General features: G+C 35.8%; 5 protein-coding genes across 7 annotated transcripts; 2 read left to right on the top strand and 3 right to left on the bottom strand.

The window, feature by feature from the left end:
• Positions 1-21,140: 21,140 nt before the first annotated feature.
• On the bottom strand, positions 21,141-43,026 carry LOC102801059 (protein maelstrom homolog). The gene is made up of 11 exons (XM_085499344.1): positions 42,788-43,026; positions 42,050-42,160; positions 31,004-31,088; positions 30,242-30,451; positions 29,539-29,675; positions 28,043-28,242; positions 27,417-27,479; positions 26,545-26,791; positions 25,569-25,650; positions 23,896-23,985; positions 21,141-21,462 (listed from the first exon to the last, which is right to left on the bottom strand). Exons 1-11 carry the CDS (start codon positions 42,926-42,928, stop codon positions 21,155-21,157), a joined length of 1,674 nt encoding a protein of 557 aa, XP_085355470.1. The 5' UTR covers positions 42,929-43,026; the 3' UTR covers positions 21,141-21,154.
• A 5,716-nt stretch (positions 43,027-48,742) lies between these two features.
• LOC100376127 (uncharacterized) lies at positions 48,743-54,279 on the top strand. Its single transcript, XM_002738661.4, has 5 exons — positions 48,743-48,854; positions 50,344-50,377; positions 52,783-52,911; positions 53,481-53,633; positions 53,993-54,279. Coding segments are annotated over exons 1-5 (408 nt in total). The 5' UTR covers positions 48,743-48,764; the 3' UTR covers positions 53,995-54,279.
• Positions 54,280-54,499: 220 nt separating this feature from the next.
• Positions 54,500-106,010, bottom strand: LOC100375980 (hypoxia up-regulated protein 1-like). 3 transcript variants are annotated; one of them, XM_085499343.1, is made up of 25 exons: positions 105,925-106,010; positions 98,218-98,295; positions 97,046-97,188; positions 96,291-96,322; positions 96,075-96,153; positions 95,221-95,350; positions 93,720-93,821; positions 93,135-93,263; positions 92,408-92,585; positions 92,017-92,203; positions 91,450-91,584; positions 90,915-90,997; positions 90,520-90,652; positions 89,608-89,795; positions 83,919-84,057; positions 81,080-81,158; positions 80,304-80,377; positions 79,650-79,856; positions 78,157-78,323; positions 76,395-76,605; positions 75,220-75,444; positions 73,568-73,811; positions 72,549-72,647; positions 71,738-71,848; positions 54,500-59,490 (listed from the first exon to the last, which is right to left on the bottom strand). In XM_085499343.1, exons 3-25 carry the CDS (start codon positions 97,169-97,171, stop codon positions 59,435-59,437), a joined length of 3,114 nt encoding a protein of 1,037 aa, XP_085355469.1. In that variant the 5' UTR covers positions 97,172-97,188; positions 98,218-98,295; positions 105,925-106,010; the 3' UTR covers positions 54,500-59,434. The 3 variants fall into 3 exon arrangements, with proteins under 3 accessions (XP_085355469.1, XP_085355467.1, XP_085355468.1); XM_085499341.1 differs by having other exon boundaries at positions 80,304-80,410; positions 105,925-106,009; XM_085499342.1 differs by lacking the exon at positions 98,218-98,295 and having other exon boundaries at positions 80,304-80,410; positions 105,925-105,993.
• Positions 106,011-122,495: 16,485 nt separating this feature from the next.
• On the top strand, positions 122,496-123,264 carry LOC144359428 (uncharacterized). The gene is made up of 2 exons (XM_085498952.1): positions 122,496-122,867; positions 123,043-123,264. The coding sequence occupies exons 1-2, from the start codon at positions 122,496-122,498 to the stop codon at positions 123,262-123,264; spliced, it is 594 nt and encodes a 197-aa protein (XP_085355078.1).
• Positions 123,265-131,307: 8,043 nt separating this feature from the next.
• On the bottom strand, positions 131,308-141,185 carry LOC146746084 (uncharacterized). The gene is made up of 8 exons (XM_085498951.1): positions 140,712-141,185; positions 137,596-137,717; positions 136,530-136,814; positions 135,231-135,329; positions 134,328-134,829; positions 133,659-133,896; positions 132,480-132,641; positions 131,308-131,594 (listed from the first exon to the last, which is right to left on the bottom strand). Exons 1-8 carry the CDS (start codon positions 141,183-141,185, stop codon positions 131,308-131,310), a joined length of 2,169 nt encoding a protein of 722 aa, XP_085355077.1.
• Between the last annotated feature and the right edge of the window lie 2,994 nt (positions 141,186-144,179).

The following is a 144,179-nucleotide window of genomic DNA, read 5'->3' as shown; positions in this document are numbered from 1 at the left end:
TGGAATTTGTTGTACATTTGTCTTTCGAGTTGTAGTTAGAGTTGGGAAAGGTATTATGGATTCTGTAAAAAACGTTTCTCTATACACTCTGGCTAACTATGATCGGGTGTCCATGCGTTGATTAGACGCGAGTTATACATAACTTATTTTTCTATCATCATGAATATGATTCAAATCTGTATATGCTCCAATTTTTATTTTATTTTCATATTTTTTTATTGCTTTCAGTTGCCGTTTTTATGTTTTATTTTTTATATATAGTATCTCTATCGCCGTATACAACATGTATAAGTCTAAATTGTATACCTACATCAGTTTAATCAGATTGTTCTATAATATGGTAAAGGTGGTTCTGTGCATGTGGGATTATCAACTCCAGGCAAAGTTCCTAGAGTATCAAACAGTTGCAAGCAATTTAGTAGTAGCGGTAGTCATCGCGCTGTGCTTGTGCCGCAACATTTGTGTTGATAAATGGAAACGAAATAATGAAAATTATAAGTATGAGGCCTGGGCACGAGTTGGATTAAGTACAGCTTCGATTTCTTCCTATCACCTAAAAATACTTACAATTAAAGCTTGGTATTAAGACGCATATATAGTTCACACATGCGTGACGCGACGACCACCGCCCTTTAATAAAACACTCACACAAACTCAGTTTAATGTCAACATATTCATCCCACGTGTACGATAAAATCATGCAATGGGTACTTTTCTTGACTGGGGTGCGTTAATAGTGTTTCCAGTGAGCCAATGGCCAGCTCTAGAGCTTCTCTGGTAGCTGGAAAGCCGTGGTGGTATGCTAGCTGAGTACGGAGGCTACGTAGACCACATTATATACTCTCAAATCACTCGTAACCCGGAGTTTGCTGTGACCTTTGATTTAGCTGTTATGTATAACTATGCGGTCATGTGAGGGCGTTTGGAAATTATAACAGTCGTCGTGCGAGGGCGTTCGCAAATTGTAGAGTCGCCCATGCCATTCACTCTCGTGCTTTGTACGTTCTGGTCTTCCCTATACTCTCTTTTCGTTGAATAAATTCCATCACACTTCATTCATTCAATATTGGCGATGCATCCAGAGATATGGTAGCATTATGGGTGCGCCAGAAATGCGACATCTTTATTTACAGGCGTGGGCAGACAAAATGTTACATTGCCCGTTATACCGGGGTGGACTGTTATACTAGTTGTGATATTCATGTTATCACATGTTCATCATATTATATTGCAGGAAATTCTCCGGAAACCTGTGTCTGAAAGCAATGCAGTACATAGTACAGGGAAGGTGTCGGACTTCACTTTTGTCACATAAAGGCAAAACCAAGTGAAGTTTTAAATATTTGAAGTAATGGCAACCACCCTTAATTTCGATACAAAATCAGTCAAAGATTTACCTCACCCGGTATGCACCGCGGTTATTTGCTCGGCAGATATTTTCGAACCCCATTTTGTGAGCATATACAGCAGTTTTAACAAAAAAGTGGGTCATTTTAAGACGAAAACGGAATTTTTGGGACATTTTTAAGCGCCCAAATCCGATCTCTAGCGATTCAGTTTTTTTTTATTTGAACTGGCTGGTGAACACTGTAACCCCACCAAACAAATAAGGTTCGAACTTCTGCCAGAAAAGAGCGAAATAACTATCCAATTACTAGCACGATGACTTACGAGATATAATTTTGATATAATGCTAGTTCATTTTTAACATTAACCGTCCACAATTTTATAAAATCGTAACCCCGGACTACTAGTATTTTTGGCAATAACTTTCCAACGATTTGCGTGTTAATTCTTTCATTTCTGAAGCATGAGTCATGTACTCGTTTCCATGGAAATTGTATATTTATCATTTTCATGAAAAATATTAACTAAAATAAAATATTAATATCAACTTTCCCACCAAAATAACAATTGATGAACTCAACTCTATCATGTATCCATGATATCGTTTCGTTGTATTCAAGGATACACAATTTATAGTCATAAAACTATCAGAATGTATTAAATACGTAATAATTATATTTGCGTCATCGACATTAATGTACTTCCCACGAGTTTAACCAATTTGTTTATTATTTCCCGAATCGAACGCACAATACTAGTAATTATTAGTGACCAGAAACTATTGCTGAAAACAACAATGTTTACACAATATTTTTTTTCTTTTGTTATATTTTACTTTTCAAACAAACTTGACTGTAAATAACACGTTGGATGGTTACCGCCCCAAGTTTCGCGTAGGAAGCAAGGGAACCAGCGAAGACTAACACGCACATCGCCCTCTATTGACTATTGACTATAGTAATATTACTTCGTTTACCATTGCTCCGAGAGCCGCGTGACGTCACGTTCATCGTTGATTCAGATACGCACACGGTGTGCTAAAATGCGTGAATGATCAGTTGTATAAGTTCCAAAAATAAACAAATTGGACATTTTCACATTGTCAAATTGTTGGCAAATGATAATAATATTTCAACGAATGCTAAAATTACTGTCAAAAATGGCCCATGCTTGGTGCCCATAGTAACCATCCGCGAAGCATCCGCGCGTCTGGCCATAAGACTTTGCGCGATTAATGACGTCACAATATTGCGTTCAGTATCAGAACGCGTATACGGCGTACAATCGTTCACTCTGGTCCGAATCGCTTTTCAGGAAGCATCATCCCAGATCTACTCCGGTATTATACCCAAGTATTCTCCGTTTTTGCTAACTGTAATCTCTGAACATGGGGTGTGGAGCATCCAAGTCATCGCCAGGTATGTCTCTAACAATTATTTTCTTTTCATCTTCGATATTTCTGGAGAATATCTTGGGCGGGCAAACATGTGTGAACTTGGCGGGCTGTTTATTTTAGGGCAATTTTTATACTTTATGAATATTGAGTCTGTTTTCTTTTTTTTTATATGTTGAAATTTTTTTTTTTTTTGCTTTAGCTATGATTTATTCGTACATTGAATGTATGTTTTGTTCACAAAACTAATTTGCTGGCTATAAAAACATTGTTTTGTGAAAGTACGAAATTTGTTGTGTATCTGTTTTCATATTCAGTGTGTATGTTCACACTTTTTCAAAACATCTCCGGTTGTCAGATGGTAGACTTTACTTTGTTTATATTTCACGAGTTCTCATTTAACGAAAAAAATATATATTGTCCCCCATGTTTTTGCGTGAGATTTGAAGACAAAAATAAATTATATGACAAATTATTAAGAAAACAAATTTCTTTTTAGCGGCGATTGTTTCAAAACTTTGAACACACGTTGTTGATTTAAACTAAACGTGTAAAGCATGATTTTTTGTCATTTCGTTTTGGTACATTTTAATTTTGAAAATACATTCACAGAAAAAAAATAAAAATGAAATCTGCTGTCTTTGTTTATGTTCCATGGCAACGATGTCGTTGTCAACATTGTACTGTTTCAACAAACAGTTGCGTGGCAACAGCGGCCATCTTGCTTTACATTGTTTTGATTGTTCACTACGATGTTACGATACAAATATTTTAAAGGTCAATAATAAAACAAAAACTATATTTTCACCAAAAAAAAAAAAAAAAAAAAAAAATTTTCCTTAGTCCCAGCTTTAAACTTCGATTTTTGCTTACCGCTGACTGCCAATATTAAAATGTTGTCCGAACGAAAAAAAAGGCCGCGGCGAAATTAGACTTCCGACTCGCCCATGCTTTAATATTTTGGTTGTTTGAGCTTTATCTAATTATTTTTTTGCTTCATTGTCATACTGAGCTACATGATCAGAAATAAAAGTGTTTTAATATTTTCTTCAGACGTTACTCTGAAGGTGGACGCAAACAAGCGTCTTTCCATTGCTGTGAAAAGACGTCAAAGTTTGGACAAACGTCACCGAGACTCTATCGCACAGGTACTTTATATTTTTTTTTCAAATTAATTGTTTGTGTGATTATCGTTACTCTCCTGCAAAACAAATGAAATGTTATCATTGTATAAATGTACAAATGTTATTATATTATATATTTAATTTTTTATAGTTGTTTAAAACAAATATTACAAATTTGTTTGCAGGGCGATGTGAAAGATGCGTTTGGTGACCCGAATTCTAGTAGTCGTAAGGCTGAACGTTCACATACAGCAAAAGGTAATTAATGCATCTTGTATATTTATGTTTATTATTGTGTTGAAATGTTCATAAATGAAAAAAAAAATGTTCTGATACTTCAACAATTTTAAAAGCTTATGAAAATATATATCATATTTGTGTTGTAGGATAGTAAATATGTATTGTTTATGCTGCTATGTGTGGCGATTATTAAATGTGTTTTGTCTACTTTTTATTAAATTAAAATTGATTGAATTTTTCACACTGATTTGGCTGATGAATGATATTTTATTGAACAAAAATTAAATGTGGCTGTACAGACTACATATAAAAACAAATTATCGCCAATTATTACTTTCTGAATGTTTGCAGAAATCGTTATAATTATAAATTATTTTTTATGTATATTACAGGTAAGTGATTGTGTTTGTTAAATTTTTGTTCTGTTTTTTGCTTGTTTGTTTTCCATAAATAGAATTCATATAAATTAATGTTAATGTAACGTCAACATTTTTCATTTAAACACTTTATCCATGCTACCACTCTCAAAAAGAAACTTCTGCAAAAAAAAAGTTAATGGTAACAAAGAGTTATTTTTTATTTCAACAATATTTAAATATTAATTTTGTTTTATTTGCTGTGTTCTCTGTATTTTTGTGATAAGTTTAAATGTTTAGTTTGTTCATCACCAGTTGATTTGAGTTTTGAATAAGGAATTGTTTTTTGTTTTGTGTTGTACAAATTTTACCTTATTCTTATCTTTTCTTGAGCTTATTTTACTGAGCTGGAAATAATTTTTGCTGATTAAAAAAAAAGTTTGAGTTGACACATGTAAATAAGGTTCTAACCATTAAAAACTTGGTAGCAATAAAAGTGTGAAATTTCAAACAAGTCTGCAGAGAGTAATTACAAAAAATAATAAATCCTAAAAAATTACAGTTTATAAAATGGTCAACTCATATTTTGTCATGAATTCTATAGATCAGGAAAAATTCCAATGGATTTGTTTTTGATAAATTCTCTTTTAATGGAAATGACAAAAGAAATGACAAGCAAAAATAGTATTGAGAGTATTGTCTTTTGTCATGGTTACAATCTAATGTTTTTTTTTTTACATTCACAGATGGAAGAATCTTCCCAATTGCTGTTATGATGGACGAAGCCAAGCTTGAAGATCTTGAAGTAAGTCCTTCAAATAGTACTCATAATGATGTTGGTGTGACTAAGAAGGCGAGTGAGAACACTGTTCCACTTGCTGCTGAGAGTAAGGTCAGCCGTAGTACTGTTGTTAGTGAGAGTCGGTCCCGGCATACTGTAAGAGGTACACCATCAAACCGCTCCAATGTTAACGGTACAGGTGGTTTGAGTTTAGGCAGTAGGTCCTCTGCTCATGATGCAGCCAATAATATTGGTATACCAACTTCCCCACCTATTGGCATCACTGATAAAGGTGATGCTGTGATAGCACGCCGTTTGAGTGGCAACATTCTGATGATGGATGAGAACAGGGTTGCAACCGTGATAAACCCTCATCCTGAGCGGCCTGCGGTTGAGGTGATTCCTCCTCCTCCAACTCGTATTGTCAATAGTAGAACTAGTGTTCGATCAAGGAAAACTGACAGTACCTTGCGAATGGAAAAGATTGAAGAAGCTTGCGCGATAGCTGAGATTCTGTCTTCCAAACCTGCAAGTTTGATGAACTTTGGAGACTCCAAAGTGCCATCAGCAAGGGCAAGTGGTACTTCATCCACTAGCAAGCAGCCAACCCCACCTAATAGCCGAAGTGCATCATCATCTGGTTCTCATACTCAGAAAATCCAGTCTCCAAAGGCTTCTTTGAAGAGACTTCATTCATTGACCATTGATGTTGGTAGTATTAGTCCACCAGGTACTCCAACTGAAATTTCAGGAGTTGTGAGCAGCAGTGAAACCAGTGCTAAGACCAGTCAGGTAGACAACGGTAAAACTAGCCGTCCAGCCAGTGCCAAGGCCAGCCAGGTAGACAATGGTAAAACTAGTCGTCCAGCTAGTGCCAAGGCCAGCCAAGTGGACAATGGTAAAAGTAGCCATCCAGCTAGTGCCAAGACTAGCCAGGTAGACAATGGTACAACTAGCCGTCCAGCTAGTGCCAAGGCCAGCCAAGTGGACAATGGTAAAACTAGCCGTCCAGCTAGTCCTAAGATAAGCCAGGATAGCAAAGTAGAGGTAGCTAGATCAAAAAGCAGCAGAACAGCTAGTGCTAAGTCAAGTAGTAGTAGCAGACGTTGCAGTCCAGCTGTGCTGACTCCATCACAGTCACCTACCTTACTCAGCCCAAGAAAATCTATTCAATCAATTGGCTCATTCAAAAGCTCAGCAGCAGTTCTGCCACCAATCAAACCTAGTCCACCATCAAGCCCAAGACCTTCATCCAGGTCATCGACAAGCCCTAACATGCTCACTCCAAATGCATCTATTCAATTGATTGGCTCACTCAGAGGATCTTCAACAGTTCTGCCATCAATTCAACCAAGTCCGCCATCAAGCCCAAAGAAGTCACAACAGTCAGTTGCAATCCCAAGGGTGATTAGGTCTGCTCGCATAAAATCAGTTATTGATTACTCTGAAAGACCACTCACTCCTCCGGCCAATGACAAACTCATGGCCAAAATTAGTGTGAGTGTCAATCCACACCAACCTATCAAATCACCACTAGCAAGTCCTAGATCTTCTCAGCAAGTGCTTCCATCAATCAGCCCATCAGCATCACGGCCATCAAGCAGGACATCAAGGAAAGGGTCTGATATGTCAATCATCGAATTATGTACGTCTAAGCCAGATGTTGAGGTTCCGACCATTAGTCCAGCACCAAGGAACAGCCCTTTACCACGTATAGCACCAAGCAGCTCATCAAGATCATCTCCTGTTGAACAACCACTGCCATCAACATCCACCACTGTTCAGATTCCATCTGCTGAAGGACTTCTTATGAGCACCAGTAAAAGCTTGGAAGTGGAGGGGATTAAGGCATCAGCAAGCGTAGGAATCACCATTAATCCTTGCAGTCCTGGAACATCTAGTGGGTCAGTTATGAAAGGTAGATACCAATATTTTTATTTGTACCGCATGCAGATTTAATTAATCTGGAAAAACATAATATTTTTATTTTAAAATATTTACAATTGAAAATGTTTAAAAAGTATATTTAACAGTAAAACTACAGTAATGTATTCTTATAGATTTGAAAACAGGAGTGTAACTTTGCTTTCTTCATTTCATTATTTTACTACACCATGTATTGGAATTTTAAAATATTTCATTTGCTGTTTATGATTAACATTTTCATATCTGTACTTGATAAATAATTTTGATTTGTCTTCACAACTATCTGGAAAATAATTTTTATTTCAACTTTAAAGTTTTTATAGCAATACAAATGTAATTATATTTTAAATATCAAGAAATTTTAAGTTTTTCAAATTTGTGAAAATTATGTAGTTCTATGTAGTCTGTACATTTTAGCATTTAGAAATCCAATGTTGATGTTTTTGTTATGAAAATGCAAAACGGGAAATGTCTTCACATTGTACATTTTTTGAATATATCCAATATGGAAAAAGACAAGACACAAAACAAAGTTTCTGCTCAGTTTATTTTTTAAAATCAATGTGTGCACATATTTTTATTTTATTTTGAAATTGTGTTTTTATTTTTATTTTTTTTTAAATTTTCCCTCATTTTTTTCAAGAACTGATGTGTAAGCAATGATGTGAGCTTTTTTCTGGGTTATTTTATAAACATGCACTGACAGAGAAATTATTTTTTGTACAAACTAATTCCTCTTATTCAAATGTCTTTCCAGTAGACCCTAAGATTCTGTCAATCACACACACAATGCTTCAAGCAATCAATATCAAATATTTTTATTGTCTTTTTTCTCTTTAATTAACAGTTATATCTGCACCTGCTTGGGGTGAAGTTGAGGCGGCAGTCAAGACGTCTGCACCTCAGGAAGACTAAGTACCATCTCTCATATGCCGTCGCGACCGAACCTTTAAATTAAAAAAAGGGGGGAGGGGGATTTTAAAATGTTTTATAACATTATGTTTGTGTATTTCTGTTTGTATTGTTTCAATGTTCGGGAAGGGTTGGGTTTTAGTTTGGCATCTTTTTTAAAATTCCTGTTTTGGCTCCAAATTTTCAGCAACCAGTTATTTCGTCTCTAAAATATTAGTCCTCTAAAATATTTGTTTACACATTTTTTTTTTGCATGTCTCTGCTCAAAGTTCTCAGTAGTTTGAACTTTTTTTTTTGCTGCAGTCAGTATTTTTAAAACTGTCATGTATTCTAATTTACAAATTTACAATTTTGGCTCTCAATGTACTTCGCTGTATTTTCCCAATATTTTTACTCAACATCGGCAACCATTAATTAACCATTTCAATTTTATTCTGATTTGCCATCTATGTATATTTGGTTTTATATTCTCAGAGCTATTTTTTTCAAAATGATCGTTATACTGTGAGAATCACGTATTGTTATATTTACCAAATGACTGATTTAATTTTAAATTTTATAAATCACTCTTCCCTATACCTCATAAAACATTTTGGAATTTTCGCCTCAAATCTGTGAAAACTTTGTTTATGAAGATAATTTTAGATTCCACTTAATACCAATAATTTTTATAAATTGTAAATTTGAACTGGTAGTTTCTACATACCGATATAATCGAGTGTTCATAATTTAAAATTTTATCTAAAATTATAAATTGAGTGCTGTAGATCAGCTGCAATTTTGTAGTTTCTTTAATTTTCTGAAAAAAACAACAACTCGACAACTTAGTGTTCATGTATACATAGACTTCCTTGAAATTATTGTTAAATATTTTCGACACTAAATTCATAAAACACTCTTCCCTGTCATTTGCCCAACATTTCTATATATCGTTTCTAATTTGTAAGAACTTTGTTTTACGATAATAATTTTAGATTCCACTTAATACCAATTATTTAATTTTAATAAATTGTAAATTTGAACTGGTAGTTTCTACATACCGATATATTCGAGTGTTCATAATTTAAAATTTTATCTAAAATTATAAATTGAGTGCTGTAGATCAGCTGCAATTTTGTAGTTTCTTTAATTTTCTGAAAAAAACAATAACTCGACAACTTAGTGTTCATGTATAAATAGACTTCCTTGAAATTATTGTTAAATATTTTCGACACTAAATTCATAAAACACTCTTCCCTGTCATTTGCCCAACATTTCTATATATCGTTTCTAATTTGTAAGAACTTTGTTTTACGATGATAATTTTAGATTCCACTTAATACCAATTATTTAATTTTAATAAATTGTAAATTTGAACTGGTAGTTTCTACATACCGATATAATCGAGTGTTCATAATTTAAAATTTTATCTAAAATTATAAATTGAGTGCTGTAGATCAGCTGCAATTTTGTAGTTTCTTTAATTTTCTGAAAAAAACAACAACTCGACAACTTAGTGTTCATGTATACATAGACTTCCTTGAAATTATTGTTAAATATTTTCGACACTAAATTCATAAAACACTCTTCCCTGTCATTTGCCCAACATTTCTATATATCGTTTCTAATTTGTAAGAACTTTGTTTTACGATAATAATTTTAGATTCCACTTAATACCAATTATTTAATTTTAATAAATTGTAAATTTGAACTGGTAGTTTCTACATACCGATATATTCGAGTGTTCATAATTTAAAATTTTATCTAAAATTATAAATTGAGTGCTGTAGATCAGCTGCAATTTTGTAGTTTCTTTAATTTTCTGAAAAAAACAATAACTCGACAACTTAGTGTTCATGTATAAATAGACTTCCTTGAAATTATTGTTAAATATTTTTGACACTAAATTCATAAAACACTCTTCCCTGTCATTTGCCCAACATTTCTATATATCGTTTCTAATTTGTAAGAACTTTGTTTTACGATGATAATTTTAGATTCCACTTAATACCAATTATTTAATTTTAATAAATTGTAAATTTGAACTGGTAGTTTCTACATACCGATATAATCGAGTGTTCATAATTTAAAATTTTATCTAAAATTATAAATTGAGTGCTGTAGATCAGCTGCAATTTTGTAGTTTCTTTAATTTTCTGTAAAAAAACAATAACTCGACAACTTAGTGTTCATGTATACATAGACTTCCTTGAAATTATTGTTAAATATTTTCGACACTAAATTCATAAAACACTCTTCCCTGTCATTTGCCCAACATTTCTATATATCGTTTCTAATTTGTAAGAACTTTGTTTTACGATGATAATTTTAGATTCCACTTAATACCAATTATTTAATTTTAATAAATTGTAAATTTGAACTGGTAGTTTCTACATACCGATATAATCGAGTGTTCATAATTTAAAATTTTATCTAAAATTATAAATTGAGTGCTGTAGATCAGCTGCAATTTTGTAGTTTCTTTAATTTTCTGAAAAAAACAACAACTCGACAACTTAGTGTTCATGTATACATAGACTTCCTTGAAATTATTGTTAAATATTTTCGACACTAAATTCATAAAACACTCTTCCCTGTCATTTGCCCAACATTTCTATATATCGTTTCTAATTTGTAAGAACTTTGTTTTACGATAATAATTTTAGATTCCACTTAATACCAATTATTTAATTTTAATAAATTGTAAATTTGAACTGGTAGTTTCTACATACCGATATAATCGAGTGTTCATAATTTAAAATTTTATCTAAAATTATAAATTGAGTGCTGTAGATCAGCTGCAATTTTGTAGTTTCTTTAATTTTCTGAAAAAAACAATAACTCGACAACTTAGTGTTCATGTATAAATAGACTTCCTTGAAATTATTGTTAAATATTTTCGACACTAAATTCATAAAACACTCTTCCCTGTCATTTGCCCAACATTTCTATATATCATTTCTAATTTGTAAGAACTTTGTTTTATGATGATAATTTTAGATTCCACTTAATACCAATTATTTAATTTTAATAAATTGTAAATTTGAACTGGTAGTTTCTACATACCGATATAATCGAGTGTTCATAATTTAAAATTTTATCTAAAATTATAAATTGAGTGCTGTAGATCAGCTGCAATTTTGTAGTTTCTTTAATTTTCTGTAAAAAAACAATAACTCGACAACTTAGTGTTCATGTATACATAGACTTCCTTGAAATTATTGTTAAATATTTTCGACACTAAATTCATAAAACACTCTTCCCTGTCATTTGCCCAACATTTCTATATATCGTTTCTAATTTGTAAGAACTTTGTTTTACGATGATAATTTTAGATTCCACTTAATACCAATTATTTAATTTTAATAAATTGTAAATTTGAACTGGTAGTTTCTACATACCGATATAATCGAGTGTTCATAATTTAAAATTTTATCTAAAATTATAAATTGAGTGCTGTAGATCAGCTGCAATTTTGTAGTTTCTTTAATTTTCTGAAAAAAACAACAACTTGACAACTTAGTGTTCATGTATAAATAGACTTCCTTGAAATTATTGTTAAATATTTTCGACACTAAATTCATAAAACACTCTTCCCTGTCATTTGCCCAACATTTCTATATATCGTTTCTAATTTGTAAGAACTTTGTTTTACGATGATAATTTTAGATTCCACTTAATACCAATTATTTAATTTTAATAAATTGTAAATTTGAACTGGTAGTTTCTACATACCGATATAATCGAGTGTTCATAATTTAAAATTTTATCTAAAATTATAAATTGAGTGCTGTAGATCAGCTGCAATTTTGTAGTTTCTTTAATTTTCATGAACAAAATTAAATCAGTTTTGCTTGACTTGATGAAATAAGATTATGGGTAAATAATTTTGGTTCTAAATTCATAAAATGCTTTTCTCTATAATTTGTCTGATCAATGGCATGAGAATATAATCCAAACATAGTCCATCATGAAATACGGAAATTCAAGAATAAATTGTGTGATTAGAAAGTTACGAGTAAAATAGATTCTTCTCAACACAAACCTGCAAAGCTATATCAATAATTCCCATATGTTTTGTATAACTAAAGCCAAACAATATCATCAATGCATTTGTTTAATAATTCGCAAAACTAAAAACATCAACAAGTAATAACTCTAGAAACATTAGCAGTAGACTTTTTTTGGATTTTTCAATATGTATCAATACAATATTTGTTGAGGACATTTCGGCTTAAAATTATTTTTTTTTAAATAAGTTACTATTTTGGAAAATTGCAACATTTTTCACGGCTTTTAAGTTGCTTAAATTTATAGTCCCTTTTTAGGTTTATGCCCATTGCTCCCAAAAATGATGTGGCTCTAGAAGTAATCCCATGCTGATAGAAATGGAAGGGTGGGTATATGTATTGTCTGTGTTTGTCTGTAAGCAATGGGGTAAGTTTTGATTCGGATAGGAAATTATTGGGCATAATATCGTCCATAAAATTCTGGTCGCGGCGGCATCAACATCACAACAACATCAAGTGACGAAAATGGAGTTGACTTTATACTTTGAGGGAAAAAGAAGAAGGAAAAAAAAAATCACAAAATCATGACTTAAATCATCTGCTGGACAGAAGAAGTGATTACATCTGAAGAACTATTTATTGAAGATAACAATTATATTATAATCAAAATTTCATATTTATTATATTATATTAATATATTATTATGATTGACAACGATTTTAATCTTGTTACGAGAGATAGAAAAATTTATTGATGATTTGAATATTAAAATCTAATCTCAGTCATAAATTTATTGTAGTTATTCACTGGTATGTTGAGTTTATATAGACCTCTTTCTCTGAAGTGGTGCCTGATCCAGATTCGGGATACATTTTTCGTATTCGAGTAAATGACAGTAGAAGCATTATGTATTCCCAGATAGCATGGTTTATGTTTTTGGTATTTCTGTCTTCTGGTTTCTGTAACTTTTCAAAGACATTTGTTTTGGGATATGCATTTGCCAAAAATTAAATCTAAAAATGTTTCGTGTTTTTTAAAGGAAATTAAAATACTATACATACCGGCACCAACAATTACACTTGGCCAGTTCATGCCTTAAGTGTCATGGTGCACCAAGCCTGATGTCATTCTTTACCTAAAGCGAGGGAACGCATGCGTCTGATGGCCATAGTGTGTGCTCACAAACAAGCGTCTACCCATAAGCATTTGCATATTTAGCATGTGTTGTAATCGACGCTTTGGACTCAATTACCACACATGCTCGGGTGATGACCTCTCCAGTTTCTTTAACCACAGAGTGGTCATTGCAGTGGTCAAAGTTAAAATTACTTTCACTAATAATTAAGTGAATTCTGTGAACATAAATCCACACAAAAGGTCAAATTAAAAATACAATTTTGTTTATTGGAAACGTGAATTCGATCAAAAGTGAAGTTGAAATGAAAATTAACGATTGTACAGTAGATATTTAAAGATTGGTGTTTGAAACTCTACATACTTGTCTACGAATATGACGAACATGTACAGAACAAACTATTCAGTTTTGAATGAAAGCCTTAAATGAATTTTTATTAACACCAAGTTTGTCTAGGTTCTACACCACAATTAGAATGAATACATTTATGGGTACCTATCTGGAACCAATCTATTTTGAAAACAACTTTCTACAAGCAAAGGGGACAAGGACTGTAATCAACACTAAATTCATAAAACACTCTTCTGTTTTATATAAAACTGGCAAACAGTGATTTTGAACAATGCTTTTGTTTAAATTAAAAAATATTCATTGAAAATATCAAACTAAACTACCGATATCTGATAGAGATCCACACGATACTTACATACTAAGCAACAAATAGAGCTAGTAGTTTTCAAATTGAAAATAGAATATTTTACCAAAAATTGCCAACATATTCGCCAAAAATAGAGAATTGAAGATATCGTCACGAAATTAACAAATCTGACAGAGGTTCAACCAATTGAGCTAGTAGTTTTCAAAAGGAAATGAAATTGTTGACAGACCACTGACAATCACCTTCGAACAGGAGTTAATAAAGTTGATGTGGACGCCACAGACAGTGAGTAATATGAATAGTTCCGCTGGATGAAGTTGACAGTAGAGCTAAATATATGATAAAAACAATATCGGCCAACATTTTCTTCAATTGCTAAGTGTATGAACGTAGTAGTACCATGGTAAAAAACACTGATTATACAAGTCATTGAAAATGACACAGTCCCGTTAAATTTTTTAAAGTTCTCTTTGTGCTCGTCATATTAAAGCGAAGGGGTTGTCACGAGCGTGTCCTTGAAACTTGAGTTCCAAGTGGCATATACAACAGATTGTTTATTTACATCAAAACACGTGTTACGTGTAGTAGTAATACGGCCAAAAATAAAAACAGCCGTTATTCGGCCATCTTTGATCTGATTATGAAACACACTGATATGCATGATGCATGTGCCAAATACGAATGAAAATGATACATAAATTGTGGAAATATAGTAGTAAGGCCAAAAAGTCAGATGGCTGTCAATCGGCCATCCTTGACCAGATTTTGAAACAAATTGTCATGGATATGCATCCTACCATGTATAATCTATATACCAAGTTTGAATGACAACTGACAAAGCCGGCCCAAAATATAACATTTTCAAAACATAGTTGAACTCTGGTGACCTTGCCCTTTGTTATATAATATAATTCCCTTTATCATAGTTTGTTTCAATATAAATATGCATTGTCATAATTAATTTTGAATACAAACAAGTTTTGGGGTTGAACCAACAGTGGGCAATCAGTCTACCGAATGTCCTTAAGATGTAAATATCTTACAAAAACATTGGTGCCTTATTTGTTTAATTATTTTAAGGAACATAATTTCCAGCTTTATTCAAAGTAATTCAGATATTTTAGAATAAAAACAAATGTCTCATTGCAAAAAAAAAGTGCTGCATTTAGATGTGAATAGATTCATAAAACATGCAAGATAAGAGAAAAATTTAGCTGGCTTTAGTCCAAGTATTTTGTACAGGTGTCTGCCAAAAATTAATGATTCACTGAGACAAATATGAACTGCCTCATTGTGTGACTACTGTATTATATGAAAAGTAAAAAAAAAACACCCTTTATGAATAGTTATCACATTGCAAGCTCTGCTTTGTATGCAAATCAACTTAAATAGTTGGTGTCCAGTGGAGGGAGAAGTCAACAGTATTGTTGCCTCCTGAGAATCTACATCTTCAAACACTGCAATCTTTGAAGTGCGTTTTTAAACTAGTATTATAAAAACTCTATCATTCTGTTCTAATAGCTGAAACATATTCCTGTGAGTTTTCATTTGTCGAATGAACTGTTTGTCAAATATAGAATACATTATATTTTAGAATAATTTTCTTTTTAAAATGTGGATGAAATGTTTTGCTTTTAATGTATTTTTTATGTATTGTTTTTGATTTGATAACTTTGAACTAAACAGATTTTCTATTAGCTTCAGATCTTGATCAAAGTTAGGCACCCAGTTCATAGGAGTGCTTATATTGATTTTCTGACATCTTGTTTTCTGTAAAGATTTTATTCATAGGTTTGCAAATGTGTATCAGACTGTGCAATCACTGGTTTGGAAACCCAGTATGGGATTCTGAGATACATTACCAAGGATATTATTACAAGATAAATCATTTGCTTCATTGAACACATACAACAATGCACATTTCCACTGAGATCAGTGACCTTTGATGTGTATCACCAGTGATCAGTCAAGTAGAAACAGTCAAAATATTTTATCAGATTTTCTCAATTTTTGCATGATATTTTCATACAGGACATCTGTTGTTCAAACTCAGGGAAGACTTTATACTGATGAAAATAAGGTGACCAAGTTTGATAAAGTTTGGAATAGAATTAGTAAAGTTATTATGCACACAATAACAATTATTAACGACTACGACGACGACAACGCCGGACAAAATTTTTCCCTTAACATACCTTTCCCTTCCATCTTTGATGGTACGGGCAAGGTAAAAACAAGATGGCTGCCAGTCGGCCATTTTGAATTGAATCGCTAAACCACTGCATGTGCACATGTCCCACATAAAGTACTAGGCACATGCAAAGAATGAACGGAATCGGTCCAAGGGATTCCGAGATACGACTCCGGACGGACGGATGGAGATCGAATTGACCGAATATTGCCTCTTATTACATTGGACAAACTAATGCATAAATCATGCATGTTCAGATCTTGTATGATCAACAAAAACCAATCGGTACATGTCTAGAGCAAAGTAGGGTACATTTCTAGTTTTAGAATGGCAGTATGATTGGTTAACAAGTACTATCGCAGCTCATGAAATCAGATTAGTCAGTAGTTTTGATTGGTTTGTAATTATAACTCAAATAGTAACTTGTACAAAGAGAAATATATTCCAGCAACAACACTATAATATTGTGAAGAAACTATAAACTTTATTTCTCAAAAAAAAAAAATGGTAAAAATAACATAGAAACAGTTAAAACATGTGTATGAACAAGTCTCCTAAAGGAATTATCACTCAAGACTATTTGAATACTGTACATGAGCAATTATACAAACAGCTTACAATCTACTAGTGTTCTATTGAATATTCCACTGATGCCTATGGAAATAAATGGAAATAAAATATTGCTAGCATTGAACCTAGGGTTCAATGCTAGCAATATTTTATTTCCATTTTTTATCGCTCAGTTTAAATAGTGTGATTTTGGAAGATGCTTACATGTCCACAAATCAAATCTATGGACAGTTTTCAATGGTGATACGACTAATATTATACCTAGCTCATTCAACAGTATTCATAATGGATATGGTAATTCTCAGTTTTGTGTGATTCTAACAACCCCCATCTCCATGCCAATACTTTTATTGCAATGGAATTATTTCAACCAGGCCATGGCCTTTGCATAGTCGTTTCAAATGCAATGGCCACAGTTATTGTCAGCAATATGTACTGACTACCAATAGGAAAGTGACTGTTCAAACCCAGCTTGGCCAACTTTTTCAGTAGTTGAAATATCTATCACATCCAAAATTCCGAACCTTTACACCTGGTCAAGCTCTAAGTTCAGAATCACCCGGTGATGCGCCAGATCCGAAACTACAACAATAACTAATCTGCATATGATAAAAACTGTGGCTGAGTACAAATCTGTGGAGTTTCTGAAAATACATCGGTAGCAATCATGGGACCCATTGGTCTGGATGTAGGTTTATTGCAGTAAATTGTGAAGATTATAAACTGGCCACACTAGTACTCATATGCTAGATAACTGTATATATCTTATAAAACCACCAAACTTAGCTACATAACTAACATTTTGTAAACTGCTAAATAGGTAAATCAGACCTAGCACTTTTTCCAAGACTGTACAGCAAAATATGGAGTTGATGAGAAGGAGCTCTTAACTACTAAAAAAGTTGGCCAAAGATAGAGTATGTACACACACAGTTGACTATGGAATCCATCTAAGTGTACCACATGGATATTCGCCTCAGATATGCTTGTATGAATAAAACAAAACATGTTGGAGACGCTGACAAAATGAGAACAAATTAACGCCAAAATAACCAAAATAAATATTTTTTTTTGCCACAGCTGAGAAGTAATAAAAGAATGACAACTGGAAAATGTGGCTTACATGTATTTTGCAATAATATTCAGTGTTCTTCCCAGTTAATTTACTAATCACCATGGCTACCAGGTACATGTAAATTGCATAGTGATACGATCTAAATTGCATATGTGTAGTAGATATTCAAAATAAGTTCAAGCATGTCATTTTAATAATTACATAGTACATGGTAAGACTGCCAGGTTTATAGAGCGTGGAGAGAACACTGACCTTAGAAATACCACAGCATTAATATATCCATATGGGTTTGATAAAATACATTTCTCTACAGTGAGTGTATAAAATGATCTACAACATATAACGGCAAGGAAGAAGTTGGCACATGTAAATCAAAGCTTTATAAACTAGTTTAAAATTACAGATGTAATGCATCTTTTCAATGATTGTTTTGTGACATAACACCATAACACAAAATTAGTATTGTTAAAGTCATAATATGCTGTACCAGGGTAGATACCGGTAAATCTCAACATCGTTTCTTTTTTTCAACTTTTTTTTATCTAAACTTGGGCCAACTTCACATTTTAGAAAGTGCTGTATAATTTTACAGCAAACTACATTTTGACATTGCACTGTCATGAAAGTTGTTTAAAGCGAGAGGGGGAGTCACCTGCAGCAAAATGGTCATGGCGTGTCAACCCATGAGCTTTTGTGTTTTTGACGACCGATGTTATCGTCGCTTGGGACCCATTCAATTCTTGCGCATACTCAGGTGAAAACCCATTCGCCTTAACTTCTTTTAAAACTGCTTTTCAAAAATGATGATTTTACTACTAAAATTTATTTCAAATGTACTTTGGTAAATATTAAATCATGACTGAATAATTAGAAATGCATCACCTCAAAAACATCTTTATGCGAGACACAATTTGACTAGATCATGTACTAATGATCTAGCTTGTTTTTTTCAACGAAACAGAATTCAATTATTTTTAATGTTTAGTGTATTATAAAATCATCTGGAATTTTTTTTTTGAGTAAATATTTCAAGGTGTCTTATTTTTGAACCAAATGACAGGCTTTCACTCTTGCCCGAGAGCGAAATTAGAGAGACAACTAAAGGGTGCATGGTTTTTATTACATTTTAGCAGATACAAAAATTAAAGACTGATTGATGTGGTATTTATAAAGCACAGACTTTTTCAGGTTTTTGAACACTTTTCCCAAGAACTTTACTTTAGTTTAGTACTTTAGCAATAAAGACATTATTTATATTAAGACTTTAACTGTCAACACAATAACTGATACATGCATATGAAATAGAGTTTAAAAATATAGAGCTTTTATAAATATAAACAGTTTATGAAGCTTGTTGTTTCAAAGACAGGTTTTCCATTTGGGGTTGTAACTGGGAGGCTGAAAAAAAATATAGAAAGCATTATTATAAGTCCAAGTTCATACAAGATTTGGGGCTGAAAAGAAAAACAGAAATCATTACATTTTAAAATTGCCAAAAATATGACCTTGCCCACTGAGAATTTAGATATTACCCGGTAAATACAAAATCAAAATCGATACAATCGATGTGCTCGCTGCTTGATACAATCCACGGCAAAAGTGATGTAATACAATTATAATATATCTATTAAAGACTAAAAAAAAAAAGATTTTGTTTTTGTTTTTTTGGTCCTTGGAAAGAACTCCTGTGTGCTGAGGGGTATGTGAAGCACAAAGAGGGGTAAGGTACGTATGGCCTCAATATGTAAAATGACACCTTTGTGAATCAATTTTACTACATTAAGCCATATTTACCTTTCACCTATTCAATATAAGGTATCAATTGAAACAAATGGGCCAATCACAAAAGCACACCTAGGAGGTGAGTAACCTGTTCTGTTCGGTGCTCTTAACCAATCAATCAAAGAAAGCTTAGAAAGAACTCCCATGTGCTGAGAGTATTGGAGACACATTAAATATAATTTGAAATTACTTAGCTGAAAACTAATTATGCAAATCAGAAAATTAACATGAACAGATTTGATTGTAAAACTAATGAGGTCTGCGCAATGTAACAAAAACTATGTACCAAGTTTAATTGAAATGTGATTAGAACCAAAAAATTATGAATTATTATGCTAATTGGGGAAATAATATGAACAGAGTTTTACCCCAAACTAATTAGGTTTGTACATTGTCCTAGAGCATCTTTGTACTAAGTTTCATTAAAATGGAAATTAGTACTTTAGATATCAGTGTGAAAGCTTAAAATTGGTTAATTATGAAAATTGGGTAATTAATATGTACAGATTTTAACCCACAATTATCCAGGTCTGTCTATTGTCCTACAGCATCCATGTATAAACATTCATTGATATGTGATGATTACCGTAGTACCTGAGATATCAGTGTGAAAGTTGGAAATTGGTTAATTATGCAAATTAGGTGATTAATATGCACAAATATTTACCAAAAACTAATTGGGTCTCTGCATAATTTTAGATTCATTGAAATGTGATGATTAGTACTTTAGATATCAGTAGAAAAGCTGAAAATTAATTATGCAAATTAGGTAATTAATATGCACAATTATTTACCCTGAAACTAATCAGGTCTCTGCATAGTCCTAAAGGATCTATGTACCAAGTTTCATTGAAATGCGATGATTAGTACTTGAGATACCCGTGGAAAAGCTGACAATTAACTAATTATGCAAATTAGGTGATTAATATGCACAAATATTTATCCGAAACAATCAATCTCTGCATAGTCCTTGAGTATGTAAGTACCAAGTTTCATTGAAATGTGATGATTAGTACTTGAGATATCAGTGGAAAAACGGAAAATTGACTAATCATTATGCAAATTAGGTAATTAGTATCCACGGATTATTACCAAAAACTAATCAAAACCTAGCATTAGTTCAGAAAATAGCTAATTATCATGCAAATTAGGTAATTAACGAGCATGGATTTTTACCAAAACATAATCAAATCTGCGCATTGGCCCAGAGCATCTATGCACCAAGTTTCATCAAAAACCGATGTATGGTTCTTGAGATAGCAGTGGAACAGTCGGACACACATACACACACAGACACACTAACTGCAAAGACTCCCATTTTGTGCTTCGCACATGGGAGTCAAAAAGTTGATTCTGAGTCCCTAATAGGAAAAGGGGTATGCTACCTGAAATCTACACAACTGTTAAAAGGTAGGATGGACAATACTCTATTCTTGACACAGCTGAGCCCATAAACGGGGAAGACTAGGTTAGGTTCAAAATAATAATTTGTGTTAACTACTGGTCAGCGACATATGAAGTATGTGTGAAGTTTGAATGTAATTGGTCCAGGCATGTCTAAGATAAAGTCCAGGTGCACAAACAAACACAAGCACAAAGGTGAATCCATAAGTCCCTGTTTTCGAACTGTGTTCGAATAGGGACTAATAATGACAACAATGACAGACATAACTCACTACTTTATTATTAATATGAGCAAGGTATAAAAAGATGGACAGTCTAAATTATTATTTGGAGACCATCCCTCACCTGCTAGATATCCCCTGCCTCTTTGATGAAGAAGAAGATTTGAAATGTCTCTGATATTATCTTTCTGATATGGCGTTGCTATGTCTTGAATGCTACCATGGTTATGGGACTGGGATTGCTGCCATTCTGCTGGTGGAAGAGGTGCCACTGAAGCGGGAGGAGCGGTAGAATTCCCAGCATACTTCTTTTCGAGTGTACTAACCTTGCGTTGGTCTCTTCTTGGAGCGGCAGAAGCTGTAGCAATGTAAGGACAGAGAATAGTGTTTTTAAATGCATGTCACATCACAGATTGCAATAAATTTCACTACAATAATGTAATTAACAAATCAACCAACAAGGAGCATATTGAGTTAGTTTCAAATAGTTTCAAAGTGTCAAGTCTGTCTCATTTAAAGAAAGCTACTGGTTTTTAGCCTCTGTTGGAGTCCCAGCAATGGAATTGTCTTCTTAGTATTTCTTGTGACCCTGAATTTAGTTCCATGTAAAATGAATGAAGTGCGTTCATTCGCCGTAAAAAAGGTGTCTCACTAGTGAGGCGGTCGGTCGATAAAACTGTTGTAATCAAAGTCATCACTATGAAACTCAGCTTGTGATATATATATACACATATTGGTTGAAATCTTGTATCCCAATAATAAAACTCTACTTTGAATAAGTATCCCGCTATGACTGCCAGTCCGATCAGGTCCGAGTTGAAATGCGTTATGGGTCCAATGACGACGACTAGAAGGCTGGGTGCGTCGCAAATGTATCAAAACAATCTTTATTGTAGCAAAACAACTTCAACAACATTGGAAGCAACTGCTGTACATTTACCGACAATGTTGATAATAACTTGCTGTAGTGTAGCAATATTTAGTTAAACATAATCGTTCAAAGAATGACTGAAACGATAGTAATAGTGTTAATTATTATACTTTGATTATGAGATAAACATTACCGACTTTTAATTTCATATCTACAGTCTATAAATTCAATACTTATTTATTTTTTAGGTAATGAGGAGATAAATGATCTGTGTTGGGAGTGGTTCAAGAATGCAACATCACGCCGGCTACCCGTAAACGGTCCCATGATTCAAGGGCGAGCTCTGAAGTTTGCAGCTGACCTTGAAAAAGGTGATTATAGGGCATCCAATGGTTGGCTGGAGTCTTTTCGAAAGCGCCACAACATAGTGTTTGGAAAGATGACCAGAGAACATGATGATGTGTCAAGTGAAATTGTTGAATGGAAGCAGAGATTGCCATATGTCACATGTTAAGGCTACAGTCCACGCGATATCTTCAATATGAATGAAACTGGTTTATTTTATAAATGCACAACTGATAGTTCCCTGCATGTGAAAGGAGAAGATTGCAGTGGTGGCAAAAAAATCAAAAGAACGTTTAACCCTCATGTTATGCAGTAATCTGATAGGAGAATAGGAAAAACCAATGATTATTGGCAAATCTCAAAAGCCACGATGTTTTAAAAACATAAATCCCAAGATGTTACCAGTCAGTTACTATGCAAACAAAAAGGCTTGGATGAGCTCAAATGTGTTTGAAGACTAGTTTTGTGGCTTTGACAGAAGACTAGGTCGCCAGAAAAGAAAAGCTCCACTCTTCCTTGACAACGCAACATCTCACCAACATCTTAACTTTCGGAATTTGAAGTTAATATTTTTCCCACCGAATACAACTTCCAAGCTTCAACCCATGGACCAGGGTATCATCCAGGCATTGAAATTAAAATACAGGAAGAAACAACTCAGACATATCATTGCTGAAATGGATAAAGACAAGTGTGGTCCTGAGCTGGTAAGAAGCACTAATGTCCTCAAGGCCATTCACTGGGTGCAACAATCATGGAAAGAAGTAGAGGACACAACAATCACCAAGTGCTTCAGAAATTCTGGATTTCATCCTGTTGACATCAACAGCAATACAACCATAGCGGATGAAGATAAAGACATTGGTGATGATGAACTGAATACCGCCGCTTATGAACTTTTTGGCTGTTCATTGCAAGACCTGGTAGACAGTGATGTTAACTTGTTGACTACCAACAGTGTTATTGACTGGGAGAGATCCGCTGTAGATTTATTTGGCAGAACACAAAGATGACAGTGACAAAGAGAATGTAGAAGAGGAAGAGCCCAAAACAACAATCACAGATTTGTCTACAGCAGCAGATAAAATTGAAGAGTTGAAAGAATTTGCCATAGCACAGGGACATTCTGATTTGTTAGAGCAGTTATTGAGTGTGCAAGACACAATATACATTAAAAGACACTTGAAAATTAGAACAGCTAAACAAAGCAAACAGAGTGATTTTTTCAGTAGGAAATTGAACCAAAACTGCTGCTGAACACTACTCATAATTGTGTAATGATTTTTAATTCACATAATGCGTACAATTTAACATTGAATAAAATCATCATTTTTTTTATTTGTACTAAAGTGTTTGGATACTGTGTACAGTAGTGCGATATTGTGTGTGAAATGGAGTTGCAAGTTCTGTCTACATACATACCGGTGAATTTAATGCCTAATTAATATTCATGAATAAATTAGTGGACCTGTCTATAAAGGCCACCTGTTTTTAAAGGCCAAAATCTGGGTGGCCACTATAGACAGGTTTGACAAGTTGACAAGAGTAGTAAATAGGCTGCAAATATGTCCTCACCTCCAAGTGCAGGCCAGTCATCATCACCATCTGGTACTTGGTCCCTCTTGGAATTTCCCTGCCATTTTTCACAGAAACTGGCTGCTATACCTACAAGGTACAAGCAGTCGGAAATAATCAACCATGGTATACAACAGGAGTTTACAGCATAAACTACAAACCACTCAAATTTTCTCTGCTGGGAATTTCTGCAATTAGACGATTTTATTGCATTTGTGAAGACAAAATTTCATGAAGGTTGGAATTGTTGCGCTTAATTAAATAAAGTTATTATTATTATTATTATTATTAAGGTCACAGACATTCACGGCGTATGACCCCAGAGAAATTATCACTGCTACTGACTCAAGAATTTGTTTTTTTTGAGATTGAAACAGATATCGTGAGGTTATCACCTGATGTACAGCTACTGTAAAAATCATATTTGAGGCAGCAGCTTTAATAGAAGCCGCACTTCTAACTTGAGACATTGTTTCATGTTGAAATTGACAAGTTTTTATCCCAGAGAAACCCTGCATTATAAGCCGCACCCCAAACTTTCACAACCCAAACAGCCACCACATATTTCAGAAAAAGATATACCACTTGATTTTAAATTAGGGCATAATTTTTCGAACATTTCAATCTTTCCTGATGCCTAGATTAGAGTCTAACTTAGATTTTCCTTAGTCATTGACGTTTATTCAAGAATACAGTGTTTATTGTGGGTAGCGTGAATGGGTAAACTGCGTTTCGACAATGAGCTGTTATTATCGTCTGTGTTAAATTCTTCTTCAATGCTTAGCTTATCTTTCGAAAACAACTAATTTCTTGATTTAAAAAAAAATCTGAGAGATAATCATGACAGTGGTCATGAATTTGCAGTTGCTGCCATTGACAATGGTTTTTAATGATTAACTAAATTATTTGAAGTCTTGGAAATATACCATATTAACACAAAACATCACAGCTATGAATACTATGCCCCATGGTCATGTGATAACAAAAATACAGACTACATAAAAATTACTGTAAATGGCAATCAGGATATTTTTTAAATTTGTTTTTCATCAAACAATTTAATATTTGGCAACAGTCAAAGAAATCTATTAAAGTAGTAGCCTAGTGAATAAAATTAGCCTTTGAACTTCCAGTCAATGTAAGGAAGAGTCACCAGCCAGTTTCAGGAAAATGATGTTGTATTCAAAGTAATTGGCAGCAATTTTGTTAGCATTGAGGCTTTTACCATTGGGTGCTATGGTTGAGACATAGGGTGGCCAATTTATACATCACGACTTATTGGATACTTTTTGTATTTATGATTTATTAGTTACAAAAATTCTCTCTTGCTTTAACATTGTGTTTTACAAAACTGTTCTAAAAATATGTATAATATATTTTCCAAATATATTGGCCAATTTTCTTAAACTACAGAACTGTAATGCACAACACAATGAAGTTTCATGTCACCATGGAACAATAAGCTCAATAGTAATACATAATAAACCAAGGAAATATTCATGCAACAAAGTATTAGTATGCTTCTAGCACACCCATGTAAAAAGTGGTACCGAAAGTACCACAAACAACACATCATGCAACAGCACTCTCCTTTCTCCAGAATGATGACTGGTACATTGCAAAGCAATGTTGTGTCCAGAGTGCACCAAACTAGTTCACAGTTTGACACTTACCTGGAGTATGTGGTCTTCGTAATGGTTTGTCGACGGGCATCACACCACGTCCAGCACCTAGGGCAGGCGGCACTGATGATTTCTAAAGAGAGAAATACAATTTATAAGTGTAGAGAAAATGTAAAATACATTTGAGTACAAACAAGTCATTGTTAAATGACACAGTCCGTTCCAAAATTTTGTGATCTGACATATCAATTTGATGCTGATGAAGTCATTGAGATTAGATTGAAACCATTAATAGGAGATGGATTTGTAAAAAAATTATGATTTAGTGCTTTTACACGAGGATTGGAGATTGGGCAGTCATATTGAATCAAATTACAAAAATAATGTTCATGTTCATGTATCTATTAGTATACTGTCTTTGTATAAAATTTAAACAGAAATGTTCATTGCATTCAAGCTAAAGTAGCATGGGTACCATGAAAAACAAGATGGCCGCCAGTCTACCATATTTGTTTGAATCACAAAAAAAAAAAATGAAATGCACCTACAACCCAATATGTATGATCATCATACAAACTTTGATCCAAATCATCTACGAGAAACTGCTGCGAACACGTTGAGGTATCAGAAATAGCAAATTTTACATCCAAAATGGCCGCCAGTCTGCCATTTTTGCTCCGATCATAAAGTAACTTGACGCGCATTGTAAGACATTATGTATTGTCTCCATGTAAAGTTTGAATGAAATCCGTTAATGGGTATTCGAGATGTAGCTTCGGACGTATGTACGTACGAACGAAGGGATGGACGAACGGACGGAACTAACCCAAATTAATAGTCCCCGTTCTCACACTTCGTCCGAACAGGGACTAAAAATACTTTTCTGTCTGTAGTTCCACATGGATGGGCAATTGTCTTGTACTTTCTAAACTGGTGGAACAATTCTACCAGACATATTCAATATCTGATGACGACTATGAATTTATGTGTACCAATGAATGTTCATATCTTTAAAAAAATTTCTCACCTCTGAGAATGGTCTGAAATCACTCTCCCGCCTCGTCATGTCTGGTTCCTGGAATCTTATATTAGTCACTGTATTCTGACTATCAGACACTCTCTGTCTAGAAGGCTTATTCTGCAATGGTCTCACATCCATCTTCAGTTCATGGGGTTCAATTAATGTGTAAACTGGATCACTTGGTCTTTCTGGTAAATGTGCACCAGTCAGTTCCAGATTGTAGATGTTAGCCAGAGCATCACTCAAGCAGAAACTATAGAGAAGGAATATATATTTAAGTGATTGTTTTATTTGGCTGTGAGTCCATGGTGTGCCCCCTGTTTTGCCGAAAAATAAATTAAGTTATATACTTGTGATTCATTTGATTTATCGATCTTTATTCATAACCATATATTTTCTTTGCATTTCATTTTTTGCATGTATTGCTATGAGAAATGAGCAGCTTTAATTTGGTCAATATTTGTTTCGAACATCAGAGTAAACACCATATTTGTGATCAGTCATTTAGAACGCCTCCCTCCCTCCCTAAAAGTTGTTACTCGACGCAAACTATGGTAAGGTTGTATGTTTTTGGCGCTCTTTTGAGATTAACTAGATTAAGTTCTAGTTTACATGACGTGTCCGTTTCAGTTTTCACCACTGTGACTGAAGATCAACCCCGCCCCCCACAATAGTTTACATTGGGTCTGTTTCATAAATAGGGCATTTAAACCTAAGTCTACTTTTGTTACTAATCAATGGCACGCAATGGTTTAAATAATTAATAGTTGCACTCCATGCAGCACGAATAATGTCTTCCATTGATTCATGAACAAGTTCTTCAAAAGTGTGATGAAATTAAATTCTAAAAGTGAACTTAAAGTGAGAAAATAACATACCAGTATCTTTTGCAGATGCCAAGGGAACAAAACTTTACTTCTATTTCCTCGTGGTATGGACACCTTGGAAAAAAAAAAAAAAAATGAAATCAGCCCAAGTTTGAAAGAAAACACTAAATCAGCAATATGGCAAGCTGATCAGTGTTACAACCAGGAAATGAAAAGTGTCCGTCTAAAATTTATATTGAAATGCAAGATAATAGTTGAATCAATTTTTGTTGATTCTTTATAGCTATTTTGTAAAAAATGGAAATATTCAATCACAAGTTGTGCCTGTCTAAAATGTGTTTGTTTTACAATAATAGGCAGACAGGTTGCTGCCTGAAAAGCCTGCAGCAAATTGACTAAAGGCAAACAAATCTACAAGACAAATAAAATAATCAAAGAAAGCTTAGAAAGTACTCATGTGTGCTGAGAGTATTGGAGACACATTAAAAATTAAATTAAAATTACTTGTAGTTGAGATATTTATATTGGAAAAGTTGAAGACTGACTAATTATGCAAAATAGGTAATAAATATGCACAGATTTGAGTTTAAAACTAATAATCCCCAGGGTGGGGATTGACCAATGACATGTCTGACGCAACAACTACCATTCTTACGACTAGTACTTTACAATTTTACCTGGTGTTTCGTTCATAGTCAAACACAGATGTTGTCAACAAATCATGTGCCTGGTTTTTAGACGGGAAACCACTACTACCATGTGCAAATAAATCCATGACCAGACCTTCCAGTTCATACACTTTAGTGATTTTATTAGAAGTACCTGCTTGGTAAGCCAGCCAATCTAAACACCATTCTATTTTGTTACAGTCGCCCATCTATAGATATACAAGGGAAATATGTATGATGTTTAGAAACAACTTCAAATTTGATTTATTTATGGACATACAGACACATAAACACAGGATTAAAACTCATGACCATGATAAGGTGCTGCACCATTGTCAAGTAACCGTCCCAAAAAACAAGCAGCCTGTTGGCTGAGATAGCTCCACTGTTAGCACTACACATTACAATTAAAAAATAGAAGATATCATTAGAAAATGAACAATATGTATAGTATCAAAGCAATCAGACTTAATAATAACAAAAAATATTCACAAAAATTAGAGAATTAAAGATATCATCACAAAATGAACAAATCTAAGAGAGGTCTACCCAAGGTACATATACACCAAGTATCAAAGCATTCAGGCTTGTAGCTTTCAAGAAGAAGTTGAAAAAGTAAGAAGTTGACACGGACAAGAACGGACAATCACTCGTATGATAAGCTCTGCTTGACAAAGCCAACAGCAGAGCTAAAAGAAGGCTGATCCAAAAACACCATGTAATAAACACAGAATTACAGTGACTAGATGAATATGCACAGGATGAATCACAACATACATGTATAAAATCAAGTATATCTCAGGGTCAGAATGATCTACTGTAAAATACTTTATTTTAGCTGGAATTAATTTTAGCTGAATTTTGGGTGTTTTGTATGGAATTTGTTTTCACAGATTTTTGATGAGTTGAATGTGAAATATAGGAAAAAAGGTATATTTGCTTGATTTTATTTTCACTGAATCATTCGAAAATAAATTCCAAGCGAAAATAAATTATTCAACAGTATTCAGTTATGACTGTTCACAAGGATAAGTTCAATAAGATATTCTGTGGTATGGAGGTCTACATTAATTCACATCTGGTCAGCAGGAAAATGCTGCTCCAGGCGGATATTTTTTTATACATAGCAGCAAAAGACAATATCGACAGAAAACTTTGGCAAACAGGGTTCCATAAATGAATGGTTGTAAAACCTAACTATTTCTTTTGTGAGCGTGCTCAGTAACATGACCTGAACATGACCTGGAAACTCAAAATTTGATGTTGAACAAATGTTCTGTAATAATATTAATAATTACCCAAACATTGTCATCTATAGAAAATCAATGGGAAATTTCAAGCTTCTGACAAAATCTCGCATTGAATGTTTAGAATCACATGATCAACAGGTTAATTTCTAGTCGCAGCATCATAAAAGGTAATTATTTAGTAGTTATTGCCATTTTGGATATATTTGAAAAAAATATTTATTAGTTTAGGTTGAAACAACCAAGATGATTACTCACAGAGCAATAAACTGGAGGGTAGTTTTGATTTCCAAGTTGATTACCACGAATGAAATCCAGTAGTTCCTGACAAATAGTGCGATAACTACGCTCTGAGAGTTCAAACTTATCTATTGGTATCTGATGTGTATTTTCACCTGTAGAATAAAATATATGACATTGAGATTAACATTTATTGTTGCATTCCCATTATTATATGCAGAACAGCTCAGATTGGTTATTGTGACAACTATGAATATACATATACAACTAGTTGGTCTGGCAACAAATCCAGAAGCACTGGAGAGAGCCAACACTGTTTTTCAAGATATACTGTATACCAGTACCGTCAATGCACGATTTTGGGCTGCATCAATGAACACCAGCGAATAACTAGTCTTGCCACTAAAATCATGTGGGATTAATATACAATAGTGAATATCATGCAAATACAGACTTTTTCAGCCAAGATCATGTGCACGATGTAAGGATAAATCTTCTCTTCGCAAAAGGGCTGTGATATTTTTATAACATGCCTCTCAGATGACTAGACATGAATTTTATTCTCAAAATACATCACAGGTTATCAAAATCCAGTAGTAGTAACAGTCCGTACAAGTAGCACACTTCAATCGACTGCAAAATCCCTGTATCCAATTTGTGTGACAGAAGGAATGTACGGAAGTGCACACTGGACCTAATATAGAACATAAGCTTTACTTACTATCACTTTTACAAATATATCTGAACCCTGTAGGTATAGGAGGTGGTTCAATAAACTTGTGCCATGATTTATGGATGCCCGCATTGAGACTGAACTCCACACATGCTATTTCACATGGCAAATAACGCATACCATTACATTGCTCCATGGGTAACTCTTTATTACACAGTGACTGTATGTCTATCATGTAAAATGTCTCTAAGCAAACTCCTGTCAAGATAAAAATATGCAAATATTAGTGGTAGGCTACTTGACAAATCACGTACTCAATGTAAAGACACTTCCTATAAAGCAGTGCATGATGGTAAAGTGAAAATGCAGCTTGGATTCAAAACTGCTGTAAAAACACTAGGCCAATTACAGTTGACGTAGCGTACAATGGACATGAAACAAAATGGCCAAATTGCTAAAGAGGAAGCTTAAAGTTATAGGATTACTGTACAGGATCTGCCAAGGTAATAGTGGAGAATTGATGATGATGATGATGATGATGAATAAAAAGAACCTTGGTGAGTTAAGATCAGTATAGATTGAGTTCATTTTCAGTTATTCTGTTTATAAAATGCAAACTTATTTCTCTTAAATTTCAAATTCCATAACTATAGTAAGATGTTTTGCAAGATCCCTATATCAATATTTGATTTTCTCTTGCATCAATGATGTGCGAGTGAATAAGCACATCCTGTTGCGTCACAGTGAATATGTGTCTGTCAGTGGCGCATAATACCCGCTTAGATTTTACACTGGTTTGGACTAGCGTACCTTCACCATCTGGCCACTTTCCACTAACATTCTTTCTCTCATCTCGTCTTCTCTTTTCATTTATTGCAACTGGATCGATTCTTTCCTGTAAAAGGAGATGTAAACTAAATCACATCCTACATTTCGCAAGTTATACTGATCAGAAGCTGACATATTATGCCATTTATTGACCAGAGTTCCCGCCACGCTGGTTGGCAGTGGCACTCAAACTTAGCGACCACCATTGAGATGCCGCCGACCAGGACTATTGATTGTATTGTATTGACAGACAAATGAGCTGAGGGGAAAATAATCCTGCTGTGTACATCCTGTAAACCCATTTTCACCTTTGTGCCGGCAAGTGTAACGATTAGCCGCCATCAACGACGTGTGAACGTCTACTTTGGTCGGCCTTTTCCCCACGATGACGTGGTGTACTTTTGATGCGGTAAAAATAATGAAACAAATTGACACATGTAGTGTATAAAATAAGTTGGGAAACGGGCTGCAGTATCACAATTGTGACGACTCTTTCAAGAGAAGTACTCCATTTATTATTGCTTCGTTCCAGTATACATATTTCAGCATGTCTTTTTCAAAGTTTTGATTCACCACTATGCTAAAACGGAACATATGGAGCAAAGAAAATCAGCCACCCACACCAAAGAAGTCCAGACTCAGCGATGACAAAACTATCAGTAATAGTTCAAGCCGACAAAGTAAACAAGCTTCGAAGTTTCGCAATGAGTGATTGAACCTCACCTCACACCACAAAATTTGAACCACTCCTGGACTTACTTACACAGCTTGGCTTGCCTGTAAAAGATGAACTGAACATCGCAAAAAATGTTACTTACTGCAGCGACGCGTCTATCTAAGAAATGATGTCATTTATATCAGCGTAACTCGAAGAAACTACATTATTACTGCTGAAGAGGTCTAACTATTTTTCTATTATGTTGGATGAAACTACCGATGCTAGTGTCAGTGAACAACTCGAATTGAACTGTTGATGATTTGACGAAACAGGCAATCTCTGTGTGCATTTTCTGAAACCAGTGTTCTCCCCAGGCCATTTTAGCGCAGCGGCCCTATCAAATATTCCCCCGGCACTATTCATTCTTCCCTGGCGCTATTGACTCGGGCATCGCGATGTGATTACCACCATCATATTAGACAGACAGCCCTGTTTTACTTCCTGCACATGTTGAGGCTTTCATTACTGTCAAACAAAAGTCGATACTATCTGAGAGACTGCGTAATTAACACCTGTCGGTGGTGTTTCGTTGGCACTCCCGGGCGGAACTCCCGTAGCTACATGGTTGGCTGTTCACGTATACCTGTGTTCAAAGGCAAAACCCTTCACACGATTTAAAAGAAAGGGTACATTATGAATATGCATAATCTGTGAATTCTTTTACAATGAATTTAAAAAAAATAAAAAGGCTTGATGTTCGTCAGCGATCAGATTGTACCTTGCTTTCGCATCGTAAACACGCTCTCGAGATCGCCAAATATGCAGAAAGGAAATCAGTGTTCGCGTCCCGACCTCCAATCATGGTTCACGTCACCGTCTACTCCGACGAAACGCAAACAAGATGGGCAATCTAGTTCCAAATTACGAGAAAGTAAAAATAGAAAGACTGGTTTTCACAAGTCATGGTTAACATCGTATGAATGGTTACCACAAACCCCAGACGAAAAACGTATGGAAAAAATTATTTTAATCAAGTCTCTCGAAGGAATGACTGCGTAAACAAACAAGCAAATGGGGTTAAAGATCGGGCCTTGTGTTTTCAATTGATTCTTTCAGTGACCATTTTGTGTTTCGCTTCTATTTTTCATTTTTCGATCACAAAAATAATTTATAAAGTTGATTTTTGGCAAAACCAGGTATGTTGTGTTTTATGTGTGGAAAACATGGTGAAAGAGCAAGAATCTATGTCTGGATTAAGACGCCATGCACAGCGTGAAGTCGGACATGCATAAACTCGCCAAACTAAAATGTAAAAAAAAAGAAGGTGAAATTATCTGACGTAAACGGCAGAATTATAGCAGCAATGGATCATCATATAAATATGGAGAGACAATTGTTTATTTCTGCCCTTAGATGTATGTATTGGATCTGCAAAAACGAAGTAGCACATACAACGAAGTTCAGGACATTGCTTGATTTGGTGAACAGTGGTTCATGCTTAAAACACTTGAACAAGGTAAAGTGTTTTTTAATCTTTTTTTTTAATTATTCCGCTTTCCTTATTTCTAATTTCATTTAATTAATTTCACTGATTATTACAGTGTGGTAATGCCAACTACATGTCAGAAAGGATAATTCAAGAGATGGTGGATGTCTTGGCTCAGGTCATTGACAAACTTTTTTTAGGGTTTTGAGATGCACAATATTAAAATACATTTTTTCTTTTAATGTTTTCAGATTGTGAAAGCACTGGGCAGAGTAAAAACAACCCTTAGAAACAGAATGTGTGAAAAGACCTTGAGTAATCTTCTGTTCATTACATTAGAAGGACCCCCAGTAGAAACCTTTCCCGATGATGAGGCAGCAAATATATGGGCTAGCATCAGAAATAGACGATTAAATATGTCATCATAATCTATGTTGGATAGAAAACAATTTTTAGAATCATCTAATACACTTGCTGTAAATACTGTAAATAAATGTTCAGTTATGTGAATAATAAAATTATACCATCTGAAAAAATTGTATTTATTTTGATGTGTGTTGTGCATATGCAACTTGAAATAGAATATGCTAATGTTATGCAAATGAGTATGCAAATAAGTCCAGTACCTATCATTTTTTTCTGGGGAGAACACTGTGAAACTGATAGAGCCGTTGAAACCAAATGCCAGTGAAGCATCAACGATTTCATTAAATGCTGTAACCATTACCGACCATGTGACATCGTATATAGCCGACAAAGAGCTCAACTACGGTCGACTTGTTGGAATTGGAACTGATGGAGCCGCTGTTATGACTGGGATACACAACTGTGTCGTCAAGCGTATGCGGGAACGTGCAACTTCAGCTATCGGTCTTCACTGCTGTGGTCACCATCGCTTCGACTCAAGCTGTGAAAATGATTCTCTAAGTCAAAAAATTTAACTCCGTTTTACGTCAACTATATGATTTTTATAACATCACTGTGCGTACTGCAGGTCTTCATGTCATCCAAGCCACGCTCAATGAGAAATGGCATAATTGCGTCTAAAGGAAACTCTAGTTAGCGTACTCATCAGCCTTGAATGAGAGGGAGAGGAACACGATGAACATTGGTATATTTCATCTGATTTCCTCATATCGATTCATTGCTACGATGTTGTTATGTGACCTTTTGCTGAAGTTATCTTCCTTGTGCAAAGTTTTCCAAGGACGAGAATTTGAGTACAGCTCAATTCAACCAATGGTACAGTCAACTTTTAAATCCATTCTGCAAATAAAAATAGGCCAATGGCCTGTTGCCTAACGGCTATTGTACAAAAGATTAGTGCTGTATATGCCACAACTTTTCGTTTAAATTTGTACATTTAACCCTTTTCCAGTCAAGTCAGTGAAAAACCGCCGTCAATATGGGTATGCTAGAATTTACCACTCCAGCTAGCTAACTGGTTAAGTCGTTGAAAAACGGCCTGTTATTTAGGTTGCTCAGACGGTCAAGCGTTTATAATATGTTGTACGGAACCTGATATTTTACACTTGCGAAATTATGGAGGGAGAGAATTTGTTTTCGATTCCGTCAAGTCAAATAAATTAACCAAGTAAAAAAGAATGTAATTCTATACACTTGTCTGCTCATTTCACTATTTTACCAACACAACGCGACGTTTGCGACGACGTAAAAAAAACGCCTTGACCACATTGCAAACTGCAGCATTACAACCGTATTTGAACGACACGATTCACGATTATAACGGTAGTAACGTATTTTGACCAGCTTGGCAAATAGTCCCGGTCTTAGAATGAATAGCATGACAGATTCTAACGGCTGAGCTTGGAATGTCTGCAATCACCAACGTAAAATGACCGGGACAGCTGGTGGGAAATATTCAAGTCTATGTGATTTCACCGTCTGAGCTAGCATATGCAATTCTACGTGTATGCAAATTGTAACCAATCCCTGTTCGAAAAAATAACATTTATTTACATAACAATAAATATTCAAATTGTGGGAAGATGCAGTCTTGTGGACATCCGGTCGTTCAGTATAAATATGGCCGAAGAAAGTGAGATAAAGGCAAGACTCGCAGTATGCCTGCTTTCCGACACGTACGTTAAATGCCATCCTATACAGATAGGAAGTGTTTTATGAAGGCAAGAAGGAAACTGAAGAAAACGCGTCAATCGTGCAGTGGCACGAGGAGTGATAAGTTTGACATTGACACGACAGATTTTTCACCAGCAAAGCGTGGGAAAAGAAAGAAATCCAAAGCAAAGGAAACATTTGACGTCTCTGAGTTACCAGCCGAACGTACCACAGAAACCAGTGATAATAGTCCACTCAAGAAAAGGCGTAAAAAGTAAAAGAACAAATGCAAGTCTCCTCTGTCAATGAACATGCGATTACAGAAGAAAGCTTGAAGGACTGCGGGGGCAAACTAAGGGGCAAACCAGGATGCAAATGTAAATCGAAGACGAACCGTAAAGTGGTTGAATTGCCAGTTGCCGACAAAGCAGATGCCGAAGAAACGGGTGTTGGTAACGCTGAAACACAACGTGCCGTCGAAAATGTGGTAACATTTTTGCAAGACAATGTTTGCGATTCGAAACCGTCGACATCCGCCACAACTGCCAACACAGAAAAGCAGGGGCCTGAACATATCGACCCAGCGAGTACGCAACAATACGTCGATGCACCAAAGAAATGGTTCAAGAAAATGTATGCGATACAGAACAATCAACACTTGCGAGTTTCCCCGAAAAACAAACTATTAAAAAACGAGTTGTGTTTGCACACGCATCGCCAATGGACACTAGTGATGATGAACTTGTATTGGACGAAAAAACGGGTGAGCTACGACACAAAATACCAGATGACTTCATAGTTGCAAATGACGATGATACAGATTCAGAAAAGCGATGAAGATCGTGCTGAGAATGATGATTTTTTAGAGCAACGTTACCCACCTGTACTCGATAGCGACATTGAAATTGAATCAGACACAGAAATTGGTGCTACATGCGATTATGTTGCCTCCAGCACTGGTGAATGGAGAATGGCCACGGAGGAAGACGGCGATATATTTACTATTCCAGTTTTTGAACACGAACCTGGACCAACTTTCGAACTGCCTTCATATGCTCGTGAGGTGGAATATTTCTACAAATTTATCCCACCAGAACTGATAGAACTGGCTTCCATCCATACGCCAAATATCATCAAAAATACATTGCAAAAAAAATTAAATGCCCGCTGGCGTAATACAAATTTCAGTGAAATGCAAGCATTCTTTGGTGTGATGATATGTATGGGTGTTGATCACAAATCAGCAGTCGACAATTTCTGCAGAATATGGGAATTGCATCAGTAATGACTCGGGCCAGATTTCAAATGCTAATGCGTTATTTTCATTAAGCTGATCCAGTAAATGACCCACGGCGGGATTCTGACATTGAACGTCGTCGTCAACGTTCAGAGGCCAACCCGTTGTATAAAATCAACCCGTGGCTGAAACCAGTACTCGAAAATTGTCAGCGATACTACCAGATGGGACAGGAAATTTCGATTGATGAGGGTATGGTTAGATTCAAGGGACGGTCCAAGTTTAAGCAGAGTTTGTCCCACAAACCCGACTGCGATGGCTTCAAAATATGGCAGGTGTGCGACTCGACAACATCTTGCATTGCAAACTTTGAACCATATTTGGGGGTAAAATATAAAACTACAAATGAGGGGGGAAGGAAAGAAACTGGGACAATCAAGAAGACAACACACCGGTTGTTACAGCCCTTCACAGAAAAAAACCATATTCTTTTCTGTGATTCGCTTTTTACGTCAGTTAACACAGCCTTTGAATTACAAGACAAGAAAGTGTACATGGCCGGTAGTTTTAGCAGACGAAATCGGAAAACCATGCCGCCGCAATTAATTCCTGAGGGGAAAAGCAAGAAGCTGAAATTGAAAATTGGTGAAATGAAAGCAGCAACTAGACCGGACGACACTATCAATATTACTGCATCCCAAGACGACAGCACGCAAATATTGATTTTAAATACAATCTATCCCCCACTGGCTACGTCGGCAGAAGCAGTAGATGACAAGAGCCACGTGCCTGTATCGTTACAATGTTACAGACATCACATGGGTGGAGTGGATAGTTCTAACCAAAGGCGAAAATACTATCACACGGGCAGAAAAAACAATCGTTGGTGGATCTACATGGCCTGTTACCTCATAGATGTTGCATTGGTCAATGCTTATGAACGTTTCAAGGCATTGAATCGCACGATTAAAGTAACGCACAAATTCTTCAATATTCGCACAGGTAAACAACGGATTGGTGGACACTCGAGTAGAATTCAAAAATCCTTAAGAGAAGTTGGCTCTCTTCCAAGTTACACATCATTTATTCGTAGTGAAAACATGGATTCGCACGAAATATGCAGACTACCCGGGCGTCAAAAATCGTGTAAGCAGTGCAGCAAGGACGGGAGAAAAACAGCGAGTGGCAGATTATCAGAAACATCGAAAGGATGCCCAATTTGTAAAGTTCACCTTCATGCGGGCGAATGTTTCTCTGCTTTTCATCACAACATGGCACGGAGGTGAAAAAGCACCGTGGGAACACAAACACGAAGTACGGAAGAGCAGCCCTCGACATCAGGCAGACGCATGAGAGCAGCCCGCCGGGGTGGACGACTAAGAAAGGCGTACAACAAATAAATTTGGGACTTATTACAGCGTCACAAACTGTACAATAGTTTGAGTTGGTGAAAATACGTTATTGTTAATTTAGTTTCATGCTCACTCAGTATTTATACATTTTAATGTCAGGATAGTTCATCGGGTCTAGTCGGTGGAAATACGTTTCTGCGCGAGTATATATACACGCCAAGTCCCTGCAGTTACGTTCTCGCTAGTTCGTTTTATTTCAAGTCGTTAAATATACGTTGAAATATTTAGTTAGTTAATTGGGTCATGTCGGTAAATATACATTGCCGTGTGAAGGTAATCCTGATCAAGTCGTTGCAGTTACGTTCTCGTTCGTTTTAGTCTCAGTTTGAGTCGTTAAATATACGTTGTAAGTGTGGGATTACTAGTACGGTTAAGTGGGTTAATATACATTAGAGCTTGAATATAACATCAGTCAAGTCACGGAAAGTACGTTGTAATATGTTACACATGTAGTTCAAGTCGTTGAATATACGTTGTAATTTGAAATGTACGTTGACAGGTCGAGTAAGTCAAACACGTTTTCCTCTGTACATGTCCCAAACATCCCCATACTCGCACGTTTTTTTTTTTCTTCTTACTTCGAACTTGCATTTATGTAGTGACCTTGTACTTGCTTGTAATGTGTTTTCAATTAAGCAATATTTATTTCAATGTTTAACACGTGTTTATTGAGACTGTACAAAGGGCAAAACATTGTTACTTAACGACAGTAAAAAATGTGTATTCAGGGATCTGCCCACGCTGGTCGGCGCCGGTCGCTAGCGACCGGCACTCAGAATTTCCGACCAGGACAAAAAGTTGGCAACCAGCACTATTCTATTTGTTTACGATACACACAGGATAACGTCCACTATACCATTATTCTATTGTCCTTGTTGGTTTTAACACAATGCAAACAAGCAGCCTCTTGGCTGAGATAGCTCCGCTGTTTGCAATGCACATTTCAATTATAGAACAGAAGATATCATTAGAAAATGAACAATATGAATAGTATCAATGCAATGGGAATTTCTGTTTTCAACAAAAATTCAAAAATAAAATTTTCACCATAAATGATTGTGGTTTTTAACAAGAAGAAAATATCACTTTTTACCGAAAATGACAAAAATATTCACCAAAATTACTGTAGATAATTAAAGATATCATTACAAAATGAACAAATCTGAGAGAAATCCACATGTAGTACCTATATATGTAATATCAAAGCAATTGGCGGTTTTTAACAAGAAGTCGAAAATATCACTTTTTACCAAAAATGACAAAAATATTCACCAAAATTAGAGAATTGAAGATATGATCATGAAATGAACAAATCTGAGAGAGGTCTACCCAAGGTACATATACACCAAGTATTAAAGCATTCAGGCTTGTAGTTTTCAAGAAGAAGTCGAAAAAGTAAAACATTGACACGGACGGCGACGGACAATCACTCACATGATAAGCTCCGCTCCACAAAGTCAACAGCGGAGCTAAAAATTAACACGCAACAAAACTTGAAAGAAGATACCGCTGTTCAAAATCAACGTACACATGTAACATCGGTCTAATGTGTTTTTGTTTTAACCTCCGATTGACATTCTGTTAGTTTTAACAAACGAACCAGATCGGAATAAGTTAATCTGCACTTGCACTCGAGTGCAGTAACTGTCATTGATGTTTTTGACTTCATGACTCGTTCATAAAATTAAATTCATAAGCTATATTCAGTAAGCGATACAAGGAATACTAATTTCTCACTATTATTTACCAGCGTTCCATCGGAAAAGAAAGCAATTAAATTCTTGTTGCCACTTTTGCCGTAACAAACGAACGACACGCTTTGAAAAAAACAATGGCTGCCAGGTCAGAGGTCAATGTCTCAAAATACGCATTTTAGACGCGTTTTCAAAAATAAAGTGTATATATTTTTTCACTTTTATTAAAGCATATTAATTTTACATGGAAATATTTAAAATAAATAAAAGTTAAAATAATTAAAGTAGTTAAATTGGAGCTAGTAGAATGGAAAATGAATATTAATTAGCTCATGAATATTAATGAGCTCATGAATATTAATTATCAACCAGCACTCAAATCAAGCTGGGCAGAACCCTCGTATTGAAATAAAATGGTGATTTTTTTTTATACGAGAAATTATTTTCCATGGTGGTAATGAAGTGTGCATGCTTAACAGATTGCAAAAAATGTGAAAACTGAGGTCGATACAGTCTGTTAACTATGGCCTATTTTTGCAAAAATATCTGGCAGGATAGCATGCACAGATGCTAGCTACTAGAGTGCATTGAATCATGACCGTTTTTCACCAACTTAACCTGATAGCATGAAACTCCCCTGACCGGAAAAGGGTTAAATGAAATATCGCCAAACAACCACACAAAGTTGTCAATGGAATAATAAACACATGTATGCCTAACACCAAAGCATTGGAAATAGTGGTTAGTTGAACTTCCATTTTTAACCAAAAATGACAAAAATATTTGCCAAAATTAGAGAATGGCCATGGGACGAACAAATCTAGTAGATGTCAACACAAGGTACATACACACCAAGTATCAAAGCATTCAGGCTACCGGTTTTGAAGAAGAAGTCGAAAATAGAATGTTTGACCAATAATGACCATTTTAAAATATTCTGAACTGAAATCAGGTCGGGTCGTAACAGCCGTTTTTTTTTTTCATTATTTTCGCCTCAAGTTTCTACCTTTCTACTGTCGATGGGCCTCAAAATTTTGAGGGCGATGGTCCCAAATTGGTCCATTTCACGACGAAAACCGTGTGAAATGGGAAAACTATGACGCCTCGTGACATAACGATAACTTAGTCAAGATGGCGGCCAACACGGGGATTTCGCTGTAGTTTTCCCACGCTTTTCGTCTTGAAATCGACCAATTTCGGACCATCACTCTCAAAATAATTTATGAAATATTTTAGGGACCCATTGACAGTGGAAAGGTAGAAAATAATGAAAAAAAAATTTCAGTTCGGTAAAATAGGGTAACTTGCATAGGATGGAACTGTAGCTCCATGGTTTCGTGTAACACCATGACAAACGAATAACCACTTTAGTTCAGTCTTTGGAAGGAATTCAGTCGATTTAACAGGAGAATCAACCTGCCCACACAGACAGAAACAATTCGACTGACCAACACAGGGACGCACAGACTTATTCATAAACAAAGTTATTCCAACACCATATTATAGATGGCACTCTCACTATAGACTGCCACAGTAGAGTTTTGGGGGGCTAATTTGCATAATTGTTGGCAGATCGACTTCTCATTAACAAATTACCATCTACACTCATCAAGGCATCCACGCACCAAAAGTAGAGTCAAATGGTTTGGTGGTTTTTGAGAAGAAGTCGTGCACAGACAGACAGACGGACGACAGATGCAGGACAGAAACCCAACCCATAGGCTCAGTGGACCTATGGTCCGTTGAGCCAAAAATGGGTGATAGACAATATTCACTACAATTACAAGATACTCTTGATCTTCTTAAAGCAAGTGACATCACTGTGAAACAGTGAGCCAATGATGCAGAGTATATTCAGAGCAGTGTTCGTGAAAAGTATGTTGACCTGCTAGTCAGCTAGAATTCCCGTTCAAGTCATCTTGGCCCAGTTCAGTATCTTCAATTCAGACTTGTTATTCGGCAACCCACAATCCACATACGGCAATGACTCCGTGAAATCGTTAGCACTCCATTTTTTACAGAAAGCTGATGAACCCGATGTTACAGCAGAGGTCATCAATGAATGGAGTAATTTTAAGAGCTACGCTTGTGAATGCATCTTGAAAGACGACGATTTGAAATCCGATGCCGATATTCTCTGCAAAACTGCCTTCGTTCAGCAAGTATTCCCGAATATCGCAAAGCTGACGAAAATATACCGTGTATTACCATGTCACACTGCAGATTCAGAAAGGACTTTTTCCCAACTCAAACTCCTGAAAACAGTCAATTTGACTAAGTTAATATTCGTCTTCACTACAATGAATCCAGTCGTGCATTTTTCGAATTCCACTTCAGATGTGAGCAAACAACAAACCTAGTATGTAATGTCTGATTTTTCATGGTGCTATGTTCTCCCCAACTATAAAGTGGGTCAAACAAGTTGATTAGAAGACCCTGAAAAATAGTAATAACATTCTTACGCTGAGACGATGACCAACAGAATCTATACGACTGGCGTCTTGACCATTCTTCAATCCTTTCATCTGTTTAGCTTGTCTCTCATAGACCTCCTTCTCAGCATCAGGCAACTCCTGTCAAGTGGAAACAACCATGAAAATAATTATAGAAATCACTAACTATAATCATTTGACTTTAATAGCACTCTCGCTCAATTAAGAATCTCCTATTGGAGAGGGTATATTTTCAATTTCTTTCAAAATGCCCAAAATTTGATGCTCAATTATTAAAACCTGGTCATTGTACATACTAAAATCTTACTGAACTATGCTTTGACAATATCCTGTTTACCACAGGTGTTTGTACAGGGCTCTCCACAAATTCTTGGAAGGGCAGCAATTTGCATATAATTAGCATATCTAATTTGCATACCAATGTCAAACAATCAGAAATAAAAATGTTAAAAAAAATCTAGCTACTTACTTGAATAACATAAAATACACTGTACAAGTATTACATATTGATGTTTTTGAACTATTATCACAAATAAATTAAACTGGAGAAAAATACAACTTTGTGAGTCGAATATCAATGTTTACCACGTGTGGAGACTCAACTTCCGGTTTTGACTCGGGAGACGGGAAACAACAGAAAGAAGTGGAATACAGAAACATAAATCACGCTGGCCAAGCGTCATTTATTCATAAATTAACTGAAAATGTGTAAAGCCAAGCACTCGACTGCTGCTGTCAACGTTTTACCTTCCACATCGGGTGACAGATTGGCACTGCGTCTTTCATTCCGTTCGGAAACTGGCATCCCTGTCGTTTTAGCTCCGGCATCATTGCTTGCATGTACATATAAAAACCATTGTATATTTTCTTGTTTTTCTTCGGGGGCATCTTGAATTCTCAGCGAAAAAATTGCAGCAAACCAGAACTCAAAATAACAACTTCGGCTAATGTGTAAATCACGTGACATTCTCGCGTGATCGGTCACAACTATTATCAGCAGGGGTGTTCAATGTCAAGGGCAAGTCTTCTATTGTTTCTACCATATTGCGGAAATAAACTAGTACCGCTACAACATACTTTGTTCAGATATTTGAAATGGTCTAAACATTGATCTCGTTTTTGCTAGTTCCACGACGCTTATAAAAAGAGCATAAGGGAAAGAGCGCCCTCAGAGCTCAATACGGAAATTTGATTATTGGACAAAAGAATTAACGTTCATGATACTGCGACCATATCTGGATAACAGAAGGACCTACGTTAATGAGGAACCTGTTAATCCTGGAGATTGCACCAGGAAATCATTGGACACCATTGCCTATGTTGTTTCTCAGACTACCACTAGTTGTCTAAGGTTGTTTGCACTGTTAACCCATCGTCCGCCTGCACGGTGTTGTTCCGCTCGGACATTCCTCCCTCCACAACAGTGGAGTGCTTTGCCGGAACATTCACCTTGAAAATTCAAGATGTGTTAACCGGTCTAAAAACTATTTTGCACTTTATGAGTTACGCATTTGAAAATTTGAAAGGCTTTATGAATACGATAGCGGAGGAATAAAATAAAATAAAAATGGGTACATTTAAAATATGATTATTGTTTAGGCTTCATTTTTTATATTATTTGTTTATATTGTTTATTAAATATGTATTTAATTATGTATTTTTCATATACTTTATTTTCCTTTTATTTTTTAGTTTATTATTTATAAGTTTTGGCAATCGCAAACAAAAATAATAATAAACTACAAAATAATAAACAAATATTAGAAATAATAAAATAAAATATCTACAACTAAGAAAATGTGATATACGCCACACAATAAATCAGATTTTAATCAGATTGGTGAAAGAAACAGTGCCCCATCATGTAATAAAAAAGAATGGTACCAGTCAAACAAAATATTCACGTAGACGCGAAAATAAAACTGTGTAAATATTTTCCAGGTTTTTCATGTTTTGGAAGGCATAGAGATTAGAAAGCAGGCAGTAGAAGCAATTGTCATATGACCATATATTCTGCTGTCGCGTATGAACGGTCCAGTGGCGATCTAGCATTGAGCTACATGGTTAGTTTAACTCGTATCCGTGCGTAATTAGACATTCTTCAGGCTGGGACTAAACTGCGAGATGACATGAACATGTTCTTCCCATTTTATAATTGATTTTCACATTTTCAGTAGAGCACTAATGGATCTCGAGTATTAACAAATAGCCGGCATGTTATCTCTGACATACAGACTAGAGTACAAGAGTGAGAGAGTACTTCAAGTTGCAATACTAGTACTGTGCATGAAGATATCATAGACCACTGACCTCACACCTTCCAGTACGTATACAGCTACAATAAGTTCTCATTGCTGAAGTTGAAGCATACAGGTAGGTGCTGCTGTATTGGCCCCTCATTTTCAAGGTCGGGTCATTTTTGTTACCATCGTTTTTAAGAATTTTAGCCATTCTAGCGAAATCTTTATCATTTTTGGCGAAAAACTTAAATTTGTTAAAGAAAAACGCCCCAACCATCAATCTTTTGAGTTCAGTTCCCAGCTGCCTGTTACTATCCAAACTACGGTAATCATAATAATGGTCAATATCGATGTTACACGTCTGGCGTGTTTTGCCATTCCACAAAGCACTTAAGGTAAATAAATACCGACCGATTTTGTTAATTTTGGCCGTATTTACGAGTTTGTTTATAATAAAAATAATAACACTTCCACCATTTCCAAGCGAGCGCACGCGGTAGGGTCACCGGTTTATCGGTGCGCACGGGACGCGATATGGAGAAACGTCCCTCGTGGCACAGACCTGTATCATTCCACACTAAATGTTTATACCCAAATACAACTGATAGGTAGTAATTCACAATAAATTACATTTTCATTTTCTTATTTATTCAGCTACTTCTCATAGATTACAAACTGAAAGTCGCACCAGCACATTCCAGCATCAAAGTGTTTGTGTTTTCGTATTTCTTCAAAACAAAGCATTACTGTTTTATAGGGATACTACTTTTTATTCGCCTTTACACGTAATGGCTGTTATTTTGATTACATTTCCACGAATCAAATAATCGTACACATTGATTTTAGTCAATTTTGGGCAAACTGTGACAAACGAAGTCGTTGCGATTCAGTCAATTCAATACGACGCCATGTAGTCGCCCTATTTCATTTTTGACTCCACTGTTTAGTCTCTCAAGGTGATGACGTATTTGACCATTTTTAATGAGGACAAAATACTAAGATTTATTAGCGGTATATTGTTCATTGGTGGCAAACTATATAAACCTTGAACTTGAACTTGTTGTATTTTTGTTACACGACGTGCGTAATTTAGATGGACAAACATATGAAGCTGTGTATTGGGATGTATTCTCAGATGCCAGACTGCCAATCATATTGCACGAACACTGCATGCTCCTTGTTCAATGGACGAAATTGTAACTTGTATTCTTGGCTCGTGTGATAAGGCGCTATTCTTTAAGCCTGCTCAAGTAACTACTGTAAAATGACTAATTTTCACTGGGTTTAAATTTCATTAATTCATGATTTAGCATTTCAGGCATATTCAGTGCGGGTTTTAAATTCACGTTTTTTTTTTCATTTAGATAATGTGTTCTATGCTAAATTTGAAATAGTCACTAGATTTTTATTTAGCCGCTTTTCCCAGTCAGCGAAATAAGCAAAATTAAAACCTAGTGAATAATGAATAATTTTACATTAACTCCGTTATTAATTAAGCAGAGAGTTGTTCATGCTATGTGTCCTCTGTATAATTAGCTAGCCAATGCTTTAAATACGTTGGAAAGGGATAAAAACGCATCAATCGTTTCAAAATTGGCGATATGTCTTAGTGGTGCAACAGGGTGCATCGTGCTTTTTTGCTGAGGTACATCCATTATTAAAAGATTCGTTATTCCTTCAAAGTTTTCAAAACAGTTTTCAATATATGATACATGGGCAAAAATTGTCCAGCTGACAGACGGTGCATTCTACTTGATCTTGCAGTAAATGAAAACCGTTTACACTATGTTCTATTTACGGATCTACTTTTTTTATCAAAACATTAAACATGAATTTATGGTCGGCAATGAAGCTACGTGTTTAGTGGACGAATGAAATGTATTGTGACGTTAAATGCGGGGGGGGGGGCCTTTATGGGGCTACACCGTATTCAGGATCGGGGAGCTTGTCTTTAATACCGGTCTAATAGTCTTTGTCTTTGGTAGCGTGCTTATCTTATAAGTCTCCTCCCTCTCAGCTCGTCCGCTGTCACGGGGTGGGGATCGTTTGGTGAATGTATATCACCACAACTGAGACTGTGCAGAGAAAGAAATATACCAGTAACGATTATAACAAATCAACACGACACAATATATACGGTTTCCTGTACTTTAATAAACAAATAACAGTGATGCTGGTCACTGGAACCAGCAAGGAAGGGAATACACTGTAAAATAAAATAAATTAGAGACTTGATCGATGCTGCAGGGAACACTCCACTCTCCATTGGACAGCAATGTGCAATGTTGCGTTCCTTCGTATCTGGCACACTGTCGAAGCAGCTGCACTACAATTTAAACTCGTGCTCTGTGTCCAGGGAGTATCGGCAACTGCACTGCTATCTGCTGCTACTGGTAGCACTGGTACAACGGGAGTAGTTCAGGCAGTGAGCTTCAGTGGTTCCTGTTGATCAGCAGGGATTACTGCACAGCACGTCTGCATATGTACCCCTGTATAGGGTGTACAGCTCACTGGAGTCAGGAATCAGCATCACAAGATGTTACAGGATCAAGTCAGGTCACCTTTCTGACTAAAGATTTTCCCTTATGTCTCAATTTAAATACCCTAGCTAATTTATGGCCATGCAAATAATAAAATGTATATAACGAAATGATTGGTTATCTCGAAATAGCCGACAAATCAGTGTACAGAGGATGCCAATTTTGGTAGTGGAATAAACCACTCTTAATCCAAGCTCTACCAATTTAAAGTAGGAGACTCGGGTCAATGATGTCATATCTATTTTTATTGCCAACAACACTGGGTTCAGCACATTCCAAGGTATTTCACAATCACCATGTCACTGTCTGAGCCATACCATTATGCCACAGGGAGAGACAGGATGTATGTATCTCAAATTCTGCTGACAACACAATCCAGTGACTGTATCAGCAGTCTTAAAAATAAACATGTGCAATGGGTTGTTGCAAAGTATCCAAACATGTGCGCTTTTCATTCACACAGCCAGGGCTCTGTACTTTTAACTTACAATTTATGTCACAGTATTTAGAAGTTTGGATTGTGGCAAAATTGGGCTTTTGTATACACAAAATACCAAATCACAGGCCGAAATTGAATGGATTTGTGAAAATTTGCCTTTGACAAACAAACTTCATGACAAGGAGCGTAAAATAACTTTGACTGGGGATCGTTCGTGGGTGACACGAAGTAGATTAGAATATTTGCTACACCGCGTTCACACGGCAACATTTTGTCGAAGCCCAGTGTCTTGAACCGGCTCGAACCAGCAAAATTCGATGTTTAAACGCGTCTGGCTACGACAAATCTTGGGATTGAGCTCTGATATGACAGGGTCTGACATGACCCTAACCGTGTAAACGCACCAGGGCCGATATGACGTCCTCTATCGTCTTCTTTAAATTACGTTCCATTCAAATTATGGCATCTCAGGAATCAATATCTTTTGTAATTTCTGTGCGGAAATTGCGATAATAAGTGTTGTTCATCAGCGGCAATTGGCACAAATCGTTTGTAGTATTCTTGCTTGTCTTCTCAAAGATTATATCACTTAATATGTTAAAGTAACAGTAAAATCTATCTCTTATAAAAGATGGTACATACATTGTCAGTTTCGCCTCCTATGTCAAGACAAATGACAAAAACAATAATGAACAATTTTTCATAAATGTATTTGGAATAAAATGTCAGATAAGATTAAAGGGGTGTTACTTTGTTACAACTATTAAAATGGTGGTCTAAAGTTGGCACATCCGCCATCTTTCATATAGTTATAGATCTTCATACGTCAAGGAACAAAAGACATTCAGCAAATAGACTACAGTTCGCTCTGGTGTGGATCACAAATTTCTTAATTTAAAATGTTTAGTCAAAAACAAATTGTCAAATTTGCGACCAAAAGATTCAAAGTCAACCGTTTCTGGTACCATGCCCTCGTAGTTTGATCCAAAATAATTCAAAATTCGTCTCGTATGCTAATCGATGCGTATGAATCAACCCATTGTAATCAGCTTCATTGTCAAAAAAGGCATGACCTTCACCTTCTTTTTTTGTGATTTTTATTTTTTCTTATTTGTGAAATACGAATAAAAACAAGTAATAAAGAAATCGCGTTTTTATTTTGAATGTGTATTGTTCTATGGCCAATAACGGTACAATCTGGTAGGATAATTTACAGACACACAAATAAAGTTTGCATGTCATTAGAGCAATTTACTATCGTACTTGATAAATATATCAGTGTCTAATTGTATATGTTTAGACAAATAACATGAAGAAATGACCAAATATAAATATCCGAACGTTTTCTAACGTTGGTGGCGTCATTTCCACCTATTTAAATCTCAATTGATGAGAAATAACCGCTCGTTTGCGTTTCAACATGAATTGTTCGTATATTCATTGTTGATACTATTAGCTCTATTGTAGTGATTCTTAAGTCATTCAGTACCACTCAAGTGAACAAAATGGCACGGTTGCTGGTAGTCGTTCTCGCTCTCCTGGCGTTGTGTCAGCTAGTTACAACAAAGTCAACTCTTCTTGATTTTCTACTCAAGGTAAAAGCATCAATTATTCCTGTAAAATATGCCAACCGAAAATTGGTACCATTACATTTGCCATAGAATATGGTACTAGCGAACTGGGTGTTGTCATACACCGTTTTTACGGGTCACAAACGGATGTCAAGTATGGTCGAGTTGACATAGCATATTCGCTGCATATCTACCCATACGTCTTCTGAACAAACAAATACTTAATATCCCATTATAATGAGTTTTCTTTTCCATAATTTAACCAAACCGTAAAGCTTGTTTGCTGCTGAGACAAGACTGAATACGCCACTTAGCATTGTTTTCTTTTTCTTTCACCAACTAGACACCACCGCCAATTTCCCAATACATTGTTTAAGGTGTGTGCGGCATGGGAGCAGTACGTGTACATTTCAATTCAGTCAGACAAGTGACTGTGTTTCTAGAATTAATTATTTGACTAATTAAATGGGAGAACCGAAAAATTGTCAATTTTTGTGTTTTGACCGTCGCCATTTTCGCCGCTTACGATGACGTGTTTTACGGGTCAGAATTCGACTAGAAGAAGAAGAAGAAAGCCTGATAGAGCATCACATTTGTATATGAACATCTTACTTCATTACTGAAACTATGATTGGATAAAATATAATTTCGCATAAAAACGTCGATTTGCCGTTTTAATTAAAAGCACTTTCAACTCCCATGTTTAACAATAACTCAACAGGTAGTAATTTTAACAGTGTTAAAACAGAGGTTCTTCCTGTCTCAGAAAATCACGTAACCTGCTGATAAACATATATCATATATGTAAATATTTTGAATATTTGTCATTTATCTTTGCTGAAATTTCATGAGTTGAACGAAATAGCGAAAATTAATCCCAAGTGAAAATAAAGTGTTTCACAGTATTGTAATGACTCCAGTACCCGAATACAAAATTGAATATATTTTTCAAAAGAGATAGGATGTAAAATAACTTGGTTTTGAAAAGAAATTTTTTTTAAACCACTTTTGTCCAAAAAAGCATATTTTTGACCCAAAATCAAAAACGCATTCTGAGTATTTAAAATAAAGACAAGTTTTACAAAGTTTGTATAATAAGCTTTCAGAAAATATATAACATGTTGGATATATAATACCATCTTCATTGTCTAATTACTCAATTAAAAAGCAAGCCAAATAAACTGCATCTCTACCTTAAACATGACATTCATAACCACGTGATCAGTCCAACATTTCTAAAATCCAGTAACACATATGGCAAATTGTAATATGTACAATATACACAATGTGGCATAAATTGATACCCAAACAGAAGATATCACGTGACCTCAACGACATTTGTATCCCTGGATTTCAAAACGATGATGGTAGCAAGTGATCTGGCGAATCCCCCCTCCTCCCCGCCGAGTGGTATCGTAGACTTTGGTCTTTTATATCATTGCCTCAGTACGTGCCTGCTGTTTTTCCCCGCACAGTAAATTAATTGATTATTTTCAATTTGTATGTCTTTCAGAAATACAGATTTGAAGAGATGAAAAAGGAACTAGGTGTGTATACTTTAAATAAGATTGTAAACAGCAATGAAATTGTTAATCCGCTCATGGTTTCGACGATGGTATCTCTAGATAGTAAATTCAGTACAGAAGGTATTAATTATTGGGGCCAAAATATGGAAAGCCATTGCAGACATATTTTACAAGAAATATATTAAAGACTGAAATGAAATGACAAATTTCGACAAAAAGACTTACCTCTTACCTTTTGACATAATTTGATTTTGCATCAACAAGTATTAGGCGAATATGATTAATGTTAAATATGTGGGAAGTCATTAGATTGTGTGTTCAAATTTTAATCTAATCTAACCTATTTATGTTTTATATAGAATATGATATTATTTCGTTTGCTCCAAACTATTAAACTTAGAATCTATATGGCGTTATATACATTACGCAGCAATCCACTCGTCTGGCACCTAGTCTAAGAATATTATTATGGACAGTGAGATATAATGAGTGTCGTAGCTTTGTGTCACAGTCGATGAGTGGAACGCTTTACATATTGTCGGATAAAGCGTTTGTTTATGACTACTGTACAGACTGGTTATGCATGTCAGACTACAATGCAGACGTGAATGGCTTAACTACGCAGTATATATAAGGCGAGTCAACGACTAGCACAGATTACATCATACCAACGCACATAGGTTTTCAGTCAAAGCACGCATGGACGTACGTCCATGATGCACGTAACTGTAATTGTTCACATGTAAATACATTGCGTGGGTTACGACCCCTCAATAAGTAACTGTGCCTGTGTGCGGAGTTTTAACACAGACAGACGACTCCTTTTAAAAGGTTACCCCGCATGCCAACAGAAAACCTTCAGGACAAGAACATTTTAATTGTTATGGTTCACTGACCGAGGTCGAATTCAACTCAAATATCTATAAAACAAGTCGGCCCCTTGGCATGAATGGGGCGGTGACTAACAAGACTCGCAGATAGAGGGGTTTTATTATTACATGTATTTGTGTTTAAATATCAGTTTATATTGTGTTAGACGACAGTTCCCATCATCGAATGTCACTGTTGTCTTTCTTAGCTTTTTCTTGTGGGCGAATACAAATTACAACAGCGCCATGCAAACATCCATGGTACAATTGTGATACTATCTCGCCTTCAACCAGTCCCGGTCACAACACAAGTACCTGCGGACTCGGAACAAAACCAAAGTTCCTTTCAAGTCACATCCGTTATCCGATAATGAATCTGGGGGAGGGGGCTTGGTTCATTTGTGAGCACGATATGCGTCTCCTTTTCGCAGACTTGCTTCCTGCATGTTGTCTTTATTTCGTTTCTGTGCATCAGTGGACCAGTGGACATACTGACCCGCTCTTGCAAGACGTTGCAGAACGAGTCCTCACATGTATATCGGAATACACTGGCCTTGTTCCTTTTTGGAAGATAAACACGCACAAAGACCCCGTGGAATAACAACGACGTTTTGTTCAAGTAGTCTGAACGGTTTGAAAGGGTGCACGACACCATAGACCCGAGGGGCAATCGAAATGCAGACTGGTGGTAAGCAATTAAAACATTTTTTTCCCCGGCGTCACCAGTTTACCACGCCCTCCCGCGGCGGTGTCTAACTACCATCGTGGATTAAAACACGCGGATCGCAAGCAGTTTAATCGCTTTCAATATTATAGTAATTTTTAGACATGTTATTTTCTATATTGATGAACCTAGTATAACTGAGGCATGTAGTTACACATCCTGAGTGTGACAAAACTGTTAACTACCCCTTAGTATCACCTCGTCAAAATACAAATATGCATTTATTTGCAAAATGCAGATATTCACGTGTAAATATGTTTGTGTGGTCGTTTATTATTTAGGATATAACAAATCTCTAAAAGCATTTTTATCGACAGATGATCACAGTTCAAAACAAATTCTACAACTATAAACAGCGCCCTCGTGCACCCATTACGTCACAAAAGTGAGTTATCGCTAGATGGCGCTAAACATGTATTCAATTATTATTTTGGTAAATTTAGTGTTCATTGGCGGCGTTTGGCATGATGGAAACGTGTTGCACGTGCCTCACTATTCCACTCCAGGTAACTCATGCTATAATACTATTTCGTAGGCCAAAAGATAACAAAAGCTAGCTAGTCAGTGGCACGGTGGTCTCACACTGACATTGTGGGCTCATTTCTTGACTGTGCAACTACTAGTGGTGGTATCCATGGAAACCCTCGTTCAGGGCACATTACATGTGTTTTATAAATGAATCAATCGAGGTACTCAGAATATCGATCCCAACTCCGAACTAAAATTAATGACAAATAGTCATTATTTTGGTCCAATGTTTGTGAATCCGGTGGCACGCCCATACTAGTATTTATTAATTAATTAGTGGTATTGTTATGTAATTTCTTCTACAGCTCCGTCACGATTCTGTGCGTATTCTTGTTCTCTTGATGGCAATGGTGTCTGTGATGACGGCGGCGAAGGCTCTGTGTCGAGTATGTGTCCTTTTGGAATGGATTGCACAGACTGTGGAATTCGATATGGTAAGTTACCATACTACAATTGTATTACACGTAGAGTCGCGTAAAATGATTAAAAAATGGAATTCAACGAATCACGTTGGCCCAGCTGTACTCACTGTAGACGAAAACCTGGTCAAACATGTGGGACCTATATTTATAGAGCAACCATTTTAATATTCTAACACTAGACTCCTTTAATTGGATGCAAGTTGCCTCTGTGTCGTCAGTGGCAACCACTCGAACACATCTGCAAAAGTGACTGGCATCCCCACGAACGAATAGCATGACAATTTTTTAGAACGCGATATAATATGGATTTATTCGGAGGAAATAAAATTTACCTTACACAATGACAGTTACACATTTCTGTATATGGAAATACGTACACCATCGGAAGGAACACAATTTGCAGAATTCTTATTGCGTGTGATATCATATTTAGCAATCATGATGGTGGATTAAAGAAAAAAATGGCGGACATGGTGACTTACTCAGACAAAAATTACCATATGACAGTGAACCCTTCATATATTTTATTCCTCGCTGCTTTTATTAGTACTGAGAAGGTATCCTTTCTTTCTTTACTATAGCTTATTGTGACAATACTTGCCAGGGCGCCGGTTACGATTGGGAATACCTCGTGAACGACCACGTGTGTGACGACGGTGTAGCCGGTGACTCACAGACGGATTTCTGTGACTTTGGTACCGATTGCACTGATTGTGGCCCAAGAGTTAAAAAGTGTATGTATCTGATCTGTATTCCCAAACTATATGTTAAATATTGTCATAGACGTGCATAATGAGGGCATGAAATGAAAAAGAGAAAAGGAGGAAAAATGCGCACGTGTTGAGTGGTCAGCTGTGAGAGAACAGCTGTGTTCAAATTTATTTTCTCAGGTGTTCAGAATTCCGCACTGGTGGCTTATTCTCATACTTATTTATGAGGTTTATTGCTTGCCAGCAAAGACCCTGGCTATTATGTTACCAATCTGACGCCAACGAGAGGGTCAAGCAATGAAGTTATAACAAAATAATATTTTAACTAAAGCTTTGTTTTAATAATTGTGTTACATACTTGTCTTCATTTTATTTGATTGCAGAGAGAGAAGAGTGTTCCATACTTTGATCCGATGACACAGATGATACCAACATTTCATAACAACTTTCATCTGGATACATCAAATTTATTATAATCAATATAAGGGTTAATTAAAATGAGACCATAAAACTTGCGTGATAATCAACGTATAACTAAAAAAAAATGTTGGATTCGTGTATATCGAATACGAGATGTAGGCGATTTCACACCCAATGATAATGTGTTCATTGTATTGTAAATTCAATTTAAAAATAATAATTTTGTGTAATAAATGTTCATAACAGTTAATTCTCGTTATATTGTGATTAATTTGGCACCCCTAACACAGTCCAGAGGGACTGTGCTCCTACATTGCATTGCATTGCCAAATTTGGGGGATTTAGAAATCGTAGCTTGCTCGTCATCTTATCCAAATTCTGGGTCCAGAAAGTAGTGTTGTGTTTCTATGCCAAGTTTTTTAAAATCATAATTAAACTTTGTCATAATCACACTCCAGGAACAATTCGTATTAACCTTACAGTTCCTTTATTTCTCATTTTGGATGCCTATGAAGAAATGCTGTATTGATGTCATCTGTGCAAATTTTCTACAGTGTGTGTCAGGAACCTGTACACCTTAGTTTATAAATAATGTTAAATACATTTAGTAATAAATTTACAAAAAGGTTTTGCTCGTGTTTGAATTTGTAATGGTGTTTGACAGATCAACAATACCCATACAGCATGCACAACATTATATATGGCCACAGCATAGTGTCAGCAACTGTCCACATTCTAACTAAAGTGTTTGATGATTGGATGATATATTGATATACATATATGTATCTACAATGACATTACAACACCAGAATAGTCAATTGGAATACCAACAGCCATTTTGAATTTAAAAAAAGATGTATAATGTTGACACCTTTTTATCACATACCATATAAATATTTAATTTGCCAACATTTTGCAGCTAGAACATTAACACAAGTTTTCATTTGAGTCATAGCATATACACATGACAGAAATCGACACTGCCAACAGTTTCTATGATGTCATACTTTACCCATACCAACTTCACCCCTTCGCTGGAGAATCAAGAAGAAAGACGACATAATACTGATGAAAAGTTGAAAATCTAGTGAGTGGAAAGTTATAATAAAAAAAAACTAAATTACATTCTCTCTGCATTTGTAGAGCTCTTTCCCTTGGAAGTGTTATGTTGCCCGGACTCCCCTTTAATTTTCTAATTTATGTGATTATTTGTTTTTAGTGGTTTTACTGGCAACATTCTTTTGAAAATGGTTAACCATACTGTCCTGTCGCATTTATTATAAATTTCCTATTTACAGTGAAAAATGTCAATTTCATGAAATAGGTATATTTTATATTGAATCTTGGTTAAAATTTTGTATCAGAATGAATTATAGTTTGCAAACTTTTGTCATCAGGAGTGAAAGTGACAGAAATTGTTGTACTGTAAAATGACTAATTTTCACTGGGTTTAAATTTCACTGATTTACCATTTCAGGCATATTCAGTGGGTTTTAAATTCACGGTTTTATCATTTAGATAATGTGTTCTATGCTAAATTTTACATATTCACTGTGTTTTAATTTAGCGCATTTTTCCAGTCAGCGAAATAAGCTAAATTAAAACCCAGTGAATAATTACCCCCTTTACAGTATGTGAATATGAAAGTAATTCACCATTAGCGCATTATTGTCAATTAGTGCTCGTTATAGAACAATGGTAGGGACAGTCTGCTTCTACATGCAGATTGATTGGTTCCCTGTATTGAAAGCAAAACACACTAACTGATTAAAGTTGTTAGGTTCAAAATTATGTAGGTTTATTTTACTACAGATTTCTTGTGGTAACCATTCAAAGTTGCTAAAAGACCAGAATTTTAAGACAACAAAATGTCTGTTTATAATTAAAATGATGAAAACAGTGAAAAAAAAAACATACAAGAACAATCCACCTTTATTTAAGATGTATTTTAAGAAACGTAATTCAAGGTGAACAACAAATATGGTAAATATTGGCAGTTTAACAAAATATAATAACAGGCAAAGACTAAAGCAATTATGAATCACAATAAATTTAACTTTGAACATATTTCTGATTAAAATACTATAATTTTGTCATAGCAATTTTTGTAGTTTTCTATAAATTTCTTGGTTTCTGGACCAAATTGACATTCCTTATATATCTTGATCAAATTATTTAAATAAATATGGAAACAAATTATGGAAGGTGAAGCAACTCTACTTTTGTGGGAAAAGATTTAAAGTGAATTACAAATATCAAAATATTGATAATAAAATTATCGATATTCTACACAATTAAGGATAATTTTAATGAGTTTAAATTTTTTTGAAAAATACAATATATTTTATATAGTAATCAAACAAAATGTTGCACCTACTTTGGTGTTGATATTGAGTAATAGATGTATTAACCTTTGAACCTAACCATATATGGAAATAAGTACCTTTGACCTCATCTTAAATCTGAGAGATCCTCACATATTAAAACTCATTGGACTGAAGATTTTTTTTTTCAATTAACTTTCCAAAATAAAATATTGCTACCAGTACCTCAGATTGGTATTCTATCTACTAAACAAATGAGAGAAATATAATGCCAGAGTAAATAAATAAAAAAAAAAATCAGACATAAACTTCCTAGTCCCACCCCAATTTTCTATGGTTTGTCCCTCACACTAACAGCTCAAGCAGATATACACAAGTGAACAGATTGGTTTTGTCAGGAAGTGCAGTCCAAGATTATGACAAATTACATTGAGACAAATTCAAGTTGTATTTGTGTAATTCTTCTGTAATATTACCGGTACCTCCAGTCAGTGGCTAATAAATATAGCACACTCCAAATCTGAATACTAAAAACACTGTTTATTATTCTTTTTTTTTTTTTTTAACTTTGCTATTTTCATAAAATGAAGTGCAATTCGCTATAAAATCTGAGTAGAATGTAGAATTAAAATAGAATCAATAGTTTTCCAGTCAAGTTCATGAATGTAAAACTCTGTGAAAATAAATGGTTTTACATTATGCTAATAGATGACAGACACTTTCTCCATACACTATATTAAGGCCAAAAAAACTTATGTTGCCCTTAAATTCGGAAAATTGAAAAATTGGGTCAGGCGGTCAGATTTTTTTTTTTTTTTTAAACTCATGAAAACTAAGGGTATCGTAAATGGCCAAGGATAAAACAACGGTCTGGGATCGTTCATTTTTAGAGGAAACACTTTTTTACTGCTTAAAATGGTGAGTTTTTAATATTTGGGTAGATAAAAAAAACAAAAAAAAACAAAACATTTCATATTTTTTGTTCGGTCGCTGAGGGCAACAAAACAATTTTTTTTGGGCCTAATTGATAGTTTCTACAAAAGTGTGACAACCAGATTCTTCACGACTTTACAAACAAATTTACATGGTTAATAAACTAGATTTTAGGAATAAGTCATATTACATCTCTTCAAGTTATCAAACAAGAAACACGTACATCAAAAAAATGTAATTAATCACTGAAAAATTGAGGGAATGTGTTTTGGTGTAATGCTAATTAATAAGAATCTTCCCCAGCCAATGTCCAATTATTCTGTAATTACATCACTATTATCTTGTCAGCAAGTGTCTATTGAAGTGCGCCATCTGTGGCAGTTTGTCTGTCATCCTGGTATTTTGTTTTATTTCCTATGCCATATGCTACACCAACTCTGATTGGGTGAATGTTTTAGATGGCGTCCAATCAGATCGATTTTTTTATTGAGGTCAAAGATACTGTCTCTGTAGAATTATTATGTTCGTCGCTGGGAGTGGGAGGGGGGGGGGTATGCTTATATTAAGTTTGTAGAGTTTGATATGTTTAAAAAAACTGTCAACAAACATACTGCTCTTTGATTGGCCGGATTGTTAGGTGTTACGGTTCGGTAGCTTCTTCAGATGAAATAAAAATTCCTGACTATTTCCGGTTCCAAATTGATAAGATTCTAGGTTATTTTAGTCATAATTACAAGTCGGTGAAATAGAAATTTCACCTAAATCAATCAATGCTCACATTTCTCATTAAAATTATCACAATCCCAGCATGCATTAGAAAACCACATTCTCAGTAAATTTTAGTAAATACACAAATGTTTGAGAAAAAGGAATAAAATTTGTATTGAATTTAAGAAAGTGGTTGATTTCCATAATTTTCCCCCCATTTTGTTTAATGAAAGGCAAAATTTCAAGACCTGGAAATGTGAATTTTGGAATTCCAGTACGTGTTTGAAGCCTGTGAAATACACCCAAGTGTCAAAAAGTATCGATACATGATTTCTCAATGACAAATATTGTTAATGCATTATTAATCAAGCATGCATATTCACATTTATCATGACTTATGTGAAATAACTTAAAACTGTTATTTGGGATAGAACTGTTAAAAGGTGCCAACCTCATTATTAACACAGTTTGGCATATGACCCTTGACCTTTTGAAATGATTTGCTGTGACTACATCCAAATAACAGAAGTACTGTGAACCATTTTATTTTTACTGCAAACAATTTTTTTGCAATTTCAGCTGAAAATTTGTAGTTTATAGGATTGCAAGTTTTTTCAGGCTTTGTTGGATTGGCAACCAATCAGATCTCATGTTACAAGGATGATATATAGCTTTGTAGGATTGGCAACCAATCAGATCTCATGTTACAAGGATGATATATGAGTTTTTGTAGGATTGACAACCAATCAGATCTCATGTTACAAGGATATATGAGCTTTGTAGGATTGACAACCAATCAGATCTCATGTTACAAGGATATATGAGCTTTGTAGGATTGACAACCAATCAGATCTCATGTTACAAGGATGATATATGAGCTTTGTAGGATTGGCAACCAATCAGAACTCGCGTTATAAGGATGATAAACATAGAGGTGTCCTAATGAAGAAAAGACGATAATTTCTGTCGTAATTGCTACTATATTTGACAAATATTTTTCCAACTGTTAAGACACTTTTATATCTGTTTGTGAATAACTGTGTCCCAAGTTTTTCTAACTTGGCTAACAGAAAAGACATTTCTGCATGCTATGTAAACAAGCCAAAAACATGGATAAATCTATGATCACCTCATCAGAGTGCAACACTGAAAAAATATAATAACAAGTTAGACAAAGAATTGACAAGATAACTAGGAACGAATACTTACTAGTTTGTGGTTATCAAAATTTACAAAACATAGCAAAACTAATGTATGTATAATGAGCACTGAAAGTTATGATATTTCGTCACTGCCCTTTGACCTTTGCCAATACTATATATGGAATCTATCACCTTTGACCCTGTCATAAAATTAGCTGTACAGTGCAACACATTTTTAATAAATAACTAATTCTTAATTCTTTTTTTTTACCAAAAAGATTTTTTTTTCCTATAATTCTCATAGTTCATTTGGATCATGCTTTTTATGTTCTTTTGGTGAATCTTTTTCTGAACCTGTTGAAAAAACAATATACATAATTAACTTGTGATATTGGAAAATTTAAAAGACAAATATGGCTCACAATTTTGGAAAAGGAATTTCTTGAAAATCTTCTAAAGTAATCTTTGTTATTGGCAGTTTTGAATTCAGGGTTACCCAAACTAGTTTTGAAATTATAAACATCAATTTGTATATTATGCCATTTTTTTAATAAAAAAAAGTCACCAATTTATTGTAGCTAATGCTATAGGGAAATTGTGGAGTCATTGTTACCATGGAAACAAGTTTGGATACAAGTGTGTTTTATTTGCTTTTTGGCATTCAGCAAAATATTAGGAATTTGTAGAGCAGTCATAATTTTCACATTTTTGATGAGTACCGCCACCATTATTTTGTATGAAGTCTTTTTCATGTGAAGTTATATAGACCATATAATAAACAGTTTTCAAGTAATTTGGGTCAGAAGTTTCTTTCAAACAGCCAAGCACAGTAGATTTAGGCGAGGGTTCTCCGAACCCGCCTATTCACATAGTTCATATCCACCATAGACTCCGGTCAGTCAAAATGACTATTTTGAACTGTAGGCATTAATCAGCGATTCTGCCGGTGACGGAGAGATAGAATCCAGGTCAGGGGAAGCCCCATGACCTCAAGATTCTTTTACCCCTTACGTCACAAACCCACTTGACCGAGGCCACCTGGCAGCGCCACAGGTAGCCGTCCTTCACTCTGGTTCCTTTCTCTCCGCCTCGAGGACTTAGACCAACGCGACGGAAAGAGTGGGGAGGTTGAGGGGGACCCGGAGTCTATGGTGGGTATGAACTATGTGAATAGGCGGGTTCGGAGAACCCTCGCCTAAATTCACTACGTTCAATTACCCACCATAGACTCCGGTCAGTCAAAATGACTATTTTGAACTGTAGGCAGAGTCAGACACCGATAGGTGGCGGGTTTTCCCGAGCAAACAGAAAAAAAAGGAGAATGATGAAAGACTTAAATCTGGGTTTGTTAAGGAGGGGGGCAGCACAAAGTACACACAGAGACGGTGTTTGGGTACAGTAGGGGGTATTTATTACTAATCTAAAAACTCACATTACTACTACTGATGAGATCAGTGGTCTGGCCCTTTAACAACTAGCGTTGGAAATGTCAAAGGTGACAGTTCAAAGGTGATATATAAATCACTTGTAAGGCTGATCCAGGGGAGACCACTGGTAACTGTTGTATGTACTACAAACCGAAAACACTACGAATGAAATTCCCCAAAAATACCCAAACACCATTAGTGAGTAGGGAGGTTGGATGCAAAGCGCTGTGATGTTTCAAGACGGAGTGGAAAAGAGGGGTGGAGATATTTACGGAAAGCATCACTTTTCCAATCACCTAATAATTTTATGAGCTCAGATGGGATACCAGACTGTAATGCCCATGAGGCCCCTCCCCGCCGAAAACTGTGGGTGGAAAATTGCGAGATGTCAGACACTAAAGGTGTCAGCAAGGAGACAAGACGCTTGGTAAAAAGAGGGGCAGTGACTGGGTGGGGGGGAGGTAGCAAAAGGCTGGGTTCTCAGGGGGGCCAGGGGTAATGAGGAAGGCCGATAATATGGCAGCCGCAGGGCAGAGAGGATGGTTTGGGACCATTGGTAGTGGAACTAACAACAGGCGCTCCTTAGTTTGAATGGTTTTTGACCATCGTACTGTCAGAGCAAGGCCCCATGAGAACACACGAAAGTCTTTCCGCATAATGTGTCGAGAGGGGTCAAAATCTTTGCAGGATTTTGGCAAAACATTAGATTTGCGCAACAAACCAAAGAAAAGCAACAGGCAAATCGCCCAGAAAACTGTGTCCTCCAAACTTGAAAACACAAGCTGTGCACGAGTCCCTAACAAGAGTGACGGAGTAATGGGCAGCTTACGATGCACAGCAGTGCCTTTACATCTGGCAATGCCCTTCAAAATAGACGACAGACGCCAGTTCCCTGTCAGTGGATTGGGAAACCCACACTCAATGCGAATAATGTTAAGATATTGTTTTATGGAATTGACAGCCAGACGTCTGGCCAGGTAAGCTGCGTATCTGCACAAGACAAGCTCATTTACTGGGACTGGAGCGTATCCAAATTGAATGCAGAAGGCGAGGTAGGCACGACGGTGGGTGGAGTATGTGGATTTAGTTGAGGCTGCAAAGGTGTTTCCTCTATACATGGCAATTTCCACATCAAGTTCTTGTTCCAACCTTTCCAATTTAGAATCTGTGGAAGGAGGTGACAGAAACTAGCATGAGACATATGCTGCTGAAGGCTTGGGGTAGATGTAAAATGGGTGGTGCGGTTTTGAAATGGAGCAAGCAGGCCACATAACCGAGCATACTGGCCTGGCTGATGCAAGCGCGAGATAGCATCTGGGATATGATTAAGCTTGCCCGGAACATGAATAGCTGATATGTTAAAGTTATAACAAACCGATAACCAGAACAGTTCGCGTAAAACACCCATCACTAACCTATGACGGGATGTGCCTTTGTTAATATTGGCTAGCGCTACCATACTGTCCGTATGGATGAGAACTGTACAATTGCGCCAACGCGGAGCCCAGCATCGAGCTGCAAGTACCACAGAGAGCACTTCCTTGTGGTTTATATGCAAGGTTGAGGCTTCTGGCCAGTCCAGGCCCCATTGGGTGTATTGCCAGTCACCCCTATAGAAAATGCCTGAGGCCTCAGTAGATGCATCCATGTGCACATCGGTAATTGGACGGGGGTCTATAAATTTGTGCGTACCATTAAAATATGCAAGATATTTAAGCCACCAATTGATATCACGCTGGAATTCGTGTGAAAGCAAAATTTTGTGAGAGCTTTTGTTGAGAGTGTAAATGTCATCAAGTACACGCCGGAGGAAAGTTCTACCTCCTTTGATGACACGACAGGCCCAAGCAAGTTTGCCGGCAAGGCATTGCAGTTGGCGGCGGCTAGCGCGTTTGCGTTTTGAAAAATCGTGCAGTGTGGAAAGCAATTCCGCAAGTTTTGGCAAAGGCAGCTGAAGCGTTTGGTGTACTGTGTCGATATCTATCCCTAAGAAGGTAAGTTTCTGAGAGGGGCCTACCACTTTCCCCCAAGCAATACGAAAGCCAAGTTGGCGGAGCAAGCGGAGAAGGGTATTCAAGGCCAGTTCACACAACTCGTAAGTCTGCGCGATGATGAGAAAGTCATCTAAGTAGACGACCATTGCATCATAACCCCTCCGTGCCATCATACGCCTAACACTTTGGGTAAGCCTGTTGAAAATATACGGAGCTCTGCGTGCCCCAAAGGGAAGGCGGGTATCAGTCATATAAGTTGGATTGTCCTTTTCATTAAAATTCCATTGAAGCCCGGTGGCTGGGTAATTAGAAGGGTGGATTTTTATTGATCGGTATGCTGACTTGAGGTCAACTTTAGCTAAATAGCAGCCAGGAGTAACCAAATTAACGGCATCATCAATGGTTTGGTACTGGAAGGAATCGTGAGGGGCATAATCATTAACAGCTCTCCCTTCAGGCTGGCTGCAGTCATGAATTAGGCGAACATCTGCAGAATTGGGTTTGGGGATGGCCCCCAATGCACTAACAATAGTGGGTTTGGTTGGGGTTATGATGTAATGACCGTCAATAAGTTCTGACCTAAGCTGTTTTTCCACCTGCTGTCGAGAACCCACCGTGGCAGACTTATAATTGGCAACATGTGCTGGTTGGAATCGACTTTCTGGTGAAACGATATGGAACCCATCACGAATCCCCTCTAACAAGAATTCTTTGTCTGGATCATCCTTAAGCTCAGATTCCCATTCCGAAAATTTTAAGGCAGATGAAAAGGCAGGGGGAGATATCGACACAGGACTACCTAGTTTTTTGAGTGCGCAATTTTTGGATGCAGGTTTCCACAGAGAGGTTCAATGCAAATATGAGAGTATGTGCATTTGTCACCAAATTTACAGTTGCCTCTGTTATAACCAATACAAATGGGTTTTCCAGTGGCTTTGTCAATAGGAGATTGGGAAGTATGCCCATTGGATGGTTGCCTACTATTTGCCATTTTTGACGCTGATGTAGTAAAAGATTTTTCCTTCAAAACAACTGTGTTTATGTGGGGGATATCACTGCCCCATTGAAACTGGTGTATAGCTTGATACTGTCTGTATTGACGATCATAATATAACACTGAAACCCATGAGTATCTATCAGCCAGCAAAGAAATTTTGTCAGTATATGCTAAATAATAAAAAATTTCAGTAAGTTTCAATGCACCTGTACGCACAAGTTCAGCCATAATACGTGCATTGGCACCGAACCATTGTGATGGGAGTACGTTCTCAAGTTTGGGTTTCTTACATTCTGTCTCAAAAATAAGTCTGGAGCCATTCTGGCCTGTCCCTATCACTTGCTGTTCTTTTGTCTGTAAAGTAGAAGGAATAAAATCGACAATGTCTAAGTATTTCTCACCTTTCTTCCCTTGTAAATAAATTAAGGGGTCTAAGTCCGCCCTAATAGGGATGTTTGTTGCGGTTTTTATAACACTGTGCTGTGACAGCAGATCTGCTAATGGAAGTCCGGTGGGCGGTTGCGTTGTTTGTGGGTCCAGTGAGGAGAGAAATTGCTGTAAAACGTTCGGGGTATCGGTCGCACTGGCGATGTTGTGATGGGCTGTATCAGGCTGACTGGACGTCGACGGTACAGATTCACGTCCTGTGTTGGCGGCCATGTTTGTTGTTGTCGTCGTGTTACCGTTGGTGGCGCTTGGTGTTGCAACGTTGTTGGGTGGGGGTTGTTGACTTAGGTGATTACCAGGGTTGGGCGCATTGATCGATGGCGTCTGTATGCTGAGCGGGTTACTAGTCAAGCTGTCCTTCCTGCTATTGCAAATTGCAGCATCCAGGAGGCGTCGTTGAGCTATCGGTTCTATATTCATCGCATCCAAATCTTCGGATTGTACTAAACGAATGGCGGTCATTGACGTAAAGCCACACTCTGCTAGTTTTTCGAGCGTGAAAGACGAGAGTTCATGCGTCGTAGCCCATTGTTGTACGTCTAAATTGACATGTGGTGAGCTGATTAGAGTACCTGAGCGAGGAGTTGCGAATAGATTTGGAGATGATGATAAACTAAATTCTGTTGACATCGTGGGTGACGGAAATGAAGTTAAATTCTATACTGACGTGTAGAATTGTTCAAGTGGGTCTTGAAGCTCTGGTGTCTGTTCCGTTTGTGAAAGGTCACAGAAGTAGCAGGTATTCGTGCAGCTAGTTGTACAGTCAAGAAGACGAGCGATAACTGGATGTTCTTCTACTAGAATATAGTGAACGTAGCGACGCAGTTCTTGTTCAGTCAATGTATAAGTCGATGGAATATTGAACACAGCACGTACCAGTATTACGATAAATTCGTTAGAGTGCATGGATGTCGTGAGACAAAGGCTCGGCAAGACTAGTTGAGCTCTAAGCAGAGAAGGCACTGTAAACTTGGAGGCTGCAGCGATCGCAATGATATTAGTTTGAAAATGCCACGACTTGTGAGTTAGTTTATTTACTTAAGTTAATCCTCGATTAAAGGTCACAAAGTGGGTCTCTGATTCGTTGATCAATATCGTATTTGCATGTGACCCATGACCTGCAGGCATTAGGCCAAACCCTAATTTAAAACTGGTTATATCATAACCAAGCCTGACGCTAGCGCTAGTGAGTTAGCAATCGCACGGACCTCATGTTCTTGTACTTGGTGTCTCTGCAAGGTCTGTGTTGGGGAGGGTAGTGTATTATAGACCTCCAGTACAGTCGCAGTAATCCACCTGGGGATGGAAGTCGGGGAAACCGGCTTATCCCGCTTGTCAGGGCTGTAACACAAAAAACATGTGTTTGGTTCCCCGTCTAGAAAACCTGGTACGGTTCTCGTAGCAACTCAGCGCTCTGACCGGGCAGAGAAGCAATTCCTCCTGATTTTCCGGACTGACAATATTTGCCAGCCGGGGGATGACGATCGGTTGAGGATCGTGTCCTGGGATTTGGTTCTTGGCGAGAACCCGATTCGTGTCTTAGTACAACTTGATCGCCCATAAAAGCGGCACAACCGTTCGCAAAGGATAGTGCGCGCCTAGCTTTGACCGGCGCCTACCTGAGGCGAGGGCCAGTAGGAAGACTATTTACCACATCAAAAAAAATCAAAGAAAGCTTAGAAAGAACTCCCATGTGCTGAGAGAGTATTGGAGACACATTAAATATAATTCGAAATTACTTAGCTGAAAACTAATTATGCAAATCAGAAAATTAATATGAACAGATTTGAGTGTAAAACTAATGAGGTCTGCGCAATGTAACAGAAAATCTATGTTTCTAAGTTTAATTGAAATGTGATTAGAACCAAAAAATTATGAATTATTATGCTTATTAGAGAATTAATATGAACAGATTTTTACCCCAAACTAATTAGGTTTGTACATTGTCCTAGAGCATCTTTGTACTAAGTTTCATTGAAATGGAATAATTAGTACTTTAGATATCAGTGTGAAAGCTTAAAATTGGTTAATTATGCAAATTAGGTAATTAATATGTACAGGTTTTAACCCACAATTATCCAGGTCTGTCTATTGTCCTACAGCATCCATGTACATTCATTGATATGTGATGTTTAGTACCCGAGATATCAGTGTGAAAGTTGGTTAATTATGCAAATTAGGTGATTAATATGCACAAATATTTACCAGAAACTCATTGGGTCTGCATAATTCTAGATTCATTGAAATGTGATGATTAGTACTTTAGATATCAGTAGAAAAGCTGAAAATTAATTATGCAAATTATTTATTAATATGCACAATTATTTGCCCTAAAACTAATCAGGTCTTTGCATAGTCCTAAAGGATCTATGTACCAAGTTTCATTGAAATGTGATGATTAGTACTTGAGATACCCGTGGAAAAGCTGAAAATTAACTAATTATGCAAATTAGGTGATTAATATGCACAAATATTTATCAGAAACAATCAATCTCTGCATAGTCCTCGAGTATGTAAGTACCAAGTTTCATTGAAATGTAATGCTCACTACTTATATCAAATGCTGAAAATTAATTAATTATGCAAATTAGGTAATTAATATGTACTGATATTACCATAAAAGCTATCAGGTCTGTGCAGTGTCATATGACATCTATGTACCAAGTTTCATTGAAATGTGATGATTAGTACTTGAGATATCAGTGGAAAAACCGAAAATTGACTAATCATTATGCAAATTAGGTGATTAATATGCACAAATATTTATCGGAAACAATCAATCTCTGCATAGTCCTTGAGTATGTAAGTACCAAGTTTTAATCATTATGCAAATTAGGTAATTAGTATCCACGGATTATTACAAAAAACTAATCAAAACCTAGCATTAGTTCAGAGCATGTATGTACAAAGTTTCATCAAAATCCAATGAGTGGTTGTTTAGATATCAGTGGAACAATCATGGAACAGCTAAAAATCAGCTAATTATCATGCAAATTAGGTAATTAATATGCACGGATTTTTACCAAAAACTAATCAAATCTGCGCACATGTTCAGAGCATCTATGTACCAAGTTTCATCAAAATCCAATGAGTGGTTCTTTAGATATCAGTGGAACAGTCATAGAACAGCTAAAAATTAGCTAATTATCATGCAAATTAGGTAATTAACGAGCATGGATTTTTACCAAAACCTAATCAAATCTGCGCACATGTTCAGAGCATCTATGTACCAAGTTTCATCAAAATCCAATGAGTGGTTCTTGAGATAGCAGTGGAATAGTCGGACACACATACAGACACACTAACTGCAAAGACTCCCATTTTGTGCTTCGCACATGGGAGTCAACAAATTGAGTGGTGCTGATTGGAGAGGCTCAAAACTGAAAAGGCGGTCTGCTTAGAGCGGACAACACAGCCAACAAGTCCCAGTTGGGCAGTTCCCTTGCATGGGGTCTCAGCGTCTGGAAAGCAGTAAATAGTCTCCTAATAGTAGGACAATCGGTTAGTCTTGTTCCCATACGTTTGAATGGTGGGGCACAAGGCCGACCTGTAGCCAACGATCGCTGCGTAGGACAAACCCACTTCGTCAAACAGGTGGACGAAGGAGCCTGCTACCTGGCCAATAGAGGGATGGTATCGATCAATCTCCCTTCCGCTACACTAACCAGTGTATGCTCGCAGCCTAGAAGTGTAGGCTGCATTGGTGGAATCCCAGTTCGCCCTGGCCAGGACGTTGGCAGCCTGCTCAGATAAAGCTTTCGTATGTGCGGGTCTAATGAGAGCCTCTATGCGGGTAAGTGATACCCGCTGGGCTCGTGGTAGTGCGCCGTCTGGTTGGGACGGCATGTCCGGTAAGTCCGGAAGCACTGCTGGTGTTTCGACTATCGTTTCCGACAGAAGTGGAAACTAGGCCCTGTTTGGCCAATTGGGTGCGACCAATGATAATATGCAGGTGTGCACCTGTCGAAGTCTTCTCCGGTGCCCGGTGGACTAGCGGGAAGGGAGGAAAAGCATACACAACTTAGTGGATCCGCGGGGTAGCAAAGCGACCCTGGCCCAGGCTCCTGGAGTCAGCAGGAGTGTTACGTACGTCGGGAGCTTGGTGTTCCGGGGTGCGGCAAACGGTCTAACCTTGGACCGTCTACAGCCGAAACAGCCTGGAGGCTACCCACTGGGGTATCAGCCACTCCGTGTTCTGGAGACGGAGTCGCCCTGAAAGGGCGTCGCCAGACTGTTCCTCACCCCTGGAAGGTGGTGTGCGGTTAGCTCCACATTGTATTCCAGGCACCAAAGGAGGATTTTGCTCTGCTAGGACTGACAACGATGGGGAATGCGTCCCCCCCCCTCCTCCTCCGAAGTTCGAATACTTGGCCCAGCTGGGCGATGCGAAGGAGATGGCAACTCGCTAGGTGCATCGGTACGTGCAGGTAGGCCCCGCTTAAATCTAGCGGGGCTAGCCAGTCAAAACGGTGGATGGAGAGAAGAACCCTGAATGGTGTCTCCATGTGGAACCGATCGAGGGGCACGTACTGATTCAGTCTGTCTAGGTCCAAAACTGGACGCCTGCCACTTGTAGATTTGGTACTACGAACACATTTGGGTAGAAGCCTGGACTTAGTTCCGGCTGATGTACCCTGTGTATGGCGTCTTTCCCCAGCAAACTGCTACTTCCTGTGTGATTGCTTCCGCCTTGCGGGAGTCCCCTGGCAGTGCCCAACAGGGGAGACACTGACGGGGGAAGTGGAGATTTCAGCGGTATGCCGTAAACGGATGTCACCACCTGGAAAGGTCCAGGTATCGGTCACCCGCCGTCTCCAAACCGGACTACACCGGCGCAATCTGTGTACGACAGGGATGTGTGGCCATGTGTTCGGCAGTTGCAAGGGGGGAGGGTGCTCCCTTCCCCCATGAGGCGAGTTCCCCAAGGCCTGAAGTAGTCACCAAGTTGTGACCTGGCCACTCACCGAACACGTACCTGTCTCCCCCGGTTGCAGAGGTGAGCGTCAAACATGCTTCCCCTGCTGCCGGGTAGACGTCCGCCCAGAGAGGGTGAGGAGCCACCACCTGGCTCTTACCTCCCTGGGGGCACGCCACTACCCTTCCCTCCCATGGAAGGGTATAAGCGCTTGCCACCTGGCTGACTCTGGCTAGCGGACAACGCCTTAGGGCGTTGTGTTTTCTGTGCTTGGGGTGCCCTCCGCTTGCCCATGGCAGGACCAACTGGCTAGCGGATTCAATCTGAACCCTCTGATTCATTGCACTCCGAAGCTCCGAGACTGTACCCACCATTCCCTGAACAAAGAGGGTGGAGGGTGTCCAGTCTGCGTCACTGAGGTGGGGGACGTACCCCAGCTCAGCTTGTCGGCGAAAACACGTGCGTCTAAGGCCGCGTCTCGTAGCACAGTAGTGGCCCTGGCCAAGCGAGACAGGCAACACTAGGGGGTGTCGCACGTAGATGTGCGGTGGCCCACCAGTAAAAATGTCGCCTGGTCTAGGAGGCTGGTGCGTTCTGCCTCCAAGGTCACCAGAGTGCTGGGCATGCATAATAATACGCTCAAGCAACTCTGCCCTCAGGGCTAGATGGGTCGTCCTCAATTGGCAAAGACACCCATGGAACGCGGCTATCCCCCTTTGCTCGGTTTGCCAAATTCGTGGTACCGGGGTCTGGGGAAGGAGCCTTGGAATCCGGTTGGGGGCGTTTTGGTCTCATCCCACGCTATGGGGTCTGATCCCGAAACACACCGACTGGGTAGCGTTTGGTCCAGTGGGAAGTGTTGCCTAACGTTATTTCCACCCGGGGGCCTTAAGCATTACATCCTCCGCGGCTGACCAACGCCGCCCATCAACACCAACACCCACTCCGCACTCAGACGGACAGGGGAGAGATGTGCCAACGGGGTTGCTTTAGATCCCGACGCCCGTGATCCCATAAGCGTTGAAGCAACCTTAGGTGGTCGCTTTAGGATCAAGGGTGGGGGTATATACATCGTATCACTGGGATCGATGATACTCCGCCTCACCCCAAAAGCGTGGCTCACCGAGTCATACAGATGGAAGACTCTGAGGGACCGCCCAGAGTACCGGCTGTATCCAACGCGAGCGAACGCGTCTCCTTTAACTTAAAATATGTGAGAGGGAGCGTGTTCGACTGTGCGTCTCATGACAGGGTCGGTTCCCTCTGGGGACGCCCGTGGGTCGGTAAGAAAGGAGTCAAAACCCACAGCGGGGACCAGACACAAGGATAAATTCGTTACCGTTGTACCGTTACCGCGTGACGAACCCTAGCTGGCTGAAAGTGGGGGGGGGGGGTCAACGCGTGCCCTGCCCCGAGATCGGAGACTTGGCTGCCAGCACCCCGTTGGCATACAGTGCCCGCGGATCCAGAGAAGGACCGGTGCAATTAGCCTGAGCCTCGGCCACCCCCCAAAATAGTGGGAGAGCCGTGACTGGGAACGGGGGTTCCCCGGAAGAGACATGTTTGAATGCAAACATGCTTTCGTGTCTCTTCCTGCTTGCCCACCGAGGGGACACAGTGGAGACAGCTCGCTCCGACTGCGTCTGATCTACCCGGCCTGCCAGAGACGCAATTGCCCCGACAGTCCTTCGACCAAAGCCCTCAACTCGGAGGCAAACTCGGCGCCGTGCGAGGAAGGGTCCACGAAGAGACCCGCAACGGGCCCCATAGGAGGAAAGCCTCCAGGGGCACAGCCTCGCTGCAGCCGGTAAAATCGGGTAAAAAACACCGCCTGAAAAAACAGACTGTGAGGATGCCCTCTGATCAGCGGGGGAGACCGAGAAAATATCGGTACCTCCGCCTTCGGGCCTCTTACTCGACGTCCCGGTACATGAAGTACCGGTAGCCGAGCGTGAGGACTTTCCACTCATGCAAAACACGCAACTCACTTTAACCGATTTGTTTACTGGACGCGCGACCTTGCTGTGACGCGGTCAGTGTCAGCGATTTTGATGGCTCTGAAAGAAAATCTCAGGCCTCAGAACTCCAGTGAAAAAAACACACTTTCACGCAAAAACCCTGAAACCCACACGTAGCCACGACAAAGCATCTCGGATGCGGGTTCTATGCTGGTAGATTCTGAATAAACCACTGTACGGTCGGCTTGGAAGACTAGGAGACCGGAAGAAAAAGGCAGCGAGCCTTGGAGCTGTCATTACATCGATATATTGCTAAATACATTAAAAATAAAAGACGACATGCATGAGGGAGACGAATTACAGTTGTAAAAGGTGCCGCCATGAAATCAACATGTGACTACGTAGTGGCGCCGGATTTTGATTTCTTTGCTGTGAAAAATACTACACACAAAGGGGAAAACGACACGAGGGTAAAAAAAGACAAGGAAAACTTATCCTACCAGCTACCATGTCGGATGCCGAGCAGCGGCAACAACCCAAGCTATAAATCCGGACAGGAAAAAAAGCAGGCAATCCAGCAGAGCTCGCTAGATTTCATCTCCACTCGAGGCGGAGAGAAATTAAGAGTGAAGGACGGCTACCTGTGGCGCTGCCAGGTGGCCTCGGTCACGTGGGTTCGTGACGTAAGGGGTAAAAGAATCTTGAGGTCATGGGGCTTCCCCTGACCTGGATTCTATCTCTCCGTCACCGGCAGAATCGCTGATTAATGCCTACAGTTCAAAATAGTCATTTTGACTGACCGGAGTCTATGGTGGGTAATTGAACGTAGTGAATTGGTTGTGACCGAGTTTTCAACAACTAACCTGTTTCATTTGGTGAGTCAATTTGTAAAATTTCCTCTTCTTCCTTCTCATTTTCAACAGTCTCATTTGTCTCTGGAAGTTCCTCCTGGGTTTCTATGGTTTCCTTGTCACCTGTGAGCAGAAGATGAAATTGGTAATCAATATTAGCAAGCAGTGGTACAAGTATATCTAAGGCTATACTGCCCTCAACGTCATCATATGGATAAAAATAGTGATACGCAAAGTATAAAATATACCAGAGGATGGCGACTCAGAAATTAGGGAGATAAGATTAATAAAATAAAATAAATTTTTTTTTATAACAGGTCAAGTCGAGACAGTAGACAGTCCCCCATTGTGCAATAAACAAACAAAACTAAAATGCATATGAAATGCTTGATTTTGATGAATTTTTAAAATTAAAATGGCCACCATTCAGCCATCTTGAATTGAATCCTAAATGAAATGCATGTAAAAAACATGATGTACTGTAAAAATCATGCAGTTTTGTCTAAAATAATATTTTGGTGAGATTTGATCATCTCTATGTTATATTTAAACCAAAAAAACATAGATACTGCTACTTTATTTTTCACTATCATGTTGTCTTTTTATGACATTCAGCCAAAACATTTTATCATGAGTCAGACTTTATATCCCAGCAAAGTTCTCATACTTTGGCTTTATTCTGTACTTGTGATTCACAACTAATCACAGTTTCTAGTTTTAGCGAGATCTTGTAATCATAAACGCTATTTTACAGTTAATTCCTTATTCCGAATTTGTTTTATACAAATTTTGGTTCAAATTCCCATTTTGAGTTCATACTAACCGTCAACATTTTGTTCGTCTCTCGGATCTGGTGCATCTATCGGCCACACACCTTCTTCTCCTTCATCTACTACTTGTGCATCTTCATCTTCTGATTTTTCTGCAATGACAGAAAATCCAATATTTCAAATTTTGTGATGACAAGTCAGAAAAAGACAACATTTACACTATATTATAGTTATTTTTCAGACATTAGGTTGAGATGGATAGATAGACTGCTTTATTTTCAAAGTCAATGTCTACAAGATTTTTTTTTGTATATAAATTTTCTTGTTACAGATGCTTTATAAAAGTAGTACCGGTAATTTCAAATATACTAACTGTTCATGATTGTCACAGAAAATCACCAGATTTGTTTTATTAGTAGTACATGTGCTTACTTAAATTACAGAGGTGTTTTTATGGTCATAATAGATATTTTAATGTTTCAGTATACAACAATTGTGATTTTTTTAAATATTCAATTCTAAAAGAGCAAATACCGTAGCATGGTTAAAACCACATGCCAGACAGGCCTGGTTTAAACATATACCTTTACTTGGGTCTTTATCAAAGTATCCCACAATACAGCATCCAATCTAAAGTGAACTCTGTTCCTTCACAGACCACAGTTCATACACACCTTAAAATTAAATTCCATGACTTTCCAAGATGTTTTTTTTCATCAGTTTTCCGGGACAATTTCATTACAACTTTTGGTAATTTGTTAAGGGTTTATTACTGAACCACCGACTTATGCTAATATCTGATGCTGATCATCTAACCGATCCATTTCTTTATATTTTAATAATGAATTCAATTGACCACTTTGCAACAGTAATGGCTTTGTACACTGACTGTATATTTTCCAGGACTTCCCAGGCCTCAAAACACATTTTCCAGGACACCGTTAGAATTCCAGTACATTCCGGTATATCCCAGGACTGTACAAATCCTTACAGACATACCAGTATAGTATTCTGAATACTACAGCTTAGCTATTTTCTCTGTCTTTAATGTTCAGTTTAACAAGTTTCTTACCAGCGCCCGTTTCTATTTTAATCTCTTCTTCTGTTTTAGTTTCATTCTCAGCTTTAAGTCTTTCTTTTTCTTTCTTGGCCCTTTCTTTATCTTTCTTTGGTTTTTCTCTTTTTGCTTTGTTAAGTAGATACATAACCTCTCTGTCCAGTGCACTTATCTTTTCTTTGATGTCTTCTGTGAGAAGTGTTGGTTTTTCAGATTTTGGAGTATTTTTTTGCTCTGCTACTTTTGTGGTCTTCCATTCCTGTAATGTAATAATTAACCAGGAGTTAAGGATGCTTCTTACTAACCTTCAACACTGTCATTGAACTGGGACATTTGACTGCTAACACTGTCATTGAACTGGGACATTTGACTACCAACACTGTCATTGAACTGGGACATTTGACTACCAACACTGTCACATTGAACTGGGACATTTGACTACCAACACTGTCATTGAACTGGGACATTTGACCACCAACACTGTCATTGAACTGGGACATTTGACCACCAACACTGTCATTGAACTGGGACATTTGACTGCTAACACTGTCATTGAACTGGGACATTTGACTACCAACACTGTCATTGAACTGGGACATTTGACTGCTAACACTGTCATTGAACTGGAACATTTGACTACCATCACTATCATTGAACTGGAACATTTGACTACCAACACTGTTATTGAACTGGAACATTTGACTACAAACACTGTCATTGGACTGGAACATTTGACTACCAACACTGTCATTGAACTAGGACATTTGACTACCAACACTGTAATTGAACTGGAACATTTGACTACCAACACTGTCATTGAACTAGGACATTTGACCACCAACACTGTCATTGAACTAGGACATTTGACCACCAACACTGTAATTGAACTGGAACATTTGACTACCAACACTGTCATTGAACTAGGACATTTGACTGCTAACACTGTCATTGAACTGGGACATTTGACTGCTAACACTGTCATTGAACTGGGACATTTGACTGCTAACACTGTCATTGAACTGGGACATTTGACTGCTAACACTGTCATTGAACTAGGACATTTGACTACCAACACTGTAATTGAACTGGAACATTTGACTACCAACACTGTCATTGAACTGGGACATTTGACCACCAACACTGTAATTGAACTGGAACATTTGACTACCAACACTGTCATTGAACTAGGACATTTGACCACCAAGACTATCATTGAACTGGGACATTTGACAACCAACACTGTTATTGCACTAGGACATTTGACCACCAACACCGTCATTGAACTTTGATCATCAACACCGTCATTGAACTAGCACATCTGACCACCATCACTGTCACTGAACTGCAACATTTGATCACCAACACTCATTGAACTTCAACTTTTGACCACAGAAACTGTCATTGAACTGTAACCAACACTATCATTTAAACTATAGCCAATGACCCACACTATCATTGAACTGTAACCTTTGACCTTAACACTATCTTTAACCAATCACAAATGCTCCCCTTGTGACTTGATCCAAAATCATGACAACATGAGATGCTGCTTTGACCTTTTTTTTTATCCCTGCTGAATCTTTAATAAAAACATTCTCACATGATACAACAACTTATATCTTGTTCTTCAGTATCAACCACATAAATATAGCAAAAATTTCACTTACTTCCGTTTCATTGATAAGTTTTTCAAGTGTTTCCATTTCTACTTCCGTGAATGTGTCATCCAGTCCGGATGATGTTAGATTTTTGGCTACTTTGATGAAATGTGTTGAAGCATTAAGAGATTCCTTAAGACGTTTTATTAGCTGAGGTCTTTCTTGATGTTCTTTCACCCGGAAAAACAACTCTTTAAAAAGCTTTTTCAATTCTTTATATTTCTCTTTAAAAACCTGAAATGATAAGTTGACTATAAGCATTCTAGTGGTTTGAGAATGTTTATGCAGTTAATGTGTATGCAAATAGCTGCCAAAATCAAATATTAAAAGCAAGAGAACCAGAAGACTAGTTTTTGTCTCCAAAAAGTGTTCTATTTTCACACTATTCAAGGGAAAAAAACAAGTCATATGACTCTTGTTTCCAACAAAAACTTGCCAGCCATTGGCATCTATGGTCTTTCAACAAAAAAAGTTATACCGGTACTATACAACTGAATAATATGTAAAATGTTTGTATGGACTGAAAATTTATTACTGTAAAAATCTTTATTTTACCTGGGATTTATTTTCGCTGAAAAGACTTTTTTGGTGTTTTGTATGGAATTAATTTTCACTGATTTTTGACTAGTTGAATGTAAAATAAAGTAAAAAAATTATATTCGCTGAATTTCATTTTCACTGAATAATGTCTTCAGCGAAAATCAATTCCAAGCGAAAATAAAGTATTTTACAGTACTTAGCGACAAAAGTAAAAATGTCATCAAACTGATCATTTTGTTGTTGTGTTTTTGTTCTTTGTCCACAGAAAGCCCTGAACAAATACCAAACAAGACATAATTTGGGCATTTTATTACCTTGCCTGAAAATGTATAGAAACCTTTTTGTAGCTTTCTGTGGTCAAAATAATATTTTTTAAATTAATTATTTAGTATACGGCAATAAAAATTTTGGTTTATTGCATCCTTAAAAATATTAATTTTCTATCATTAAATAGCAATAAAGATAAGTTGTGATAACTAATACTATAAAATAAAAGAAAGTTACTAATGGAATAAAGCATGTATGCATTTATAGAGAAGTACTTCTAAAAGAGAAAATACAGTATTGCTTTGAAGCAAAAAAGTTTCATAAATATTTAAATTACATTTCCTTTTGTAATAGAATTTAGAATTTTGAAAACTAACCTTTGCATCTGCATCATAGCCATCCTCATACAGCCAATCAGAAGCTTCGCTTAGTTTTCCAGATAACTCAGTTCTCTCTTCTTCCGTGGACGCCTTCTCATATTCACTTTGACTTAATTTGTCTTGAGTTTCAAAAATAAACGATTCTAAAGAATTCATTGCTTTTTCTTTCTCAGCCTTTTCTTCATCTTTTTTTTTTAGTTCCTCAAGTCTGTGTGCAAACAAAAACACATTAATTATTCTAACCAACATTTTGTAAATTTTTATTTATTTTTCTTATTTCTTTTGTCAATCTTGGGACAAATGAATATAAATTCCAATTAGGATTACCCCGATATTTTGTGAAAAATCACAAAAGTCAAAATTTGTATTCATTCAAATATTAAGGTAAAATAGCAGCCATCCAAATAGAGGTCTTATCTTAATTTTACTGTATAATGTGTAGTAATTAGTTTTTTTTTATTTAAAAACAAGCAGCCTCTTGGCTGAGATAGCTCCGCTGTCAGAAATGCACATTTCAATTAAAGAACTGAAGATATCATTAGAAAATGAACAAATCTTAAAGAGGTCTATGTATAACATCAAAGTAATCGGTTTTGCGGTTTTTAACAAGTTGAAAATATCACTTTTTACCATTCAGCTATAAATAATAATCTCTAAGTGACAGTCACTGATATTGAATGTCTCTGTTGTCTCCCTATGCTAACATACCATACTGTATTTGTACAAGCATATTTCCAATAGAAACGCACAAATCAAAAATTACAATGACTGTATACTAAATCATTTAAATATTACTAGTACCGTAAAAACTGTATTAGAAGCCGCATCCCTAATAGAAGTCGCGCCCATTATTTTTGAATAATTGAGAACTAAAAATTCACCATTTCTTATATGTGTAGATGCTCTAAATAGAAACCGCATTCCCTCTGATGCATTGTATCATTTTAAAAGAATCCGCGGTTTCTAATACAGATTTTACAGTAATTATTTTGTCCATGAAAAAATCTGTAATTTATGTAAGTGCATGTGCTACTGCCAGGTAATAGAACAAATATGGCAGGGTACTTACTTTGCCACAGATCCTTATACGAGACAACATGTGACAGGACTATGTGAACATATCATGTCATAGTTACATTGATTGTCACTGACTCGTTGATAGTACTGAGAGGAGTTACAGTGCATTTTGTCATGGAAACCATATTCTGTGTTTAGGACTATGTGACCACCTTCCATACACAATGTTATCATTGCAATTTAAATTTGCAATCACGATGACAACCAGACTCAGCATTATAACCAAGGATCTTTCAACCTTTTTCATTATCAGACTTTCTCAAACAAAATTTGCTGCAAATTTTTCTTATATTCTTCAATATTTCTAGAAATGTACCCTAATTTTGACGCCAACAGACAAAATTTGGATAAATTTTCATTTTTTTACAAAAACATTTGCCATTTTTGTCCCAATCTTCTGAAGGAAAGTGCAGACTGTAAATGAGACTATTTTGTGAATTTGTGATGAAAAGAGGGAACTGGTGGTGAAAAGGTTGAAGTCATGTCTGTTAGTGAATGAAGAGATCACTGTAGCTTAGTGGTTTTACTGGCAACATGATAGGTAAGTAGTTCAAACCCCACCTATGGTTGAAAATCCTAACAGAGGGGACAATCACTTCCCTGGATGACTCCACCACAAAGGAAGTCCAAAGCCACTGACAGAGACTCAATCAAAATAGTTGTGTGGGATATCAGTACTTACTTGCCAACAGAGAGTTTCCGAGATTCTTTAGAGGGATTTGGTAAATCAAGTAACGACACTTCCATCTTGATTTCTTCTTTTAATGTCACTGGCTTAGGGGGCTTCTTTTTTGCTTCCTTTTCCTCAGGTTTCTCTTCTTTCTCACTTTTTGTGTCTGGTTCTTTTTCCTACAAAAAATTAAATTTGTATATTGTGAGCCAAATAATAGGCCTACTGGTAATTAAGTGGTTTGTATAATAAGCACAATATTTAAATGATGTCCAGATATTTTTATAACCTGATTAAAATGACTAGAAACAATACGTTGTCGCATTCAATGATCACAGTAACTAGTAATAATCAATTACCATACTTGGTGTTTAGCTTGTTAATATGAGGTTTTTGCGAGAATACCTTAAAGTATGCGCAGCGGAGGTCGATGTGCTGCATACTGTCCGAGTGCATACTTTGAGGTATTTTCCTAATAACCTTATTATTATACATTTTTTCCTTCCAATGATACATCATGGGAATGCCAAAATCCAAAAGGTTTAGAACAGAATCAGCGAACTTCTCTGTGTGGAGTCCGGTCAAACCCTGGTGGCAGCCATGTTTGTTTTTATTATTAGAGGACGCTTACGCACGTGATCATTTCATATTTGGAATTTGCATTTCCTTATATGGTAGAATGAAAATACCACAAAATTACGACACGCTGTAACTTATGGTGTTATGGTGACAGATGTATAACAATATTTTTTATTTTATTTACACGTTTATTTTAAGGCGGCATGACCAGAATGTCATACCAAGTACAAGAATACATTAAATGTGGTCACAAAACATGAAGGCATGTGAATCAACTGTACGCTATCGGTTTTAACGTTTGCAGTTTATTTGATTTTTTTTGGTCATATCTTAATACATTGCCTCCATGAACAGTCGAGATGAATGGGAGAACCTGCGCTAGCAAGCAATGTTATATCCCTGATATTCAACACAAAGAAATGGACCCTGCATCTATTTGTTTTTATTGACATTGGATTACTGGGAAGGATTCAATAGCATAAACTAAAATGCATAAACAAAAATGAACAATGTTTTTAACCCATTTATAAGACATTATATCACAAGAAATTGCATTCAGTTTGAACACAAACAGCAATGGTTAAAACAAGATAACAACCAGTCGGCCAGTTTGCTTTTGATTAAATAAAACAGAATGCATTAGAATCCCATATTGTCCAATAATACTGAGTTTTTATAAAAATGGCGGCCATCTTGAATGATTGGAAAAATGACCAATGTATGTAATAATTTTGAACAAAATCTGTCCCTACACTACCAATGGCAGAAATGCTTGATTTTCATGTGTTTGTTAGTACAAATATGGCTGCCATTCAGTCATCTTGAATTGGATCATAAAATGGATTGGTGAATGTGATCGGATGAGGCATGTCCAAGTCTCACTGTAGTCTCAAACAACATGTCATGAAGGTTGGTTAAAAACATACCTCAGTTTTGTCATCTTCCTTTTCCTGATCTTTCTTCTCATCTTCTTTAGTTTCGTCCTCCTTTGTTTCGTTCTCCTTAGTTTCATCTTTCTCATCATCTGATTTTTCTTCCTCTTTAGGTTCATTTTCACTTTCTTTTTCATCTTCTGACTTTTTCTCATCTTCCTTAGCAACCTTTTCATCTGCAGCCTCTTCTTTCTCTTCCTCCTAGAATATTTTAGGTGACCATCAGAAGAATTTATTTACGATCACAGTTTTGGCATGGAAAAATGAAGAATCAGTAGTAATAATATTATGAACATATTATGAATAATAACTTGATTTCTCTACAAGTACCATCAAAGGGTACTGTATTGAAAAGACAAAACATAAAATACATTACAGACAAATGCATTACGTGAAATCATAAAATAGAAAAACAGAAATAAACCCCCTTGAAGCTCTTCTCAACTTTGTCTACAGCAATGCTAAGAATGCGTCTTTATTATAATTCATTTTGAAAATTATTTTTTTTATTTTATGTTTTCTTAAATTCTGATGAAAAAAAAACAAAAATGATATGGTGTGCACATTTTCAACTGAGAAGTACGATGACAAACATTAATATTTTATTTTCTGAGGCTATTATCTATCAATGTTCAGTAATGTTTGTACCTCTTGTGGTTTTGGTTTCTCATCCTCTTCTTCTTCCTCCTCTACAGGTGCCTCAGTATCCTCTTTCTTGGAGCCTGAAAAGAAGCTACTGATGGTACTTCCAAGCTCTGTAATACACAATACACCAGAAACACTACCTTAGCTATACGCACACATCCTAACACATCAGCCAGTTAGTCCTGTGTCTATACAGCAAAATAGGTTACCCCGGTAAATTATAGAAGTTTTGGAGTCGAGTTAACTGAAAATGGTTGCAGTTTTGGAGGTAATAACATTTTGTTTTTATGGAAAAAATTTTGACTCAAAAATTATTTTTTAAAAAACAGTACATTTTGTTAAAGTAAAAAAAAGAAAAAAACCAAGTAATTCAGAAGTCATTATTATTGACTTGACCCAAGAATTTGGGGATTACTATAGTGACTGTCAATAGGACGCCAATTGCCGATGTGTTACAAAATGCACACAAAGAGAGACAATAGTAAAATGATTAATACAGATGATGATTATGATTAATGAGAAGACAATTATTTGACAACAATTATTTATTCACTTGTTCTGTTTCCAGAAATAAGAACTAAGAAAACAAAGAATACAAAATTTTTAATGATTTTTAACCTTAACATGAATTTTACATGAACACAGTGATAAAGAAACAGGATGTAATAGGAAAGAGTGCACACACAAACACACAAGAAACAAATGTAATAGGAAAGAGTGCACACACAAATAAACAGAAAGTGATATTATTATTAATAACTTTCTTTTTGGTAACTCACTCTGAAAAGTTGATTGTTCTTTTTCTGGCTCGGATTCAGTTTCATTCTCTGGTGGCAATCTCTCGAAAACAGACTCAACCTGTGAAATACGATAACAAAAAGAAGCAACACAAGTTGGGGTGAGAGTGATCTGTAGATACCAGTAAGTAAATAAATTGACATATTGATTTATATAGCTTCAGCAATATGACTGTATTGCTAGGAATACCATTTACGTTTTGGTTCATACTGCTATTAATGTTTAATCATACCCCAGACCATTCGTCCCGGTGTTATCGCTATCGCCACACGAGACTCCAGATTGTCTCCTATACAATTTTCCTTCCGCCCACTTAATTTTAATATTCATATGATCTTTGCACTGACATCGATAGCCAATCGCATTCGACCGCGGACGTCACTCTAAATAAACAACTGAATAAATTAATATACCATATTTGGAAGATAGCGGGTAAATTCAACGTTGTTGGTGTGTTCCTTCGGGTTCCGAAGTCGCACGAAACGAGTTCATGTTCCGTTATCTTTCGCAAGTAAAACAGGTCGATATGTATTAAACATGGCATTTGTTTTCTTGTTTTAACCCCCTTATTACGCAAGCTTCCGTCGAAGTGGTGTTTTTTTCGACGATTTGTGGCATGTTGCAAAACGAACGAAACATTGCGGCATTCTTAGCGGTGGATAAGGGATCGACTATGTCGTCACATTTATGTCTCGTTTGAAAGAGAATAAACAACCGCTCAGAAAAATATGTTGCTAATATTTAAGTGCGGTGCCTTGAAATCGCCTGCCCGACGTCCAAATTTCAAAAGGATGTTCGATTTGCAATGACGACCGTTCATATGTACTAGGCGACGTTACTAATTACTACTAGGGTCGGTGTTTGCATTAAGAATTATAGAACAAAAGATCAGCAAAGCGGTGCTTTTGTCGGCGATTTTGTCAAAGGGAATATTGATAAAATGTTGCAAAACAGAATCGCAAGTTGGGTGAAAAATTGCGCTGGCGACACCCGAGAAACACAGTGTCACGGTGCATTCGTGCATCAGTACACCGAAGAAATACATACATATTGTTGCGGACGACTATTGTAGACTGTGTTCGTGTAGTCTTCGAGTTTGTGGACAGTTAAAGTCGTGTGTGAATTTATTCAAGCCAGGAAAAGCAGGAGGGATAACTTATGGAAATCGTCTTTCCAATTTGATCCAGTGCGACGTTGTGAAAGGAGCGACTCTGTCGTCTCATCTATGTCTAGTTTGTAAGAGAAAGATTGATAGCGCAGAAAAAGCCGCCAATAATGTAAAACAGTGGCGTGAAATTGTCAGTCATTCTAATATCTCCCAACCTGTGAACGAAAGGGTTAAGCGTGCTGCCTTGAAATCGCCTGCCAAAACTAAAATGGCGCGTGTCACGTGATTTTGTTTACTAAAGATAGCGTGGGCGTTTGATTGACACTCAACTCATTAGTATTCCACCAATCACAGCTACATCTACTTTCTGGATGTGCGCAGTCAAATTGTATAGGAGACAAGCTGGAGTCTCGTGTGGCGATAGCGATAACACCGGGACGAATCGTCTGGGGTAGTTTAATCAGTAATTGTGACACAAATTTCTAAGTTTGACATTTTAAAAATAAACAAGCCATGCATGGCACAGTCCCAGTTAGTTAACAAATTTAAGATAGATAGTTTTGTTTACAGTAATATAGTTTGAACATAAACATGTCAGAGATATGGATCTTGGCGCTGATTGACATTCAGTCATCATGTATCTGATCGTCAAATGAATACTTGTCCATATTGTCTTGGAACAGCATTAATTGAAACAAAAAGGCCACTGGTCGGCCATTTTGAATCAGATTGTCAAATCAATATATCTGTATATCTATAACATGTATAATGAATATATAAAATTTGAACGTAACCAGTTAAAGCATGTCAAAGAACTAGAACCGCATTCATTGAAACAAAATGGCTGCCATGTCTAAGATATAGGGTTCGACACATGCACACACAGCGTCAATTCACAAGCCCCTGTTTTTGGACGATATCTGAACAGGGACTAACACAGTTCGCATTGCCCTACTCTGTTGTCAACAGCATTAAATTCATTCCCTCTTGGCAAATATGTGAAAGATTCCCTGAAAATGTGTAAAAATGTCACCATTTTAGCTAATAATTTATATAAGTAGAGAGATCTTGGCCTTACTTTCCTGCTCATTTTATTTTGAGAGTGCTGGTGGGTCTCATCCCTTAAAGAAACAAACCGACTTTCAAGACAAACAAAGCCCCCTAACTCAGTGAGTGCATGTCTATTGTTTACAAATCTAGTTTAATTTAAGAGGCTCGCTTAAATTTATATTTTGCAGTATATGTAAATATTGGTCAGATGATGGTACCTCAAAGATTTTCAAAGTAGGAATACAACTTGAAGCTGCATCAAAATGCCATTTTAAATATAACTGATTTACACAAGTGAATGGAGGGGAAAAAAAAACCAGAAGCACAAATTCAAAATAGCAAGATCATTGATAAAAATCTTTTACACAAGGACATATGAAACTAGTAGAGAAAAAAAATGGCAGTGTAGGAAAAATCTAGTTAAAAACCATATTTAGATGGGAAATACCAATTCATTCAATGTTAACGAATAACAAAGTTTTGAGTTGTAGTATCAGTCAGTTTCCATGCCAGAATGATGGGTTGATTTCTCCCTTGTTGGTTTCTTTGGATCAGGTGAGCTATTGAACGTTCATGCGGTGAAATCAACCCCCAGAATACGCAATTTTTTAGTGTAACAGCAGGACTGAAAACTTATTTTAAAAAAAGAGACACCATCTTACCTTGTCTAAATATAACAGTCCACTTTCATCCATCCGGAAATGTGCTTTGACTCCTTTAGACTCCGCATCATGGTTATTATTCAATGCATCAGCGACTCCAGTCAAAGAAATTCGTGTTAAATTTCTCTTTCCAAATATTCTGATGGAAAGCAATGTAAAATTAACTCAACATAGAACAAACAGAACAAAGTTTTGACATAGATACAGTGATTCAAGGGGCATGTGCTAAATTTACTGTTTTACACAAAAAATATGGTAAGTTTTACACAAGAAATATCCCATAATGCTATAGCTGCGATTTTTGACAAAATATCCTAATTTTCATTAATGTGAGGATCAATTAGTTTTAAATTCTATAAGTTTCACTGGCGAGTATCCAAATTCTCGCATTATTTGTTGAACAGATTGCGAGAATTCAATCTAATTTAGATTCTCCCCAATTGATGAGAAAATAAAAATTTTCATGGATATCAGTGCAAATAATATCAAGTCACGTCAAACTGTGAGTAGATGTTAGTTTCTCAATTGAGTCAAGCACAATATGAAGTTTTGGCAGTTGAAACCAAACTCATCATTTATTGTTTTGCTTTAAAAATAATATGGGACCCAGGGGCACCGGAGTCCTTTGGAATTAAGTAGAACTTTGGTCTGGTAATTGATACAAATTAGTTATGCATGGTTTGACCAAAACCTTATCAGAATTTGCATGTTCCATATTATCAGACTTGTTTCATCTGAATATGATGATCGCTTCTTGAGATATCATTTGAACAAGTTTCCCACACAGACAGACCGAGCGCTCATTTTGTGCACATTGCTGACATAAGCTCCCCTTTGTGCAGAGCACAACTGGAGTCAAAAATGACAACTGATTTAAACATTAAAATATTTATTAACCTTTCTTTTGTCCAAATTACAATACATTTATTCAACTCAACTGTTTTAACAAAGTACAAGGCAGGATGGCTACAGGTATTTTAACAAAAGTCTGTTTTTTTTTTTTAAATAACAGTTGACTTAACCTTTTTATAGCAATGCTTTATTTTTCTCTTAAAACATTTATTCAACTAAACTTTTTTAACAAAGTAGAAAGCAATGCAGCTAACATTTATTCAACTAACTTTTTTTTGATAAAGTAGGTGGTAAGACGGCTACACAGACTATTTTAACTTGTCGACAATCACGTTTCGTGTACTTCAAGAGTTCAGTGAGTAGTCTGTCATGACATCACATGCGATGAAAGGTTGCTGGATGGAGCTGTTTTCCGAAAAGAAATGAAATTTCCCCCTCCCTGGCATTACAGCCAAAACAAGGTCAGCTTGGACGTTCAGATGCGAGAAGTATAAAAAAACGCAGCCAGTGATACATTTCGAAAATAAAAATACAAAATAAACGCAATCAGAGGGCCGACCACGCGCGTTGCAAATAAATAGAACGCGTTGTGACAAAGTCTCCCCAGCCTCTTTCACTCACGCAATATACTTATGCTATTTTCCAACGCATTTATATTGACGAAAAACACCACCAAAAAAATGTAAATCAGGCTTGTAATTACTAGTAACTCAACTGGAACGCAATAGTCATCACTGTAAAAGTGGATAAATTCAAACCAGCCAGCTCATGACCAGAGACGTCCGGTCGTCTTCGTTGATAATTCGCCAATTCACCATAATCGTGGTGGTAAACTGTTTAGCTGATTTTTCAAAAGATGGATATTCAATTCATTTTTCGTCTTAGCCTTGTCTTTTCCTCTTAAACGTCGTAGTCCGCTTCATTGAATGTTTAGTTTGATAATTGATAAACATATATTCAGTGTGAGACTGTTGCTTTCAAGTTGTGTTAATGCAAAGATGATTTAAACTTGTCCTTTCCGTTATCAACGTATTCAATATACGGAAATAGCATGTGTGTGCGTTTGCGTGAGTGAAAGATGCAGGTGAGATTTCTCGTCGCAACGCGTACTATTTATTTCCAATGCGCGTGGTCGGCGCCTTTGATTGCGTTTATTTTGTTCTTTCGTTCGCGAAATCTATCGCTGGCACCGTTTATTTTGTGATGTCTCACAACTGAATGTCCAAGCTGACTTTGATTTGGCTGTATTTAATAAAGTACATTAGTCTTTACAACTTTTGGATATATATCAACATAATGCTATCGTCGACGCTCGAGTTCGTTTTTTTCTTCAAAATGTTTAATTTGAAAACGACAAGTTGACAACATCGAGTCGCGTTTCGATCGGTTTTTTAGGATTCACGGGGCCAAGGAAACAATGTCAGTACCTACCGATGATGTTGAATAATATTGTTGTGTTTACCCACTGACATGATTGACCGCATTAGGATTTCGTGTGCTTCGCACAGACCATGAAGCTAAAAAAAAAACTCCAGGCACAGACCACCCACGCTCAGGTGAAGCGAACGGTACTCGTTGAAATATATGCCTAGCCATGTGTACGCTACCCTACAGTTTTTAGCGGCCGGAACATTTACACAGGGCTGTGAAATGTCATACTGTTAGTACCGGTTTAATATTCTCTCAGTGAAACTCTGTAAAACATGTCAGTACCTTCCGATGATGTTGAATAATAGGTTTGCGCTCAGACACGACTAACATGATTGACCGCGATTTCACACGATTTCATGTGCATTCGCACAGACCATCCACGCTCAAGCGATGCGACGGTAATCAGTGCAATGTCGCACTATCAGCACCGGTTTAATATTTTCTCAGTGACACGCCGTAAAACATACTTATCTTCTAAATGCACTCCATGACGCAAGACACCCGGGATACGCTAGGAGTTATTACTAGCATTGTATTGAGGTTAACCTTGAACACACGTTCCTGTACCTCGTGTATTTATTCCATCATGATTCGATGAATAGCCGTATGTGATTCATAGCTCTCTTGTCGCCGCCCGACTTTTTTATTGCTCGACGGTATTAGTCGGCCCCAGAGGCGACTGACAAGATACAAAACCATACTACAAATATAAATAAAAATGTAAAAATCAGTTGTCAGTCGTACAAAAGAGCTATGGAACCGCAGCTATGAATATAGTAGCCCTGAGTACAGTCCTGTAGGTTGGCCTCCTTCCGCTGATCAGTCGGCCCCCACAGTGCTGAGAAGTCGCATAGAGCAGGGGATTCGACACTATTGTGAAGGAATGTATTGGGCGATTTAAGAGGCATTCAGCTTTGCAGTTAAAAAATAAGCAGGTCGTCACGTCTAACTATTCTGAATGCCTTAACTGGAAGTGAAATTACATAAGATTTTCCACTCTAGTCGATCAAATCGACATTTTCCAACGTCAACCGAAAGTATACGCCGCCATCTTGTTCTTGACGTATTTATAAACAAAACGTTGTTTCGTTGCGTAAAACTAGTTTTTGCCAACGTTCCAGTGCTGTAGGTTCCTTTTTCGGCCACAAAAAGGGTATTTGTGATCGCTGGATTTGATCGATAGATGTTTTAGCTGGTTACAATCATGTAAACTGCAGAACGGTTCTCCGCCATAAATTTGTAGGCGGGTGTCGAATCCCCGGTCTATGCGACTTCTCAGGACTGTGGGGGCCGAATGATCAGCGGAAGGAGGCCAACCTACAGGACTGTACTCAGGGCTATGAATATAGCCACTGGTTGTTGCTTGTCAATGCCTAGTTCGTGCAATAAAACAGCGTAGCAAGTGTTCAATTCGTCCAATAACACACACTACTTTATTAAGACAGCGCCCATGTAATCACAAATACACATCAGGCATTGTATTCTATCAAAACAATTGTTATACTGTAATCACACTGCCATATCGTCGAATGGTCGTTTTATGCGTAACTGCGCATGCGTGATAAATTCAAATTAGTACTATTTAATCTATCATTAAACGGATAATTTATGCGATAAACTATCACAACATACATGAACACATCAAATAATATACATTCTTTATTATGAAACTACAATTTGATAAGAGAAGTGTGTATCAGGAAAAATAACACAAAATGTTTACTATGCAAATTGTGCCACTCACCATGTATGGTAATTGGACAGAGATTACCTACACTGAAAAAGCCTGATTTGGGGGGGGGGGGGGTTTGGGGCCAAAAAGTAATTTTAAAATGATTCAAGCCAAATAAAAAAAAAATGCCCTGGAGATATTCACACAAGCTATCATGATGCCAAGTTTCAGAAAAATAGACTGAAGGGTTTTTGAGATATCTTTGTCTACAGCACACGGACTACGGCCTACAGATTGTGATAGCATTAGTCCGTTGGACCGTTGGACCAAAGGACTAAAAAAATAAACAAGCAGCCTATCGGCTGAGATAGCTCCGCTGTTAGCAACGCACATTTCAATTAAAGAACTGAAGACATCATTAGAAAATGAACAATATGAATAGTATCAAAGCAATCGGACTTACAGTTTTTAACAAGAAGTCGAAAATATCACTTTTTACCAAAAATTACAAAAATATTCACCAAAATTAGAGAACTGAAGATATCATCACAAAACAAACAAATCTGAGAGAGGTCCACATGTAGTACCTATATATGTAATATCAAAGCAATCGGACTTACAGTTTTCAACAAGAAGTCGAAAATATCACTTTTTACCAAAAATGACAAAAATATTCACCAAAATTAGAGAACTGAAGATATCATCACAAAATGAACAAATCTGAGAAAGGTCTACATGTAGTATCTATATATGTAATATCAAAGCAATTGAACTTTTGGTTTTTAACAAGAAGTCGAAAATATCACTTTTTACCAAAAATTACAAAAATATTCACCAAAATTAGAGAATTGAAGATATCATCACGAAATGAACAAATCTGAGAGAGGTCCACATGTAGTACCTATATATGTAATATCAAAGCAATCGGACTTACAGTTTTCAACAAGAAGTCGAAAATATCACTTTTTACCAAAAATGACAAAAATATTCACCAAAATTAGAGAACTGAAGATATCATCACAAAATGAACAAATCTGAGAAAGGTCTACATGTAGTATCTATATATGTAATATCAAAGCAATTGAACTTTTGGTTTTTAACAAGAAGTCGAAAATATCACTTTTTACCAAAAATTACAAAAATATTCACCAAAATTAGAGAATTGAAGATATCATCACGAAATGAACAAATCTGAGAGAGGTCCACATGTAGTACCTATATATGTAGTATCAAAGCAATTGGACTTGCGGTTTTTAACAAGAAGTCGAAAATATCACTTTTTACCAAAAATGACAAAAATATTCACCAAAATTAGAGAATTAAAGATATCATTACAAAATGAACAAATCTGAGAGAGGTCCACATGTAGTACCTATATATGTAATATCAAAGCAATTGCACTTGCGGTTTTTAACAAGAAGTCGAAAATATCACTTTTTACCAAAAATGACAAAAATATTCACCAAAATTAGAGAATTGAAGATATCAACATGAAATGAACAAACCTAAGAGAGGTCTACCCAAGGTACATATACACCAAGTATCAAAGCATTCAGGCTTGTAGTTTTCAAGAAGAAGTCGAAAAAGTAAAACATTGACACGGACGACGACGGACAATCACTCATATGATAAGCTCCGCTCGACAAAGTCGACAGCGGAGCTAAAAAAGAAACAAAACAAAAAAACAACAACAACAAACAAACAAAACAAAAAAAAAACACCACCAATACTTACTTTAAATAATCTTCATTTACAAATGACAAATCTCCATAATTGACACTAAATGCAAAGTCATCAGTGTGTTTATTGAATGTCATAACTTTCTTCTGAGGATATGGATTATTTCTACCAAATAACGTTCTTTTAACAGTTTTCTGAAATTCTACTCCTTCATCATTAATAGCTGATCTTTCAAACTCCACCTAAAGAATCAAAAAAACATAATTCAGCTTACTCCATGATACACATCTTCTTCATTACCATATCAAACAGTAAAGAGACAGACGATGAGATGCAAATAGTACCTAGCTATGCATAGACAAACAAAGGTGATTTAGTTAAAGGGGAAACTTCCAAGCACAGGGATTGCACCAAAGAATCATGGGACACTATTGTTTATGTTGTTTACAAAGTTAATCTATCTTTTGTTATCCATTGTTATTTTAATCCAGAAAGTAAATTCTTACACACTCAACAAGATTACTGGTATTACAAAATCATTTGTTGAAACTGAAGTTTTTTTCTCTGGCTAAAATTACATGCTGAAGCCACCTAATTAGATGTCATCGAGGATCTGTTCATTATTTCCCAACCCCATTGTCTTTATTACCTCTTTTACATATAATGTCTTGTTTTACTGACACTTGAGACAAAATAATCAATATCAGAATTGAACACAGGCAAAAAACAACAACAATTCTATGAAAACCATGGTCAACTCTCACAAAATAAACTAATTTTCAATATTTTTCGACAAATTTCAATCAAGATTTTGAAAATAAAGTCATGCCATGAGTGCACGTATGCAAAGAGGTGAAACATAGGATTAATATTAAACATATTTTTGTATTTTGCCAGTAACATATTTTGATTTGAATAATTAATAGCACTAACACTATTTATTGAGATATATAAACATAGGCTTACTTCTATTGGGTAGAGATTGGCATCTTTGACTACAAACTTTTTAACTTTAAAACCTTTACTCAGGTAGGCAGCTTGATATGACGCTCCCAAAGCTGCTGCTTCATCAGCGTTGATGTTTTTTCCTAATTCACTCCTAAAAAAACAAATGAGTATTCACATTATATAGTCACCATGGTTACCAGTCAACCATTTTGAATTGGATCATGAAATGAATAGACATACATGTGTATGTCGCCCAAAAAACGTGATGTATTTGTGAAGTACAAATGTGATCGAACTAGGCATGTCTGAGATACAGGTGGACGCACAGAATTCAAAATGAAAGGGTAAATATTCAGTTCTGCTCAGGCTGTACTGCATTTGGTTGCAAACTAAACTGTTTAGAAGACACTTACTTTTTCACTGCTTCCAAAAGTAGTTCCTGCACCTTTGGAATCCTAGTTCCACCACCCATCAGTATAACCTGGTCGATTTCACCCTGTAAAACAATGGTCAAAAATCAAATCAACAACATTACATAAAAACTTCATGGTAGTCCAGCATTAGCTATTCAATTCAGATTAACAGGATGCAGGCCCTTACACTGTATACATGTACTTCTCTGGATCACATCTGCTGAGTTAAGGCTGATTTAAGACATTTAGCCTCTGTGACCTGTATACTTACCAGGGTCATATCTGCTGAATCTATGGCCATTCTAATACAATCAGGCCCTGTAACCTGTATACTTACCAGGGTCATATCTGCTGAATCTATGGCCATTCTAATACAGTCAGGCCCTGTAATCTGTATACTTACCAGGGTCATATCTGCTGAATTAATGGCCATTCTAATACAATCAGGCCCTGTAATTTGTATACTTACTAGTGTCATAACTGCTGACTCGATGGCCATTCTAATACAATCAGGCCCTGTAACCTGTATACTTACTAGTGTCATATCTGCTGATTCAATGGCCATTCTGACAGGATTCTTGACTCTAGCAAACAAATCAGCACACATTGTTTCCATTTCTTCCCTTGTTATTTTGACACGGAAATCAACATCATCTATTAAACCTTCAATCTGAAAGTAAACAATAAATGTAATCTAATAATCATAATTTTCATTTTTTTCCTACTTTCTCTCGATCTAGTAAATTAAAAATTTCACACAGAACTTGATAAACAGGTTCTTATTGGAACATTTTAACTTTTCTTGTCATTGTCTGTATGCTCGACCTCTATAGTTGTGTGTGACTCGAACTGAGGCTCAATACGGCAACAAGTCCCCGAGCTACAGGGAACTTGATTCATGATGAGTTGCTAAACAATCTAGTGCTGAGTGAGTATGTTTACTTTGATTTTATCTTGCAATGTATTTGGTGTTAATTAATTGCTTTATTATTATTACAATTTACTTAATTAATTGGTTAATACATGTTACACTGTAGCGGATTTCTTGATAAGCGAACACATTTCAGTGTAGGAAATTGCTGAATCATCACATGTGTCTTACCTGTGCCATGTGTTCTGTATTTGCACTCAACACTTTTTTTATTCTCTTTGCTTCTTTTAATAATTTTGCCATTGCTCTCGGTGATTCATAAACATTGCTCTTTGCCTTGCCTTGCTCTGTGAACACCTTAGCAAAGTGTTCTCTTAGTCTCAACTCAACTTCAAATCCTCCCAGAGTTCGGTCAAATCTGAGAAAGTTGAGAACAATATCACTATGATGACAAGAAGCATTATATTTTGCAGAAAATTTTACTCAATTTTTTTTAACTATATTTCTCCCAACCTTCCGAAGGATATTACAGACTATATATAAACAGGACTATTTTGTGAATTTGGGATAAAAAGAAGGAACTGACGATGAAAAGGTTTAGCCAAAATTTGTGACCATTTACCCAATTCCTTTAACTGTGAGCTGTGGATTTGTCTCACTGATGCCTTTTTCTTTGGTCTTCACTATCTGGTAACTAACAATGGTTGCCGTGGTACTACTCGCTCCCATATCATAGAACATTATATTAGTAGGAGTAACATTGAACGTAGTTCTTCTAAACACGCCATAATTCAACGCAACTGTCGAAAAAAAAGCATAGTGAAACTGTTGAAACATTTCTCACACATCATATTTGCTCTATTAGTAGCGTATATATTTATTTTCGCTATTTTTGCTGAAGGAATGGTTTGTAATAATAAAATCCAGCAAATAAACTTTTTTTCCTATATTTTACATTCAACTTGTCAAAAATCAGTAAAAATAAATTCCATACAAAACATCCTAAAAAGGCTTTTCACCGAAAATTAATTCCAGCTAAAAGTACTTTACAGTATGATAGGGGCTGTGTCATGGTCAGGGTGCCTTCTAACAGGACTGGTTTTGTTTGGATCCAGAGTCAAATTGGAATCTCCTAAAGTCAGTTAGTTGATAGTATGTGACTGTATAGACTTGAGGGACAAATGAATGGTGTGACCACTCATTTCCTTTATTTTCTCACACCTAGCATTTTGATAATAGTTTTAAAAATGTCTAACGTGCCTAATGTTCAAGCCTCCCAATCTAAAAGTTTGGGTTTCAAAAATGCAGTTTACAAAGAGAATGGCATATTAATAAAATTAATAAAATACCTGCTGCATTGTCATTCATTAGTTGCAGTACGTTAAGCCCCACTAACTCAGCAGCATGTTTAACAGATCTTCTCTCGGCTTGGTTGAAATAAGCAGGTACTGTTATGACAACATCTTTGATGGGTTGTTCTGAAAAGAAACAAACATGAAAACATAAAATACATATCCAGTAAATGAAAAATGATTAGAAACAAATTTAAGTTCATCTTTAGAATGGTATAACGTTTCCACCACAATGTTGGTATATTTAATGATTTCCACCAATTTCCTTAAAATTCAATTTTTCATCAAAAGAACACAAATAAAAAAAATATGGACAAATTTATGTGTTTTTCTTAGCAAAATGAGACAAAAACGTAAACACATTGCCTTTTTTCACATCTGTACACATTATCCAACGTCTCATTTCATTGCACATTCTATAGTTTGTAATTTCCAGTTTTGTGTTTATCAAATGGAACGATTTGTACCATTACAGAATTTATCATGTATGGAGACTTGTATTACTTAAGCATACATGTACGTCTATTTTGTGAGTTGGTTAATTTGATGCATTAAACAAGTTAAAGTATTTTAAAATCTTACCAGCGAATGCTGCTGCCATTTCTTGAGCTCTGTTTAATATCATAGCCAGTAATTCTTCAGGTGTATATTGGAGATCTTCACTGTGTTGGAATAAGATAGTATCTGAAGAAATGATGAAAAAAATCATAGATTCACCATTACCATATTTTCTGTATCACCGGTAGTAGCATGTACTTAGAAAAATTAGATGTCTATGGTCAAAATCTGAAATATTTTAATGATTCATTATAACAAATATTGTGATTTTTGTTTTAATACGATTTTATTTAGCTCCACTGTCATTGCAGATGACAGAGCAAAGCTGTTCATTTACTGTCCATCGACTTCTTGAAAACCACCAGTGCAATTGTTTTGATACTTTGATAATTTATCTGTTCATATAATGTCCATCGACTTCTTGAAAACCACAAGTGTAATTGTTTTGATACTTTGATAATTTATCTGTTCGTATATTGTCCATCGACTTCTTGAAAACCACCAGTGTAATTGTTTTGATACTTTGATAATTTATCTGTTCGTATATTGTCCATCGACTTCTTGAAAACCACCAGTGTAATTGTTTTGATACTTTGATAATTTATCTGTTCATATATTGTCCATCGACTTCTTGAAAACCACCAGTGTAATTGTTTTGATACTTTGATAATTTATCTGTTCGTATATTGTCCATCGACTTCTTGAAAACCACCAGTGTAATTGTTTTGATACTTTGATAATTTATCTGTTCGTATATTGTCCATCGACTTCTTGAAAACCACCAGTGTAATTGTTTTGATACTTTGATAATTTATCTGTTCGTATATTGTCCATCGACTTCTTGAAAACCACCAGTGTAATTGTTTTGATACTTTGATAATTTATCTGTTCATATATTGTCCATCGACTTCTTGAAAACCACCAGTGTAATTGTTTTGATACTTTGATAATTTATCTGTTCGTATATTGTCCATCGACTTCTTGAAAACCACCAGTGTAATTGTTTTGATACTTTGATAATTTATCTGTTCGTATATTGTCCATCGACTTCTTGAAAACCACCAGTGTAATTGTTTTGATACTTTGATAATTTATCTGTTCATATAATGTCCATCGACTTCTTGAAAACCACCAGTGTAATTGTTTTGATACTTTGATAATTTATCTGTTCGTATATTGTCCATCGACTTCTTGAAAACCACCAGTGTAATTGTTTTGATACTTTGATAATTTATCTGTTCATATATTGTCCATCGATTTCTTGAAAACCACCAGTGTAATTGTTTTGATACTTTGATAATTTATCTGTTCATATAATGTCCATCGACTTCTTGAAAACCACCAGTGTAATTGTTTTGATACTTTGATAATTTATCTGTTCGTATATTGTCCATTGACTTCTTGAAAACCACCAGTGTAATTGTTTTGATACTTTGATAATTTATGTTTGGAGTGTGAATGGACCCATAACTCAACTACAGTTCTAACATGTAAGGAAATCTAACAGCTATAAAAGAAGACTTACCTCGTTCTGGATCTTGCCTAATATCATGATATGGGAACCTTTTTTTATATAGTTGTACCACAGGGTTATCAATTCCTTTTGCAAGTAAATCTTGTAGATAAACATAAGTGGTTTTAGGATACCTCACTCCCTGTAATTAAAATTATTAAGAAAACAAAAATAAGCCATTACTCACTACTAGTAATCAATTAAATCAAATTTTGGATAAAAGTAATGAAAATTATTCAAGTTGTGACAATGATAGTAACAGTATTGTTATTATTTCTCTTGGAGCCAGACCCGCAAGTACAACCTTTTGAATTATGTAATTTTTCCAACCAAAATATTGATGCAACATTTTGCAAACTATGATGATTTTTTCTTCAATATCTTTGTTTATTTTGAACCAAATGAACATAATTTATCAATGATTACTAGTCCTGATCAAAATGTTGGGGAAAAAAAAAATTGAAAAAAGTTATGTTGATTCATTTTGTGAAAAGTGCCAAAATTTGACTTTGCCATTCAAAAGATTTAGCATCTGATAAAATGGCTGCCAATCAGCCATCTTTGAAAGACTCGTATATACAAACTGACATGCACCTAATTCACATACAATCTTTTTGCAAAAGATTCCTTGCAGATATTGATTTTGATTCACATTGACCTGACCCATAATGCAGTCCAAAATGTTCGTAGTTAAACCCATGTGAATTTTCACAATTTTAAGGTATTCGTAATAACAAAATTTCACAATTGTTAAACTTAAGCAGCTTACGGCATTCACACAAAAATATAGATGTAAAACTACACAAAACAAAAAAATAATAGACATAAACGAAGGGATATTAAAAATAACATTACTGTCAACTTACAATGGCCAGAGCATCGTCCCCAAACACTCTTTCATCATCTCTTAAAGATACCACAACCGCTGTTTTCCGCCGCGACTCTCTACACAAAAGGAAAAAATTTCAATTTAGATATTTTTTCAACATTTTATGTCAGTGTTTTTCATCCATGTTGACTGAGTTTGTCTACATACTAAAATTGCTTTATGAATAAAAAAAATATAGAAATCACCAACTTACTTGTTTAATATAATTTCCATGGGAACACCAGGCTGTGAATTAAATGATAATGTGAACATTAATACAAATAATACACATAAAATGTAAATGTGGAAAATTTTATTAATTTAACCCTTATCCGGTCAAATCAATGTGGATGTACTTGGGGCTGGCAGGATAAGAGATAAAAAGTTACGTCATCAAAGTCAACTCTTTGGTTATCGGTCAATTATAACAAAGAAAATCTTCCTCATACATGAGATAAAAATATTGATGTTGAGAATGGTTTTTGCCCTGTTATGTTATAGAGGCTTGCCACTAGAGAGCGCTATTGATAAAATAAATTGTAGAGGGCATTATTGATGAAATAAATTGTGGTGTTCATTTTAAGAAATAACCAAGGTTCTCCCAAAGTTGCATTCGTTAGTGAATGAATCTCAGCCAGTGGAATTGGCCTTCCCATTGAGTCTGGGGCACACTCACCCAGGGTAGGGGTCAAACAGTTTTGCTATTCAGCCTAAGGTAGGATTTAAAATTGGGTCTACCGATCACAAGTCTGAAGCAACAACCGCTACGCTACCAGTGACCATACCAGTTTAGGACTTAATTTAGGAATTGATAATTGACTTAATAATAATCCCCATTTTGAAATTTAAATTTCGACTTTGTTGACTTCGACAGTTGTAAGGTTGAGTGGGCATTTCTTTCGTAGAGAATCATGATAATATATTCTTTAATAGATATACTGCCTTCTTCATCAGAGAGGGCATACTTACCTTGACCAACGCCATTTTATAGCAATCGCTTCCCAGGTCTATGGACATAACAGCTAGACCATCAACAGGGTTGACCGCACAGACTATAGACATAATGACCAATACAATCCTCGGAATATGTCGCATTTTTAAATATATGAGTGCTGTTGAGCAAAAAGAAATGTATTCCAATTATTTATTAAAATAATGAATGATCAAATATTAAGGTAAAAAAATGAATTCAGCATGAAATAATTTTTCATCCCAGAGTGAAAAGTTTGAAGATCTTGATCAGTTAAAAATAGTACATCGAAATAAAATAAAACATGTACATTACAAACTACTGTAAAACGTGTTGAAATAGCTACATGCTATTTTTAGCTAGTTTGAATAAATGCAAAAATTAACAGAATCTTAATTTAACTAAACTAATCATTGAGTAGAATAAATCTTATTTTAGATTAGCGACATCTTGAATTACGGATTAGCAAAATAATTTCTGTGGATGATGACAGTGTTTCAAATACGGGAAATTTTTGCAGAATAGTTTGAATTATTCTTGCCTGTTAGCGACAGAATTAACACAACATCTAGCCAAATGTACTAGTGTACAAATTTGGCTGTGATGTTTCACTGATGTAGCAGTGCTTACGTAGAAACGCAGCAAAATCCAATTGTCTTGTTTGAATTAGAACGAGACTAATTTCAAATTAAACAGGTGGATTCATATAAAATATTTTTGAGTATACATGTATTTATGGGTTTGTTGTGCTAAGGAGTCAAGATAGTGCTAGGGAGTCAAGATAGTGGACTACACAATAGTGATGTAAAGTTGAATTTCTAGAGAATGAAAAGTTTACTCATAGACCCTACATGTACAATAGGGTCTATGGTTTATCTATCAAAAATTGAAACATGCCCAAGCTTTTCTATTTTTATCAATGACAAAAAAAATCACAATTCGACATAAATAAATCAGAGCATTCGGATTGGTTATTAACCGACTTGATGTATTAGGTCAAAAGAGGTGGTTTAGATCAAATAACTTTTTGCTATCACCTGATGTTAAGTTATTTCCAAAGCGACAATATATTTACTATTACCAGATCTATATTATTTACAAATTACTTGGAATTAATTTTCGCTGAAAGAATGATTCAGTGAAAATAAAATCAAGCGAATATTCAACTTACATTCAACTTGTCAAAATCGTTGAAAATAAATTCCATACAAAACACCCAAAATGTCTTTTCAGAGATAATTAATTCCAGCTAAAATAAAGTATTTTACAGTATTATTTGCTGTAAAACAATAGAGACAAAGGTTATAGGTTAATGAAATGCACTGGTGACAGATGTTGTATCTCATGATACTATTATTTCATAGACTTGATTTAAAAAAAATACACCACATGTTACAGTAAAGATTATTTTGAGCATTTGTTGAAAGGCAACTGCAGCATGTTCTTTGTTTATTTTGAAATCAAATTGTGATTATAAACTTTGACAAGTAAATACCAAGATATTATAAAGGTTAATTTGATTCATCAACATGACTTGTAAATATTCAGACATGGAGTCTGGATTCACCACGTCACATACATGTAGAGTGGTGTTCAATGCAATCAGACATCACACCATTCTTTTGTGTTATGTTATTTATCTTTTTTCCCAACATGCTGTGCATGCACATCATTTTCCACTTGATTATTCAGGGTATGTCAGTTGTAAAACTAAGAGCAGTAACAAATTAAATAGCAGAATGAAACCAGACATGGGACACCAATTGAAATGAACAAGCAATACAAATGTATGGTACACAGGTGTTTAGTTTATAGCAGTATTCCCCAGAAATAATTCTATGCAGAAGATGAAGAAAGATGTTCATTATTCAGTTTAGACAACTTATGTTTCAGTTAACATAATTTTCGGCAAACACAGTTTGTCTTTGTTTTTTAACAATTCAAGATTCTCAGTTTTTTGTAAATAGATTGAGTAAAGCTTTTTTTTTTGTTTCTATTCATAATTGACATTTCTTAAAAAAATGCAGTTCATCTTCTAATTGGTTGCAGTAATTGCATTTTTTTTGTTTATTTGCAAAGTTTTGGCCTCTGATGAATTTTAAGTTTATATGTATTAACTCTTATTTTATCCAAAATGCATATTTCATCTTTTCCATGTAATATGTACAGTGAATAATTCTATTATTCAAATGACGAAAATAATAACTGTATTACTCTCCATCTGAAAGAACAATATTATGTGTAACTTGAATATTACATTTTTTTTCAAATAATCAGCATTTTATATAGTTATAATGTTGTTCCATCTTTTCTAAATATATAGGTCATACAATGCAAGACCTTGTTAATGAAAAACTCCAAATTTAGCACAATAATAAAAAAGAGGGATACCTGTGAATAACAATCACCCAAGGGACTTCATTAAAATTGTCTACATAGACAGGCAGTCTATATAATGATTGAATTATATTTTATGGGTTGCTTACTTGTATATTTGTCCAGAAAATAATAAAATGGTATTGTTGCATCAAAAATACTTTAATTTAAGGTAGAAGCATAGTCATAATTTTTGACAAAATTGGTCATAAATCGCATGACAATGTTCATTAGTTTATTATGTACAATCATGAAGCTAATGTCCCATGGTACAATGAAATAGCATTATTTTGTGTGTTACAGTTATGCTTTTTGAGAAACGCGTCCTAATATTTCTTGAAAATTGATATTTTTCGAACAATTCCATAGAACACAATGTTAAAGAAAAATTGCATTTCTTGACACTTTTTAAAACCCAGATTTTTTTAAATAATTCAGAACAACAAAAAGTACTCCTTCATTAACAATATATGATTTTTTCAGCCTATGTCACCAGGCTAGATTTTGAGATATAGCATAATATCTCTGCCATAGGAACCTGTGGTAAAAGTGTTTTATAATAGTGCCAAAATTGCGACTTTCCACTAAAATAAAACTATCAATATCTCGAAAATAAGGCTGGTGACCCCCAACTTTTTTAGGTGAATATCCTTATACTGCCTTGAAGTACAGTCTGTTGCAAAATGAATAAATTCTAGGTTTTTTAATTTATAAGAAAATTAAAAAAATTGTTTATGCTAATTACTATATTGGTCTCTATTACCATATTGCCTCTAAAAATATCACTGAAACGATGGACAAATGGTTTTTGTAGACAGGTTACTTATATGTTAGTGCCTCGGGACTGCTAAGAAGTGGTCACTATAGGGCTCATACCACTAATTGAATTTCCATAGACGACAATGTTAACATATGACGAGATTGCTATATGAAAATGACGAAGAAAGTTGAAAATATGGCTCAAAAATGGGAAATCAACATGCCAGTAATCAACCATATGAAAAAAACTAACATGTTGGCCAGCTCAAACTCTTGCAAATCTTAGGTAAACAAGACACACCTACTGTATTTGGATTGCACCAAGAGAAATCACTGGAAAAACACCAAGATTAGAACATCCATTAACACACAGAATAAACCCACAGGTACACAGCCGCTAAGTAGTAAACAAAAGACCACATGTTTGTCTCACCTCTGACCCAGGTGATTACGCCCTCAAACAGGGAGCACCTGAGAAAAATAATATTTAAAAAATGTCATTGGTTCTTGCTGGGCATTTAAATTGAGGGCTACGAGCAGCCATTGGTTAATTAGTGGCATGAGACCTATAGGAAAGAGGTGGTCATGGAGAGCGCCCTCTAAGTGTCAAGCAGATAGAGACCATGCAGCAGACAGAGAACGCCTTATGGCCCTACAAAATAAGTTAAATATTACCCCCTTCAGAATGCTATAGTTTAACCCATATGTATCCATGACAACAGAATAGGCCATAAAGTACTAAATGTGACAGCAATATGTTTATTTACATGTACACTTATTTAGAGAAACAAAATCTAAATTTGGCAACATTTGGTGAAAATGAGATTACAAAAGTAATCAATATTGCTGTTCTATTTTGATACAGCGTATCAGTAAAATTACTGCATCATAGAATCTCAATTCTAGTTGTACAATAAATCCTGTCAGCAACTACTGTAAACCCCTCTAATTTTGTGACAGACATTTTCTGCAAATTTCCCAGTCATTAAAAATCTCCCTACATGTACCTACCTACCTATTATTTTTGAAAAGCATGTGATTTACCAGTGAAACAATAAATTCTATTGTTATTTTACATGTTCGCATGGATTTAATTGAGCAAATTTTACTTAATAGCGAAAATAGAAAAATTAAAACCCACTGAAAAATTAATGCATTTACAGTAGTCGTCTTGCACATGGTTTACATTTGCTCCATGCACTGAATGAATTTCCATGATTACAAAGATCTATTTTAAGCAAGATTTTATAATTCGAACAAATATTATTGCTTTTTACCTTTTGTAGGTCGCTAAACATACCGTATACATTAAAGTAGGACTTTGGGAAAATGAACATACCAAAATAGCTTGTTTCATATTTAGCTTGATTAAGGCCGGCTCAGATTTTTTGTTTGTTGAATAAACAAGATTAAAATTTAGTTTGCCTTCACACAGTCAAAATGTCATCATTAGACCGGCCTAAAACGTTCTCTTTTTCAAGTTCTTGGAATGCAAATTCAGAATGTCAGATTTTTTTGTGTTTACGTAACAAATCCTGACTACAACTAATTTAAGTTAAGGATGGCAGGTAATGGTGGGCACAAATGAACTGTTCAATTTGATTTTGGATATGGTTTGTTTGAATGAATGGAAATACAGTGACAGTGGTGAGACATGACAATAGAACAAGACAATTGGTAGACACAATTTTGAGGGATAGCAAAAAATTGCAAGATTTTCTTTTTTTGCTAGTATGATTTTTGTCAACTATCACTTTAAAAATTTACCCACAGAAGTTCCAACTTTTAAATATCAAATTGAAGCAACTTTAATATCACTATTTGAATGTAAAAGTTTCATTATTAAATTTTACTGTTGCTTGCATGGGGAGCCATGCATGTCAGAATGGCTTAACTATGATAGAGGAACTGTGATAATGTTCCTTCCAAATCAAACTGAGCACAGGAAAATTTCTAATTAAATCCAAGGAAACTAACTTAGATAAAAATGTGTGAAAATGACAGCAAAATTTTGCAGAAACTTCTCAATGAGAAAACAGCATGAAATTATAATTTTGATTTATGGAGTAAAAACTGATTGGAGAGAAAAAATACAATTGTACATTTGAATAAAATAAAGATAATCATGATTATTACAATTGTATTCGTTTCAGGAGTGTGTTTAATTGATTTAACACAAAACAGATGTGCAGTAACTGTTACAGATTATACACACCTGTTACTAGTACATATAGCGCTTCCAATCAAACAAGTGGTCGTCCGCAAAGAATGAATAATTTTGATCAAGGTCACATGACATGAAGTACATATTAAAGGTCTCCACACACAAAGAGGGGACGTTTCAGAGAGGGTTTTCATTGTTGTTTTAATTCCCCAAAACCCCTAAAAGATTCAAGTTTTATTTATCTTGGTTTTTCCTTTTTTTTTTATAGAGAAACAATTGGATGAAATAAAATTCTGGATCGATCCCTGTTGAAGAAGAACTCAAAAGCAGATAGTTTTGTCAGGCGCAAACTACAGAAGTAAATTCAAGATGTCAAAAAAAATAACATGTTAAATGTAGCTGGTACATGTACTTATTAAATAACAGATTTGCAAGGGACAAATAATTTAATAATGCACAGAACAATGTCAATGTCAAGTTGATGGTTCACCTCTACTTAAATATTGTAGAATGACTTCATTTCAAAATTGCAAACTTACGAAGAAGAGCATATACTAAATTAAAACAAAGAAGGAAATCTCCATTCCTGGAATTACACTATTGCATTGTGGGATACCATTGTAGTTGTTGAGTGTTTAAATTATCATTTAAAGGCAAACTAAGAATAAGTTTGTACAAAAGTCACCGTGACTCATTACAGAATAAATTTCTTAGTTATGACAATAAATGATAAAACAAATCATAAAATGTTAAATTGTTTTTTCAAGATTTCATTGATAATTATAGTACTGTAAAATCATTCACTGGATTTTAATTTTGCTTATTTCGCTGACTGGAAAATGCGCTATATTAAAACCCAGTGAATATATAAAATTTAGCATGGAACACATTATCTAAATGTTAAAATCGGAAATTTAAACCCACTGAATATGCATGAAATGGTAAATCTGTGAATCTGTGAATCTAACCCAGTGAAAATTAGTCATTTTACAGTATATCTACCGGTACATACTAAATAAAATGCTACATTCATTGTACCAGACTGTTTTTGATATGGGTCCCATGCAACTCGTACACATGTAAATGCATTGTTTGTACCAAATTTGAACACACACTTGAACACACTGCCTGCTGACACAGTTTTTTAATTGAATTTTTAATTTTGGCAAACAATAAAAGTTTTCAGCAGGTGACAATTTAATTAATGCTCAATGAATATTCATTATGATAATTAACACTCATAATTGTGCATAGAGACTTAACATAGTAATTAGAAAATGTATGATGTAATTAAGTAAAATTCCAGTTAAAATTAAGGATACCTATTAATGAGCCATACATACACAGAGTTGGTTCTTTACTTACTGAACAATTCAACTGTAAGTGGGTCAATCACTATGTGGTTTATTTTATTAAATAGTATCTGTACTTCTGCTAAAAATAAATTATAAATGTGGTTGAGGATGTTAATTTTACTGTAGTACAGTTTTTGTTTTTTTCAGTCAAATACAAATAAAAATTTACTATATACATTAATTTTTTTCTATTATTTACATTTTTGTATTTGCTTGAAACAGGAAGTGAGCACTCTCTAGTGGCCACTTTCCAATTTGGCAACATGCAAAATTTATAAATTAGTACCAGGAACATACTATTCAGATATTGAACTACACAGAGACATCAAAGACAATTGTCTCTATGCCCAATGAGTTTTGTCTTGGTGCCCTTTGATATTCCCCGTTTTTTCCATGTGCTAAGGCCATTTTATAAATTTGGGCTTTGAAAATGGGTGGAGTAAAAGTCCTGCATTATTTTTTTTAATTCGGCATACTGTAGAATACTTTATTTTCACTTGGAATTTATTTTCGCTATTTTCGCTGAAGGGACGATTCCGTGAAAATAAAATCCAGCGAATATACTTTTTTCCCTATAAACCTATAACATTAAACTCATGAAAAATCAGTGAAAATAAATTCCAAGCAAAACGCCCAAAAAGCCTTTTCAGCGAAAATTAATTCCAGCGAAAATAAAGTATTCCACAGTACTTGTTTTATATTTGTATCTAAAAACTTGATCTTGAGAAACTGATCTTAAAACCTAAGGGATTTACCTCCATGATCCAAAAATACAGATATGTTCTATATGTTTATCATATTTTGTTAAAGTAATTTTATAAAATTTATGGCTGTGTCTTTTGAGATTGGCTGATGAGCTAAGAATGACTTTATTGAACACACTGATGCGAGTGAATGGGAGAGCTATGCTATTAAATTCTATTAAAAATGTTCTGAATTGAGTGATAATTAACTCATGTGGATTCGCGAAAGTGATAGACGAGTAGAGAGATCACTCTCCTCAAATGACATGTCCCATTGCCCTTGAAACTAGATGTCTATTCAACTCCCAAGTTCAAATCTTAATACTTGCTTCACAAAATCATAGTATATATCTTATGAGGGGAAACTCGCATGCACAGAATATTGGTACAGAAAGGAGAAGACATACAATTTGGAAATGTATACAGTCTAAAATAAATTATATTTTTATGGGCTTCAAACTTTGATCTTGTCAGGAGGAACTTAAAATAGTGTTGATCAAGAACAAAAAAAGACATATAATTTTGAAATGTATATTATGTAAAGTACATATTTCTTGGGGTTGGTCGCAGTACAACCGCTCTATTTGGCCTCCTCTATGTACCTTTAATGGCTGCAAGGCATTGTACACAGACTGAGATCAAATTTTGCGACTGCACATTCGGAGTCTAATTATTAGTGGTATACGATACATGAAATGTATTTGCTCTATTGAAAAAACTTGCGTACATCACTGAAGTTTCTTAACTAAGGTCAAAGTATGTACCCCGGTAATTTGAATGAGTTAGTTTACCGGTATATACAACACATGTTATTTTGGGTTTAAATGTGCTCCTATTGTAGATGTGCTTTTAATAGAGTGAATACTGTATATAGACTATTGTTTAGCTGATGTACTGATCATACGTTTTTGATGCATAAAAATTAAATTAATAAATTCAATTTTTGTAAACTATTACCAAATCTGACACAGTTACGTTATCAATAAGAATTTTTGTGTGTACAGTCGTTAAAGAACTCTTTTTTTTCAAAATTTGCTAAAAATCTCAGGATAAATTAGTAAAAATCACATTATATATAATAAGTGTACTAATTCTTGTTTTAAATTTTCACATTTATTACACACAATTTAGATAGATCGATCAGATGATGAAAACAAAGAAGCAGACGTCTACCCCTACGGGTGATGAGAAACAAAAGACACCGCTGCTCTTTGTCTGCCGATGCTGTGTGCATCTGTTAGATTCAGAGACAGAACGGTCTTAATATACAGTCTGTATGTGCAATGTATTACCAGTGGTAACACTGACAGTACAACATGCCGGCGTTGGGGAAAGGTCGACCAGCTGATCACACGTGAAGTGGCCATGCGGTCTCCAGCAAATAAACACGTCCGATCTGCATTGCAGAATTTTCACTGAAAATAACTGAAACATATTTACAGTTTTGTTAAAAAATATACGATTCAAAGCTCAGTACTCACCAAACCGGTTAGATCATTCAAAGAACAGCAAATGCTGACGTTTACCTAGCGAAACTAAGTCAACGTGGTTTTACGGTAAAACGGGGAAGTACGAATGTGGCGAATAGTGATTGGTTCATGCGCGAATCTTGTTTGACCGCCTAACTTAGTCATAACAAATTCCTCGTGTGTATGTGTATGTGTACTGAGTCCCGTGACTGAGTCAGGAGGTTGCGGAGTTGCGTCAACTTCAGGACTGGGAATCCCGGGTGGGAATCATACAACGATTATTTAACTTTTTCGGCTTAGGAAGTTCACGTTCCCCTTCGGCTTCAAACATATGGTTGTAGATTTGCATGCATTTGGCTCACCTAATCATGTTTGTCGGTTTAGGATGAGTAGGGCTGTTTTTGTAATCTCGAAATTTCATCACTTATTCTTGAAAACGTTGGGGTACAGTACCAGGGAGGTTTTAATTACCAACATTATCTGTCGAATTGTCCAGACTCGATCGAATGTAATGTAATTCCTAGTGTAAGCTTCACAATGCATTGGAGCTCAGCCCGCATTCATTTTATCGTGAGATATGTGTATTTTATAACCTTTTGAGGAGTGAACTATTTGGAGGGGGAGGGGGAAATTAAATACAAAATTGTTTTCCCACCGTTTATTTTCCTCATTGCCACAGCCAGTATTTTTTCGCGTGGAGAGTGATCAACTCCTCTTTCCCAATTTGATTCAGTCGTATACAACAATACCCAGCGACATTTGCATCAACAAGATCCATTTGTTTTCATATTTCATTAACTAACCCTCTTTTCTTGTGGTTTAGTGCATGTTTTGTCTTAATAGTAAGGTCGTGCCTTACCAGACAAGACAATATATTGTTGGTTTAATGAATTTGTGACATCATACTTCAAAAGTGTTAATAAAATACATTTTACTAGATAATCACTACTAGTATAATATTCAGCATTTTATGTAATTCTCAGTTTTATATGAAGATTACTAATAAAGCCATTTATTTTCACTGGCGTTTATTTTCACCACTTTTGATGTTTTGAGCAATTTCACTTGGTTTTAAGTTTACGAACCTAACAGAAGTAACGTTCACGCACAACTCCTTAGCTGAGCTCGGGATAAGAGCCCAACACGCAATTGTATTCAATGTTAATTTTAAAGATTTACTATTATATCATTCATAATTATTCATTTCGGTATGCCATATCAAGAGATATAGTTCTCGGTGGAATATGAACTGACGATGAGTCACTGTGCTACTTCTGCAATCTTCACTTTTTGAATATGCTTTGGTATTGTTTCATAACCGTGAAACTAGCATTACAGTCACTCTGCTAGGAGAGTGACTGTGCTAGCATGTATACCTTCCTAGGTACTGTACTTTTGTATATTTCTAACACGTTTAGACGTTCTTTAGCCCGTGCTAACGACTGTTTTCTCGTGTGCGTGAACACAATTGGGTCTATCCGATATGCAAACACATAAGATTAGCATAATTCGTAGTCCATAATTCCTGTAGCGAGAAGACTATAAGAGAAACAATGATGTACATTGTTATTTCACATTTTTACGTGGATTTAATTATTTAGCGGGTTTTATTCGGGCCATGAAAGCTTTTTTTGTGTTGAGATATGAGAAAATATGGTCACTGGTCTGTCATGAATTTGTTTTCGTGTATCTGTTGGTCGACTTAATTAGTTGATTATTAGCGAATTGCTGTGTTATGTCTGTCATCGTTCAGGTCTATTTGAAGTTTTGGACGGAACTTGGCTCAGTGATTTGGAACTAATTACGAGATATCCGTCGCGATTCTGACAGTTGGTATTCCACAGTTATTAATGTAGTGAACGATTAATCAAAAGATATGACGTATTTAGTACTTAGTGTGATTGGCTTTATAATTGAAGTTTACGCCTTAGAGTCTTTTTACTGCTTTGTAATTGGTTAGAGTTTTGAAAATGAATAAAGAGAGTTTGAGTTGGTCTTGGCGAATACTCCACGACAGACGCAGCCTTGGGCAGTCGAGTCCTGGAGAGTCTTGGGGCGAGCCTTGACGCAGTCCAGTCTTGGGCGAGTCTTGGTTCAGCCTTGTGAGAGTCTTGGGGACTTTTCCCCAGGGCGCTGTGTCTTACAGAGTGCTCGACAGACCGACTAAGACGAGAGCTGAAACGTATTTCGTTGTGTGTGCCTTATTTGACTGTAAAGTTAAAGTGACTTTCCCGATCCCGTACCTCAAGGGGACGATATAGAGACGAGACGAGATTCCCTCCTGGCAAGGGTGGAGAACCCGAGAGAGAGAAGATTTCCCCCTGATACGTTTTGGATGAACCCGGGCAGGTGTTCAACACACATTGACATCCTGTGAAGAGAAGTGAAATGGCGAAGATGTGTCTTTCTTGTGAACCGAACTAACTGGCTCGATGGCAGAGACGAAACCGCGCTTGACGACTAACACCGTTAACAGTATGGCACCGATGAACGACGCTGAAGAGATGAAGACCTCTGAACCCCTTATGAAGGATGAGTACCGGATAGGACTGTATAATTAAGAATTGAGCGACATTAAAGACAAGAAGATGAAAGAACGACCCGGCTAACGCGATGACAAGAGAAGACGCTTATAGACTTTGACTTTAGCTATCTGTGTATTGCTTAGAGAACCGCTCGCTGGACACTGTAACTGACACTGTGTAACTCAAGGACGTTGAACTCTTTTCCAGAATCCTAACCCTATTGCTCAGTAATGTAATGTATTGTTTGCTTTTCCTATCGTTTTTTTTTACCGTTTTTTTGTGATGTTGAATTGTATGTATGCAAGCGCCCAGATCTTTGTTTTGAAATGATATTTAGTGACGTGCGAGGTCCTTTACAACGATTTAAGCGCGCTTCAGTGGACGAGTATTTGCAACACAGTGTTTTGGAGTTTTGTGAAGTTTGATGGAGTTTTAATGAGTTTATGAGTACGGATTATGATGGGGAAAGTAATGCCCCAATGAGTTTTTAAGAGTTTTGAGATTTGTCGATGTACAGAGATATCGACGTTTTAAGAGTTGTTTTTGTTTATGTGTTGTTTCCGGAATACTTCTGACGCTTTTTTGAGTTGAGAGCGCCTTTGTAACGTTTTTAATGTCTTTTTGAGATGGGAGTTTGGTGCGCTTATATATGTATTGTTTGATAACGCAAGCTTTTGTTCATGATTGACAGGTTTATATGTAACTCAGTAGTTTCTATCGTTTTGCCTTTCCCGTCTTTAATTGCCAGAGGAGTAATGTGTTATGAAAGCGACATTTGTCTTTGCATTCTGTTTCCACGCGGTATGACTTTTGTTTAGATTAACGACTTGTGAGTTCAGTTGAAGTTCATAAGCCTATATGACAGGAGTTTGATTAATAGCTTTTTATTCATTGTTTATTAGTTACCGCTTTGCAATGCTTTAACCGAGAGACGCATCCCTGGTAATCACGTGATCATGCTGTCGACTGCAGCGATTGGCTGATCGCTTGGTTACACCGCCACGCCTTAGTTTTTGTTTTTTTTGACCTTTTGATATAGAGTTTGTAACCTTAGTAACGGGAGACAGTGCAGCGAAGGGTTATCTTAGCGAACTGTTTGAGAAAAGCGAGTCGATTGGTAGCCTTTCCCTTGTTTTTTTTTATTCATAACCGTTGATATTTGTGACTTTATAACCATTGTATTTAGACTTTATAATCATTGTACTTAATTAATGTGTTTTACTCTTTTTGATTTATACCTTTTATTATTAGTATTGTATTTAACCCGTATGACGATGAGTGGCTGACGGTATCTTTGATTTGTGAACGTGCAATGCCGAGGGGCATATCTCAGTTTGGGTGAAGGGATGTGTCATGAATTTGTTTTCGTGTATCTGTTGGTCGACTTAATTAGTTGATTATTAGCGAATTGCTGTGTTATGTCTGTCATCGTTCAGGTCTATTTGAAGTTTTGGACGGAACTTGGCTCAGTGATTTGGAACTAATTACGAGATATCCGTCGCGATTCTGACAGTTGGTATTCCACAGTTATTAATGTAGTGAACGATTAATCAAAAGATATGACGTATTTAGTACTTAGTGTGATTGGCTTTATAATTGAAGTTTACGCCTTAGAGTCTTTTTACTGCTTTGTAATTGGTTAGAGTTTTGAAAATGAATAAAGAGAGTTTGAGTTGGTCTTGGCGAATACTCCACGACAGACGCAGCCTTGGGCAGTCGAGTCCTGGAGAGTCTTGGGGCGAGCCTTGACGCAGTCCAGTCTTGGGCGAGTCTTGGTTCAGCCTTGTGAGAGTCTTGGGGACTTTTCCCCAGGGCGCTGTGTCTTACAGAGTGCTCGACAGACCGACTAAGACGAGAGCTGAAACGTATTTCGTTGTGTGTGCCTTATTTGACTGTAAAGTTAAAGTGACTTTCCCGATCCCGTACCTCAAGGGGACGATATAGAGACGAGACGAGATTCCCCCCTGGCAAGGGTGGAGAACCCGAGAGAGAGAAGATTTCCCCCTGATAGGTCACTGGTAGTATAGTGGTTGTCGCATCAGACTCATGATCGGTAGACCCAAGTTCAAATCCTACCTTAGGCTGAACATCAAAAGGTCGACCCCTACCCTGGGTGAGTGTGCCGCAGGTGCTTGTGTTCGACCGAGTCTGGTTGACGCAAGGATAGCGCATTAAAATTATTTTTTTTATAGAGAAATGGCCACACATCCCTGTCGTCCCAAACAGGTAATGACTTCTGTGGCAAAATGTACTATGTATCAGCACTAGCACTTGCAATTTGCACTTACAAAAAAAAGTCAGGAGAGACAACGTGACATTCATTGTCCTGAACTGTCTGGCACAAAAACATTATTTAAAAAAAGATATGAGAAAATATTGAATAGTAGTGACGGTGTGAGAAATTTTTAAAACTGGTAGGATTTCTTCACCCGTAACTGAACTTAACTTTTAATCATTGAAGATATGTATCTTGGAGGAACTGTGAATGGGGCTTTTCATGGGACGGGATATTCACAATTATCACACGCACTAAAACAGATTAAAAATAAAAGCTGAACATATTAGCTTTATATTGACCGTTTTCGTATTCAGTGCAATCAAATTTGATAATATACGGAATCCGACGCCATCAGGGACTGATACAAGGTATTCCAGATACTTCGTTTTTACAAATTTGTGAAAATCGTTGCAAGTTTGCGTGAGGTAGAACGCCACACAAAAGAAAAAATATTGTGATTTTAACATATTTTATCATGTTACAAGATCGAAGAAAATTAATTAAAAATATAGAGACACCGTACTCGTTTTAGAAAAAAACGACGTACAAAATTGAGTGAAATGTCACGGGGAAAATTCTTCTCTCTCGGGGTTCTCCACACGTGTCAGGGGGGAATCTCGTCTCGTCTCTATATCTCGTCCCCTTGAGGTACGGGATCGGGAAAGTCACTTAAGCTTTACAGTCAAATAAGACAAGCACAACGAAATACGTTTCAACTCTCGTCTTAGTCGATCTTTTGGAGCACTCTATAAGACACAGCGCCCTGGGGAAAAGTCCCCAAGACTCTCACAAGGCTGAACCAAGACTCGCACAAGACTGTGCTTAGACTCGCCCCAAGGCTCTCCAGGACTGCCTCGACTCTCAGACTGCCTCTCTCTACTGCGTCTATCGTGGAGTACTCTTCAAGACCAACTCAAACTCTCTTTATTCATTTTCAAAACTCTAACCAATTACAAAGCAGTAAAAAGACTCTAAGGCGTAAACTTCAATCATAAAGCCAATCACACTAAGTACTAAATACGTCATATCTTTTGATTAATCGTTCACTACATTAATAACTATGGAATACCAACTGTCAGAATCGCGACGGTTATCTGGTAATTAGTTCCAAATCACTGAGCCAAGTTCCGTTCAAAACTTCAAATAGGCCTGAACGATGACAGACATAACACAGCAATTCGCTAATAATCAGCTAATTAAGTCGGTCAACAGATACGCAAAAACAAATTCATGACACATCCCTTCACCCAAACTGAGATTGTGCCTCTTGGCATAACACGTTCATAAATCAAAGATACCGTCCTCTACTCATCGTCATACAGGTTAAATACAATACTAAGAAAAAGGATAAATCAAAAAGAGTAAAACACACTAATTAAGTACAATGATTATAAAGTCTAAATACAATGGTTATAAAGTCACAAATATCAACGGTTATAAATCAAAAACAAGGGAAAGGCTACCAAACGACTCACTTTTCTCAAAACGGTTCGCTGAGGTAACCCTTCGCTGCACTGTCTCCGTTACTAAAGTTACAAACTCTATATCAAAAGATCAAAAAAACTAAGGCGTGGCGGTGTAACCAAGCGATCAGTCAATCGCTGCAGTCGACAGCATGATCACGTGATTACCAGGGATGCGTCTCTCGATTAAAGCATTGCAAAGCGGTAACTAATAAACAATGAATACAAAGCTATTAATCAAACTCCTGTCATATACGCTTATAAACTTCAACTGAACTCACAAGTCGTTAATCTAAACAAAAGTCATACGGCGTGGAAACAGAATGCAAAGACAATGTCGTTTTCATAACACATTACTCCTCTGGCAAAAAGACGGGGAAAAGCGAAATGATAGAAACTACTGAGTTACATATAATCCTGTCAATAATGAACAAAAGCTTGCGATATCAAACAATACGCATATAGGCGCACCAAACTCTCACCTCAAAAAAACATTAAAAAACGTTACAAAGGTGCTATCAACTCAAAAAGCGTCAGAAGTATTCCGGAAACAACACATAAACAAAAACAACTCTTAAAACGTCGATATCTCTGTACATTGACAAATCTCAAAATTCTGAAAAAACTCATTGGGGCATTACTTTCCCCATCATATCCGTACTCATAAACTCATTAAAACACCATAAAACATCACAAAACTCAAAACACTGTGTTGCAAATACTTGTCCACTGAAACGCGCTTAAATCGTTATAAAGGACCTCGAACGTCACTAAATATCATTTCAAAACAAAGATCTGGGCGCCTACATACATACAATTCAACATCACTAAAAGAAACGGTAAAAACGATAGGAAAAGCAAGCAATACATTACATTACTGAACAATAGGGTTAGGGTTGTGGAAAAGAGTTCAACGTCCTGAGTTACAGTGCCGTTACAGTGTCCAGCGAGCGGTTCTCTAAGCAATACACAGGTAGCTAAAGTTCTAATCAAAGTCTATAAGCATCTCTTCTCTTGTCGTCGCGTTAGTCCGGGTCGTTCTTTCATGTTCTTGTCTTTAATGTCGCTCAATTCTTAATTATACAGTCCTATACGATACTCGTCCTTCCGAAGGGGCTTCGAAGTCTTCATCTCTTCAGCGTCGTTCATCGGTGTCGTTCGGGTAAAGCCGTTAGTCGTCAAGCGCGGTTTCATCTCTGCCATCGAGCCAGTTAGTTCGGTTCACAAGAAAGACACACCTTCGCCATTTCACTTCTCTTCACAGGATGTCAATGTGTGTTAAACACCTGTCCGGATTCTCCACCACATGTCACGGGGAAAATTCTTCTCTCTCGGGGTTCTCCACACGTGTCAGGGGGAAATCTCGTCTCGTCTCTATATCTCGTCCCCTTGAGGTACGGGATCGGGAAAGTCACTTAAGCTTTACAGTCAAATAAGACAAGCACAACGAAATACGTTTCAACTCTCGTCTTAGTCGATCTTTTGGAGCACTCTATAAGACACAGCGCCCTGGGGAAAAGTCCCCAAGACTCTCACAAGGCTGAACCAATACTCGCACAAGACTGTGCTTAGACTCGCCCCAAGGCTCTCCAGGACTGCCTCAACTCTCAGACTGCCTCTCTCTACTGCGTCTATCGTGGAGTACTCTTCAAGACCAACTCAAACTCTCTTTATTCATTTTCAAAACTCTAACCAATTACAAAGCAGTAAAAAGACTCTAAGGCGTAAACTTCAATCATAAAGCCAATCACACTAAGTACTAAATACGTCATATCTTTTGATTAATCGTTCACTACATTAATAACTATGGAATACCAACTGTCAGAATCGCGACGGTTATCTGGTAATAAGTTCCAAATCACTGAGCCAAGTTCCGTCCAAAACTTCAAATAGGCCTGAACGATGACAGACATAACACAGCAATTCGCTAATAATCAGCTAATTAAGTCGGTCAACAGATACGCAAAAACAAATTCATGACAGAAAATAGCATATTTTGTTTTATGTAATCGTTTTACTATTGTTCTATATCAACATATTCTTGAAATTTCGCTTGCTATTACACGGTGAAAAAAGCTATGCACTGTCTTGCAGGATATTTAAGTATTACCAAATTGATAATATTTTTTATTTGGGTTTAATGACGAAATAAGTCGTCATTGTGGTCTATGGAAACCGCCGCTAAAGTGGCGTTGCATGCATATTATTGATCGTCACCCGCAAACAGTTTGACAGTGAACCAAAAGAGCCTACACGCTGTTGACTAATAAAATATTGTCACTGCTATATGTGCTAAAATATGCGCACTTGTAAAAAAAAAAAAAAAAAAAAAAACTCGCTAGTACCTTTACAATATTATGGGGTGAGATTAGTGCCAAAATTAAATATTTTCTCATTATTTCTTCATGATTATTTTATTTAATCATTATTTTATAATTACATCATTATTGTGTAATTATTATGCCATTATTATTTTATTGTATTTACATTATTTTATCCTTATTAATTGTGTCATTATTATACCATTATTGTGTCATTATTTCATTGTGTTTACATTATTATATCATTATTGTGAAATTATTATACCATTATTGTGTTATTATTTCATTGTGTTTACATTATTATATCATTATTGTGAAATTATTATACCATTATTGTTTCATTATTTCATTGTGTTTACATTATTATATCATTATTGTGAAATTATTACACCATTATTGTTTCATTATTTCATTGTGTTTACATTATTATATCATTATTGTGAAATTATTATACCATTATTGTTTCATTATTTCATTGTGTTTACATTATTATTACGTTATTGTGAAAATATTATACCATTGTTTCATTATTTCATTGTGTTTACATTATTATATCATTATTGTGAAATTATTATACCATTATTGTTTCATTATTTCATTGTGTTTACATTATTATATCATTATTGTGAAATTATTATACCATTATTTTATTGTGTTTACATTATTGTTTCATTATTTCATTGTGTTTACATTATTATTACGTTATTGTTTCATTATTATACTATTATTATTTCATTGTGTTTACATTATTATATCATTATTGTGAAATTATTATACCATTATTGTTATTATCAAAGAAAGTAGACTTCTGTATCCCACAATGCATTATGCAACATGGCTAGTGACTGGGCACAGCCTGTCATTTCTGAGATTAATGCAATCTCAGCATGCTTAGAAATGGAGCCGAATAATCTCGACGCAGTCTATGATAGACTTGTTTTACTGAAAGATGAACTTGTGTCATTGCAACTTTTGCATGATTTTCCTTTCCAAGTCATATCTAAGATATGTGCATTGATTCGAGTTCCAATGTTAGTTTCTCTTATCAGTCATCTCAAATATTCTCTGGTGACTCAGGTCGTCCAAAATATGCTATCCCACAAGAACAACTGGATTTTCTGTTACGCGAAGGATTTAGTGTTTCTGACATATCCAGTATGCTTGGAGTTTCAAGAAGAACTGTTTTTCGAAGAATGTCTGAATTTGGCTTATCAGTAGCAGCAACTTATTCAATTATAACTGAATATGAATTAGACAGAGTTGTACAGGAAATTCTTCGCAAATTACCGAATACAGGTATGAAGTGTATGCAAGGACTACTCCTTGCACAAGGCATAAGAGTACCAATTTTTCATGTGAGATCCAGCCTTAGACGTGTTGATCCAGAGGGAGTGATAGCCAGAAGGATTCAAACAATCCATAGAAGAGTCTATAATGTACCATGCCCCAATGCACTATGGCACATTGACGGCAATCATAAGTTGATACGGTAAGTGAACAAGTGAATGAATAATTTGGGTATTATGTGTAACTACATAATATAATAATAATAATAACTTTATTGCATCCTTAGAATTACAAATGTTCTATTGGTTTACAGCAATAAATATATAAGTGATTAAAAAAATCAAAGTACGATAACGTAAAAAATAGAAAAAAAGAGTCAAAGTATTATATCCAAAAAAAACTCATTTCTTAAAATAAATGATTTATGTAAAAATTCCCCTAAAAGTTTTATTATATTTCTGTCATTACTTTTCATTAAATATGTGAATTTTTGCAGGTTGGTAATGATTTCTTTGGGGAATAAAATATTGGAAATAAAATCATTTCTATCTGTTTGATATCGTGGGCAAACTAAAAGAAAGTGTAATTCGTCTTCGATCTCCTGTAATGGACATTGTTTACAAATTCTATTTTCTAATGGGGTTTTTGGATTGGTATGTCTGCCTTTTTCAATGGCTAGATTGTGACTACTTGTCCTGAATCTAGCCATTGATATTCTTTGATTATTATCCAAAACATTAATGTAATTTTCCAGATTGTAATTAATTTTAAATTTAATGTATGTTCTCAGTTTTGTTTTTTCATTTGTCATATTCTCTCTCCAGTATGTTATGTATTGTTGTTTAATAGTGCTGCTAATTTCCTTAATATTTTGATGTGATAGTTGTGATGTTTTAGAGAGGTCTACATCTTTCAAGATATTTTTGACTGATGTTTCCCATTGTGCTTTTGACAAAGTCTGATCGCTTAACGCTATCTTTGTATAATTATTTTGTGACTTGTCTGTGACACGGGACCAGAACTTAATCATATTGATTTTCACTTCAGTTATCAATGGAAATGCTCCAATTTCACCCCGACATGCACTATTCGCTGTGTATTTATTAAGCCCAAGTAGTTGTTTAATGAATTTTAGATGCACTTTTTCTGTTTTAGTTTTGTCCCAGTTATTGTTACTCATATTTTCCATTCCCCAAATTTCAGATCCATACAGTAAAATTGGTTTGATACATATATTAAACAGATGGATGTACGTTTTACAGTCTGTTTCTTTTGGTAAAGACTGCTTTAGTGCATACATGGCTTTGATTGCTTTATCTGCTAGGTTGTCTCTAGCTTCTGTAAATTTACCATTTGACTGAAAGATTATTCCAAGATAATTATATGAGTTGACACAGCAAAGTTTTTCATTTTGATAATAGAATTGTTCATTTCTTTGTAGTGTTCCCCTTCTGAATACTAGAATTTTAGTTTTCGCAAGATTTACTTTGATTTTCCATTTTTGGCAATAATCTTGCAGTTTATTTAATGCATTTTGTAGGCCATTTTCTGTTATTGAAATTAGCACCAGATCATCGGCGTAAAGTAGCGAGTTAATTTTTGTGTTATGTAGTGTGACCTGATCAAGGGATCTGTCTTCCAAGTATTTACTCATATCATTAACATATAAATTAAATAGTGTGGGGCTTATAACACAGCCTTGTCTCACACCTTTTGTTGTCTCAAATATATCCGTGATTGTGTTTTCTAAACGAATGCATGCTTTTGTATTACAATACATATTTTTAATAATATTATAGATTTTGCCATTTATTTCATTTTTGAGTAATTTATAAAACAATCCATTACGCCAGACACTATCGAAGGCTTTTTGGAAGTCTATAAAGCATGCATATAATTTTCCATTTAGCTGGAGATATTTTTTAACAATTGTTTTCAGTACAAAAATGTGGTCTGTTGTGCGGTGACCTTTACGGAACCCTGCTTGATTATTGTTAATTATGTTATTTGTTTCAAGGTATTGGGTAATTCTATTATTTATTATAATACAGAATGTTTTTCCCATACAACTTGATACAGCTATTCCCCGGTAGTTTCCTGGGTCGTGTGAATCACCCTTTTTATAGATGTGTGAAATAATACTAATATTCCACGACTTTGGATAAATTCCGGACTCTAAAATAAGGTTAAAAAGTTTTTTTAATGGCTTTATCAACGAATCTGAGCTGCATTTCAAAAGCTCAGAGCAGAAGCCATCATAACCAGGTGCTTTTTTATTTTTAAGTTTTTTAATAGCATTTTTTATCTCTTTTTCTGTTATTTTATTGTTAATAAGTTTATTAGATTCATTTCTGTTTTCCATTTCTGACATATCAGAAATGATATTATTTTGCAAATTGTTGTTCTGATCAGCTTTGTTTAATATTTTATAGTATTCTTCCCACTGTTCTACAGAAATAGGATTAGATTGATTTTTATGAGAATTTTTCAATTCATTAATGATTTTCCAAAATTGATTGGGATTTGCAGTTCTCAAATGTGTTAATTTATTTACAATTAACAGCTCTCCCTTTTTTTGTTTAGTTTTGATCAATTTTTTATATTTCTTTTTCTTCACAAAATATATTTCTCTTAACTTTTTGTCAAAAGGTTGTTTGCTAATCAGTTTAGCACAATAAATCAAATCTTTCTTATGGGTTCTACAATCTTTGTCAAACCACTTTTTTTGTTTATGTTTTTGTTTTGTTTTGATGTTTGATTTCTTCTTTTTAAAGGTTTGATCAGCTACATCACCAATAATTGAGTTGAAATTCAGTACTGCATCATGTATTCCATCGTTATCCAAGTTATATTTGTTGTCTAAGAAAGTTTTAATTAAATTTTGAGTTTTTTCAGATGATAAGTTTTCATAATAATCAAAGATAGACAGTTTGTCCCAGATCCAACTTTTAGGGAGGTTATTTTTGTTATATTTTGAATTAATTTTCTTAGAATTGATGGATTTTTCTAATGTAAATAAACATGATATCTGGCAGTGATCTGACAGGATGGTAAAATTATGAACTTGGAAATATTTAAAATTACAGAGCAAGTTTGATGAAGCTAAGGCATAATCTACTGCGCTATTGCCGTTGTAATGATAACATGTGAAGTTACCACACGAGTCACCAGGAATTCTTCCATTTAGGATTCTAATGCCAGTGCTCTTACATAGTTCCAATAGTGATTTACCGTGTGTGTTTATAAGTGTGTCTCTGTTACTACGTTGTAATATGGTATCATCATTTGTATAACAGTTTGGAATAGGCATGAATGAATCGCCATCGGTATTTACAAAGTCAGTCATATTCCCTGTCCTACTATTAAAGTCTCCAAGTATTATAATATCTCCACATTTAGAATAATTACAAATATCTGCTTCCAAGTAATCAAAAAAGTCAGTTCGGCAGTGTTTTGAATTTGAAGGAGGATTGTAAATGAAAGAAAGATATATGTCTTTTTTTAAACTGAAGAATTCTTTTTTAAGTTTACACCATAGTATATCATCAAAAATGTTCTTTTCAATTGTTATTCCTTGTTTTAGATCTTGTTTCACCAGTATAGATATTCCTCCTCCTTGTTGGTTGTTCCTAGTAACTGAAAAGGTATAGTATCCTGGTATTGAAAGGGAACTGTGAGAATTTTTATTCAACCATGTCTCACCGAGACCGATGATATCATGGCATGTTATGTTTTTTATAAAGTCACCATCGTCAAGTTTTCTTTTCACATTTTGTATGTTCCAGTATGACAGTGATAGTGCATTTTTCTGGGAAATTTTTCTTTTTCTTGTAGCTGAAGAATGATTTGTTTTCTTGTTTGTTGTCATGTCCATCATCAGTTGAAGTTTGGTCTTTGACCATAAATACTTGCCCAGTCAAAATGGAATGGCATACCTGCGAAGTGAGTCATTGGAGACTGATATGGGTTTCCTCTTGTTGGGTATGGCATGTTGTTTTTGTTTTTATACTGATTTCCTGTATTCCTCTGGTTGTATGTTTTGAAGTGTCGACCCTTTCTATATGATCTGTTGACCCCAATGAGTGGTCCAATAATATCTTTAATATTCTTCACTAATGTTGCTGTGCCTTTATCAGTTAGATGTACTGTATCTACTAGGTGTACATCACTTTCAATGTTGCTGTTATCAATGTATGTGGTGTTGTCAATATTCCTCAGCTTCTTGTTGATGTTAGCAATAGTATGATTGACAGCTGGGTCATTCTTTCTATAGATAATCGATGAAATGCATATTTTTATAGAGGGATACTTTTGTTTGATGTTTTCAATCATAGTGTTGTAATCTTGCATAACAGATTCAATGCTGCAGCCATCTGAGATATTATTAGTGCCTACATGCAAGACTATGTTCTGTATCCCATTTTCTGTATTTTCCTGAATGAATTCATCGATGTCTTTTATTTTGCGTCCACGTAGAGTTTTAATGTAGGTATTTTTGTACATACGTCTATGGTCTACATTCTTCAATACTGAGTCTCCAATTATTAATGTTTGGGTGTTTCTTTCTCTATAATTCTTTTGGTATGTTATGGTTTCGAAGTTTCCTCCATTCTCTTCAGATTCTTTGTTTAAGAATGGGTTTGTAGTGTTCTCTGATGACAGGATATTAAATGGATTGTGGGATTGAAAATCTTGTTGTGTAATTGGTTGTGTCTCCGTTATTATTTGTTGTAAGTTTCTATTTTTTTCTTCCAGCACTTCTATCTCTTCTTCTTTGTTTTTCAGCTGTTGTTGTATGAATGTACTGTCTTGTAATAGTTTGGTGAGTTGATTTTGTTGTTTCTGGATACTTGATTTAGTTAACTCTTGTGCTACAGCTACAGTTGTTAATGTCTTTGTGTTATTTTGTACAGACTTTTCTACAGCCATCATGCAGTTCTCAAACTTCTCTATTTTCTTCATTAGAATGGTCATGTCTTCTTTGTTATTGGTTTTTACAGGAGATTTGATTTGGTGTACTGTAGTTGATCCATTATTTGATTTCTTTTTGCTTTCTAAGTGTTGATTGATCTTTTGAATTTCTCTGGATTGGTGTGATAGACTGTCTTCTACATTCTTCAGTTTGTCAGTAAGTTCTTGCGTTATATGGTTATATTTTATGATATCACAATAGTTTCTGTCGATTTGTTGTATTGACTTGAACATTTGAGTCAATGTGGCAGCTAGATCACTGTTATCTAGTGATCCTTTGTTCTGAACTGGTGTACGGCATGGAATTCTTGATGGAGTGCTCATCAAGTGAATCTGTTTTGAACGTGGTGGTGTTAAATCTGTAAGTCTGTTGGATTTTGATGTGTTCAGTTTAACAGCTGGTTTATCTTTTATAGTTCTCTTTGTTAAGTCATTCTTTGATTTTTCACTACTTTCTGTTAAACCACTTTCTCCTTGACTTGAAGAATCTACTGTTGTGTTACAGTGGCTTTCATCATCTCTGTATTTGATGGGTTTCTGTACACTTCGTTGAGGGTATCTTCTCTCAGCTTCTATGCCTTTGGTTGTTGTTACATTCAGTTGTAGCTTATCTTGTATATGCATAAGAAGTAATTTTCCCTCCTTCATTATCCATGAATGGTACGAGTTCCCTTGGATTAACAGAGTTCCACTATGATATACTTTAATTGTAACAGTCTCATCATGTTTGTTACGTAGTCTTAGTTGTGTAGATTTCTCTTTGTTTTTATATTCATAAGAGTGTTTGCTTTCAGGGTATGCTAACTTCAAGCATTCGATCCATACCTCTGTCAATGAACTATTTGATTCCAGTGTAACAGAACCTTTGTTAAATTTGACACATATATTGTTTTCTTCATTAATGTCAAATTGATTCAGTAGAGTGTGCAGTTCTTCTTTGTGGTCTTTCAAATAACTGTCATTAGAACGTACTATATCTGTGGTAAGTGTAGTTGAACTCATTGTAAATGTTTTAATGGTGGTGCCTTTGTCTTTGTTGTTCTTTGTCAGTCAGTTGTTCTTTGTTGTTCTTTGTCAGTGTGTAATGGCTTTGTTTACACAGTGTTCAATGTTCTTCCTATTATTCCATACACTGGTGGCTTGTATTGTTAGTGTTATACAATCCAGGTCATGATCATGATCATTGTTTAGTTGTAATAGTTATAATAGTAGATACCTCAAGTGTTGATAAAGTGGGCAGATCTTCTGACAAATCGGCTATCCTGTACTCTTGTTGTTTCAATGTTCTTCAGTAGTGTACAGTATATAGTTATCAAACAAAGGAATGTACAACTTACTCAGATTCTAAGCAAAATACTTACTTCAGAGTCGATCTTTATCTGTAAAACTTCTTCAGAAGTTGCAGCAAACATTCATGTATCTGTTTATATGTTTAAAAGATCCCGAGTGTTGTCTGGAATGTTGATGACACAGCTGTCTTTAAGAGTAAATGCAACAAGCAACTTCCAAGATGGCGGCCATTGCACTATGAATTGCACATTGATTTTGCATTAACCATTCACCTAGCATTAAATAATTCAGTTGTACTAATTTAGGTAATTATACACCTTCATCGTTTCCCATATTATCTTTATATAGACAGCAAATCACATAAAAACTTTTTGAATGAAACATGCAATTGTGTCTAAATTTAATACGTGGAGATAAAGGTGGTGAGAATGAACAGGTTGCCCTGTTTATGTTGCAACATCCTGATAGAGGTCCAGGCAGAGGCAGCTTTATCGTGGGGAAAAGCGTACACAATCAAAGGGTTGAACGCTTGTGGCGTGATGTCTTTCAAGGGATCCTTTTTAAATTTTACCTTTTATTTTACCATTTGGAGGACCATTTGTTCCTTGATATTGATAATGATGTTGACATGTTTAGTCTCCATTACACCTTTCTGCTGATTATTAATCGTGATTTAAGTCACTGGAATGAAGGATGGAACCACCACAAACTTAGCTCGGCACAGCACAAAACACCTCGTCAACTGTGGATCCAGGGATCTTTGTCTATGGCACAATCATCTAATCGAGCAATGGGCGAGCTATTTGAACCACGTAACCAGGTAGGTGTGTAGGTGTAAATACACCACTTGCTACAAGCAAATACCAGGCATCATGCACATACGGGATACTTGCAAAATGGTTAGATTGTAAAAATAATAGTAGCAGAACTGAACACCTTTTGTTTGTTATGTGTTTGTTATAAGGTTACAAACATTTTCTGCTATATTATTTCAGGAGGAAATTGATGCATATGGAATAGATTATGATGGGCCTGTACCTAAACAAGATGATGCCGAAGTGATAATTCCAAATATTCCATGCCCTTTAATGGGCGATAAGCTTGAGAATCTATCCAGTACCATGGATCCACTTAATTGCCATGATGACAGTAGTGGAGTAATGATCTATGAAGATGTCAAAGCCTTTATAAACACAACAATTGAACACAGGGTGTAAGGTTTAATGCTGTTTCATATTGTGTATCGTATTATCACAGCAATAGATAATCAAAGAAAGCTTAGAAAGAACTCCTGTGTGCTGAGAGTATTGAAGACACATTAAAAATTAATTCAAAATCAAAGAAAGCTTAGAAAGAACTCCCGTGTGCTGAGAGTTTTGGAGACACATTAAAAATTAATTCAAAATTACTTATACTTGAGATATTGATGGAATAGCTGAAAACTAATTATGCAAATAAGGTAACTAATATGAACAGATTTAAGTGTAAAACTAATAAGGTCTGCACAATGTACCAAGTTTCATTGAAATGTGATTAGAACCAAAAAAATATTAATTATTATGCTAATTAGAGAATTAATATGAACAGATTTTAATCCAAAATTAATCAGACTGTTTATTGTCCTAGAGCATTTATGTACCAAGTTTTATTCAAATGTGATGATCAATACTTGAGATATCAGTATTAATTAATTATGTTAATTAGGTGATTAAGAAGCATAAATATTTACCAAAAACTAATATGATGCATAGTCTTAGGTTCATTGAAATGTGATGGGTACTCTTTAAAAGTTTCATTGAAATCCAATGAGTGGTTTTTAGACATCATAGAACAGCAAAAAATTAACTAATTATGCAAATTAGGTAATTAATAGGCACAATTATTTATTCCAAAATTAATCAGGTCTCTGCATAGTCCTAGAATATCTATGTCGCAAGTCTCATTGAAATGTGATGATTAGTACTTGAGATATCAGGTGAAAAGCTGAAAATTAACTAATTATGCTAATAAGGTGATTAATATGCACAAATATTTACCCAAAAACTAATTAGGTCTCTGTACAGTCCTCAAGTAACTATGTACTAAGTTTCATTGAAACGTGATCATTACTACTCGAAATAACAAAAGCTGAAAATTAATTAATTATGCAAATTAGGTAATTAATATGTACTGATATTACCTTAAAAACTATCAGGTATGTGCAGTGTCATATGACACCTATGTACCAAGTTTTATTGAAATGTTATGATTAGTACTTGAGATATCAGTGGAAAAGCCGAAAATTGATTAATCATTATGTAAATTAGGTAATTAATAATATTAACAGATTTTTACCCAAAACTAATAAAATCTGCGCACTAGTTCAGAGCATCCATGTGCCAAATTTCATCAAAATCTAATGAGTGGGTCTTCAGATATCAGTGGAACAGTCTTGGAACAGCTAAAAATCGGCTAATTATCATGCAAATTAGGTAATTAATATTCATAGATTTTTACCAAAACCTAATCAACTCTGCGCATTATCCCAGAGCATCTATGTACCAAGTTTCACCAAAATTTGATTAGTGGTTCTTGAGATAACGGTGGAACAAAAAAAGTGAGATACATACATACATACATACATACAGACAGGGTAACTGCAAAGACTCCCTTTTGTGCTTCGCACACGGGAGTCAATTACTTGTACATGAGATATTGATAGAAAAGCTGAAAACTAATTATGTACATCAGGTAACTAATATGAACAGAACAGAACAAAAAAATTATGAATTATTATGCTAATTAGAGAATTAATATGAACAAATTTTAACCCAAAATTAATCAGGCCTGTCTATTGTCCTAGAGCATTTATGTACCAAATTTTATTAAATGTGATGATCAGTAATTGAGATATCAGTGTTAATTAATTATGTTAATTAGGAGATTAATAAACATAAATATTTACCAAAAACTAATTGGATTTCTGCATAGTTCTCTTTAAAAGTTTCATTAAAATCCAATTTGTGGTTCTTTATATATCAGTGGAACATTATGCAAATTAGGTAATTAATATCCAATTAAAACTAATTAGGTCTCTGCATAATCCTAGAAGATCTATGTAGCAAGTCTCATTGAAATATGATGATTACTACTTGATATATCAAAAGCTGAAAATTAATTAATTATGCAAATTAGCTAATTAATATATACTGATATTAGCCTAAAACTATCAGGTCTGTGCAGTGTCCTATGATGTCTATGTACCAAATTTCATTGAAATGTGATTAGTACTTGAAATATCAAAAGCTGAAAATTAATTAATTATGCAAATTAGGTAATTAATATGTACTCATATTACCCTAAAAACTATCAGGTCTGTGCAGTGTCCTATGACATCTATGTACCAAGTTTCATTGAAATGTGACAATTACTACTTGAAATATCAAAAGCTGAAAATTAATTGATTATGCTAATTAGGTAATTAATATCTACTGATATTTCCCTAAAAACTTTCAGGTTTGTGCAGTGTCCTATGACATCTATGTACCAAGTTTTATTGAAATGTGATGATTAGTACTTGAGATATCAGTGGAAAAGCCGAAAATTGATTAATCATTATGCAAATTAGGTAATTAATATTGCACAGATTTTTACCCAAAACTAATCAAATCTGCGCATTAGTTTGGAGCGTCTGTGTGCCAAGTTTCATCAAAATCCAATGAGTGGTTCTATAGATATCAGTGGAACAGTCATGAAACAGCCAAAAATCAGCTAATTATCATGCAAATTAGGTAATTAATATGCATGGATTTTTACCAAAACCTAATCAAATCTGCGCATTGGTCCAGAGCATCAATGCACCAAGTTTCATCAAAAACTGATGTATGGTTCTTGAGATATCAGTGGAACAGACGGACACACATACAGACAAACTAACTGCAAAGACTCCCTTTTTGTGCTTTGCACACGGGAGTCAAAAACTGTAATAAAAGACAATTATATTTCAACAATTTTAACTTTATTTACTGTACTTACACTGGTAAGCACCCCCACCCCTCCCCGCTACACAAAACCAGATCAAATTCTAAAGTTGTGCTTATACCCTAATTATATCGCCATATTTTGAAAGTGTTAGGATGGGCCTATATCAGGGCCAGTATGGTATCTCCATGTTCTCCCCAACCTCATTTAAGATATTTCATAACTACCTTTCTGTTTTTCCCCTTTCCTTGTTTAAAACATATCAAGTCGTTGTTAATGACAGTCTCAGTCCCAAATGTTGTGCTTTGACACACATCTTTCAAGCAGTAACAAATTAGATTGAAACCATGAGTAGAAGCTTGATTGATATAAAGAAATAACACAATGGCCTAGAGTAATATTTGTTCAATATAGAATGTACCTGTGCCTCAATAATAAACAATAATGACACTGTCCATTTACAGAATATGATTTGATGTCAGATATTTTGACAAATTTGTTCAAATCTCAAAACGAATCAGTCACACATAGCGTAGATTGTTGATTTCATGAAAATGAAATGTATATATTCTCCTACCTATATAAAAAGACAAGCAGAGGCCCGAGCATGCGTAAATGTTTGAAACTGCGCATGTTTGGAACTGCGCATGCACGAGCCTCTGCTTCAAAATATCCGCGTAGATGGGTTGATTCATATTGCTCTGGTGTTTCGATTTTCACAGGATTTAACTCGTTTTAGTTCGAATAAAGGTAATATAAGTCGATCGATAGTTTCTACCGATATCATACTTGAGGTGTGTGAAGCGGATCGAAATATAATTTGGATCAAAGAAAGCTTAGAAAGAACTCCCATGTGCTGAGAGTATTGGAGACACATTAAATATAATTCGAAATTACTTAGCTGAAAACTAATTATGCAAATCAGAAAATTAATATGACCAGATTTGAGTGTAAAACTAATGAGGTCTGCGCAATGTAACAGAAAATCTATGTCTCCAAGTTTAATTGAAATGTGATTAGAACCAAAAAATTATGAATTATTATGCTTATTAGGGAATTAATATGAACAGATTTTTACCCCATTTGACCGCCTATTTATTTGCCGGGTTTCGGTGTTTTATTTACCTCCAAATTTTCGACTCCACTAAAAATTGCCGACTCATTCTTATTCGAAAATTGCGACCAGTTTTAGTTTTCCCCCAAACGAAAAAAAAACCGATGTGAGCGTTCAAACGGGACCTTCCTCAAAGGCATGAATCCGGGTTTCTGATTGACTGAGAGATTTTTATTTTATTGGTAACGAAAATATATTCTAAATAAACGAAGTTTCAAATAAAAACGAACACAAAAATCTCGGCATGCTGCGTTTCTGAATTGTTGATTATTACTGTACTCAGTAGTGATTATAATAATGTACACAAAATAAATTTGTTGAATGGTTATGAAATACAAATAAAAGTCAACTTAGTTTCATCGTAAGCGAATGATTCCGGTCTCGTATAAACGTTTGATGCTGTAGGATATCCGCCATGTTCTCTTAGGTCAAATCGCTAATTAACCAATCAAAAAGCTGGATGATGCGAAAACGGCATGATTTTTTTTAAATAAAAAAATTAGTTGTTTTTAAAAAATAAACTGGTCATCTGAAGAATAATTTAACATTGTTCACAGTGATAACAGCTCATTCTCGAAAGGAAGCTTACCCGCTCACGCTAGTCACGATAAAAATCATACACGTGTACTCTTGAATAGACAGACGTCAATGACTACGGTAAAACTTAGACTCTATTTTAGCCGGCAGGATTGATTGAAATGTCCGAAAAATGACGCCAAAATACACCTTAAAAGTCCCATTTTATTTTCTTAAATCCCATTATATTTTTTAATCCAAGGGCGAATTTACGGCAGAATTTGGTCCCTCAAATCACCAGTACGGTGCTCAAATAAGGGACACGTGAGCTTTGATTCTAACCGGATACATTGCACTGGGTCGGGGAGATCGTTTGCTAAACTTCCATGTATCTTTTGTCCAATGGGTACCTGTACTTCGAACATTCGCAAGTTTTCCTAGGTAGTGCGAGACAGCTTTGTCTTTTGACCTATTAGTTTTGTGCTGACCTCTTCTCCGCGTCTTGATGTTTTGTTTTGCTTGTCATAATACTCACTGATTGATGACTTTGTTTAGATTTTGAGTTACAACTCGGCCACGACCTTTGCTTTTACCGTGAAACATGAGGAAGTTTACGTCAATTGACGGACATTGCATTTTTTAAAAACTAATGAAGCACACTGTCTATCATCCCCATTTTTTTTTGCTGATTTCTATTCTGAAAAATTCGACCGTCCGAAAATGCACCTTAATTTTGACTCTAAAAACACGTCACATTTCTAACACAAATTATTTAAAACCAGTCGAAATTTTGGAGTTTTTACGGTACTTTAGATATCAGTGTGAAAGATTAAAATTGGTTAATTATGCAAATTAGGTAATTAATATGTACAGATTTTAACCCACAATTATTCAGGTCTGTCTATTGTCCTACAGCATCCATGTACATTCATTGATATGTGATGTATAGTACCTGAGATATCAGTGTGAAAGTTGGTTAATTATGCAAATTAGGTGATTAATATGCACAAATATTTACCGGAAACTAATTGGGTCTGCATAATTCTAGATTCATTGAAATATGATGATTAGTACTTTAGATATCAGTAGAAAAGCTGAAAATTAATTATGCAAATTAGGTAATTAATATGCACAATTATTTACCCTAAAACTAATCAGGTCTCTGCATAGTCCTAAAGGATCTATGTACCAAGTTTCATTGAAATGCGATGATTAGTACTTGAGATACCCGTGGAAAAGCTGAAAATTAACTAATTATGCAAATTAGGTGATTAATATGCACAAATATTTATCGAAAACAATCAATCTCTGCATAGTCCTTGAGTATGTAAGTACCAAGTTTCATTGAAATGTAATGCTAACTACTTATATCAAATGCTGAAAATTAATTAATTATGCAAATTAGGTAATTAATATGTACTGATATTACCATAAAAACTATCAGGTCTGTGCAGTGTCGTATGACATCTATGTACCAAGTTTCATTGAAATGTGATGATTAGTACTTGAGATATCAGTGGAAAAACCGAAAATTGACTAATCATTATGCAAATTAGGTAATTAGTATCCACGGATTATTACCAAAAACTAATCAAAACCTAGCATTAGTTCAGAGCATCTATGTACCAAGTTTCATCAAAATCCAATGAGTGGTTGTTTAGATATCAGTGGAACAGTCATGGAACCACTAAAAAATAGCTAATTATCATGCAAATTAGGTAATTAATATGCACGGATTTTTACCAAAACCTAATCAAATCTGCGCATTGGCCCAGAGCATCTATGCACCAAGTTTCATCAAAAACCGATGTATGGTTCTTGAGATAGCAGTGGAACAGTCGGACACACATACACACATACACACACACATACACACATACAGACACACTAACTGCAAAGACTCCCATTTTGTGCTTCGCACATGGGAGTCAAAAATAGTGTTATTTTCGGGAAGTTTCGATGTCATGGTGTCAACGCTTTCTTACCTTGTGTTATTATATTAGTAGGGGAATTTACCGGCGACTGACTAACTATGCCGATCCCACTTTAGGTCATTTTTTATTAGCCAAGAAACGTTCCGAGCGCCTGTGGTTCATAGTCAGCTGGCATCGGTGTCGCTGGGTGTATATGATAGAGGGAAGTTGTGCAACCAAATTTGCCGAGTTCGCAGTTTTTCGCCGATAACAAAATAACTAAGGCAAAAACTCACGGTTTTTCATCATTTTTGTAATAAAGACATTATCCTCTATCAATAATCCGCCCCAAATAGAAACATTTCCACTAATTCTTGTGTTTTTTCGACGTTTTTCGAAAAACCTGCGATTAGGCTGCAAAAGTAGAACATTCCGAAGGGGGTGAAACGGAAGAGCCAAACTTAACGCGTAAAAATAGAACGCGTATTTTGACCTCTACGTGGCCAACCAATGGCTGGACACGGATACATTTTTGGTCGTTGCCAAAGAGCCCCGCGTCCATCGCCTGGCGATGCTCTTCCAATGAGTTTTTACGTAAAAACACAAACAAAACGGCCCTTTTCAGGGCCACCACACACTCCAAAAAGAGAACTACCGTAACACACACACTATTTAAATAAATCAAACGCGTTCGTTTTTGACAAATACAACTTTATTGTTGACCTAATTCTTGGCTAAAAATCACCCTGGGCATTTAACCGAGGATGTCCCCAACATGTATTTTTTGTGAAAACAGGGGGGTGGGCACTTGCCCAGAGAGGGGCGCGTGCCCGGGGTAATACGGTAGTAGCCCATGGTAGACAAATACAGGACTGTTCCCATCAGTTTACACATGATAAACAAAAGCATTGTATATGTACTGTTTAAAACATTCACAGTAGTAATACAAAGTTAACGCGAAATAGTACACACATATAAAAGGCAAATGTCAAAATATAACATTTTATATTATAAACATAGCGAAAATATTCCAACCTTGCTCCTGTGGAAAATGTCATAACATTTTAAACTTTATCAATCAAGCATACAGCCTGTCAGCTGAGATAGCTCCGCTCTTAGTGATACACATTTCAATTAAAGCAAGAAGTCGAAAATATCACTTTTTACAAAAAATGACAAAAATATTCACCAAAATTAAAGAATTAGACAAAATGAACAAATCTGAGAAACGTCAACATGTAGTACCTATATATGTAATATCAACACAATCGGACTTGCAGTTTTTAACAAGAAGATGAAAATATCACTTTTTACCAAAACTAACAAAACAATTCACCAAAAATCGAGAGAACCACCCAAGGTACCATCCTAGAAAGTTTCACAGCTATACAGTTTGTGGTTTTTAAGAAGAAGTCGAAAATGTAAAGTTGACGATGGCGAAATCAAGCATAGGATTTCGTGTACACAAATTTGGACAGTTACTTCTTCAATTTATTATATGAAAACCACAATTGACTGATTGCATAGTCTGCCTAGAGGCAGGGAAAAGTTTGACAGGAACTAAGAATAGATGGAGAACTCTAATTTTCATGGCTCGTCTTTTGGTGGAAAATTTTAAAAAATGAAGCAGGTGGAAAACTTGTGTATATTTTGAGAGGACATAGTTTGGAGAAACGAAGCCAAGTAGGTGATATTGTAACTGGGTATAATATACACTATGGTCATTGTGAATATTTTATGAATACAATGACAACTTTCTAAACAACTCCAAATCCCATACTGTTAGTAAGAGCATATGTGAATCTTTCTCCAAATACCTCCACATCAGTTAAACCTAGTGGGAGTGATAGGATATTGGCACATGTATTAGCTGTGGGAAAAATGTGGTCTTTGTCTCTCAGAAAGGATATGGATGGCTCTGGATGTAATCCCAGTGGTGGGACCGATGCGACTCCCGTGAAAAATGTAAGCAAATCTCCAAGAGAAATCTGAACAGATACTTCAGCATTTTCATTTCCATCATTAAAATTTGCTTTAACTTCTCCTGTGAAAATACAATATAGCATAAAAATATGATTGCCAGTCAATATAATCCAGTAGCATCATGAAAAAAAAAAAGAACAAACATCACTTCAATTATATTCGTCATATGATCTGACAACACATTTCTCATGTGTAGATGCTCTAAGAGAAGCCATATTCCCCTATGTTGTACTTTACCATTACTTATGGCTACTATTACAGGTTTTACAGTCATACTGAATATGCACACCAGGATAAACACACAGGGATGTTTTTAGTCCAAATGAAAGTACAACCACCACTGGAGACTACAGACATTGTATCGCAACACACACTTGTCGCCTTATTGCTTCTTCAACTTTTGGAACATTTAGTAGCTGGCACTACATACATAGTGTCCCTGGCATTGGTTGGTGCAAACTTACTGTGTTTATGGTCAATTTGGGGGAAAGCAGCTCATTAGGCAATTCTTGATTTAACTACATGTAGAAGGATGCTCATTGAGATGAAGGTGGTTCTAATAAACTAATTTTTTGAGTTGTCACATATGCACTTGCATATACAGAAAATAAACTTTGTAGTTATTTGTCTCCAATAGTATTAAAACAGATACAGGTCACGTGACTAAGAGCTCTTTCAAGAGGCCTAAAATTGTCCTATACCAACCCATTGCCAGCATAGCTCATTAGATGGAGACATGCACATTCATCATGTATATGAATGGAAAACATGCAAATTAAAAAGCTTGGCTGCTCAGTAACCTACAAAAACACAATAAATATTCACTCACATGAATAAAAGTGTGCTACCTTCTTATTCACATAGGAGGAAAATGAAAATCAGTTATAGGAATGAATGCACAATTGGACCAAAAGCTCAAATGTCCAAAATACTAATGTGAATTCACCTTTTGCACAATCATCCAGATATTCATACCAGTTGTATATGGTAGTTTCTTCTAGAATTCTGTCATTTGAACCTTCTGGACTGTAATCAACAGTCATATCCTTCATATAGCTTACAGTTGGTTTCATGCTCTTATTTGCACATAAGAAGTACTCCATAGAACCTGCAAGTAATTACCAGAATTAAAAACATTCAATCAAAATACTGGCCAACATTAGCTTTTGCAGACAACCTAAAAATAAACAAGATATTAACAAAAATTCAAAATCAATTAGATATGATCTCATTAATTAATTACGGTAGGTTGAAACCCAAAACAAATTTATGTGGATATGAAAATGTTGAAGATCACCAGCATGCCAGACAAATGCAGCAGGCTTCGTCTTAGCCAGGCTAAGTTTTACGGTTGCATCATCTCTACTAACACCCAAGCCTTGAATTTTGAATTAACAGTTAAATTTATGCAGAAAGTCATAAAAGAGGGTCATGTAAAAATGTTGCTGCAGTAATGAAAAATATTCTGATAACTGCCAGTCACTGCTCTGCATTTTTTCCCAACCAATCAGAGTTAACGCTCAGCATATTACTGTAATACGAACTCCCCAGCATAAATTGAGCTTTCCAATCAAAATAAGCGAAGTTGGGCAGTGTATTTTTCGTTACTATAGTGTTCTGTATAAATTTACATCGTTAATTAAAAATTCCTAGCATCAAGGCTAGGTGTTAGTAGAGACGAATGCAACCGTTGAACTTAGCCTGGATCCTAGGCTAGCTTTGTATAATTTCTTAATTACATGTACCTAATGCACAAACTTGCACCAATATCCCATTAGGACATTTACTCATCATAGATTAGCAGTGTGCCAAATTTCAACTGAAATCAAACAGTAGATCTTGTATTGAATTGTGCATGGAAAAAAATCATGTAGCCTATGCCAATGTCTAAAACATGACAATACCAAATTGATGGGCTCCTCTTCAACAATATCATAGTAGGTAAAATTCCAAGGTCCTCACAACTGTATACATTTATGTTCAGTCTGCTGCAATGTAATATACAGTGTGGGTAAAATCATTATTTGCAAGTTTACCCATATTTTACATGGCATCATGGTCATTGTCTGTCGTGTCTGCAGTTGTGAAGACACTTTAACATATAAAGGGAAGAAAACTAACTTACCAGGCTCTTTAGTAATTAAGTCTGCTATTTGCAATGTGTTTAGACCATCTCTAAACTGTTCAATTTCAGACAATGACCGGTGAACACAATAGTGCACTCCAAGATTTTTAATGATGAGCTCCCTTTCTTTAAGAGTTACTTCTTCGACTGGACTTGTGTATCCAGAGACAGCAATAACATGATCTCCTAACAATTCTAAAGCATTTCTCATGTCTTCATCTGAGTTGCAGTCTTGGATCTAACAGAAAGAAATTCAAAATTTAGGAAATACTCTACTCAAACGTGTGCCATAATTTATTATAACACAAGACTCAATCCTTGTCCAGACATGTACACATGGCTTATCTTTGTGGTGAATTTCAGCATCAGTCGGCAAATCAGTTAACAACTTTTTATTAGTGGTGTTCAAATTCATGTGTCACACAGAGAGTAAATGGCACTCATTATAAATTGGCTCCCAGACAATCACTTTCAATCCTACTCTTAACCTCAAAATACATTTTCTCAACACAAGCCATAGAAAATTATATTATAGGTGAAATGATGCTTCACTAATGTAATAAATTTCAGAAACCATATCACAAGTCTTTGCATAATACAAACATTAATCAACCAGTAGGTAATATATATGAGTAACCAACAATATAACAACTTCAAAACTTCACCTACTTTTTTGGCTAACTGTCTTACTTCATAGTCTGGGATATCATCTGCTTCAATATGTTCAACATTTCCAGACACCAAATATTGGTAAACAGGCTTTGCTAAACAATAAAGTCCTGGACCACCATGGCACAATGAGAGGGCAACCATTTTTCCAACCAAATAGTATCTATTCTGAGCAAACAATTGAATGTCATGGGAGAAACATAAATTGTTTCCACTACCCTCCATCACTCCAGTTTCTTGTATGGTTTTCATTAGTAATCTAAGGAACTCTCTTCTTGGCCCTCCTTCATCTAAACCAGATTCTCCTACAAATCGTACTCTGAATGGATGTTTTGGATCAAAATCTGACTTGCTGATAGATCTTGCTCCAGTTTTCCACAAATTCCTCCTCACAATATTTATGTTTTGATATTGATTTTCTGCATATGAGTTATATACATATTTGAGTCCCAGTTGTTCTACATGATATTCTAATACAGCCTTTGCATACTCCAATGTAACTCTACAAAAATACGAACAAAGATATAAATTTACTTGTCTTACTATGTTAGTTCAATCCAGTGAGTGACATCAAAATTTTCATATTTTTTTGGCAAAAACAGCTGAACCTTAACTCACACAAATTGACAGAAAAATAACCTGAGTGATATATATTGCATTTTGTATGCACATTCAGTGGGAGAAACTCTCAAAGTGTAATACACCAATTAGAAAAGAATGGTTTGGTCTTTTCTTGATAACCTAGACCTATGTTGATTCAACTCCATGCTATTTCGTACAAAATATTTGTTGTTTACTGGGAAGAAATCACTTTGCGCAGAAATACAAAAAACAAGTCTGATATATTGTATTGTCATATTAACAAAGTTTCAGCTTATACATAGATTCCAAGCAATAGAATACCTTGTGTATTGATTGGTGATAATCCCTTCCCCATGAATACTTTCATCTTCTGCACTTTCATCAGTTTGTTCTTCATCTGTTACAATTTCTGAATAACATCTACATGTAGAAAATAATAAGTTGTTCTGAACCAATGAATAAATAAAACAGATAGCTCCACTGTGTGCGAAAACATTTATAACAAGTCATTGTTAATGACACGTCCCCGTTCTGTTCATATTTGAGTGACATATACATTCAAAGCAGATCATGACCGAAATCTCAGACCACTTTTGGTGGACTAAGATCCAGTTCCGGAATGGTAAAAATGTGCAATTTTGGTGAATTTTTGACCTTAAAAGGACTGGCCCAAATGCACAGGCATATGTATGATATAATGTATGATGTTTGTGTGAAGTTTGAACTTGATCTGTCCAGGCATGTCCGAGATATGGATCGAAAACTAAATTCTTTAAAACAAAATGGCCGCCAGTCGGCCATTTTGAACTTGATCCGAAGAAAAATTAGTGTGCATCAAGCTTATATTATGTTTAATATATGTACTAAATCTGAACAAAATCCATCCATGTATGACTGAGATCCGGTTCCGGAATTGTGAAAATATGTGATTTTGATGCATTTTCGTTTTGGCCTTAAAATGGCCATCATTCAGCTATTGTTAAGCGGATCATGAAACAAATGCACATATCTATTTGTGACATGATGTACCATGTGTGTGTGAAGTTTGAACTTGATCAATCCAGACATGTCTCGGATACGGATCCAGAACTGAATTCTTTAAAACATTTTGAACTTGATCCGGAAAAAAAATGATGTGCATCAAGGTTCTATTATGTTCAATGTATGTACCAAATTTGAACAAAATCCATCCATGCATAACTGAGATCCGGGTCCGGAATGGTGAAAATGAACGATTTTGATGCATTTTCGGCCTTAAAATGGCCGCTATTCAGCTATTGTTAATCGGATCATGAAAAAAATGCACGTGCATATAATGTGTGATGTATGAGTGAAGTTTGAACTTAATCAGTCCATGCATGTCTGTGATACAGGTGATCACGGACAGACGCACGAACGGACGGACGGACGGATGCACACAGGGCAAACCATAAGTCCCCGTTTTCAGACTACATCCGAACGGGGACTAACAAACTAATGTTTCAAACACATCATTTGAAATTACTGAAATCATTCCTTCCAAAAGAAAAACCAGCCCTGCTTGAGTATTGCACATACCACACAATGACAACAATGCCTCCAAATGGTAGAAATGATAATACAGATGGTGATTATACTTACTTATCCATGATTGATAATAGGCCAGCTGAAGATGTTGATATATTACTTGGTGCAGATGTAGACATATTATCATTCCATACAGATGCAGGTGTTGAATCACTACTTGGTGCCACTGACGGGATTAAGATGTTAACAGTACACGGTGCCACTGGATGAGTTGAATTACTACTTGGTACCCTTGGTGGGGTTGAGCTATTACTTGGTGTCAAAGCAGCTGATGAGTCATTACTCTGTGTTGACAATGGTGCATATGAATTTGGAAAATTGTCATTGTGTGTGGATGTGCTGTAAATGTGTAATAAAAGAAGGATATAATTATTGAAAAATAGCAACAAGCAGCCTGTCAGTTGAGATAGCTCCACTGCTGGCAATGCACATTTCAATTACGAACTGAAGATATCATTAGAAAATGAACTAAATGTATAGTATCAAAGCAATCAGATTTGTGGTTTTTAACAAGAACTCGAAAATATCACTTTTATCAAAAATGACAAAAATATTCATCAAAATTAGAGAATTAAAGATATCATCACGAAATGAACAAATCTGAGAAAGGTCCACATGTAGTACCCGGTAGTACCTATATATGTAATATCAAAGCAATCTGACTTGCCGTTTTTTGCAAGAAGTCGAAAATATCGCAGAAGAAGTTAAAATTGTATTTGACGATGACAGACGACAATGGATATTCAGTAATATGAACAGCTCCACTGTGTCAACTTTGTTGACAGCAGAGCAAAAAACATAATAACCAAATAATTCGGTAAAAGTACCAGGGAAACAGACGGTCAGTCTCATGGAGCAATGAGCTAAAAATAGACCCTTGTATATAGTGTCATGAAATTAATAAGACTGAGTGTAGTTCATGTCAAGAATATTCATGCCAAATTTCGAAGCAATCAGACAGTAGGCTGTTGAGAAAATAATTTTTGACCAAATATGACAAAAATATTAGCATGGGATGTCATGAAATGAACAAATCTGACAGAGAACCATCCCAGGTATCTGGGAATGTATTAAAATCAGATGTCACAACCAAAAATTCCATAGTGTTCAATATACTTACTTCAAATCATCACAATCAAGATCATTAAGACCAGCACAACCATCAATGTGTTCTCGTATAGTAGAGTATGGTACCTGGATGCCACAGGTGCTACATGCTACTGTTGGAGTGTTATTAATTGCCTAAAAATAATATACGAATAGTAACAAGAAACATTTAAAGCGCTTTCTTAATATTTTGAGGTCATCAATATTATTGCCATGATTACTATGTTAAGGGTTACTATTAACAGGATTAATCAAAGAAAACATAGAAAGAACTCCTGTGTGCTGAGAGTATTGCCACTATTGGAGACACAATTCTAAATTACCTTTACTTGAGATATTAATGAAAAGCTGAAAACTGATTATGCAAATCAGGAAATTAATATGAACAGATTTGAGTGTAAAACTAATAAGGTCTGTGCAATGTAACATACCATGTACCAAGTTTTATTAGAATTGTGATTAGAACCAACAAATTATGAATTATTATAGGTAATTAGGGAATTAATATGAACAGATTTTAACCCCAAACTAATCAGATTTGTACATTGTCCTAGAGCATCTTTGTATCAAGTTACATTGAAATGGAATTTGTATTTTAGATATCAATATAAAAGCTTACAATAGGTTAATTATGCAAATTATGTGATTAATATGTACATATTTCAACCAAAAATTAATTAGGTCTGTCTATTGTACTAGAGCATCTATGTACGAGGTTTCATTGAGAAAATTGATGATTAGTGCTTGGGATATCAGTGTAAAAGTTGAAAATTAGGTGCATATAATATATACCAAGAACTAATTGGGTCTCTGCATAGTCCTAGATTCATTGAAATGTTATGATTAGTACTTGAGATATCAGTGGAATGCTGAAAATGAATTAACTATGCAAATTAGGTAATTAATATGCACAATTATTTACTCCAAAACTAATCAGGTCTCTGCATAGTTCTAGAGGATGAATGTACAAAGTTTCATTAACATGTGATGACAGAGCTATGAATGACTGACATTGAAACGTTCCATTCAGATCAAATGGCACCCTCTTGTGCCAATCCCCCTGCTTTTGACCTGATAGATTTCAAATGACAACTCAATGTTCAAAATACAAAAATAACCCAAAATTGAACAACTTGATGTGATTAAAAATGGTTCACAGAAAAACCCAAACTCCATCTACATATTTCCAACTATAGAGGGCGATATACCCACATCTAAAAATTGTGCATAATGCAGATATGTTGAAATAAATTTACCTGCGCACAAAAAGGTACAGACAATAAAAACAAACTATCTAAATACTAAATTTACATAATGTAAAAAGTGGACCTGGGTTACACTAGCATTATCTACAACTTTTCTTTTATATTATTACTAGTATAAATACATTTATAATACCAGAGGTACATTACTTAGGCTTCGCAACTACGGTGACATGATACCAAGATCCTGTTTCAATCTCATATAAGCGTTCCAAATCAGAAAAATGCAAATGCGCAGGCCCGAGGTAACTAGGATACTGGGATGTCCAGGTGGATGAAAAAATAGCTGCTCACGATATGATGGATTACAATAACTAAATTTTCTCTACATTTGTAATGTATTACACATTTTTTCCCTATGAATGTGGTAATACACATGTACATGTTTTATTGTTTTATTACAAACCGACTATGTCATGTCAGAAGGTCGTAGCATCAGTCTCGCTATCTACGAGATGAGACTTGAATGGGATGCAATGTCACAGTACAGTACATTATGAACGTGTCGTGCGTTATAAAACACATATTGCATGGCCTTACTCGGGCACTAGTATATGTCTAAATTGATGATTAGTGCTTGGGATATCAGTATAAAAGTTGAAAATTAGGTGCATATAATATATACCAAAAACTAATTGGGTCTCTGCATAGTCCTAGATTCATTGAAATGTGATGATTAGTACTTGAGATATCAGTGGAATGCTGAAAATGAATTAACTATGCAAATTAGGTAATTAATATGCACAATTATTTACTCCAAAACTAATCAGGTCTCTGCATAGTTCTAGAGGATGTATGTACAAAGTTTCATTAACATGTGATGACAGAGCTATGAATGACTGACATTGAAACGTTCCATTCAGATCAAATGGCACCCTCTTGTGCCAATCCCCCTGCTTTTGACCTGATAGATTTCAAATGACAACTCAATATTCAAAATACAAAAATAACCCAAAATTGAACAACTTGATGTGATTAAAAATGGTTCACAGAAAAACCCAAATTCCCTGTCTTCCAACTCCATCTACATATTTCCAACTATAGAGGGCGATATACCCACATCTAAAAATTGTGCATAATACAGATATGTTGAAATAAATTTACCTGCTCACAAAAAGGTACAGACAATAAAAACAAACTATCTAAATACTAAATTTACATAATGTAAAAAGTGGACCTGGGTTACATTAGCATTATCTACAACTTTTCTTTTATATTATTACTAGTATAAATACATGTATAATACCAGAGGTACATTACTTAGGCTTCGCAACTACGGTGACATGATACCAAGATCCTGTTTCAATCTCGCATAAGCGTTCCAAATCAGAAAAATGCAAATGTGCAGGCCCGAGGTAACTAGGATACTGGGATGTCCAGGTGGATGAAAAAATAGCTGCTCACGATATGATGGATTACAATAACTAAATTTTCTCTACATTTGTAATGTATTACACATTTTTTCCCTATGAATGTGGTAATACACATGTACATGTTTTATTGTTTTATTACAAACCGACTATGTCATGTCAGAAGGTCGTAGCATCAGTCTCGCTATCTACGAGATGAGACTTGAATGGGATGCAATGTCACAGTACAGTACATTATGAACGTGTCGTGCGTTATAAAACACATATTGCATGGCCTTACTCGGGCACTAGTATATGTCTGGACACACTGTGAGGTACCAGAAATACCTGCTATTCCCTTCGGCCCACAGCCTAAGTGAACATTTTCCATTCTTAAAAATTACAGATTGCAGGGCTTTAATTTTAATAGGTTCTAAATTGATAACTTGCACAAGTGAAATGACGGGTTTAAGGATGTAGTAGAGGTTTTTTTCTTTGTAAATATCAAATAACCTTACCTCAATGGATTCCACAACTTCATTTGGTTTTAAGATTGGAGTTACGTCCAGATCATGCTGCACTGGTCTAATAAATAGCCTGGCTTGACCTGCTTCAAACGCAATATATTCTTGAGAGTACCCCTCTGGTGGGCAAGTCATTACAGTGAGTGATCTCGAACCTCGCGACACTCTGCATATTTCAAATCCACCAGCAAATTCTAATTTTGGATATGCTTCAACCAAAAACTTCACAACTTCAGCACTATCCAATCCAATAGGCATGCGTAATTTTCTTTCCCCCAATCCCGCTTTGATCAGTAATCGTTTATCTTCTGGACCTGGCGACCAATGCTGATCAGTAGACGCGAGGGCTATCCATACATGTGACCATGTTGGACGAACTGCACCACGTCTTCTCGTACCACATCTTCTGGTGCTTGAAAATGACCGTGAAATTTCCCCATAACGACGTCTTCCAAAGGTTCTTCTCATTTCGTCTCTGATGGTGCTGCTTAGATCTAATGGCGGAGACACACCGGACGCAGTACGCCCATCATCACGCGGTGACGCTGTCGACAACTGTCTTGCTTGAGACTGTCACGATGGACATCCATGTGACATGCATATGGTGCTTCTTGAATAGCAACTGATCTCTGTAAAATGTCACTAGCGCTTCTTAAATAATTGCAGGCATCTCTGATGCTATCTGAGTCGGCATCAGAGCTCACATTAACACGTTCTCTCCCGCCAGCAGCCATGACAGGGTAGACCCTTTAGGCATCCTTATTTTGTGTCTTTCATTTTACGGGTTGGCAAATACTTCCTATTTTTCAGCATGAATTTCATATCATGGATTTGTTGAAGGTTACATAAGGTTATCAAAGGAAAATAAATAAATATTGCGTTTAAACTTATCCAGCGGGCTGCCTGAATGTGGTAATCATTTTGGTGCTAGCTTAGGGGGTTGTTTATTTATTAATGATAAAATAACGAAAGAATAATGAAATAATAATGGCGAATAAAATTCACAATAATGATAAAATAATGAAACAATAATGGTATAATAATTTCACAATGATATAATAACGTAAACACAATGAAATAATGACACAATAATGGTATAATAATTTCACAATAATGATATAATAATGTAAACACAATGAAATAATGACACAATAATGGTATAATAATTTCACAATAATGATATGATAATGTAAACACAATGAAATAATGACACAATAATGGTATAATAATTTCACAATAATGATATAATAATATAAACACAATGAAATAATGACACAATAATGGTATAATAATAACACAATTAATAATGATAAAGTAATGTAAATACAATAAAATAATAATGGCATAATAATTACACAACAATGATGTAATTATAAAATAATGATTAAATAAAATAATCATGAAGAAATAATGAGAAAATATTTAATTTTGGCACTAATCTCACCCCATAACGGAAGACTACGAACGTGAAGCTAACGTTGGTTTATAATTTAAACCGGAGAACCATATACGAAGTTTGCAAAGAGCATTCAGTCTTCAGAAGTCACTTGACTCGGAGTCACAGTCACTCTATGGACTATAGAGAGAGGGGCAAGGGGCAAGGGTTATTTTCGTTCAACGTAATTGCAATATTTTTTTGTTCGTACAACGTAAATTGAAAAAATAAATTCTGTAATTCTGTAATCACAGGCTAGACGTGCAACGTAATCAATCAAATATTTTTTCACACACTGTACAAATGTCATTTTACCGGTGCATACAAGAATTTACATCCAAATAAAAAAATATATATCCAGGCATATTGCATTTTCTAAACTGTAAAACGACTAGATGACACAATTCACTGCAAAATTCAATTTTCACTGTAAACTGTAAAAACGTCTTTTTCCCCCTTGTAAATTGTAAAAAGCCCTTTTTATTTCCCGTAAAACTGTACCAGCTACCCCCTTGCCCCCTCTATAGAGGGACTGTGCTTGACTTTATTACTACCATGTTCTTTTCTGTTATTATTATATTCACGCAAGTTGACCCTTTGACCTACCTTCGATAAAATAACAAACAACACATCGCAATAATATGAAATATGAAAAGATTATCTTTATTTTCTTACCTTGACATGATTACTCAATTTTAGTTACCGTGCTGCCCATCCCCGGAATGTCCGTTTGGTTTTCTATAATAATTATCAACGGAACGCGTTTATTACAATACATTGATCGCCATAGCCCTCATTGCAATCTGTCGACATTACGTCCCAAGTTTTTTTTAAATTTTCCTGCCGCTGCCGTCATATGGCGAGTTCCAAATACTCCTCCCTCCGGAGGTGTAACACAGCAAAATCTCTCGTTGACTTAAACACAATTTCCTTGTCCTGAAAAATGTTGTTGAATCTCTCAATGTGACTTGTATCCATTGCGTAGACGTTGTTTGCGGCATGTTTATAAACGATAGAGCTCATTATAATAAATTTGTCTGGTTCATATTTTGGATTGGTTTTACAGCTTGAAGTTTCACTGCAGTTGTCGTGACTATTTGCATATTGGTCAACGATGTCTATCTCTCAGATAGTTTGACAGATAACGGACTTTATTATTTTCAGGTCGTATGATTATACTAGTGGTGCATATTTGGCAGATTACGGACTTCGTTCATCCGATTGTACCAGATATTCTTTCCCTGGCTTTTAGTTTGCCATATTACAATAAGCCGAATCAAGTAGTGCGTGTGCGACCGTTTTCCGATTGTAGTTTCTAGATTCTTGAACGCAGCATTTACAGTTCATAAAAAGCTCAAAGTGGCGTGGGGGTGTACGTTGATACAGTGTAACAATGTCGGCGCCAGTGATTTCATGATCAAACAAAGCACAAAAGGCACACGGAGAATCACACACGCACGCGCCACGCATGCGTGAGATGTATGGGTCTCATATATACAAAGATGGCGACTTTGACAATTGCGCAGATCAAGGAGTACGAACTGAGACGTTACCAAGCCTTAATTAGGTATTTTTTAGGTGATTGGAAGGTTTCAAAGGTGTCACCGGCGGTAATTAGTGCAAGTCGCGCCCAGGTCAAACCTCATACTTGTGTTTTCCATTAGAAGAGCGTTTTGGATTGCGGGAAAATAAATGTTTATCAACACAAATGTCGCACATGCGCAGCGCGATGACCACCGCCCTTTAAAGGGTAATCCCAGCGGAGCGGATCGGCAATAACTTAACTCGATGTTCTCGACAATTAGCGTCCTTTGGGACGACGTCACAAAAGATCGATGTTGGATAAAAAACTTAATTCCTTTAGTTTTTTCCAACCCCCCTACCCCTCACTGAAACTTAATTGATAAATATTGGTCATGGCGTCAGACTACATTCACCATTAAATACAAATTGATAATCGGACACTAATATTGCATAGCAGTTGGTTGTCGGGTGGGTGTAAAAACATTTTACAAATGCACTTCATT

Source organism: Saccoglossus kowalevskii, chromosome 5, assembly GCF_978046115.1.
Source record: "Saccoglossus kowalevskii chromosome 5, keSacKowa6.1, whole genome shotgun sequence".
Lineage (NCBI taxonomy): Eukaryota > Metazoa > Hemichordata > Enteropneusta > Harrimaniidae > Saccoglossus > Saccoglossus kowalevskii.
Note: the sequence above shows the minus strand (reverse complement) of the source record. Positions and strands in the feature narration are given on the sequence as shown.

Coding starts and splice junctions, on each gene's coding strand:
- LOC102801059 (XM_085499344.1), bottom strand. CDS start 42,928: ATGCCCCCGAAGAAAAACAAGAAAATATACAATGGTTTTTATATGTAC. Junction 30,452..31,003: donor AAAGTGGCCAGATGGTGAAG/GTACGCTAGTCC, acceptor TTATCTTGACAG/GAGTTTGCTTAGAGACATTT. Junction 29,676..30,241: donor ATATATTTGTAAAAGTGATA/GTAAGTAAAGCT, acceptor TTTATTCTACAG/GTGAAAATACACATCAGATA.
- LOC100376127 (XM_002738661.4), top strand. CDS start 48,765: ATGGCACGGTTGCTGGTAGTCGTTCTCGCTCTCCTGGCGTTGTGTCAG. Junction 48,855..50,343: donor TTCTTGATTTTCTACTCAAG/GTAAAAGCATCA, acceptor TATGTCTTTCAG/AAATACAGATTTGAAGAGAT. Junction 52,912..53,480: donor AGACTGTGGAATTCGATATG/GTAAGTTACCAT, acceptor TCTTTACTATAG/CTTATTGTGACAATACTTGC.
- LOC100375980 (XM_085499341.1), bottom strand. CDS start 97,171: ATGCGACATATTCCGAGGATTGTATTGGTCATTATGTCTATAGTCTGT. Junction 93,822..95,220: donor TAGGCAAGATCCAGAACGAG/GTAAGTCTTCTT, acceptor TCATTTCTTCAG/ATACTATCTTATTCCAACAC. Junction 92,586..93,134: donor AATGAATGACAATGCAGCAG/GTATTTTATTAA, acceptor TTTTTTCGACAG/TTGCGTTGAATTATGGCGTG.
- LOC144359428 (XM_085498952.1), top strand. CDS start 122,496: ATGTTGCAACATCCTGATAGAGGTCCAGGCAGAGGCAGCTTTATCGTG. Junction 122,868..123,042: donor TATTTGAACCACGTAACCAG/GTAGGTGTGTAG, acceptor ATATTATTTCAG/GAGGAAATTGATGCATATGG.
- LOC146746084 (XM_085498951.1), bottom strand. CDS start 141,185: ATGAGAAGAACCTTTGGAAGACGTCGTTATGGGGAAATTTCACGGTCA. Junction 136,815..137,595: donor CTTGATTGTGATGATTTGAA/GTAAGTATATTG, acceptor ACACATTTACAG/CACATCCACACACAATGACA. Junction 134,830..135,230: donor ATCACCAATCAATACACAAG/GTATTCTATTGC, acceptor GTATTTTTGTAG/AGTTACATTGGAGTATGCAA.